Here is a 126,090-nt window from a genome sequence, read left to right on the forward strand (position 1 = left end):
CAATTCTACCTGTGGAAGGCAGGGAGAAAGGAAAGATTCACCCAGAAAGTGACATAAATGAAAGTTTCAATTGTATTTGGCATCAAGGAAGTCAGTTATCTGCATAAGAGGAATTTTTTAGATTTTAGTTAAGGGAAAAAGTCAAATTGTAGTTGTTGAGGAGTAAATGACAAATAATCAAGAACTGTAAGTTATTCTTTTAATAAATTTGGTTCTGAAAAGAAAGAAGAAATTTCAGATTCTGTCTCCTTCTCTCCCAACTTCTCTCTACTGCTTCAGCTTCTGGGAACTTCTGTCTATATGTATTAATCATGTTTTTCATTTTCTGTATTTTATGATGCTTTGACATTTGGGGTCCTGAGGATTCAAAGAGAGACTGACCCTCCCAGAACTAACTGATTCTTGAGATAATAAACAGCTTGCCTAAAAACATTCCTTTCATGTACAAACCACTGTCTTTGTCAGCTCAGGCTGCTATAAAAAATGCTACAGGCTGGATGGCTTAAAAAAATAGGCATCTATTTCTCAGAGTTCTGGAGGATTGGAAGTTTAAGATCAAGGTGTCAGCAGATTCCAGTCCTGGGTAGGGACTTTATTTCTGGCTTATTTATGGCTATGTTTTTACTGTGTGCTCACATGGCCTTTACTCAGTGTGTGTGTGTGTGTGTGTGTAGAAATCTCTCTCTCTCTTCTTCTTCTTACAAGGGCATTCATTCCATCATGAAGGTCCCACCTTTCTGACTTAATCTAATTACTTCCCAAAACCTATACCTCCAGGATTAGGGCTTCAATACACAGATCTGGAGTGGGGGAGGAACAAACATTCAGTCCATAACACCAATTAATCCAAAGCCCATATCTCCAAACATATAATTTTATCTAATTTCCACACATTAAGTCTGTATTTCCTCTGCCTTAAACCATCCCATGTCCTAATACCAGACAACTAAAGACTACCCCTATCGCCCAGAGCCTACTGAAATTATTCTAACTATCCCAATTCTAAACTTGCTTAAACTTGCTGCCTTGCCCATTTCTTCACACACGCACACATACACACACCCCCTACCAAACAGTCTCTAGATCATGCTGTCCCCTTCCTTGTTCCTTCTGCTTCTTGATCAATTCTGAAACTTCTCTATGTGGTGTGCCCAGTGTGATATGCCCCTTTCTTTTGGCATCTATGAGTAATAAAGCTTTTTTTTCCAATGGCATTAACCTCTCCATGTCATCACTCTATTGCTTCTATAAATGAAATTCTGAGCAATCAAAATGATGTCGCAGACTCAATACTAATGAGAGAAGTTACGATTAATTTTCTTAGTCACTGTGTTAGTTCCTCAGGGCTGCTGTAACAAATTGCCACAAACTCGGTGATTTAAACTATTGAAATTTATCCTTCTACTTCTGGAGGCTAGAAGTCTGAAATCAAGGTGGGCCTCTGAAGGCTGAAGCCTGTTAGGAAGAATCCTTCTTTGCCTTCTTTGCCCCTTCCTAGCTTTTGATGGCTCTGAGCAGTCCTCAGCTGTGGCAGCATCCAATCTCTGCCTGTGTCTTCACATGACCTTCTTATGAGGACACCAGTTGTTAGATTTAGGGCCTACTCTAATTCAGTATGACTCTATCTTAACGAATTATATCTGTAAGGACCCTTTTCCTCAATAAGGTCATATTCTAAGGTTCTAGGGAAACATGAATATTTGGGGGACACTATTCAACACAGTACAGTCATTTTCCTGTTAGGCAGAGTTGTCAATTAGGATGCTCACAAAGAGTGCTCATGTTGCTGGCTATGCTTCCATCCAAAGCCCAACTTCAAGATGAGGTTTATCATTTGGTTTAAAATATATACAGATTTGGCTGACGTGTTGTGGAAAATGAATGTCTTTAAAATAGTAATTCTCTGGAGAAAGTATTTTTTGTTTTAAAGATTTTATTTATTTATTTGAGAGAGAGTGCCAGCATGAGTAGGGGTTTGGGCAAAGGGAGGGGGGGAAGCAGGCTCACCAATGAGCAGGGAGGCCACCAAAAGCCAGCCTATTCCAGGACCCTGAGATCATGACCTAAAGTCAGATGCTTTACCAACTGAGCCACCCAGGTGCCCCCGAAATATTTGTAAGGTTTACTTGATCCCAGCTGTGTGTACTCCACTCTGTTAGAGAAAGCCAGAATTGGTGATGGGGCTTCTTGTTCTTAAGGCAATAGTAGTGGTTCCATGAGACATCTAAGCACAGCTCAGCCAAGAAACCAATGTGTCCTGACAGTGGAACCCTTTGAGAAAGTCAGCTTCCCAAAAGCTGATTCTGGTTACTTCTTTTCCCATCCAGAACTAGCTGGCAAGAGGCCAGGGAAGACAATGAGAACTTGCTGAAGACTAAGAAGAAAAAGAAAGCCTAGATATGTGAGTTCAGCATTTTGACTCTCTTTCCTTTTAGAGACTTGGGACAAAAATGGTGACAGAGAAGCTCCATGAGAAGTGGGACAAAGAATGGAGGGACAAAAAATGGAGCTCAGAAAAATTTACCTGGCAAACATGCCAGACATTCAGTTGAGATTCTGAAGGGCCTCATCCTAGAAGCAAATGTAAATGGGAGATGGGCTTCACAAGAACTGCAGTTTAGCTTTGCATTATTTTAATCCCAGATTACATTAAGTCTCCTCTGGCCAAACTTCCTGCCAGAAGTAAAGGTCAACCAGAGCTTCAAATTGCCTTTGTAATTTTTTGTGTACAATGTCTAGAACTCAATAAAGAATAATGAAGCCTACGGAAATAATAACTGACCCAAACCAGAAAGAAAATAGAAACAGTGCCATAGGAGATACAAATATTAGAATTTTAATTTTTATTTTATTTTTTAAATATTGGAGGTTTTAGACATGATCCTAAAATAACATAGGAGAATATGTTTAAGAAATTAAATGATAAGATGGAGAATTTTGGCTGAGAGCTAAAAATGGTAAAAATCAAATGGAAGTTCTACAACTGAAAAATACAAAGTAAGAACTAAATGAATTGATTTAATAGATTAGTTGCAGCTAAAGAGAAAATAAGCAATTTGGAATGTAGGTCAGAATACAATATCCAGATTGAAGCAGGGAGAGAAAAAAATGTAAAGGACATATGAGACACAATGAAGAGGTCTAACATACATCCAGCTAGAGTCTAGAGAGAAAAGAGGGCCAATAGGACAGAACCCAGGATATATCAAGAGCTCCTAGCAGCAAACACCTCAAAAGAAAAATGGGCAAGAGACTTGAAAGACACTTCTACAAAAGGGTGTAATGGGCCAAATAGTGCCCTCCCACTGATATGTTGAATTCTTAATCTCTGTTATCACAGAATAAGACTGTATTTGGAGACAGAATCTTTAAAGAAGTATTTAAGTTCAAATGAGTTCGTTAGGATGGGCCCTGATCCATTATGACTGGTGTCTCTATAAGAAGAGGAGATTGGAACACAGACACACACAGAGGGAAGACCACGTAAAAACAGGGAGAACCAGACATCTACAAATCGTAGAGAAGCCTTGGAAGAAACCAGCCATATTGACACCTTAATCTTGAACTTCTAGCCTCTAGAATTGTGAGAAAATAAGTTTCTGTTGTTTAAGCCACCCAGTCTGTAGTACTCTGTTATAACAGTTGAAGCCAATGAATATAGAAGGTATTCATAGGGTCAAGAAATACACAAAAATGTGTTCTACCTCATTAGTCATCAGGGAAAAGCAAATTAAAACCACGGTGGGATATGACCACTTGCCCATTAGAATCACTAAAACTTTAAATGTCTAATAGTGCCAGGTGTTAACTAGTACAACAATTACTGACCCACTTCATAGATATTTATAAAACATTATCTCAGGTACTATGTTAGAGAAAGGAGCCACAAAGATAAACAAGATAAATACTGTCCTTACCTTCCTTGAACTTAGAGTCCAAGAGGGAAGATAGATAACTAAACTAGTTAACAGAGATAATATATACTAAGTGCTGTGATCCTGAAGGTGTAATTTGCTTTGGGGACACACCATAAGAATACCTAGCTAAATATGGGAGTAAACTCAAAGGCAATTAAGGACATGGGTAAGCATTTCAGCATTCTTCTAATGAGAGATGGACTGAGATATGTGGGTTCCACGACCATGCAAACAGCTGGTGTTCCTTCAGGGAGATGGTTTTCAAATAACTGCTCAACATTTGTGCAGAGATGAGGCTACATCTGTGAAGAGCAGAGAGGATCCCAAGTTCTGCCTCAACCCCTCCCCTATTCACAACAATCTCACTCCAGCCTCAGACTCATCAAAATAGAAGTCTGCAAATGAGGCTGGCTTCATGGGTGTGTGACCTGTGCAGTTGCACAGGCCACACACTGAGAAAAGTTGTGCTTAGTTTAATTCTCTGCTGTTGTCTTCTCAAAATTCTTAATGATTTTTGGATAAGGAGCCCCATGTTTTCATTTTGCACAGGCCCCTTTGTTGTTGTAGCTGGTCTAGGCTGCAACTAACTACACTTAACGATCCTTAAACAGCCATTTAGCACACTGAGTGGGAGTTTCATATGGCCAAGACTGTAGTAGATATAGACTCTCTGGGCCTACTACTGACCTGTTGAATTAGGATCTGTATTTTAAAAGTTCCCCTGGCAATTTAATGCACATTAAAGTATGAACAGTGTTCATTAAGAACACCTCATTACCATAAGTGCCGAGAGTGTAGCTAACCTCCAGTCTCCTCTGGTGGGCATGTGACTTGGCCTGGCCAGCAAGAGCAGTGCATTCCTGGGCAACAGTGATTGATTTGTTTAGAAATAAGTATGTGATGCATGTTATGCCAAACACACTGTTGGAATTTATGTAGGAACTACTCAACTGAGACTGTCTCTTTTTCCCTGGGACTGCTAACAGTTAAAGTGACCTGGGTGTGGAGTTGTGGCCACCGCACAAAGCCCCAAAATAAAACCAACATTGCAGAAAAACGATCTAAGAGATGAGGAGAAACTGAGTCTTAATGCTGTTGCCTTCGCACCTGGGTCAAAGTGTATTTGAAGCTAAATCTACCCTGAACTTTTGAATTACTTGATCCAATAAATTTCCATTTTCTTTTAAGTTCAGTTGAGTCAGGTTTTCTCCTCTTGAGTACCAAAAGAGACTGGATGGATAAACTCTTATTCATTTCTACATAAGGGGACTCTCAGAGGTAAAGAAGTATTTTTTTTTTTTAGATTTTATTTATTTATATGACAGAGATCACAAGTAGGCAGAGAGGCAGGCAGAGAGAGAGAGGGGGAAGCAGGCTCCCCGCTGAGCAGAGAGCCCGATATGGGGCTTGATCCCAGGACCCCAAGATTATGACCTGACCTGAAGGCAGAGGCTTTAACCCACTGAGCCACCCAGGTGCCCCAAGAAGAATGTTTTGCTATAATCATGTGTATAAACCAATAGGTGCCTTTTTTGCTTGAACTATCCAGTTTGGTTATCAAGCTGCAGAAATTCAGTGGATAATTACTAAATTTCCTCTTCATCTTACTTTGAATAATACCAGTCCTGGATCAAAAATATTTTTCTTTGCTTGTGTTTTTCTGCTATTTCAAAACATGCCTTTCAATTGTAGCTATTAATAAATGACCAATTTCAATGTGTAATAACATGCTTTCTTTTGGGCTGTAACTTCCTTGGGCAGTTGACTGAGCCAACAATGCTAAGAATGAAAAACTCCTGTTTTTATGTCAGGAATAAATGGCTAAAAACATTTCTCCAACGCTTGCCCTTCCCCCAACCCCTATTCTTTTTCTCCTTTAATTGTAGCTTAAGTTATGTTATCTCAAGGAAATGATTGACCCACATTTTTTCTTCAAAATAATATTAGAGCTTTTTTTCCTTCAAACCATTCCAAACTAAATTTTATTTATCTCTGACTACCTGGTAGGTAGCTCAATGCCTTGCACATTTTCTCAACATGGGCCTTTTGAATTCTGTTAAATTAAGTTTATACATACTTACCAGCAAGATAAAGTTTATAAGGTTCGTTAAGGTAACAAATCTAATTTGAATATAGATCATTAGAGCTGGAAGGGACTGAGAGTTCTTTAGCTGAACCCTTTTTTACACTCTCTCTCCCTCCGTCTCCTTCTGGCTCTTCCTTTTTTCCTTCTTCCTCCTTCCTTCTCCCTCTCTTTTTCCCTCTCCCTCCTTCCCTCCCTCCCTCCTTCTGTCTGTCTGTCTCTGAGAAATAAAATGTTATAGATACAACTAAAGCCCACCCTACCATTCCCTCCCTCTGCCCTCCCCTCTAGGTAAGCTATATGGTGAAGTTGGTGTCTATCAACCTAGTGTATGTTTTTATACTTCTATGATGTATTTTAATGTCTGAACACTTTTATAAATGGAATCATTTAAATGTATTATTTTGCAGTGTGGTTTTTTTCATTCATTCTTATATTCTTGAGTTTATCCCTCCTGATACATCTGGATTAATTCTAGAACAAGTTTGTATATGAGCATAAGGAACCATGTATACAGCTGCTCACTGCAGCGTCGTTAGTAATAGTGAAAAAGTCAAAACTACTCAATGTAGGGGAATGGATGAGCCATTTCTTATAATGGAATGGCAATCTACATTTAAAACAGAACTTCTGTGTTTTACATGGTCAAGAGAGGTTATGTGAAATGCCATTCAGGCAGGTAACAGGAAACCTGAGCCCATACCCAAGACTCTAGGTAGAAACCTAGTGCTCCTTTTTACTTAACTAACATTATATTTTGAAATAATTTCAAACTTACAGAAAAATTGTGAAAACAATATATACAAATAATTTCGATATACCTTTTACCAGATTATTTTTTATGTTTTGTCACTTCCCTCCACTTTCTCTTGAAGCAATTTCTTTTTTAAAAAATGTTATATAGTTGATATAGAATGTTACATTAGTTTCAGTTATACAATATAGACATTCCCATTCCCTATACATTATGCTATGCTCACCACAAGTGTAGTTAACCACATGTTACCACACAATGCTATTACAACATCGCTGACTATGTTCCCTGTGCTGTGCCTTTTATTCCCATGGTTTATTCATTCCATAACTGGAAGGCTGTTTGTTATAATTTCTTTACTAAGCCATCTAAGAGAGGTTGTTTGCATATATTATGTCTCTTCAGTTATATTCTAGTGTGTTTTCATATAGATAAAGATACATTTTTAAGTATTCGCATTACAGGTATCAAATGCAGGAAATTTAACTTTGATACAGCATTTTAAAAATAATCTACATTTTATATTAAGATTTTGTTGAATGGTCTCATAATAATCGTGACAGCAAATCTCCCCTCTTACTTGCTTTTGGCATAGGTTTCAATTTAGGATCTTATGATGTATTTGGTGGTCAAGCTTAGATTTTAAATGATTATTATTGCTGAATCTGAAAATATTTCACAGGTGTGCCTTTTGTAATTCCTCTATTACACATACCTGCAGACTTTAATATATTCTTGGTGTAACTGTTGTATTCTTGGTGCTGTACACATTATTATTACCAAGAAGATTCTTGGTAATCTTGTATGGCAAATGTTACAGACACTATTTAAACAGCACTTCCCATACCTTGAGGAATTCACACTAGGATACAGTGCTAAATGAGGGACATGGTGCAAGTCAGGTGACCTATGTTCAAAAGCTAGGTAAGTGATGCAGGATCTCTTTGACTAGTCTCCTCAGCTATAAAATGGTGATGATAATGCCTCACAAGTTGTTGGGAAGTTAAGTCAGGCATGGGAAGCTCCCAGTATGAATTTGTAGAACTCATTTATGGCAGATTTTTTTTTTTTTCAATTTGTGCACTGAGATTTAATTTTATGGCAACTAGTAGCTCTTAAGTCTATTCACACCAGGAGATGTGGGAGGTGACACTTAGGTCATTTCTTCCCCAGTTTATGACAAAGTTACCTGGTTCCTGTGCAAACACAGAAAAAGTGCTTTCTCTTTTACATGTTATACCACATAAAACTTGGTTCCGTGCAAAAGATTTTTGTTTATGTAGGCATAGAAAAGGAAATTTGCATCACTTCACTTGAACATTTTGGTTAACCATGCTTTACTTACATTCTCAAACTCAGTCATGTAATTTAAAGGGATTTTCCTCTTCTCAGATAACGTGCAATATCTTTATCAGACATAATTATTGAGATGGAAAGATAACAATTATATACATTTACAAAAACAAAAACATTAGAACTTGGTTTCTATTTTAGTCTTCCAGATAGGATGCATAATGAGTTGATAATGTAATCCAGTGGTCCTTCACAGGCTTTTAAAATTTATGGTGTTTTCTTTCAGCTGAATTGCATTTACTGCCAATTCCTCTGTCTGTAATTGCAAAGAAATTGATGTAGGGAGAAGTTGTCAGGATGGCTTGAGATTTAACCCCGTAACATTTACTGAAAGCAACATCAAATACATCTTTGTGCAACATTCAATATCAGGTAAATTAGTGTACAAGAGAAAACAAATGCCATCATTGTTAATCATAATTAAAAGAAAGTGATATAGATTCTAGGAGCAAAATACAAAGCTTTTTCTTCTTAATTCTAGGGGATTGTAATATGACTCTCAATCATAAATAACAGAAATACAACTCTAAGGAGCTTAAGCAGAAAGAATGTATGATAAAAGTTTCTCATATGCTATAAGTCACGAAGGTGATTGACCCTTATTAACAATTATAACGAGGGATTCAGGTGCATTTAGGATTCCCATTCTATCCTTCCTCTTTGCCATTTTCTATTTATCAGTTTACTGTTTTTGCTTTATGTCTACAGACCATCCTCCTTTTATTCTGGTCACACAGAGAAGAACATGACTGACACTAGCTTTTAAACTTTGCATCTAAAATTTTGTCACTGGAGAGAGTCCCTGTTTTTTCCAAAATTGCTGAGGAGAGCCTTTGCTTAGTCCAGCTTAGGTCAGGTGTGCACCTCCAGCCCAATTGTTATGATTAGAGGCAAGTCCTGGGGCAGGACTCATCCACATTGTGTGAGGATACTTCACATCAGTCAATTGCTGCCAGCTGACCAGTGTGACATCAAAGGAACAGTGGAGAAAGAAAGGGGTAGTTTCTAGAAAAGGGGACCTGGAGAGACAATATAGGACCACCATAAGGGTGTACTCCAGCCATTCTGTGAAAAAATAATTTCTGATAGCTTATTGCATCCATTATGATTAATTCAGATACGGATAGCAGGACCAACAATAATGGTCATTTCAAAGCATTATTCTTGGGGAGCCTGGCTGCCTCAGTTGGAGGACCATGTAACTTTTGACCTCGGGGTCATGAGTTTGAGCCCCATGTTCAGTGTAGAGATACTTAAATAAATAAATCTTTAAACAAACAAACAAATAAAAATATTACTGTGATATGAAAGTAAGAGATAAGTGATCTAGGACAGCTCCTCAAAATCATCTGGGACATGGCCTTTTTCCATCTTTCTGCTCCACTATCCCCAGTGCATGGCTTCTATCTCCAGGTCACCTAATGGTCCCAGATGGCTGCTGGAACTCTAGCTACTATGCCCAATTTCCAGTCAGGAAGGAGGAAGGGGGGACATGGAGGGGAAAATATTTATCCACTTTTCTACCTCCCTCTTTAAAAAAAAACTTCCAGAAATCCTCCTAACAGTTTCTGTGTATCTTTCATTGACTGGAGCTCAGTCCCATGGCCACACCTAGTGGCAAAGGAGGCTGGAAAATGTGTCTTTGGGTGGGGGATGCATTGTTGCTTCATTAGTTCTGTTAGTAATTAAGAAAGTGAGAATGGATGTTGAATAGACAATTCGAAGTCTCTACCATTTTACTATGAGACAGATACTGGTAAATGGGAAAAAGATGAATATGATATGTAAATTGATACCTATAGCCAGTCTCTAAGAAGGCACAAGGTGAGGGAAGGAGTCCAGTGCTAGATGGAGACATTAGCCTAGCAGGGGAAACATGTACCTTTTTTGTTTTATGGAGCTAAGGAGAGAAGATGGGTGAATGCAAGTTTGTAGATGGGGTATAATGAGGTGGAGGGGCTTCCATTGATCTACATCTGTTGTCTCTGAGAAGAGGTGATGGAAGAATTGCTGCCAAATAATAATGAACAAAGGCAAAAAGTTTCTTTTCACAAGGAGGAACAATTAAGTGGATGGTTCTCAACCCTGGCAGTGCATAAAATACCCCTGATGAAAAAGTATCAATGAGGCTGGCATGGTGAGCAGGCTTTGATAATTTGTTGTTGTTTAAGCTCTTAGGTGATTCTAATGTTTAGGTAAATGAGAACTACTGGTCCATTTCAAAACAGCTGATTTGCTGTAGGTTGTAAAAGAGATCTGGACTAGGAGTCAGGAGGAGGAATTGCCTCCTCCACAGATGACCAAGACAACCCCAGCTTCATTTAGAAAATGAAGATTTTCTAGATTGAAACACAATTAGATGGCATTTGAAACAACAAGTAAATGAATAAGTACATTCTATGCATTATCTCTACTTGGCTATTTTAGGTAGAATTTACTGACATTTCTTTAAGCCAAAGTTCCTATCCACTATGAGATTGCCCAGTCTTTTAGAATTCAGCTGTTGTTTTTTATGAGTAAGCTATTTAGCTCATCTTCTATAAGGGGAAACCCCTGTTTGCTGGTTTTCTTTAATACATCATGCAATTCATCTGGCCCTTATTATCAGCCAGAAAGCTGTCTAATTAGTCTGGTGGCCAGAAGCCTTTCCTCCTGAAGAAATGAAAGACATTGTTTCCACACTGAGGTGTTGTTAACTCTGCCATATGCAACTCTTTGAAATAACAGTTTTGGTCAAAAGTAAAAAAGGTGGTTAAAAAAGCTGTCATGTTGAAATGATCTAAGGAATAAAAGAAAACTGCACAGTCAAAAAGAAAAATGTTTATGTTTACATTGTATTACTGCTTTCTCATCAATTAACACAGTGTCAGTTTACAGAGAAGCAACAACGATGGTGATAAACTAATAGAGTTATGGAAGAGCCTCAGAAAATACACTGAGGTCTGAAAGTTCTTGGACACATTCGCGTATTGATTTCCTTCTCATGTGAAGCAGTGGAATTAATAGATTAGACCATTGTCTATTTATTCATTTTTTTAAACAAACATTTGTTGAGCACCCCACTATGTGGCAGGCACCGTTCTAAGCATTAAAGATTTATGGGGAGAAAAAGACAAAATTCCTGCCGTCCTGGATCTTATATTAGAGTAGGTGACAATGAACACATTAATGTCTAAAAAGTGCAGCATACTTGATTTTAGGTGGTGGTGAGTGCTTTGATGAAGGAAAAGCAAAGGAGAGTAGGAAATATGGGCTGGGGCTGGGGGGTTGCAATTATAGATGAAGTGACCAGGGAAGGGCTAAAGGCAGTGTGTTCATGAGCAATGCAACGGTCTTGGGGAGGAGCATTCCAGGAAGAAGGAATAGCAAGAGCAAAGACTCTGAGGTACTTACTAGGTGGCCAGGGGGACAGATAGAGGTAAACTATGTAGGACCTCATAGGTCACCACTGTGACTTAGATTGCTGTTGTTTGTGGGATAGGAAGCTGTTGGCAGATTTTAAACAGACAAGTGTTGTTTCAGCAGGATCATCCAGGTACATACAGTTGTGTTAGTGAAGATGGACCTTAGGAGATTTTTGTAATAACCCAGGCAAGGTATAATAGTGATTAAACTAGGGTGATCAAGTTGAAGTAGTAAGAAGAAGTGATTTAATTTCTGGATATGTTTTGAAGGTAGAGTGGGTAGGATTTCCTGATAGAGTAGACATGAAGAGTGATAACAACAGCAATTAAAAAAAAAAAGTCAAGGATAATAACTAGATTTGCGAGCATTGGAAAAATGGCAATACTCTTTACAAAGATGGGGATGTCCGTGAGAACACAAGTCTTGGGAGGTCATCTCATATGGGTATTACAGGCCATGAGGATGTGCAAATGGAAATGTCAGACAGACAGTTGAATGAGTCTGGAGTTCAGAATAGAGGCTGGACTAATCTGTTTTCATGATGTGTAGATAGATAGTGCTTAATGCCACAGGAATTGTTGAGATCACCAAAGGAGAAAGTAGGGCCTATGTTGTGGGGTCTTCCAGTGTTTATATGACAGAGATACTAGGGGAAAGCAGGAAAGGAGGCTGAGAATGGGTGGTCAGAGAAAGAGGTCATGGGCTTGTGGTGTTCTTGGAGTGAACTGAAGAAAGTACTGCAGGAAGCAGAGAGGGTCAGCTAATCAAGTCTTTTTTTGGCAAGGTACACCAAGGTCGGTATCTCTGTTCCAGAAAATAGGACAAGGAGGGAACACCTGAAACTCCAGTGAATGCCCAAGGTCACAGAGTTGGCAAGGGGTAGATCTGAAAATAAAAAAAACCCTGATTGACCTTAGCCAAGTTCTTGAAGGGAAAATGACGGAAGAAAATTTAGTTCACATATTTGCAACAGCAGGTATATTTGTAGTTCTACATGCTTTTCTGCAAATTTTTTGCTTAAGTGAGGATTTCCACTGCTTAGTAAAACAAAAGAAACAAAATGGAAATTAAAAAAACAAGAATTTTAAAGAGGGCTTTTAAAAATGAACATTTCATTGAAGCGATGAAGATAGATTGAATCTATCTTGTATTGTGTTTTCAAAGCATGTCTGGGTTGTTTTTTTTTTTTTTTTTTTGCATTACAATTGCTTTTCTGCATTGCTCTGGGCTTTCACCAGCTCCCTCCCATCCTTCCCTCACAGAGCTCTGCATAGGCTGCCTCTCTTCAATCAAATGCAATCTCCAAAGTAGCACATTGAAGGGAATGTGCAATGAATACTAAAACAGGAAAAATGAACCTGCAAATACATCGCAGCTGGCAGCTTCTTAAAATCCTAATCTCTTCATTTAATGAAATACAAGTGATTTTCAATTTCAGCAACCAAGACAAAATAAATCTTCTACATTGAATACCAAAGTAAAATGAAGGCCGAACTTCATTTAGATCAGGACAAGAAGAGGTTTGGAATAAGTATCACATCATCTATCAATATTAGACTTTGCTCGTTTACTAGGAAGTCCTGAACACTAAAACAAAAGCAAGAGTAGGGTGGGAATTGAGGGTCAGTGCTGCTCACTAGGTGGACAAGTCTGGTTCTGCACTACCTAACAGTACACGCTTTGCAGGTTCTCCGGTGCTCTTTCCTCTCCTCCTCTTTATTTCACACGTCTACTGCCCACTGACATTCCCTGCCTCTCTCTCCTCTCACATACCTCATATTCCCATTCTTGCTGCATCCATGTAGGCAATTCTCATGTGTGTGTAAGGATCTATACACCAAAGGAATTATTACAGGAATGGGTTTAATAGTGAAAAATTGTAAACAATCTAAATGTCTGTAAACCGAATAGGAAAATATATTAAAACATGTTTATTCTATGGAATACGATTCAACTGCTGAAAAGAATAAGATAAAGCTATATATAACAACATGTGAAGATTTCCAACATATATTGCTAGGTGGAAATAGCAAGTCACAGAGCAGTACCATATGTTAACCATTTGGGTTAAAAAAAAAATGGGAAAGAAAAACATTAACGTGTTGAGAGTCACTAGATGATGGGGGTGGAGCACAGGAAGCAGAGGTGTGAAGAGGTACTGTCCCATTTCACTCCATTTACACTGGTATTACTTAGATTTTTTAAAGTGTCTTTTCATGAATTACTGTGTAGCTTAAAAATTAACTTTAAAAATGTCACTGTTGTATTCTTTCTCACTTCTAATAATATTCTCAAGCAGGATATGAACAGAAAGAAAACAGTCAGGTTTATTGACTTCCGTATCTCACACTTGGGCTCCAGTGTTTGACTATGATTTCCTTCCTGTGCTCTGACAGAGTCACTAATTTTAGGTATGCCTTTATGGTTAGAAACAGCATTTTGCTTTGCTTGAATTTTTGAACCAATAATCTCAGGAAAGAACTATGTTTCTGTAATACTGGTATAGTATAGTGTGTTTTTTTCTTTTCATAAAGTTAGGCCAGAATCCTCTTACCACCCCAAACAAAAATAGACCATTTGAGAATAAGTTCCTAATTTGTTGCTAAATGCTAATTATGAAAATTAGAGAATAAGTTGTTTTCCTGAATATAAGCATAAAGAAAATGCATCTTCAGAAAACTGATGGAAATACTAGATATAAAAGATGCATAGTTTTAATCCTAAATTAAGTTGAAAAGTGAAATTAGCAAGATGGCTAAAGGAGTTTTAACATGAAACATTAATTGGAATTTAATGGTGTAATTTTAGCAGTGGGAAAGAGACATAATAACATTCTATCAATCCTTTGTTGGTTTCCTTGTAATAGTGCCTTAACTGTAGCATCCAAGAACGTGTTACACAATCCACTCTATGAATCAGAATCCAATTATTTTATATTGGTTTCATGCTTTTACCCAAGAGAAATTCATAAATTGTTTTTAATTATTTCTTTTATTTTAAATCAGTAGTGTCTGCCAAGTGGCTAACATTTCCCATTAAAACATTACCTCCTATAATTGGTATAATTACTTAGTAAAGAGATAAACCACAACACAATTTGACAATCTTTGGGTTTATAATATCTAATTATGTTCAATACATAATATTTTATTCTCAGGGATCACAAAAAGAGCATAATCTTGAACAAAACCCAAACATTTATGATAAAGTAATTAGAAAGAAACAAGTTAATTATTGCATATAGAACTGCCTCTTTGAGCAGTCTCTGAGAGAGAGCTCCTTTTTATGCAGCTGTTCAAGAAGTAAGGAGGTTTGAGGGCATTTTGGGTGCCCATCACCTGGGCTGGTGGTCCTCTGGCTGGAGATGGAAGATTTGGTACAATCCCAAGATAGAGGGTTTTCAAGGAGGACCAGGAACCAGGTCACATATTTGGAAGAGAGAATCCCCAGCCTGGGATTTTCATCCTGTATGCATAGGTTGATGCAGAAGAGGGTTGTTGGGGACAAGCATGACATTCAACATCTGTTTCAGCAGATTTGCTTTCACCTATTTTACATTTTGGGCTTCTACAACAGATTTCATTTGGAGAAAGGGTATCAGTTGCTAAAATTTATTTTTGAAAACCTCTCTATGTCATGGTCATGTGCCTCTATGTCAAAGAGAGAATGACTGGAAATATATAAGAAAAGAAAAAAAGGTGGGAAAACCTTGTGATTGAACCAGGAGGGCGAACATTAGATGAGAACCACATGCTAACACTCACAAGCCTTTTTATATCATCAGTTGTATATCTAACTCTGGTTAAAAACACATTCCTAATTTAAAAAATAATAAAACACACACATAAACCAAGAAAACAACCCTAAACCATACTTCACTTGTGCCTTCCCCTATTGCTTCTATATAAGAAAAGAGCGGAAGAGTGTGAAGAAGATACTAGAACAGGAGGAAATTGGATGTCCCTTAATCAGTTTTAGTATTGTCTGGAATTGGGATTCCATTTTGCTTCAGCATTACTGAGGATTAATCTGCTTTTCTTTCTTTGTATTTCTCTCTCCTTCTTCCCTTTCAATGGTATCTTGAGGGACTTTTTCTACCTCTTTCTTTCTTCCTCCTGCTCCTTACAAACACTATGATACTCAGAGAAAGTTAATAATAAGCCAGATGGAAAGATAAATAGATATACATACTTGTCCCCCAGTCTACAGAAGATGCTGGTTGAGAATGGGTAGGTGCAAGGGGTTGGGATTAGGGCCAACTTGTACAGGAGACAAAGAAGTAGAGATATTAGCCACTGGATAACTTTTCTGTAGAAGGAATTTGATGTGGCAAGCTGATTCTCACCCACTGGCTCCTACCTGTGATTCAGATGACATCATCAGTGTCCCTTCCTGGAAGAGAGCTTCCCTGACTGCCCAGCAAAAAGTGGCCACCAAATCACTCTCCACTATATTACCTCATTTTACCTCTCTACACAACATTTATTATTATACTGAATTTTTCTTCTTTATTTTTTTCTGCCTCTCCCCAGCCCTAGCTTTAGCTCCTTCCCCACAAAAATGTAAGCTCCTTGAAGGACGTATATTGTCTGTTTCTTGGCCCTAGAATATAAGCCCCATGCCTGCAGAAACTTGGCTGGTTTTGTTCACATCTGTATTGCTCAAAGTGCTTTGCACATCCAATACTTCAGTGGATAGTTGAATAAAAGAATCATGGAAAGAAAACCCTTTCTTACTGACAAGGTTGCATTGTGGTGAAACAGTTGAAACTTTCCCTTAGTTGGAGCAGTGGCAGGCACATTGCCTCTATTATAGGTACAGCTTCAGTTTTTAGTCCATTGGACCTACAAGGGCTAATGGCAAAGATGGAACTAGAAGTATCTTCTCTGTGCTGAGCCATGATGTGGGTATGGAAAAGACACCATAGGAAGAGAAAGGAGCCTCCTTCTCACTCCAGAGGACAAGAAGAAGTTCTAAAGGAGGCATTCTCTGCAATGGAAGTTTATGTAGATCAAATAATGCTGCAGTCTCTTAAGCTTGACAATAGCTTTTTTGATGTGTGGCAGATTACAATTATACTGAAATACACTATGAAAATATTCTTCATATGTAAACAGATGTCTTCATCAGGTTGGTAGACATCAAAGATTTGTCCCAGTCTTTAGCTATTTCTATCCCATGAACTTCCTGCCTTTTTGCTTCATTATATTCTCCCTTCAAAGAAGAATAAAGGAAAGACATATGATCATTTACAGGTCATGCTTAATATTAGCATTTCATTAGTGAAATGAAATATACCCCTTTTAGAATATGTAAAGTACAACAAATATACACAGATTTTAGGACAAACAATAGAAATTCATAGTAAGGGATACGTTTTTTTACACTGTGAATAGTAATCTTCCATTTTGGAGCATATGGCTTTAGTACATGATATAAACTAAAATAAAGATTGTCAATGCAAAAAAAAAGTGAATTATAACAAATTGCTTATATGCTGGGCATTAAAGTCTTTATAGATAGAACAACCATATGATTTATCATCCAAATGGGATGCTTCTAAGAGTGAAAGGGTACACTGGTCATAAATAGTACTGGGGCAAAAGACCACAAACCAGCATAAACCAGGGTGTATGGTCATCTTCCTCATGGGAACACTTAATGACAACAAAACGGCATTTGGGTTTTTTTTTTTTTTTAAATTTAAAGTTGTTTGTTTTTTTTTTAAATTTGACAGAGATCACAAGTAGGCAGAGAGGCAGGCAGAGAGGAGGAAGCAGACTCCCTGCTGAGCAGAAAGCCCAATGCAGGGCTCGATCCCAGGATCCTGGGATCATGACCTGAGCTGAAGACAGAGGGTTTAACCCACTGAGCCACCCAGGCACCCCCCTTTTTTTTAATTTTGAAAAAAAGCCAAAACAAAACAAAATAGTTTGTTCATGTGCTTAACACACAGTAGGCAACTGGTCCTTTTTAAATTAACTGTTCAATTTATTATAATAAAATCAAACTAATTAATCTGAATATAAATTATTATTATTGATAACTTCAAAAGAAAAAGGAAATTCAGTTGATAATCTACCCTATTTTCAAATTATTCTGATCATTAGAAAAATTTTTCCCTGGACCATGAAAATTAATCAGAATAGAGAAGTCTGCAAGATGCCAGGGTGGTTCAATTTGTTAAGTGGCCAACTCTTGACTTTGGTACAGGTTATGATCTCAGGGTCATGAGATTGAGCCCCATACTGGGCTCTTTTGAGTATGAGGTCTGCTTGGGATTGTCTCTCTCTTTCTGTCCCTCCCCACTCTGCTCACACTCTAAAAAAATTTTTAAAAAGTAGAGAAGTTTGCTGAGTACCATTTTTCAGCTGAAAATACACATTTCATATTTTAAGATGACCTATCTCTCAGTATTGATGTGGGTGGGTGATAAAGTTCACCTCCAGTCCTAGACCTTATTGAGTATAGCTATCAGGAGCACCATGTTGAGAGGATTCTGAGGTCACTTTAAGGCTTAACAGAAAGGTGTGTGGTGATCAGTTAGTGATGTCTGCAGGAGACATGGGATATGGGGCAATGGTAGGCATGGCAAGTATTGCCATCCCAGATTTGGACAAACATGGGTTTTAACAATAATTGCCTGGCATATATCTAATACACAGTTGATTACAAAAGGAATAATTATACCTTGCTGATAACGCATCTGCTACTTCAGTTCTGCCATAGTGTAATTAATTCACCAGCTACACCACAAGACAACAATGCCATCACACTTAACCTGAATGAAGACAGCAGTTTCACGATGTCCTCACATCATTGTTTTATCACTCTCTTAGTCCAAAATCAAAATAAAGAAACATCAAATCCCTAATACCTGCATAGAAAGTAGTAGAAAAAAATAATACAACAGACATGCTAATTATTGCTCCTCTGATTCTATTCTTATTTTGTTGTTGGGACTATATTTTTATCACTCAAGAGAATTTTAAGCCATAAAATGAAAATTAAACTTGCTTCTCCCCTTGCAAACAAACACTAATATCTCAATTTTTAAGAACCATTTCCAACATTTATTTCACCACCACATATCTTGTAGTATTTATCCTTTGTACAACAGAGAGATCTGTTCTATGCCTTGCAATGAGGGGAAATAAAAAGAATATAATTGTTGATACTTCTAAAAAAAATACAGAAGGTGTACCTAATATTGGTGCTTCCTTTGTGACTACACGGTATGTTCCATCTTTGGAACTTAACCCTCTAACTTTAAAAAAATAGGTCAGAATTAAACTTAGGTTGAAGAGGAGATGATCCAACTTCACATTGCAAGGCAGCTTTCCCATATTCACTTTGACTATGCAGCTCTACTTTTCCAAGAGTGAAATCGTATTGAAGTGTTTTTCCAAAATATTTTGCGGAAAATAAGAATTAATAGATGGCAACTCCTCATTCATAACCCCCAAACAGGAAACGAATTCATCGGGCAACAGGGTCTGTTCTGGAATAGTTTCATTGGGTGAAGCATTTTCCAAAAGCATGGTAGTTTCTCCCTCAACAGAGTTTTGCGTGTCCAGAGGGCTGCATTCTCCTTGATTTAAAATGAGGCTTAATTCTTCAAAAAATAGTGTGTTGCTTAGCGAATTCATACTTGAGACAGAAAAAGCAAAATTAGGGTATTTTTTAAATCTGGCATTTTCCCCCAGGTCTAGGGAATCAGCCATTGGTTTGAGAGTTGATGAAGATGCGTCATCATTTTTGCTGAGATGGTTTCCCCCAGTAAGAACATTTGAAATCTGGGGTTTATACCCAGTGTTGAGACCAGGAATGTACACAGCTGTAGTGCTGGTGAGTAGTGACTTCTGCAGGCAGTCTCCGGCCTCCAGGGATTCTGTTTTCTTTTCTGTCTTGTAGTCCATGGGCTTGTGTTCTTCTGGGAGAAAGATTTCTATCTCTGTAATCACCGGATCAATATATAGGACCTGCTCACTGGAATTATTATTCATAAATTCACTTTTCTCCTAGAAAGAAAGATTTTATTTTTATTTTACAAAGGGCATTTAAAGGAGCTAACTGGATAATTAAGTAAGAACTGGAATTCTGCTTTCCCTCAGCTTTCCTTTCCCCTCCCTCTTCTGATATTGTTTCTCCTCCCATACAGTTTCTTCCTTTTGTTACCCTCCTCAATTCCAAGTCTTTATTAAATTCTCTCACAAGGAGACTAAAGAAAGGAATAATAAAAATAATCCCTGTTTAAAGCACATGTCTTGGTTTAAAAATTTTAAAGAGAAAAATGTATCTTGCATATTAACTTGCATATTATTTCAGTACCTTTTAATATTTGGAAGTTTAATACATTGGAATATTTCTGAATATCATGGAGCATTACTACAAGAAAATACCTCATCGCTTAAATAAAAGAAAGGAAAGTGGGAGAATCCTGTTTTGTTTCTATTTTCAAATAATGTAATAATAAATGCTTTGTGCTGAAGTTCTAAAGGTATGCAGCTATTCACAACTCAGACATGAACAGGAGGGTCAGTGAAGAGGGGTTTTATTTGTATAAAAGCCTGGTGACTTTTCTGGGTAAGAAAATGACTTGATGCCTCAGAGCTGATGGCTGGCTTCCTAAGGCAAATAACTCCCAACAAATGCTGTTATAAAATTATAGCCATTTGCTATGGACTGAATGTTTGTGTTCCTCCAGAATTTATATGTTGAAGTTCTAATCCCTAGTGTGATGATACTAAGTGGTGGGGCCTTTGTTGGGTAATTAGGTCATGAGTGTGGAATCCTCATGAATAGAATTAGTGCCCTTATAAGAAGACATGGGATTGTTATCCCTCCTTCTGCCCTGTGAGGATACTGCAAGATGGTGGCCCTCTTCAGGAGAGCTCTCACCAGGAACTCAGCCTGCCGGTGCCTTAATCTTGACTGTGAGAAATAATGTTTGTTGTTTAAGCCATCCAGTCTATGGTGTTCTGTTACAGCAGTCCACTAGAACACTACCCCTTAGTCTTTGGGCAGAAAACAAAACTTCATCTGAAGGTTTGTTTCCAATTCCAGTAGCCCAGAATGGGAAGAAAGTTTGGCAAAAAAAAAAAAAAAAAAAGACTTTGAATAAAGCAGCATGAAGTGTCATTCAAATTTTCTTCAGATTCAGCCTCCTAGGGAGCATGTCAGGTTTGGGATGGGAAGGGCAGACATGTTTTTGAAGGTTAGACGAAAATCAAAGAAACAAGGTATGTTATAAGAAACAAAGAATACAAGGTGGCTATGTTCTGTAGAAGGAGGTTTTTTCTTCTGGCTGGCAACTGAGTGATATGGATGGGAGTCAAACTGTAATGAAGGACATGGAAGAGCAAAAGGGACTGTTCCAGAGTGAAGATAATAAAGGAAGAAGAGGATCTGACCATGACAAGGTCAGGGACAGTTCTCTGAGCCACAGAAAATCCCCAGTTCCTTTGGATAATAATTAGTGGAGGAATAAGAACTACCTAGTGGAAAGAAAAACAGGATTACAGTATTTATTATCTATAGTTTGATGAATATATGCTTGTCCTTCAGTTATTTGTTAACTATGTACTTCATCACATATGTGAGTTCAGTTGTTCTAGATCACCCCTCCACTATTAGTAGGCAATATTATCTCCTTCAAAATCAGCCATGTGTACACCCTTTCTCACCTTCAAGTATCCAGAGATAGGAATCCTCCCTTCTGCCTAAGGTGAACCTTTTCACCTCATCCCTTTAGACCATCCCCTCCTCTCCTCTTCACAGTCGTTTGACCGAAATTCCCTCTTTCTCTGTAGTAGTCCCTCTTAAGCCTGACCAATTTAGTATAAATATGCTTCTGACTCATGTCCCTCTGAAGCTACTGTTGTTCATTGACTGCATGCGGATGTGAGTTCTGCAACAGGACCTTCTATGATCTGATCCTAGTCACCATTCCAGCAATATACCAACCATTCCTATCAAGCTTTTCAATAAAGCAACACCTAACAAGCTCTTCTTATTCTGTGCTTTCTCTCATGCTGTCCTCTCTATTTTGAATGTTTTCTGTTTCTCCTAAGCAACTCCTTCTCATCTTTCCATATGCTTCTTGAATACCCCCATCATGTTTGGTCTCATTTCTGTCACTGCACTTATATCAGAGCACTGCAATGCTTGGATGATATGTCTGTCCCATCAGCTGGGTTTTGAGGCCCTTAATGGTGAAACCAGACTGCCAAAATGAGAAGGAGCACACATATCAGAATCTTTTCCCTCCTCCATAATCAGCAGCAGTTCCTACATAACTGACAAAGTCCCCTATAGTCTCTGGGTCTTCCCTGCACACTTTCGTATTCTTTTTGAAGTGGAAACCTGGCCCAGCCCTGGTGACATTATCTTCCACAGTCCTCTCACATTTATTTTCTCAAATCTATTGGACGTCAGGAGTGAAGCTGATCTCACCTGCTTCTCCAATCTCATGTGAAACAAAAGACTCTTTTTTGTCTTTGAACCCTCATTTTGCTGAGCTTTTCTGCCTTTCTCCTTCCATCCCTGAAGTCGTCCATCAACTATTGGCCACAAGGTGACTGACACCTGACCCACAAGCTTCCTCTTCCCTTTTCTCTTTTGAATAGCATTGTTTCTTTCTTCCTTCTCTCTTTCCTTCCCCTAACTTAAGCCCCTCATCTCCCTTAAGTATAACTCGAAATATATATAATTCTGTTTTGACATATGTTTATACAATTATGCTAAAATGTACACACATTTATTAATTTGAACAGAAGTTCTATTATACTTATTGGATTGCACTCTTAGTCTTAGCCGCCACTTAGTTTTTATTTGATGGTGTTTGGTTACCTGTAGCATTTTTACAACATTACTGTTTTCCATAATAGGAATATCTTCATGAAGCCACTTTGGTATTAGCAATAAGATTCTTCTTTTAATCCTAGGAAATAAAAATGACACATTAGAAAAAGGATTTTACTTAAAGATTGGTGCAGGCAATCACATAGGAGGCCAGAAAATCACCTGGAATGGAATGCATAATAAAGGTTAAACTTCCTGATGCAGATTTCCATCTCCAACTTGAGTAAGTTAAGTGGGAAGTTGATTCAGTATCTTTTCAGATTTCCTCCTCTCTCTATTGTTCTGCTTTTTTTTCTAACGAGCCAGAACATTTCAAAACACTTACACTAAATTCAAGTTGAGTGGGAGAACCACCCTGGAAGTAAAACTATATGCATGTTCAATATGACTAACCATTATAAGCAGAAAGCAGTGTAGAAAGGATTGGAAAATATTAGGGATATTTTGTAGAGCTTTCCAAGCTGACCATAGCCGCAGAAAAATATTGAAAAAGAGAATGCTGTATAATAAAATGATATAGTTCTAGCTCCTCTAATTCTGAATTTGTCCTGTTTCCATAGAGGTGCTGGCTCCAAACGTTGTTTATGTGGATAGAGTAGGAGGCTGAAGAAGTTGTCTTGCAGTTGTATGGCACAGTGAGAATATTGGTTTTTACTTAGGTTGTGTGTTTATTAAGGACCACTGGGGTGGGGTGATGGAAAGGAAAGGGAGAAGTTGTGAACACCCTACTTCTTCCCCAAGCTACCCTAGGCACTGCAGAAAGAAGCCCTTACTGCATTTTATAGTACAAATCGATTTGAGCAGAGGTTGCAATAGGAACTTAGACTAAACTGATTTCTGGTGCATTTTTACCTGTAAACAAAGTACCTGTTAGCAACAGATCAGACTTGTTTATCTGTTTAAGCAAGTTTTCTAAGGACTTTTACTGATTAACAACCAAAATGCTGAGTGAACTTTGCTCACTCAATTTGACCTTGAACTGTAGGATAAAAATAATTTCTTTACACATATTTAGACAATGTTTTATGACTCAAATTTTTTTTACTAATTCACACACTCTTTCTATATTTAAAATGAGGCCAAATTAATAAGTTCATGCTATTACAGAAAATTTTTATACAGCATGCCAATACAGTGAGAACATTTAGATCTATATATTTACATTGATATCACAAATCTATACATATATATCTATATATATCACACACACACACATATGTATATGTGTATACATATATACACACACTCATTTTTGGTTTCAGTTTAAAATGTTTCCCAGTTTTGTTTCGAAGTAAGTCTTCTATAAGTAATGTGTAGTTATAGTAAATAAGAGTGTCTGCTTATATATTAAAGAATTATTCTATTTTCTTATTTGTCTTGCCAACTGGAAATTAATTTTTATGTTATTAATAACAAACTTAATGTTATTTAAAGTTTCATAGTATCTTTGGACAATAACAAATATTAATATTTTTATGTTATACAAGTTCAAACATTAAGATTTTTCTGGGGACTTTATAATCAAGTATGTTTTTATTTTATTTTTTTTAAAACATTTTATTTATTTATTTGAGAAATGGAGATCACAAGTAGGCAGAGAAGCAGGCAGAGAGAGAGGAGGAAGCAAGCTCCCTGCTGAGCAAAGAGCCCGATGCAGGGCTCGATCCCAGGACCCTGAGATCATGACCTGAGCCTAAGGCAGAGGCTTTAACCCACTGAGCCACCCAGGCACCCCTAAAGTATGTTTTTAAAACAACCTAAAACAAACTTTTCTATTAGTTTACACACCTTATAATGATATCAAGGATATATTTATTAGTGGGTAATTAAAAATTTGAAGTATTACTAACCTCTGAGGAAAAGCCTAGGTAAATTTAAAAAAAAAATCAGAAGTTTACCTCACTTAGAATAGCTCATTCTAAATTTTCTTACTGCCTTTTGATTATTAATTTAAAAGAAAGAAAGATTATCTCATGAAGCAAGTGATGGCAAGAAAGAGAAACCCAGTTGCCAGTTAGGCAAAGAACATTCGTATGGTTAAAATTTGTGCATCATTAGCTATACAGGGAGACTGCCACATCAAACAGCTCTAGTCTATTCACAGATTAGAAATACTCAATGCATCTAGTAAAATTTAGAAAATTGAAGGCTTTGTTTTCCTCAAAGTTTCATTATCCATATTATCCATAACTAGGCATAGATCTTTACTAATTCCATTCTGGAGAACAGTGATTGAAGGAGGCCAAGAATGGGCACGGTAGCTGGATGCTAGCACACCAGCACAACTGGTATCAGAGTGATGAATTCAAATGTTGCCACACTGCTCCTCACACTTATTCAGAGGATTTGTTTGGGTAGGATTCGAGGCAGATTATCACCTAACCACTTTAAAGAATCCAGGCACAGTGAGCAGGCTATGTAGCAAAGGAGAGAACGTGGGTTGTGATGTCAGCCGGGTCTGGGCTCTTCTTGGCTTAATGCTTAATGACCTTGGGCTGACCATTTAACCTCCTGAAGCCTAAAGTAAGTAACCTGTAAAATAAGCCTTCGGGTTTTCCTGGCAGGGTCATCACAAGGATTAGACGAATGACCTGTGTCAAGAGTTTGGCATGGGTCGGTAATCATTAAACAGTGCTCCTTTTATTTTTTTTCCTTTCTCTGATTAAAAATGTTGATGGGTTTTCCTAGTAAATAACTGAAATGACTAGGTTTGCTATATGTAGTCTAAATCAGAAAATAGAAATTCTACAGAAACCTACCCAGTTCGGAGTGATCTGTTAAATATCCCAATCAAAGAAAGAATTGACAACATAACAGCAAAGAAGACCATTCCTGATAAAAGTCCAGTGTCTTGTTGCCGGTTGTCTGAAAGAAAGAAAAATAACTTTATCTAAGCATTAGTGTCTGTGGGATGTCAGAATCATTGTCCTCTCTACTCTGCGCAAAGCAAAAGTCATTGATCTCAAAGGAAAAAGGGAAGGGGAGAACAAAATTAACTTTAAATTAACTGGGCTGTGTGTACAGTGACTGTCCTTCCAAACTGCACGACAATACCTTTTTTTCCGAGAAAATATGGCCGCATGTATCTGGTATCAGTGGGTTTCTAGAAGTGCATCTCTAGCAAATGTGGTCAGCATTAGACATTTTTTTTTTCTGAGCTTGTGCATGCATATTTTATATAAAAGGGTTTAGTGATGAACCTCATTTGGTTTGTCTGACAGAAGTGAGAATTCCCAATTGCTGGTAACAGAGTCTAAAGCTGGCCACAATCACAATTGAGGTTTATTGGGTTTTCTTTTTAACCTTTAGAGCAAGACAGAAGTTATGTAGAAGTTGTCACCATTCTTCAAAATTTATTGTTCATGAATTTTTTTCTGCCGAGAAAGGACATTTGCTGTACTTGAAACAATATATAAGAAAGAATTTCAAGTTGCTATATATCTTGCACTCACATTTTATCTTAAAAACAATGCTTTTCTTGCATTTTGAAGCACCAATTAATCACCCCAAATCTTTAGATAATTTATATGATATATTCAACACATGTTACCTATTAGGCTCATCACATTTTCTCCTTAGTACATGAAAAAAAATCCTATTTTCTATTTTCAAATATAGACTATCACTGAGACATGACTATCAGACTGAAGTTTGTTCTGAGTGATGATAGATACTGGCTGCCTTTCCATCCTCATTCCTTCCTTCCTCATTCCCTTTAGCAAATATGTACCAGATACTTACAATGTGGCAGACACTTCACTGGCCCTGCCCTCGGTATTTCTCAGCTGCACCTGACATGCACCTGGGGTTCTCCGGGCTGCCTGGTCCCTCTCTCAAAGCCAGATGGTGGGCAGGGGCCAGGCCAGTGTAGCTAGTTTACTCCAAAGTCCTAGGGGTGGGGTGGGCGTGCTCTGGGTGGCTCAGTCAACCATCTGACTTTGGCTCAGGTTACGATCTCAGGGTCTTGGGATTGAGCTCTGGGACCAACCCATGTTGAGCCCTGTGCGGTGGGCTCCCTGCTCAGTGAGGAGTCGGTTTGAGGATTCTTTCTCTCTTCCTCTGCCTTTCCCCCAGCTCACATGTGTGCCTGCTCTCTCTCTCTTACAAATAAATAAGTCTTAAAAAACAACAACAACAACCTCCACCCTCCAAAGACCCAAGGGAGATATGGAATGAGTGTTTTTCTAGGACTAAAACTCTATTGCTGAAGATTTCATGCAACTAATGTTGCCACATATCTTTAAGCATTAGTGCCTGGGAGAGAATAGAGAATTTCCACAATAACATGGGGCCGGGCAGCCAGGCGTAGGGTTCTAAGGATACAGCAGAGTGATTAAGAGGCAACTGAAGATACATGAATTCACACTGGGCTCTGCCCCTTACCAGCCCAGTAACCTCAAGGCAAAATTATAAATTCACTGAAACTCAAGATTCCTCTTCTGTAAAACAGAGATCATAATACCTATCTAATAGGGTGGCAGGGAGCTCCTGGCCTCCCCAGTTCCCACAGAACTATCAAGGTACAGACCTGGGTAGGTATCTGTAATTAGGTATCTATACTGGGCCTAAGCACTTGATTTACGTGTACACACACGGAGTGGCTTCACCTTCTTTCATGTTTCTTTATGATACTTAACTGCCACCTGACTCTTTCCTTGTTGTTCTGTTTATTGTTTTTCTCCCCATCTGTCCAAAATGGAAGCCATGAAGACAGGGCCTTTGGTCATTTTTTTTCACTGCTGATTCCTCCCTACCCAGAACAGTGACTGGCACATAGGCGTTACTTAATGAATATTTGTTGAATAAATGAATGAAAGTCTGAAGAATGTCAATGTAACCTGCAAAAATTCTGATACTATTCCTGTCAGATTTCTATGCAGGGAGATAAATGGTGTACCAGTGGTCAGAGGTGAAATAGTTATGCCTAAAGTTTTTCAATTTGAAATTTCTATTTAGGGTATATTTGTCCATTGCACAACCTGATCTCATAATTTTTTTATGCCTAAAACATTTAGGTAAGCTCATCAAAGGAAAATACTGGGTCATCCTAATGAAATAGGAGCTGGCATGTACAAGAAAAACAGCACAGACTTCAGGATTTGAAAAACAGGATTTGAATTTTAGTCTGTCACTTAGTATGACTTTGGACAAGTTCCTCAGTCCCTCTGAGCTCCAGTTTTCTCACATATAAAATAGATACATAATACTTTTCTCACCTGGTTGTTTTGAATATTGAACAAATGGTGTATACAAACCTCATAGCACATGGTAGACACTCAAATAATGTTTTTTAAGAAGGCGTTTTGGGGTCGTGAGCCCCAGCACCCTTTGAAATGAAAATGTATCCAACCCATAGCAAAGGCTGGCTAAGTCCACCTGAATCATTCTTTAAATTCAGTTTTAAGTGGATCCTTATTGATTATTTTCCTATAGAAAACATGTAGCATATCTTATTATCAAGAAATTTATGCCTGAAACATGATTTTTCAGTTGGAAGATTCAAATGGCTGATAAGTAAAGACTACGCAAAAAACGCAAGTAGTGTTTTCTTACCAGAAGTAAGACGTCCTTTAAAGATGGAAGCAGTTAGATGCTCAGAATTCTGAGTATCATGTTGGAATGATTTCTGTGTGACCTGGGGAACTTGAACAAAATGAAATAGGGTGAGCTTCTTACATTTTGCATTTAGGTTACCCAGTTTCCTAAAAGGGTTCTTCACTTGTTTGGAGATGATTAAAGTACACTTTAATAGGCTTGAATGTGGAATAAAAGCGAAGGCCTTCAAATATGTATGTCTTTTCTTCTCCTTTTTGTTTAATTGGGCAAATCCTAAGGAAGGAAACACTGAAAAGACAATAGAAACTACCTAGGGTTTGTAAAACTTCAAGGTGTGTCCTCTAATTTCATGAGGCTTCTAGGCAACAAATACCAAGGAGCTTTACTTAATTCACTGACCAAAAAAATGCACAATAACTGGTCTCTACTTGATTCCTTCCAATAGAGGATGCAATAAAGTTAAGATTTCCTGAAGAGTCTCCAGGATGTGTCATTTCTGCCTTTGCACAATCTTTGAGATACTATTGGTGAACAGTATCTTGGTTCCATAGAAGCAGCCCAATTTTGATTAGCAGACACTTTGAGGTTATAACACAGGTGTGGAATTCTATTAATGACTTCCCTCTGCTCCTTTCCCACTGGCAAAGATCCTGGCCAGCCCTGTTTAGTCATAAAGACTGTCAGGACGCAGCTAATGAAAGCTTCTGACTGGGGTGTGGTGAGCAGCCTTGGCAGCTAACTCGCTTTCAGTCTGAACCCAAAAGAGTCCTGGTGCTTTCTTACTTATCTCCTCCCTCCTGATATTTAAAAACTCCCAGAGGTGACTTCAAGGACACTATTCTTCCAGCTGACAGAAGACATTCCTGAAAATGGTTCTAAGCTCTGCATTCCCAAGTGTGCCTCAAGCCCTATTTATTCAGTTATTCTGATTTCAGTGTTCAGATTTTTCTTTTTGAAGAATTACTTGCGGGACCGGGGAGGAATCATGATTTGAGGCAGGTTTAACTGCCCCATGATATCACAGGCTTGTATAACAAGCTGTATGGCCCAGACAGCTATCTGGTAGAAAACTATCATGGAGTTTCAATAAAAAGGTTCTTCTGGTCTTTGGAAATTTTTGAAAAAGGTTGACCTGGGTGCAGGCAAAAGCTCAGTAGTTTTCTAAGAACAATGGGTAGGGAATTTTAGAAGGTGAAAACATCAGAAGAGCCAAAAGTTCTTTTCTGTGTTTTTATTCTGTCTTCTCTACATTGAGAGGAAAATGATGCACTGTGAATCGTGACAAATCAGGAATTCTTTTTGGCTTCTCAATGCTTCAGTAAGTCTCTTTTGTTCCCGAGTATGTGGTTTCATCAAACTCTGGGAGCAAGGTTATGCCCCAATGGTCACCAGCCAGGTTTATTCATCTAAATTAGTATTTTGTAGACTGATGTTCAGTCTTGGGAAGCCCAAGCAGGAGTCTGCATCTACATGATTTTGAAATTTTAAGACTAGATATATTACGTTAAAATGTAATGCAATTTTCAACTTGGCAAGATCATAGGTTTATAGCATATGTTGCTAGATTATTTTTGTTTTCACTTTCACTATTTTAAAATTAGCATTTTTATTTAAAAGTAATATGTGGTGCTGTAGCTTTTAATGCAGGTTAACTTAATTCTGTTGTATAAAGTACAGGTGATTATTTAGCAATGAAATTTCGGTTATTAATTTTTTTTGCATAAAAATAATGTACATATCTAACTAGGGTTTTATTAGCCCTAATACGGAGAATAAACACAATTATCCTTTAGGGTCTTTTTGTTATCATTGTTTCAAATCAACCAGGTGCATTAATTTAAATTAGATTAGTCATTTAAAAGACATGATTAATTATCAGAGTGTAATTTCACAAAGAATCAGATATCTGAAGTAAGACAATTTATAAACAAGATTGTTAGGGAGGAAATCAAGCAAATGACAAAATTTTTAAGCATAGGACTGAAATTAAACTGTATATAGTGTAATTTCATGGTATACTGCCACCATGTGGCTAGGTCATTTCTTTTAAATCATACATAATATTTATCATTATAAAAGCAGTAACCTTAATAGAGAGAATTGTAAGAGGAAAAATAAAAGGGAGAGGGAAAGAACCATCCCTAATCCTATCCCCTTAATCCACTTGCTGTTAACATTTTATAGTATTTCCAAGTATTTTGACACAGAAAAGCATTCAAAAATGCAGAATGATGTACACACACACAGAGAAACTTTAGAACTAAAAAAACATTTGTGTCTATCAGCTCTAATCATCAGTGTGTTGCCTAATGTGCCAGAAAAATACCATGATATTTTCATTGTTAATTTAATATCTTTGGTGCTATAACCATAATGAGACAATTCTGTCCCTGTTTGTTTCCCTCCCAGCACATACCTGAGTATATTCAGAAACTCAAATTATCTCTAAGTTGGTAATAATTTTTATAAATCTTATACAAAATGGTATCTGACTTTAGAATTAGTCTTGTCAAAGACAGTGCATTTAAACAAAATTTAGAGGGGAGTTGGAGTGGTTTTTTAAACAAAAAATGTAGTCTCTTGTTCTTGAATAAGACTAGAAGCATATAGCATAACTACATTCTGTACCATATCAAATGCCAGCCTATTTTAATCAAATATGCTCAACATATTTGGTTTTAGTCATGATGTATTTCATCTGTTTCTGAGGGATGATACCAAATCTTCTCTTGAGCCTTTCACTCTATGGCTACACCATGGGGCAAAGTGTGTTTTATTATTCTTTTTAAGTGACCATTAATTGAGTACTGAATATGCTCCAGGTAATGTCCTAGACATTACATGCTTTCTCTCATTTAATCCTTATAACAACCCAATAAGGCAGAAAATATTATTGTCCTCATTTCATAGATGAAGAGACAAAGGTGTACAAAGGATAGATGACTTAACCGAAGTCACCTAGGTAGAGGTCAAAGAGTGAAAATTCCCATCCAGTCCTGATGTGCAGTTTTGCTGGTCACTGGGTCCATTAATTAATAACATCACTTCCACAGCAGGATGGCTGTGGATGGGGCAGCTCAGTCAGCCCTGCAGCAGGGGCCTCCAAGCTGAGACTTAGTCATTGTGCCTCTGGGGGCTGGCCCTGGTTTGTTAGAGCTGCTTGGCCTTGTAGGACTCCAGCCCCCACCACAGCGGGCTATGGTTGGGCTCACCCATGTAGCACTGATTCCTAGAATCTTCCAACCTACAGTTCTTTCCTCCTGGAAGCCAACTATTTTCTTTGACTATTCATATAAGGCACACTAATTGTAGGATGCTTGAAAAGTATGGAAGAGTATAGAGAAGAAAGTACAACTTTATATTTGTTCACAGACTAGAAGCAATCATTTAAAAAAAATATTTGTGAATAATCATTTGTGTATCTCTGTACCCTAGTGTAGATCACACTCTTTGCTAAGTGTTGTGTCTTGTTTTTTCCTTTCTTTCAATATTATATCATGAATATTTCCTCATTTTATTAAAAGATGTTCAAAACTGTCATACTAATAACAATTTAAGATTGTGTTTGTGTATTTATTCAGTCATCACCCCATTGAGAAACTGTCTAGTTTGGTGCTTTCAAATGAATCTTTGGATTCAGACAAAACTCACTTCAAATCCTGGATCCACCACCTGGAGTTGCATGGCTCTGGGTAAGCTGCTTAACCCTTCCGTGTCTTCATTTACAAAATGAGATAATAACAGCACTTCACCCCTGAGATCTAATGAAATAGTTCATATCAAGCACTTAGTACTGTGCCTTACGCAAATTAAAAGCTTAATAAGCATTAGCTATTGCTATTATTGGACTTTCGGATTGTTTCCAAATTCTTACTATTATAATTAGTTTTTGGGTAAATATCATTGTACATAAATCTTTTTTCCATATCTCTCCTTATTTCCTTTTTTTTTTAAAAAGATTTTATTTATTTATTTGACAGAGATCACAAGTAGGCAGAATGGCAGGCGGGGGTGGGGGGCAGGGAAGCAGGCTCCCTGCTGAGCAGAGAGCCTGCTGCGGGGCTCAATCCCAGGATCCTGGGATCATGACCTGAGCTGAAGGCAGAGGCTTTAACCTACTGAGCCACCCAGGCACCCCTTATTTCCTTAAAAAAAAAAAAAAGATTTTATTTGTTTATTTATCAGAGAGAGAGATATAGAGAGTGAGCACAAGCGGGGGAGCAGCAGACAGAAGGAGAAGCAGACTTCCCGATAAGCAAGGAGGCCGATGTGGGACTCAGTCCCAGGACCCTGGGATCAAGACCTGAGCAGAAGGCAGATGCTTAACCAACTGAGCCACCCAGACATCTCTCTCTTTATTTCCTAAGGCTAGATTTCTTTAGTGGAATTACTGGCCCAAAAGGTATGGACATTTATAAATCTTTATTTACTTTTGCCTTTGCCAATCTTGGTGTCAAAGCCATGCTACCTGAGTCCTGTATCTTAAAGGCTTTGACCAGAGCTGACACAATAATTTTTCTCGACCTTCCTTTCAGTAGCTTCTAGATAAAAAAGGTGTCATATTAAAAGACACAAAGGCACAAAGGGTGTTTTTCAAATTATTTTTCTTAAAACAGAAACATCTCCTTTTGGGTTCTCTCTTTCTAATCTCCTTCTAATAATCTCAGCTGTTTCACAGTGTTTATGTGCTATTTTCCCAGGCCAGTTTAGTTCTAGGGTTGAAATTCAACCTTATTGGGTTAAGAGTAATGGTAAGGATTTGACACTAGTCTGAGTCAGTTGGCAAAGCAGAAGACAATAGGCAGACCTATCAAATAGGCACCAGAAGCCCAGACCAGGGAAAATGATGTGTCAGGACAAACTCATTACCACACCTAGAAAAACAAGTCAAACGATGAATCATTTCATGAGTTACAGTGTTATCCTTGTGTATTACAAATAGGAGGGTGTGCCTGGACCTATTCAAGTATTATCTTCATGCTTATGTTCCTAGGCTCTAAGTACTTCTTATGTATAGGGAGAAGAAGGTAAGAAAGAGAAATATATATAACGTGATCACGTGTTTAAAGAAAAAAATTAAGATGAGAAAAAAGTAAAAAGCAGCAGCAAACCCAGGAAATTTTCTTAAGTGACATGGAAAACACAGAGGCATGGGTCTGATGTCATTTTGTGACAAAACTCTATGTGCAGGAATGGGCAGCTTCCAAGTCTTACTCAGTAGTTTTAGATTCTTCAAAAGTGCGACCTTGCTCTCTAGCATATAGCATGTGCCAATTCCTGAGTCTGAATAGACTAGTGGACATTTGTCATTTTTTTAGTTGCTCAGCACCAGGACGTACTTCTTTGTGGGCATCCTAAACTAGGTAAGAAGCAGGTAAGGCTTCCCACTGTGGAAGCCTTGAAGGCTACTTGCCAACAAGTAGCTACAAGCAGGTAAGGCTTCCCACTGTGGAAGCCTTGAAGGCTACTTGCCAACAAGTAGCTACAAGCAGATGACCTAAACCTACCCATTCAGTTGCTTCCACAGGTACAGAACATTCAGCTCCAGGAAATTTCTTATAGCAGCAGCTATACCCAGGGTCTGGTAACAGTAGCATCATGGACAGTCCAGACAGGGCGCAGGGCAGGTAGTGGCAATGACCACAGTGCCAGCTGCAGGGTCCTCACCAGATTCTTCCTAGGCTGCAATTTTGGCTGCGGTTCTGGCTCTTGCTGTCCCTCGTTTCCTACTTATGATCATTTTGCCAGCCTTCATATTGATTTCTAGCTATCTTTTCAACAGTTCCTTTCCTACTTAAAAGAACCAATTTGGTTTTTTTGTTGGTATCAAATCACAATAACTAGTAAAAATTGCAATAATAGGGGGTGAGGTAGATAGGTGAGGAGATGTGGTAGGACAAATAGTGATCTCCCTACCCCCTCAAAATGTCCCTGTCCCAATCCTTGGAGCCTTTGAGTTTTTATATATATATATATATATATATATATATATATATATAATTGCTATAGCAAATATTTATTTGCTATATTCATATTTAACTGCATTTTATATATAATTATTTGCTGTGGTTATAAATATTTATTTATAAATGTACAATATAATAAATATAATATTCATATAAGTATATTTATATAAACAAATAACATGTAAATATTAATATTTTTAAATTTATTTACAAATATTTACAAATAAATATTTACATATAAATTATATAATTTATGTAACAAATATATATTTTTATATATATTTCTATAATTTTTAAAAAGATTTTATTTTTATTTATTTGACAGAGAGAGAGAGATTACAAGTAGGCAGAGAGGCAGGCAGAGAGAGAGAGGGGGAAGCAGGCTCCCTGCTGAGCAGAGAGCCCGATGCGAGGCTCGATTCCAGGACCCTGGGATCATGACCTGAACCGAAGGCAGAGGCTTTAACCCACTGAGCCATCCAGGCGCCCCTTTCTATAATTTGTAATAGCAAAAGGGACTTGAGATGGGGAAATTATCTTAGATTATAGGGGTAGGTCTGAATGAAATCACATTCGGTGGGAGGGTCAAGGCACAAGGCAGGAGGGTCAGAGAGAAAGAGAATGGAAGATATTATGGTTCTGACTTTGAAGATGAAAGATAGGACCACAAGCCAAGGAATGAAGGCATCCTCTAGAATCTGGAAAAGGCAATGAAACTGATTCTCTCCTAGAGCCTCCAGAAAGAACGTAGCTTTGCTGATATCTTGACTTCCGCCCAGTGATATCAATTTTGGATTTCCCATCTCCAGAATTATAAAATAATTAATCTGTATTGTTTTAAGCCATGTAGCATGTGACTTAAGCTTGTAATAACTTGTTAAAGCAGCAATAGGAAACTAATATAGAAGATTATTACTTCCTCACGGAAAATCATAATCTTTATTCTTTATTAGTGAATATTGTGAACCTCAGAGAGATTGTAACTCTTATGCATTATTTTTTTATTCTAAAGAACTCTGATTCTTTATTAGGAATAGGACATGAAGAAGATTAAATAAATCCACGTGATTAAACTGAGTAGTATATCAGGGAACATTGTGTGTCAGTTTAACCTGGTGTAGTAACCATGAATCTATGCATTTATTTACATTTATTTATTTACATTTACATCTCAAATGTGAATGAATCAGAAACCTCTAACTACAAGTAACAGAATTTTTGGAAAGTACAATTCTGTGTGCCAGCCTCTAATCTGTGTTTGATTTAATATCATTTATATTTAGTTCCACTGACATAACATTTGTTTTTTTCTCTTATAGTCTTTATAAGTTCTGAAAAACTAATGAGAATCTTCAAGGAGTCATCAGTAATGCAACAACCAATGGTGTTTTGTAAGAACAAAACATCATGTGGTTTAATACCTTGCTCATACTTGCCTTCCTCTGGAGAATTGTCAAAAAAAGAATAATACGATTTCTCTGGGAAAATTTCCTACTTCAAGTAGCAATTCAAGCAAGTTAACTAATCATTATGAAATATGACTGCCCTTCCCTCAGGCCTCTGACTTGTCGTTAAAGGGATTATGGAGCCTGTGCCTTTCCTTCATTGCAAAGAGACTTGTATACAGCAGAGTTGGACAACACTCCTGCTCAAAAGTCATCTGTTCAATATATATATTTCAGTAGTATTTAATTTAGGGAACTGACTTTCACATTTACAGTGTTGGCTTTCTACACTCAGAAATTATCTTTTTCCCTCTGGAGTTCTTTCTGTACTGCTTAAAGACCCCAGGAATTTTTTACAGTGACTTTCCAGGGTGGTGGTATAGTAGCTCCAACTTCAGCAGTCCTCAGTGGTTCTCAGAACCTCAGCTGAAGCTTCATATAGAGAGGTGGGGCAGGGTCTGGGCAGAGGGGGTAATATGGGAGCATGATGGTTCACTGGCACAACGGTCCTGCATTCTGTGCTTCTAGGGATCCTGAGCTGCCAAGGTGGGCTGGGGTGCTCAGTAACTCAGGAAGTGGTGGGCAGGAGGAAGAGGAGCCGAGAGAGGTGACCAGATAATACTAGAAATAATGGCCTGAAATTCTCATGTACCCACCCTGTTCTGACCCCCAAAATCACTATTACTAAGACAATAGCTTGGTCAATCAAGTCTCCCCATTTCTGTCCACATTTCCTGCCCACACCCTAGGTCATTTTTCATGACACTTCTTTCCTCTTAAAGGGTGTGTCTCACCCCTAGAGCAGTGGTTTTTATACTTTACTGTAGAAGTATCACTTGGCTAATGGCTCAGCAATCTGCATTTTAAACTCCTACCCAAGCATTTCTAGTGCAGATGGTCCACAGACTCCACTCTGAGAAGCACTGCTTTCTATACACTTTATTGGACCAAGACCAGCTAGAAAAACACATTATGAATGCCCCTGTGGAGGTCCTATCTTTTTATTTTATTTTATTTTATTTTTTCAGTGTTCCAAGTGGAGGTCCTATCTTTAGGAGAACCACCTTTTCCACCTCTACTTTGTTTTCATCTCAGACTGCCCCATCCTATTCCCTATTCTCCAGGTTCCTGGGGTCCTGTGGTTTCATTTTCATTGCCATAACCCAAATGTGCTTCCACATCTTGTATTCAGGCCAATATAGAATTAGTTGATAGCATCCTGTGGTTTCCTCTTTTCTCATGTATTTGCATTTTCATAACAAACATTACATTAAAAGTGAACTTCTCCTGGCATTGCTTTATTTTTAGCTAATGTACAGAGGAGGATTTGGTGGGGTGGCTGAGGGGAGGTTGACAAAGGACCCTCTTAGGTCTCTTAGGAAGACCAGCAAAGCCATAGTGCAGGTGCTAGAATCCCACCAGATGGCTGATGTCCTGGCTTTACTTTTACCAGCTTTAGAACATTTGGAAAAACTGATTAATGTCCCTGGGCCTCATCTTCTTCAACTGTACAATTGGAATAAAACTTTCATAGGGCTTCAGTGATGAATAAAGGATAATTCGTATGTAAAATGCTTATCATGGTACCAAACACATAGTAAGCATCCAATAAATGTTTGTTATTATCTATATTATATTATTTATATATTTTACAGATAATATAACTTATGTGTTATATATAATTTATATATTACAATTTATATTTATATACTATAATTCACATATACTATATATAAATTATATACAATATAATATATAAATTATATTAAACTATTTTATTTTTTATTATTTGCATACACTCTTTATTACCAGGATAAAAAAATATGCATCTCCAATCTAGAGAAACTTCTCCGTGTGTTTGCTAAAGCCTGCTATTATATTCTGAGGTTTATTTTTTTTCTTTTTTAGTACAAGACTTTGTTTTTCATTGAAGTCCAAATACTCAGGGTGCCTGGGTGGCTCAGTCGGTTAAGTGTCTGCCTTCGGCTTAGGTCATGATCCTGGGGTCCTGGGATCGAGCCTGCATATCTGGCTCCTTGCTCAGTGGGGAGCCTGCTTTTCCCTCTCCCTCTGCCTGCTGCTCGCCCTGCTTGTGCTCTTTGTCAAATAAATAAAATCTTAAAAAAATAATAAAGTCCAAATACTCTAAGGAAGGAAAAGAGAATAAGTATAAAAAATCATTTAATTCTTACTATAAATGAGTTTGTTTGGGGTTTAGGGTTTTTTTGGAAACTAGGTTTTTAAAAACCAAGGGAAGATACAGAAGAAAGCTGGGGGTTTGCAGGATAAGCCACATCTACTGCATGATTTACTCTGCAATACCATTTCAGCATAATTTTGAAAATACATTGCTTGGAGATAAATCTCTTCAGTGGTACATACATAAGGATTTTAGAGGGTAAAATAGCAAATTCCTGCATAGGGGAATACTTATTGCCTGAACTATCTTTCTTCATAAGTAAATCAGCCTTTAATTAGTGGGAAAATTGGCTGGTCAAAAAGCCCCATTTTCAAACAAGTTGGTTAATTAAAGTATTATAGAAATTGTATTTTTAAACTTTTTTGATTGTGAAGGAATTCAAATTTCAGTTGTAAGTTTGATTCTTCCTGCTTTTGTTTATAAGATATTTATAGTGCTATGTAATTTTTTTTTTATGATTGTTTTTATTGACTGTCTTCTCTAAAAGTCAGAGATCTTTCTCTCCTTTGTTCACAGAGATTCTGCAAGTACATAGCAAGTGGCTGGGGCATGGTAGAGGCTGTTTAAATATTTCATGAATGGCTAAATGAATGACTGTCTTTTCCTAGATATCTTTTTAAAAAACAATTAATATTAAAGATTTATTAAAAAGCAATTTGGCAACTTGCATCAAGCATCTTAAGATGTGCTTAAGTCTTGATTCAATAAGGTCTAAACACATAAGGAGAGTTTATCTAAAGGGCTATTCCAAGAAGTTTATTGATAATGGAAAAAATGGCATGACCTAGTATTGCCGAAATGGGGAAATGATTCACTGTATTAGAGTACACCATATACTGTGTGGCCATAAAATAGATTTTTTAACTCAACAAGAGAGACGAAGTAAGAAAATCAGAATAATAAACAATATATACACCACAACACCAATCATTAAAAAAAGATGGAGAAAGACACATACCTATGATTTTACTTATATGTGGAATATAAAAAGCAAAACAAATGAACAAACAAACAACCTCTCTCTTAAATGCAAAGAACTGGTGGTTGCCAGAGGGGAGGGGGGATGGGGGGATGGGTGAAATAGACAAAGAAATAAAGAGGTACAAACTTCTAGTTATAAAATAGTTAAGGGCGCCTGGGTGGCTCAGTGGGTTAAAGCCTCTGCCTTCGGCTCAGTTCATGATCCCAGGGTCCTGGGATCGAGCCCCACATCGGGCTCTCTGCTCAGCAGGCAGTCTGCTTCCTCCTCTCTCTCTGCCTGCCTCTGTGCCTACTTGTGATCTCTGTCTGTCAAATAAATAAATAAAATCTTTAAAATAGTTAAGACATGGAGATGAAAATTATACCATAGGGAATATAGTAAATAATATTGTAAGGATGTTGTATGACGGATGGTCACTACATTTATCTTGGTGAGCACTGATTCATGTATAGAATTGTTGAATCAATGTCGTACACCTGAAATTAATATATCATTGTATGTTAATTGTACTTCAATAATAAAAAATATGTGCACAAAAAACTAGTGTTAAATTCATTAAGATGTAAACAGCAGTTATTTCTAGGTTGTATATTATACTAAATTTGCATTGCTTTTACAAACAAAAAAATTTTTTTGAAAAGATTTAATATTAACACTTTCCCTATACATAGTCACCATTTTTCATTTAATGTGTCTTGGAAGAAATTTGTATGGTTCCTCTTAGCTACATGTTAAATTGGATAGATGCAGTTTTTCAGGAATATCTAACTTTAACTAGCATTTTTGCCTCAAGTGATTTCTTTTCCTCCTTAGGAAACAAAGACTTTACATTTAGACTCATTGTAGGGTGGCTATGAATTCTATTTTCTTCCACTTGAGGTTTAGGACCTTTGCCTTTAAAGGAGAACATTTGTGGTCCTATATTAAACTTGTAGAATACTTCAATAAATTCCTCCTTCACTTTGATGTAATTGGTTAAAGAAAGAACTTGATGAAATTGCTGAAAGCTGGTGATGACTAAGAAAACTTATGTTCTTGTTTAGGTGCTTTTAGTCACTAGCAATATGCTATTTAGCAAGTCATGCCTCAGTTTTCTCATTTGTAAAACGGTGCCAAGTAGACTACCAAATATGGCTGGTGTAAAGATCAGACAAGCTTATACATAGTAGTACTTTGCAGATGGTAAGTAAATATTAGTCATCATTTTGAATCATCTTGCTAGACAATTCTAAATTTCATTTAAAAATAACTGAGTTATCAACTAAGTTGATAACTGAGTTATCAACTAAATTCTCACTATTATAAAATGGCATATAAAGTCTGAAGAACTTTTAGCAACATAAACTTAAGAAAGAATATTGTAATTTAAAAACTAACTTTTAAAAAGGAACTGATAGGGGCGCCTTTGTTGCTCAGTCGGTTAAGCCTCTGTCTTAAGTCCCTCAGTTGGATAAGACTCTGACTCAGCTCAGGTCATGATCCTTGGGTCCTGGAATCAAGTCCCACATCAGGCTCCCTGTCAGCGGGGAGCCTGCTTCTCCCTCTCCCTCTGCCACCCCCCCCTATTTGTGTGCTCTCTCTCTCTCTCTCGCTCTCTCTCTCAAATAAATAAATAAAATCTTAAAAAATAAAAATAAAAAGGAACTGCTAGCATTGCAAATTATTCCCTTGATAATTCATTTCTAAGATTTAGGCATTAGGGGGCGCCAAAAGAACTGTTTAGTTTGTCTGCCATTTCACTCCCTCTGCTTATATAGCAGGCATCAATGTTTATAATGTATGCTGAAGTGTTTAAAAAAAAAAACTCAATTCCAAGATGCTATATTATAATATTATAATAAAGATGGTATTAGCAATCCATGTGATTATAATTAAGTGCTACAGTTCTGAAAAGAAAAATTTCAATCTAGTATATAAGCTACCTACAATAGGGAGACATCATGAGGTTAATGAAAGACATTGTGGAGTATTATGACATTTACAATAGATTCACCTTGCTGCTATTGAAGTCTATTTAGCCAAGATTTTACTGAATGATGTGTAAATGGATAGAAAATTAAACTAATAATATTAAGAGCAAGGAAATATCTAAAGATAAACAATAGGTCAGCTAAATTTTGCTGAGAAGAGAATTAAGTAATCCCATGATTAAGTGTCTTAACTTTCTGATTACTTTGCATATGGTAGGTAATCAATATCTATTGATATGATTTGATTTGTGTCTCTCAGGAGAATATATTTTGTCAGAGTGGCCTAAAGAGTTTAACGTAACTCTTAATAATGTGTTTCAAAACAAAGTCTTAGATCATTAAATGCCTCATGGTCAGTCTGGATGCTTGTAAGAAATGCTTACTCTTGAGCAACCTGCACACCCACTCCCTTAGACCCATGGACACAGACCCTCGGGGAGCAGGGACGATGAACATGTATACCAGCTGGTTTTAAATTGGTTTTTATACCCAAGAATGTTTGAGAACGATTACATAAATTATAGTCAGCCTTAACAAAATCAAAGCAAAATGACAATTTAAATGTAGCCTGACAATGGTTTTGTCAATATTGATACAAGTAAAGAAGAAATAACATATATATGTATATATATATAAATATATAAATTATAAATGATATAAATATAAAAAATATATATATAAATATGTGTGTATGTGTGTGTGTGTGTGTGTGTGTGTGTGTGTATTTAGGAAAGACAGATGTCAAAAGAAAAGCCTAAGAGATTAAATATATAAATACACTCACCTGTTTCAGGTGTTTTGTGAGAAAAGGGGGAACTCCAGGGCTGCCAGTACTTTTTACCTGTTTCTTGGCATCTCACTTGAAATATATAATTAGTGTCTGACTCCAAGTAGAATTCTGACTGTTGTTCATATGTAAAATTGGCATCAAATTCTTTAACCTAAAATGAATGGATAACAATGATGAAACAATACAGTGTTCTTTGAAAACGAACAGTTCTTGCATTTAGGCAGAAATGTATGGAGCACCTATTGTGTTCTAGGCACTCCTCTAGACCCTGGGAAAACAAAGAATAGGGCCCTTTATATAAAGCATGACCATAAATAACCGAATACATCTTATTTAACATTAAAAGTGAAATACACATTGCTTTGTATTTGACAGTGCATTCAAGCTTTTAAATCTCAAGTTAAGTCCAAAATGTAATATATTCTTGATTTTGGAGTAGCTGATTTTGATGGGATGGAGGAAGTGGGGAACCTAAACGCAGTTGTTTGAATTCAGACTTTCTTCCCCCCTTCCCCTTCAATCTCTCTCTCTCACTCTCTGGAGTTGGATATTTACATCAATAATTCTTCGTGAATATTGAAATAATTTCACTTGCTAGTGATGACTTTTGGAGAAAATTACTCACAAACTAAGCTGCTAAACTGGTCCTTATTGTAGACTTTTGCTGATTCTATTTTATATATATATATATATATATATATATATATATATATATATTTGTGTGAGAGAGAAAATAAAACACTTAAGAAGGCTGAGCTATGAAAACCCAATGGAAGATAAGCATGCACATACATAGCTGAGGTCTAAACTTACAAATCATTTTCTGGAGCACTATGACCTGCTATAAAACATAATGAAAGATGACCCCCTAACAAGCTGGTTCAAATAGGAGAGAGAAACCAAGGCATTTACATACCTTCCATATGTTGTGATAAGTGGATTGACTGAAAAAAAGTGAAGCACGATTGAAAGTAACCATAAAACATGTCTAAAAATGCACTTAGACAATAGCCAGGAGGAAACAGTTACAAACACTCGTGAAAAAGAAAGTTGAAACTGTAAAGACTTTTTAAAAAAGAGTAAACTATCGACCCTACTGAGGGATTCTTCTGTGGAAACGCAATCTTAACATAAATCTTTAAAACCTGCAATGTAGTGAAAATGTAAAATTCATGAAACTATCTGTTTTGGGAATGTCATGCTCCATCTAAAGTACCATTCCGAGTTTCCATAAGCTATGTCTCCACCCTTGGCCCGTGGAATTTTGTGCCATGTAAGTATGATGGGCAGGCATCTAAGGTCTCCTGGGATCCAGGGAAGATTTTACTTGTAGTTGGAAGTTTGACTTTCAAATGCACTCTGCTTCTATTTGCTTCTCTTGGAAGGGAGTTATTCTCTAGTATGTCTCTTGCCGTTACATTTATAGATAAGTCCCCTTGAAGAAGAGAAATACACTAAAGCACAGCCAGAATTCTAAAATGCAAGAATTTTACAGAACTGTTAACAGACTTTTTTCCACCATGAGGCAACCCAGGTGACTACTCAGGGTCTTGTAAGCACAAGTTGTTACTTCAAGTTATTTTCAGAGGCTAAAACAAACATTGAGAGATGTAATTGAGTGCCTGTGTAGAGGGTATGATCTCAAGTGCAAGAAATATGACTATTTTTTGGCAGTTTATTTCTATTTAAAATCTTAATTCTGAATGGAGGTGAGGCATAGAAACTGATTCTCCATCAGTCTGAGGTACCCTCTCCTCTTAGGGTTACATTAAGTTTCTGGGAGCATCACTGGGTGCAGGGAAGGAGAATCTCCAGCCTAGCCAGACAGATCTCTAATTCCCACTTCCTCTAGCCCTCTAGCTGGGGCAAGCCCAGGGTGAAGGAGCCCTTCTCAGGGACCTACCACTTTCTAAACTCTTTTGGTTCCTCTTCCTAACTCCCTCCACCCTTCCAACTTGCCCCTCTGTCTGCCCAGTTGATCTTTACCTAGTGTTTGGTGGAGGAGGGAGTGGGATGTTGATTGAGAAAACTTGTCCTGACTAATCACCGTTCTTCCAAGTTTTTGTGTTATACCAGCATTTACACTTTTGTAATACAAAGGTCAAAGGTTTGATCCTTTGCTATCTGTGTACTGTTAGCCTTTCCTGGAAAAAAAAAGAATGCTTGGTTTTATGCACTCCAAGAACTGAGAAATGTTTTTACATTTTTAAATGGTTGTATGAAAATCAAAAGGACATTTTGTGATGAATGGAAATTATATGAAATTCAAATTTCCATTTCCAAACTTAAAATTTTACCATGCCCATTCATTTGTATATTGCCTATGGCTGCTTTCACACAACAAATGCAAAGTCAAGGCGTTAGATCAGAGAACTTATGCCCTGCAAAGTCTAAAATGTTTACTCTCTGGTCCTTGAATAAGAAGTTTTTCCACTTTCCATGCTGATAGTGCTCTTGCAAACATGGTGAATGTTTATAAAACCCACTGCATTTTCTGTAAGAAGTATAGCAAACATTTACCCCACAAAGTGATACAGTACAAGAAGGGCAAGGATTCTCTCTAGGTGCAGGGAAAGTGGCATTATGACAGAAAACAGAGTGGCTATGGTGGGCAGATGAAGCTGATCTTTTGGGAAAAGTCTAAAAAGTACAAAGAAGATTGTGCTGAGACTTGAATGTGTTGAGCACAACTGCAGATCTAAGAGAATGTTGGCTGTCAAGAGATGCAAGCATTTTGAATTGGGAGGAAGGGCCAACTTCCAGTTCTAAGTTTCACATTTTTTTTTATTATGAAGACAATAAAATCTTGAGGTTATATTTAAAAAAAAAAAAGGTTACCAATACCCTAATCAAGTTTAGTTAGAGAAAGAAGTCACCCTTAATCCACTTACTGGAATGTGCTGCGAAGACTTCTCTGCCTTACCATCACTACTGTTGGGCTCTTATTAAAGGCAAACAATAATATTTATAACTAATGTTTCACATGTCATCTGCATGAACTACACATTGTAAAAATCATTGAAGATACAAGAAACGATTATGGAACAGCCTGCCTTCCAGGGGATTATAGTTAAAGGATGGGGAAATAGAAGTGTAAGCAGGTAAATATACAGCACGGTAATGCTCTTGAGATGGGGTATACAGAAGTGAGCAAGGATTGCTGGTGAAGACTGTGAGCTTAATTTTTAACACAAGTTTGAGGTGCTGGGGAGATAATCCATGAGGATAAGCAACAAGTAGATAAATATTTTCCCCATGGTGACAGCCCTGCTGGATCACCCGAAGGACTGGCTGGTTCCCTTCAATACTTCAAAGTCTGTATATGTTAGTTAAAGGGGGATGAAAACCAACCTCAATTCAGTAATCTTGATTTTTCAGGAGGGCTTCCTTTGCTCCACCAAACTTGTTGCATGGCTCTCCTCAAGGTTAAGGCAAAGAGTAACAACAGCCAGTATTTACTGAACTTGAACTCTATTCCAGACTCGGGGCTAACTATATTATTTGATCGTCCCCACAACCATATGAGGTAGGTGACTGTCTTATTCCTACATTAGGTATTGGGATAATGAGGCACAAAGAAGATAAGGAACTTGCCCAAGGTTGCTTAACTAGAAAGTGGCAGACATGGCTTTCTTGCATGGCTGGCTGCCTGTCTCTTTGAAGTAGAGAACCTCCCTCAAGTATATGACAGAGGCACAGATGAAGTTGAAGATCAAATCTGTAGTCCTTTATATCTCCTGCTCTTCTTGCCTCTGATTTCCTGTCTCCTGACAAGGGGACAAAGACAACACTTTGCGCATGACCCAGATGAAATTGATAAAGTAGCAAATGTTACAAATCAAACTTTCATTCTGGCTCTTACTGACTAGACTTGGGTCATCTGGATAGAAATGGTAATTCACATTTTTCTGTGTGAATGGTTATATTTAGAGGAAGCATGGTAGAAGGGATAGGATATAGGTTTTGGATTGAAGCCTGTTCTTTCATTTCCCAAGTATTTTGGGGTGCCCAAAGTGACATAAGGTCTGTGAGAGGCATTTAGTTACTAAAAGTGTAAGTTTGAAAAAACTGGCTTGAGGTCTTTCCAGCTCTACATCCTCATTTCTGTAGCGGAGCTGATACTTACCTGTCCCAAAGGATCATTATGAAGAGTAGATGAAATAACAAATACTCTTTCAGCTCCTTCATTTGCCTGCTTCTGGGTTACCAAATCGTAAAAGGGCATAGTAACACCAGCAGGGGGAGCAAAGAACAAGAGTTTCAACCAGAAAACGGTTTCTGAAAACTGTTCAGAGATACTGAAAGTGTAATTACTTTCTATTTTCTAAACATTCTCACAGTCTATAATCTCCTGCTAATTATGCCAAATAAGGGAGTTCTGTATTATCAATAACATTTTATGATCATGACACTAAACAAAAGGCCCCAGGTATCCTATGAGTATAAAATCCTATTGACTCAATATCTAAGACTCAGAGGATTTCATTTGAGTTGTTCTCAAATTTACCTAAATTCCACATTTGCAAGAGGATTGACTGTGGAGTTGTGTTTTGTTTTTATCCTGTTTGTCCCAGGCTTTAAGTGCAGACTTGCTGGGCACACATATGCCATAACTATTTATTCAATGAGTCTGGCAGATCTTCTCTTGATAATTGACCAAATGATGCAGAACGTGGGATCACTTCTAAATGTAATCTAAACTGTAAAGTTCATATCACATTTCTGATTTAAATGAACAGGGGTAAATAAAGTTGATGTTAGGGATTTATTTTTAGAGAACAATCCTTAAAGTATGTCATGCAATCAGTATAGTTTTACCCTCACCTTCTCGACACTTGAAACACATTGCTCTGCAGCAAAGCTGATGGTTAGCATGACTCCAAAGATTAGTGTTAAATACATACCATTTTATTTAACTCCCTGAAGACAGATAAAGTCAAATATGGTACATAACTCTTAATTAAACAGAGCCAGAAATTCCAGACCTTAATTAGTTTGACTAAATGGCAGTTCATTTTACTTAAAAATAATAAAATGGCATTTCCTTTAAAATACACCAAAATTGGAACTTTTTCCTCAGTCAGACTGGTGTTCTTCCATGGTTCAAATTAGTTTTTATTATAATGTTCACAGGTGCTGTCATGTGACATGACTTCATTAATGAACCTTATACCTATGCTTCTCCTAAGTCAATCGGTAACTTACCATTGGTATTTAAGGATAATTTGTCTAGACATTCACTTTTTGCTTTAATTTCATATAAGACTGAGGCCTATATTAGTTTTTAAAAATTTATTTAGAGATATAATTTATTTATTTGACAGAGAGAGAGACAGCAAGAGAGGGAACACATGCAGAGGGAGTGGGAGAGGGAGAAGCAGGTTTCCTGCTAAGCAGGGAGCCCAATGCAGGGCTCATCCCAGCACCCTGAGATCATGACCTGAGCCAAAGGCAGATGTTTAATGGCTGAGCCACCCAGGCGCCCCTGAGGCCTATATTAGTAACAAATCTTACATTTTGACTTGCATTTTTAATGTAAAAAGAGACTCTCATAAATCGGAAGTCCTTTTTTTTGAAGTTATTACCAGAGATGCCTTTAAATTTCAGCATAGAATGCTTACATCTTATATATCATCACTGATGTAAATTTCACTCTAGGAGGCACGGAATTAAAAGGAGTCAAATAGATCTCTCTTAGTTGGATACTTGTCCATTTAACAACTTAAAAAAGGTTAAGAGGACATTTTCAGGAAACATGTATCCATTCGGAAACATATGGTAATGATTATTAAAATTAGAGTGGTTTTAGGGCCCCTGGATGGTTCAATCATTTGAGGCTTGGCTCTTGATTTTGGCTCAGGTCATGATTTCGGCTCAGGTCATGATTTCAGAGTCGTGGGATCTAGCCCTGAGTCAGGCTCACACTCAGTGCAGAGTTGCCTTGATATTCTCTCTCCCTCTGCCCCTCCCACATTTCTCTCTCTCTCTCAAATAAATAAGTAAATAAATAAAATCTAGTTTTGTTTGTTTAAAACAAACAAACAAAACTAGAGTGGTTTAAGGAGTGCCTGGCTGGCTCTTGGTAGAGCATGCAACTCTTGATCTTGGGGCCATGGTTTGAGCCCCATGTTGGACATAGAGATTACATAAAAAACCCAACAAGCTAGAGTGGTCTGAGTATCAGATAAAGAGATGAAAACATGTGAAATAGATCATCATAAGTCCAGGTTGGCTTTTCTTTTATTCACTTATGTGCTAAAGAACAGTGAAAATAAGCTTACCTTCCAAGTTTGGTTTGTTGTAGTCCTGTATCTCATTTCACAGAAAACCTTTTCAAATGTTGTTTGACTATGCCAGTGAATTATGGTCTTGGGCACTGCAGTATTTATATCCTCAGCCCTGGAAATGATGGGTGCAGAAGGTATCACTAGAAAAATAAATGAATAAACAAATGAATAAATAAAAACTCAGCAGATTAAAACTTGCTTTGGAAGAAATCAATATTTTTTCATTAATAAATAGACATGTTAAAACTCAAAATACTAAAAAACAATTTCATAATCTAACAATTTTTTCTTGTTTTCTAAGCTATTGTGTAGGCAAAAACTGCTGCTGCTAAGTGAAATTCTATTCAACCTTTTTCTATTTCTTTTAAGTGGGACTCTTAGAGTCCACCTTTCCCCCACCCCCTATTCCCTTATAATCCTAAATGATGAAATTCCAAAGTCTGGCCTTATTAACAAAAGAGAGTGAAAAAGAGATAAAGGAGATATCTCTCTCTTCCTACATCTGTTTAGGGGGAAAAATGATGATTTGCATTCTAAACTTAGTTCAGAGAATCTGATTTGATAAGATATTAAATTGAGACCTTTCACAATATTATTTTTATTCTCTTGTGTCATAGGGAAACATATGGAAACATGAATAATTAAATCTATTGGTAATTTATTTTGTTATCTATTAAAATAAATCTGTACTTGAAAGTATGATTTGAACAAAGCAAGTCTCATAAGACTCTAAGGCTTTATAAATTATTGCCATGCTCTGTGATAATAATTTTCAAAAGGAAACTGAAATTCTGTTGGGATATGTTACTATAGTTTTGTTGTACCCTATAGGAGTAATGGTGTAACTGGAATTTCTGTATTTCTAAACCATATTAATTCTTGTACATTTGTTCTGTCTGAACAGAATTAAATCATTGGCACGTCCCATCTCTCCTATGTGTACCACAGAACAATGAAAAACATGACTTTGTTAGACTTATTATTTAACAAAGAACTGAAGAGCCTATATGTGTGTTTTTAAGGACCATTATTATAGCTTAATATTCTCTATAGATTAGTTTCCTCTTCATTTATTCTAGGTGTATAAAGGATTCTTTGGGAATATGATTGTTTTATTATTAATGATTTATTATCTAAAACTATATGCCCAGGTATATGATTTATAGAGAAATACAAAAATTAAAGAGTTGCTGTTTAGTAGCACCGTCCTATAATACTATAATAAAATCCTTGAGCTAAAGCTAACATAGGAAGGAGGTAATGACAAAAATCAGTCTAATTAAAGAGATTACTGTACTGAACTTTTATCATCCGAATGCCACTGTTGATTTCCTTTTACTAGTGTAGGCTTCTTGTAATGAGGATCAGTATTTGCAGATTTCTGTAGTCAGAGAAGTTGTTTCCCAGGGTTCTGAGACCAATTGGGACCATTTAAGCACCCTCAGGCTAAATTACCCACCCACTCTTCCCTCTCTTTTCTGAGTCTGGCCTTATTGGTAGAGTAGCACAAGCATTCCTGAGACCCTTCTGCAGAAAGAAATATTCCGGGGAGGAAGCAAAGTCTGTTTGGTCCTATGAGAAATGAGGTGGAACAGTAAGTCAGGTTTAAAATAGAGTCAGCACAGGGCGGGTCGATGCAACAGAGACCTAAGTTTTTAGGTTTGCATGACCTCATATGTTTTCAAATAAACATGCTATATAATAAATACTTGACTATGTTAAATGACTCAAATGTTGAACGTTTGCTCCCATTGCTTAGGTTTCATACATTCCCATCGTATCTTAGGTTTTTAAAAAACTGTCAAATCTATCGTAGATACCATGTGTTTAGTCTTCACTTGTATTGAAATGAAGAACTGGATTTTTAGTCTTTTGGTATCTTCTGCTCCATAAATATGAGCTTAACCGAAATCATCCCTAATGATAAAAACAGAAATAATTGGTACTAGGATGTCCAAATAGATGTCCAAATGTCCACATATATTTACCTATGTGAGAATTAACGTTCAAAATGGCAACTGGAAGACACTGCACTTTCTGCACTGGCATTTATTTCTCCACAGAAGCTGAGGCACCCCTCTCACAGTCCCTTTGGCACAGTGTTACTGCACTAGTAGCTCAGGCCTGCCTTTCAGCCCAGCCACCCAACTTAATTAAAGCCCAGTCCTGTAGCTGTTATGTGGAAATTGTTCTCAGGAGAATCCTCTGCCCCCAGTTCCATAGAACAGTTCATTTATCTAACTTGTAATGTCTCCTTCTTAAAAGTGTGACAAATGAGTATAGCTCATCCATTAATTATCTGGTGGCTTTGTTGGGTGGAGTGTCCTACACAGTCAACCTATGATTTTCTACCTGAGTTTCTAAGGGTTTGTTTTGAGATTTAGAGGAAAAAAAAAAGGAGGTGGAATAACAACTCCAAACAAGAGGCTCTCTGGTCCACAATGTGAGAAGTCAGATTTGAAAGTGGTAGCCACATGAGATTTTCCCTTTCTGGGAGAAAGGGTGGTGATTAACCTTCTTCACAAGACAGCAATTCTGCAATGAAATCTGGCTCTCCTCCTTACTTGCCGTGGGATCTTGAGCAAATTGTTTATCTCTTTCTTTATCCGTAAAATGGGTACTCTAGTACCATGTATGATTGTTTCCAGAATTAAGTGTGATTTACATCTTAATTGTCTGGAACACTGTAGGCGTTTAATAAATGGATGTGATGATAGTAAGATCATAAGATCACAATGATAATAATAGCAGTAATACTACTAATAAATAATTTAGTTCTAAAAGATGATATTGCCAAAGTGATACAGGACATGGTAGCCTCTAAACATCCTTAATCCACTGAAGGGACCCTGTTTTAAGAAAAGGGCATTTTATGGCATCCTACCTCAAACTGTAAATCTACAAAAACAGGTGCACCATGGTCAAGAGAATTATACATGGTGGACTACATCATCATAGTAAGCAGTGTTTGTTTTCAAATCCAATATTCAGAGCATAGGGACAGACTTTTCAACCAAACCTGTTAGCTGGAATAGTTGAGTTTAGTTGAAGCGGAAGTTGAGAAGTTGAAATATTAGTTCCAGTGGAAGACCCCAGTGGTCCCCAAAGGATACCCATGTTGTACTGCAAATGGTGTCACATTCCTTGGATCACTGAGCAGCAGGGAAGTTGTCAGACACATACCATGCTTTTAAATAAAGACTGAGGATAGAAGATGAGGATATTGGAATTGGAGCTTCCTTGCTCCACAGTCTCAAAATTTATAATGCCACCTACCCTTGATTCCCTTAAATAGAAATTACAGTCTCTTCTACAAAATAGGGTTGTTTGGGGGGTTAAATGAGGTAATTTATGTAAAAGCAGTTAACACTTAAGAAAGTGCTCCATAAATATGAGCTTAACTGAAATCATCCTTAATGATAAAAACAGAAATAATTGGTACTAGGATGTCCAAATAGAGGGTGATTCACTTGGTGCTCTTTGGCTGAACTTTGGCTTTAGGACTGGGATGTAGCTCTAAAAAAATCAGGGGCAATTACCTTTTGGAATTTATCTTAAGGAAAAAACAAAACAAAACAAAACAGGGATGCCTAGGTGGCTCAGTTGGTTGAGCACTTGCCTTTGGCTAAGCTCATGATTTCAGCATCCTGGCATGGACCTGAGTTGGGCTCCCTGCTTAGTGGGGAGTCTGTTTCTCCCCGTCTTTCTCCCCTTCCTGCCCATGCTTGCACACACTCTATCTCTGACTCTTTTAAAAATAAATAAATAAATAAAATCTTTAAAAAAAAAGGGAAAAAGAAGCAACTTTATGAATTTTTATTTATTTATTTTATTTATTTTATTTATTTATAAAAATTTTTATGAAAAAATTTATCCAAAAGGTTGTTCATGGTACTATAGTTTATAATGGCAAAAATTTGAAAACAGCCTACATTTCCAACAATAAGAGACTGATTAAAGACATTCATTAAAAATAATATTGTAGATTCAAAAAATAGAAGTATTTATATTATAACTTTTAGAAGGGAAGTTCTAAAATATCTGAAGAACCTGGCAAAAACAGAGATGTCCACATAATTCACCATTTTTTATGTTTTTTGAAAAACTTAAAAAAAAACCCCACAACTTCCAAAATAGTATATACAATAGAATTCTTTAGTATGCCGTACTTCTCACCATGTAAGACTCGTCACAGTTTATTATAATCCTTGTTTCTTTCCATCTTCCCTGGTAGATTGCAAGATATTTAGGGCAGTAGATATCTTGCTTATCTTATTATGCCTAGCCCGTAGAACAATGCTTGAACATAAGAAGTTCTCAATAAATATGTGTAAAACCACATGCATCCATGTAGAAATAAGACTGGAAGGATATGCAACAAAATGGTAGCCATACTTATCTTTGAGTTGTCTTGGACTGGGCAATTATGGGTAGTTCTTGTTTTCTGTATCATGACCTGCAGGACCTTTGGGGGAACTCCAATGAAGCTAGTCCAATGAAGCTAGTCCAATGAAGCTAGACTTCATTTGACTAGGTCAGCACAAATGAGTTGTTTAGTTGTAAAGACACATTAATTTCTCATTCTTACCTATATCATCCAGATTAATTTGCAGTTGTTTTGACTTCTCCGTGCCCAATGCATTTGCAGCTTGGACCCAAACCAAATATTTCTTGCCACCTTGCAATGAATCAGTAGAGATGTTAATACAACTTGAAGAAAGATATTGTTGCTCTTCTTCTGTCTCTAAACTTTAAAAAAAAAAAGGTTATGATGACCAGTTATGTTTGGTTTGAATGAGTTATTCCTCAATTTTTTGATACTACTTTTTTAGCCTGCTTTCAGAATTCAAAATTTATTTCATTTTGAAAATTTTTAAAAATAAATTCAAGACTCTTCAGGGCCACACTATGACTTTCATGAGTCTTAAGTCCTTTTGCCTTTATGGATTGATTCTTTCATCCAGAAAAAAATAATACATATGTGTGTGGGTATGTGTATACTTATATAGATACATATATATGTTCATATAGATTATGTTCTATGACTATTGATATAAAAGTAGATATATCAATATTACATCTTAAAACATTTTCTTTGACCTAATGTTTTTTTTATTCTGATTTTATTTCATTTATATATTTTTTAAAGATTTTATTTATTTATTTGACATGGGGAGGGGAGGGAGTGAGAGCAAGCACAAGTAGAGGGAGAAGCAGGTTCCCGCTGAGCAAGGAGCCCAATGTGGAACTCTATCCCAGGATCCTGGGATCATGACCCGACCTGAAGGCAGCCGCTTAGTGCACTGAGCACATAGATACCCCTTTTCTTCTGATTTTAAATGAAATTAAGGATTTTCATGGACTCCTAAAGATATCATTGGCCTTGGGCATTATGCCTACAGGATAAGTTGACTCTAGACTGAGCTTGAAATAAATGAGTACCCTCTGGGAAGGAGCATTGCATAGGAGCTCAGTACATGGGCTTTGAGTCAGACATTTCTACCAGGAACAGAGTGAGGGGTAAGAATGGCTTGAAGGATCAGGATAGGGTGAAAGATCTGGATGGGGTAGAGAAAGACCAAACTTCTAGGGGAAAACAAAAACAAAAACAACAAAAAAAAACAATAACAAAAAACCCCCAGCGTGTTGTAAAACAAATAACTGAAGTGGCATGCCATTTTCAAGAAAGTTCAGCATGTTAATTCTCTGGAGCATGAATGTGCAAGAAATAACTTGAAGTAGACAAGATCAGAAAGACTTCCTGTGGACTTTGAAACGAACACTGGATGGATCTGGTGGCTGGTTGGGTAAGGGGAAAAGGAAGTCATTTGCTGCCAAAGAAGATGGAGAAGATAGAGGGGAGAAGCACAGTTTGGAGTGAGAAATAGAGCTACTAAATCATCACTTCAAATTATATTTATCTAAGCTTTTATAATGGAATGAGTGAGGCTCTCTAATCAGCCAGTTTAACTTAGTGAATTTTCAAATGTTATTTGTTAAGGCTAAAATTTTAAATTTTATTAATTTCCATTGGCTTTTGTTAGCAAGTTCGAGCCTCTCTGTTATATCTGTTAAAAAATTTCTGGGGCACCTGCCTGGCTCAGTCAGTAGAACATGCGTCTTTTGATCTGGGGGTCCTGAGTTGGAGCCCCATATTGGGTGGAGAGATTACTTAATCATTCAGTCTTAAAAATTTCTACTCCACAATATTTTTAGGGGGTAGGGGCTGGAGGTAGTGGTGAGGGGAGTATTGGGAAATGTTTCTTCCTTTTTCTTCTGGTTTCTGTGGGGAGAAACTGTCCTCAAAACTCCTCTGTTCTGTTTTGTCCCTCCTTCCCTCATCCCTCTTGAAGATAGGCCTGATTCTACTAATGAAGAACTGGATTGCATACCTCACAGTCCCTTTCTCTCTCCCATTTTCCCTTGGGAGTCAGAAGACCACAGAAATGATCTTTTCTGGTCTTCTCTAATAAGCTATAAGATTTAGAGAAGTTGGTCCCCAAGTGGGGTTGTGTAGCTGTTTAACACTGGCTGTGATTGAGGGCAACGGCAGTAACTCTGTTTATTCTGGGAAGATCAGTATTAGAAGGTTTACTGTTGCCACATACCAAAGCCATGCTCTCCATTAACAAGCTTCATCAGTAATAAATATTATAAAGTATTTTAAATGTTTCATTATTTAAATATATATTTTAAAATATTTAAACATAACTATTTTTATATTTCTGTTTTCACCTACTGGCTTTTTTATTTTTCTCAGTTGGTTTAGAATTCATGAGGAAAATCTTCAGAGATAAATGTTGAGCCACCTCAGACTCTTACACACCATTATCTGTACTCAGATCCATTCATAACATGAAAGTGGTTTTCACTAGACTTCACTAAGTTTGCATTTCTTGAACCCTTTGAACTACGAACTCTTCTGATTTCCTTTTCTTAAGTGTCTCAATCAGATTTTCTACATCCCTGGTAACTACATCCAAATTACCATTTCCACTTGTTCTTTAAGCTTTTTGTTGGGACTTCCGCCTTCACTTTTCCCATGAAAATACTCTTCTAAAATGGTGTCCTTTCCAAGGTGAAGTCCTCTGAATCCTCTTTGTAGCAGTCATCCCTCTTGATAACTTACAAGTCTTACTTCCTTTGGCTACCTAGACCCTGCCTTCTGAGTGAAAAGAGCCTATATCTTTTTCTCACATATGCTTAGTGACGTCTTTCCTTCTTCAGCCCTCCACTTGGGTTGCCCTCTCTACTCCTCTAACCCCACCACAGTGAGGGTCAGGTTGTTGGTGCTTACTGTTCTTTCAGCTTACTCACCTTCCTGGTCCAGTCACAACAATGGAAAAACATTCCACACATACAAATACTGAATATCTGCACTCTCACTGGGAGCTGCATTTGTATATCTGCCTGAGAACAGAACTATAGCATATTTATAACTGAATTGTATATTCTTCTTCTTGCCCATTTCTCCATTATTGTCAACAGCATGCTGTCTTTCTGATGTCCTTGGTTTGCCATTTTAACAACTTTTCCTCCATCACTTAAGAGCCAACCATAGAAGGTGAAGTATTTCTTTAACTATTATTTTCTTATCTTATCTTATCTTTTGTTCCTGTTTTGATAGCTATGGCCAGGGTCTAAGCCTTAGCTCTATATTATCTGTGGTATATTACTTGTAGATTCCTATGTTAATTGTATTACATTGTGAAACCTAACAATATAGATCTACTAACTTGGAAGGAAACAACCTTGGAATTTGAACAAAGGTGGAAAGACAAGTACCCTAAATTCTTATATTTGACAAATAGAAATGCTTCACAAATTTGTATGTCATCTTCGATTAGGGGTCATGTTTGCTTTCTCTGCACTGTTCCAATTATAGTATTTATGCTGCTGAGGCAAGCACGGCTCGGTTTCTTTATCTAATACCATCAACTTTTTTATGTCCTGGGGGACTGACTTGATAGGATTTATGTGGAAGGAAGAGTTTAAAAATCACAATCATTTCACCTCTACTGCTGCACACTTCAGGTCCTATTAATCTATGCATCTATTCAGCAACTCCCCCAATTTCTCCAGCCCCGCAGTATCCCAGCCAGGATTATAACTTGCTGGCCACTATGATCTGTTAGACTCTAGAGTGGCATGTTTGCTGAGACACAGAACTCCAGGGAGAAAAAGAGAGACCAGCCTCACTCTACCAAGCATTTATGAATCAAAATACTATAGAATTTATATATCTGTATTTTTAAACTTATAGTCACCACCAGAGCAGGAGAAGCTCAGCAGGCAACCAAGGAATCTCTCTAAGGCTGACAGGGATAACGTGGATAAGAGTGAGGAGTCTACATGGCATGGAGGTGGCAGTAACTACTCCAGTTCAGCTCAGGTTTTTAACCCTCAGTGTATAGTTTCCAGTGCTGCCTCTTTCCTTTCAGCAGCAGGGAGATCACTATGAACACCAGGCTAGGACAAGGACATGTCATAATGATGAAAACCTCAGGGCGTGGGTTTTAGAAAAAAAACAACCTAGGTTCAAATCCCAGCTCTACCCCTTGATAAAATGTGGGACTTGGAGCCTGTTACCTAACCTCAGTGTACTTCGGTTTACTCATCTGACAACAGAATAACATCGTTGTGATCATGAGTAATAAGTGAGTGAGATAAGGAAGCATGGAGCAGGTGGTTTCACATGCAATAAGGGGCTTATTAAACACACAATAATTATTTTGAATTAAAAGGTATTTATGATAAGACTTTTACACATTCTAAAGAATACAAATGAAACCTTTAAAGCTGTTATATTTCAACAAGCAAAATTTCTTTTGTATTACTTGTATATGGAATCAAATCCTTCCATTAAATTCAGGTGTTTGCATAGTTCCCTTATATTTCTTTTGAAATAAGATGGAATGTAAATAAATTACAGAGAGTTTGTTTCAAGGTATGCTAACCTCATGCTCAATAAAATTTCAAATGTGAAAATAAGAAAATGGCAAATATAGGTAAGTAGCAAGTAGGGCATCTCTGAGTATTTTCCAGTTAGAGAAAACCACATGCATGTCCTTGGTTTGTGGCTAATTCTTTTATCTTTTATATTGAGACCACAGTCAAAATGGAAATATATTCTTAAACTGACATTAACCATAGTTATTAGGTAATTTAATTCTACTTTTAAAGTCTAACTTCATATTAGCACCTAGATCACAAACACTGTTTTAGATGAAGAACTAGTAATAATGAATGAATGACTATAACTTTGGGGCTATTTTTACATGAAACTGTATATTGCAAAGTTTTCAAATTTCTTATTTCTATTTCTGGTTTCGGTGTGCTTATTAACACATAACGGATTATTTGTTGAAGAGAGTCAGCATGATTTATATGTCTCTGAAGTTTCCCATGCACCTCGCCCTAGCTGTTTTTAATAGATTTTCAGTAAACACTGCCAATCTATGGTAATAATGGTGAAATAATCTATTTATTTAGCCACTCATTCAACAAATATTTATTTAACATTCACTATGGTCTGAGCACTACTTAAGACACTGGGAGTACAACAATGGACAAAACAGATAAATGTCCCTCCCTTTCTTTCTTTCTGAGCCTATAGCACCCTCACAAACATGGAGAACGTTCCTAAAACCCATTGGACTTTCTGCAAGAAGTATGGCAAGCACCAACCCCACAAAAGAGACACAGTACATGAAAGGCAAAGATTCTCTTTAGGCCCGGGAAAGCAGCCTTATGAAAGGAAGCAGAATGGTTATGGTGGGCAGACTAGGCCGATTTTCCGGAAAAAGGCTAAAACTACAAAGAGGATTGTGCTGAGGCTTGAATGTGTTGAGCCCAACTGCAGATCTAAGAGAATGCTGGTTGTTAAGAGATGCAAGCATTTTGTATTGACAGGAGATAAGAGAAAGGGTCAAGTGATACAGTTCTAAACTTCATATTTTGTTTTATCATGAAGACAATAAAATCTTGAGGTTGTGTTTACTTCATTTGTTTGCAGTTGGTCTTTTTTTGTTTTTTTTAAAATTTTATTTATTTATTTGACAGAGAGAGATCACAAGTAGGCAGAGAGGCAGGCGGAGAGAGAGGGGGAAGCAGGCTCCCTGCAGCGCAGAGAGCCCGACGTGGGGCTCGATCCCAGGACCCTGAGATCATGACCTGAGCTGAAGGCAGAGGCTTAACCCACTGAGCCACCCAGGTGCCCCTGCAGTTGGTCTTTTAAGAGGAAAATAAACTAGTGCCATCAATGAAATTCCTCTTGTGGGGCAGTTTGTGCTTGAAAACAAACAGAATATAATAGGTAAAGTCCCAGCCTTCATGGAGCACGCATTCTGGTGGAAACAAATAAATACACGAAATGCCATGTGGTGATAATGTTTAGAAGAAAAATAAAGCAAAAAGTGGTTAGGAAGTGCTTGAAGCAGCAGTGGGGATTTTTTTCTTTTTCTTTTCTTTTCTTTTTTTTTTTTTTTGGAAGGTGAAGATGAGGAAGGCCTGTCTAAGAAGGTGACTTTCCTCCTCTCTGGAGAAAGAGCATTCTAGAGATACTCAACGACTCAGAATCTTGCTTGTCCTGTTCAAGGAACAGCAAGGACATCAGGGATGTTTGGTGTAGGCAAGACTGATGGAAAGGGATTAAACATCAGAGAGTCTGGAGGAGGGAAATATCAAAGTTATTATAAGGTCACACAGAGCCATTGAAGGATTCTGGCTTTGATCTGTGAGTGAAATGGGAGGTTTTGAGCAGAGGAGTGACATGATCTGGGGTGCATGTGAAAAGAATTACTGCAGCTACTTGTATATAATAATAACTGTAGGAGGGCAAAAGTGGAGGCTAGGGCACATTTGGGAAGTTCTTCTACTAACTCAGATGAGAGATGATATAGTTTGACTCAGGATTGCAAAGTAGGTAGTTAAGAAGAGGTCAAATATAATAGGTTTTGCTGATTAATTTTGTTAAGGGCATGGTGGGGAGGAATCTAGGAGGACTCCAGTGATTTTGACCTAAATAATATGAAGACGGAGTTGCCATTTACTGAGAAGGGGAATGCAGTGTGAGTGAAGGAAACAGGGTATTTGGTACTGAACAGGTTGGCTTAGAGATGGCTTTTGGCTGTCTAAGAGAGAGTGCTGAATAAGATGTTAGATATATTGTAGCTATGGACAGAGGAGATGTCGAAACTTGAGGTAGATAAATTGCGAAGTTTTATACTTTGAATTTGCATTATGTCTTTTAGGTAATGAGTATAGATAGAAATAAAAGGAGATCCTAGGAATAAAGCTATGGGGACCTATTACTTTACTAGAAATGAAGAGGCAACAGCCAAAGAGTCTAAGAAAAAGTGTCCAGGAAGTTTGGAGGAGAATCGAAAGGCAGCAGTGTCCTCCACGCCAAAAGAAGGAAGTGAAAATCTTAATTAAATGCTCCTGATAAGAAAGATAAGGACTGAGAGAAACCATTGGATTTGCTAATGGGGAAGTTGTCGGTGACACTGATAAGACCTGTCTCAGTCTACCGCAAAAATTTGACTAAACTAGGTTAAAGATGAGAGAGGAAGTAGAGACAGAAAATACAGACAACTCCTTGAGTTTTGCCACAAAGAGGAGCAGAGAGATAGGGTAGTGGAGAGAGGAAGGACCAAGAAATTTTGCATTTTTCAAGAGGGCAGATGCTGCAGCTTGTTTGAAAGCTGGTGGGAATGATCCAGTAAAGATAGAAAAGGTGACCATGCAGAAAAAAAGAGAGGAAAAATTGTTGGAGCAGTGCCCTCCAAGAGACAGGAGGGGTGAGATCTAGCACATGAAGTGGAGAATTGGCCTCAGGGCAACTGTAGTTCATCCACAGTAGTAGAAAGGAAGACCAAGTATTTGGGTCAGATGTTAATGCATCAGTAGATGGAGGAGGCTTATAGTATTTCTCACTGCTCCCATTTTCTCAGTGAAATTAGAAAGCAGGTCATTAATAGAGAATGAGGAGGGAGAAAAGACACCGAAGACCAGAAATGAGAGGAAAAAGTAATGAAATAATTATTGACTTAGTGGGTGAATGACTTGGCCAGTGATAGGTAACAGGATAGTGGGTGGTTATCTGGGCCTACTGAGATTAATGGTCATTAATATAAAGTCCCATCAGTCAGTAAGTTTGTGTTTGTCCCCAGTCAGAATTAGCTTTCCTAGTATGGGTGCAGAATCAGTGAGGAAATGGATTTAAAAACATGAACTGCTTATTAGGTCCTAGAAGAATTACTGAAATATAAGACCACAGTCTTCAGAATATTTAGAATCATGCCTAGAAACTCTTTCTGGTTATTAGGAATATGCATATGGAGGAGAAGTAGAAATGGCCAAAACAAGCAGAACTTATGAACTGACAGAATAGGCAATTGACCTAGAGGGTCTAAAATGATATTTCATCTAAAAATAGTTGCCCTACTGATCTCTCACAGTGCCTGAAAATACCATCGTTGGTGTTATTCTAATAAGTTTATGACCTTGTCATGCACAGAGATGGTGCCTATCTACAAAAAAAATCTCTAGAATTTAACATGGTAATGAGAAGTCACAAAATACTAAATAAATATTTGCTAAATTAGCTTGAATGGAATAGAATGAAGGGCCATCATGCATTCATTTTTATTCAACAAGTATTTATTGAGTAGAAGACACTGCAATAGACATTGCAAGAATTTCCAAGATAAAGAACATGTTTACATGAAGCTGTTGAGGGTAAGACACAACAGTAGGTAGATGTTGATTATCAGAGTTTCTTCTTCTTCTTTGGTTTCTCCTATCACCACTTACTGATATATAGCAAAATACAGAGGGGTAGAGGAGGGTGTGTGAATTGCTGTGCGGTTCTGCTGGTGGGGTTACCACAAAGATACTAGGGAGAAAGAAAGCTTTTGTAGCAACACAGATATAATTCCTTTCTTTCACAACTTAACCCAACACCAGTAGGGAAGCCCTGATGGACCCATAGGCTGCAGTGGAGGGAATACCACCTTTCTGCCAGTAGTGGAACAAGGTAGGTGGACTGAGGTAAAATACCTCTTCTGTATATGTGATTTTACTGGAAAACAGAACCACATGGGTTGGAAGTGAAACCTTGCAAATGCTGATCTCTATACCTATCTGCCAAAGTGGAAAACACCCTGAGAACCAAGGATCTAGAATAACCTTTTTAAACTATCTCAACCACAAACTTTTTTCTGGGGGGAAAGACCTTTTTGATGGTTATAAAAATTAACTTTATTTTCTCTATTTTTTTTCCAACTCATTGGTGTGTTTTTAATTACCTATAAGATGAACAGATATTTATTCCCTTTTCCAGTTTGTCTTAGAGGAGCTCTTTCTTTGAATTTGCTACAGGAGAATGTTTTTTTTTATGCTAATCCTTCACATCTTTTACGTCCTTTTTAAAATATGATAAAATTACATTAATCTGGACTTAATTCAGAATTTGGGTTAAGTTTGTCTGAGTTTGACTATAATTTACTGTTATATTTCAGAAATACTGTGAAAAAAGTTTTTCTAATATGTAAGACTTTGTATTATTTTTATTTAACTAGACTGTGAAGGGAGAATGCAGGAAATGTCTATTTCTACTTATTGGAATAATCACTCAATAAATATTAATTGAGCAGTTACAATGCCACAGGCCCCAGTTGAGGCTCAAGTGATAACAGAAGTGAGCAAAAATTCTTGCCCATATTGAGTTTACATTTCTAGTCTTAATGAATGTGTGTTTTCCTTTGACATAAGCACAACAGCTAAAAAATTAGTCTTACTTGTATTTTTTATTATTTTTTCCAAGGAAGTCTTACTTTTAGAGCGCATTAAACCTCTTTCTAGATATTCATCTGCTTAAAATAACTATTACTTAGAAATAATGTAAGTAAAATTATTGCTTATAATATCTTATAAATGATCATTTTTAATGGCCTTATGTTAATCTCACCCAGATCAGTCAGTTTTGATGTAAGAACAAATCAAACAAGCCTAGGATGTCAGCCTTGAGTGTTGCCATAAATACTCTGCCTTTTTGTTGTTGTTTTTAAGCATTTCCTATTTGCAATTCATTTTTTATAGTTTGTGTTCTTTTAAACTTTGGAACCCAGTATGGTATTATCCTCATTTCCTAGGAAGCTACGGCTCAGCAAAGCTAAATAACTTTTCCAAGATCACACAGCTAGAAATTACGGCAGATACTGTTAGATGATGGTACTAGATTCTATCAACAATGCTCTTCTAGGTTCCCATCCAGACAGAGTAGACATGTAACCCTGTTTGGCCAATGGGATGCCATGGAAGTCTGTGGGTGGGGGGGATGTTATTTTTCCTTCACCACTTTTCCTGCCTGGAACTTGGATGAGAAGCCTAGAGGTGCAGCTTCTAAGTATTAAGGTCAACACAGTAAAGCTTGTAGAGGAGAAAGGTGGAAAAAGCCTTTGGAATATCATGCCAGCTTTGTAATTCCTACCACTATGGCTTGATATAAGTAAAACCCGATCTGTTTAAGTCATTGCATTTGGGTTTTCTGCTATTTGCATCATAAAAGACAACTAACTGATAAATCTCAGAACTGGAAATCAAAAGTAAAACTTGAAACTCTCTGTTCTTTCCAATGGATAGTTCTGAAAGCATGCTCTTTTAATAAACGTATTCTTAACACTTTCAAGGTGACCTTTTGAGTACTGAGAACAATCTCAATACTCATAACTGCTACAGGTACTTCTCACTTTATAAGCTAGATGTATTTCTCAAAAAACCCATGTGTAAATAACTTAAACATATGAAACTGAATGCAATTAATGGATTTTAAGAGAAACTAATAAATAGTCAAAATATTTGGAGATTTTTTTAAATGATACAAAATAGGGAGTTAGGCAAGTTTTTGCTCAACAAATATATCTTCTCAAATTGTGGTATGCCTGTTCCAAATTTATAATGCGATTTCATTGTCTGGAACCTGAGTTGGCAAGTAAGTGGGACCTGAAAGAATTAACTCATATCCACTAGGTTGGCAATAACCAATAAGATAAAAATAAGGGTTGGCAAGAATGTGGAGAAGTTGGAATCTTCATATACTTCTGGTGGGAATGTAGTTGTTTTAAAGGACAGTATGGCAGTTCCTCAAAACAGAATTAACATATGACCCAGCAATTCTATTCCTAAGCATATGCCCAAGAGAAGTGAAAACCTGTGTCTACCGAAAATCTTGTACACAAATATCTCAGAAGCATTACTTATAATAGTCAAAAAGTGGACACAACCCAAATGTCCATCAGCTAATGAATGGATAAAGTAAATGTGATATATTCATACATTCTTTGGCCATAGAAAGGAATGAGGTACTTATACCTGCTAGACCATGGATGAACCTTAAAATCCTTGTGCTGAATGAAAGAGCCACTCACAAAAGACCACACATTGTATGAAGTGTCCAGAGTAGGCAAATACCCAGTGGATGCCTCAGGATGGGAAAGTTGAGGGAAATTGAGTGATTACTAATGGATAGTGTTTACTTTTCACATAAAAAAATGTTCTAAAATTGTGGTGATGGCTGCATAACTCTGTGACTAATCATTGAATGCTATACTTAAAATAAGGTGAATCATATAGTATGTGAATTATACTTTATGAAGCTGTTATATTAAAAAAGAAAGAAAGAAACTAATCAATGAAGATCAGTGGATCCATGAGGTAGTAAAAGTTCCAGGAGATAGCAAAAATCCTCAAGGTGCCATGCTTTCTCTCTAAATCAGGCACTGTCTAGTTTTTCTGTGAGCTTCCATTATGGGGGGGTGCTTCCATACTGCCTTCATTTTCAAATTTCTAAAGTTGACTTTATAAGGAGACTCTTGAGTTTTCTTGTCCTTGTGTCCTCTTTGCATGTCAAAAGGACTACTTTACCCTAAAGGCAAAGGGTAGAGGTTAAGTCTCAGATGTGTGTTAGAACCCAGCTCTCTTGCCATCTTGGCCAAGTGACTTTGGAGTGGTTATATGAGCACTGTAAAGTGGGGACAGTAATGATAGTTACTTTACAAGGTGGAGTTGAGGATTGAAGATGTAGTGTACCTGACAACACAACCTATGCCTAATACCCATGTTTCCGTCATTTCTTTGATACCCAGCCTTGCCTCTGTGTAATCCCTTCTTAGAATGAAAGGTGTGAGCATCTTGCCTGTGGCATGTAGCTGGTGACTGCAGGCTTTGCCTAGTTTTTACACAGAATTTCTTGAACAAAAAGGTTTTACCTTTTATGTTTCACTTAATTAAAATTATTCTGAGTATGTCACAGGTGGAGAGAGAGAGAGCAATATTGGAAGATTTTTCTCTTCTACTGTGATGAGACCTGGTTATCATCTTTCAAACATGCCCTGTGGTCTGGTTCCCACACCATATCAGCAGAAAATAACTGAATTGGGAAGAAGGCAGTCAGGCCAGCCCAAGTTCAAATCCCTCCTCTCCCTCTCTAGCTATGTGGCCCTGGATGTATTGTCTAACCCCACCGAGCTTCAGTCACTTTGTCTACAAAAATCAGAAAAATAATCATATGTACCTCACAAGGTTGTGTAAGGAATTAAATGAAGTAGCACATATAAAGCTTGTGGCTGAATGCTTGGCAAATAGTAAGGGTTCCATAAATGCTTTTTAAAAAATAAGTAGTTTGGGAAATTTTTTGAGAGTTACAAACAGAAAAAAGTATATCTCAAATACACCATTGAAAGCATTCTTAAAAAAAAAAAAAAAAACTAAACAAAATGAGAAACATGGATGGGTGACCAACTTAACTTTTTTTTTTTTTCAATTAATGGTTTTATTTCCAACTTTAACACTAACAGAGGATTCCAAAACAGACTAATATATGTGAATAAAGTTTAAATGTAACAAAGAGGGGCGCCTGGGTGGCTCAGTGGGTTAAAGCCTCTGCCTTCGGCTCGGGTCATGATCCTAGGGTCCTGGGATCGAGCCCTGCATTGGCCTCTCTGCTCAGCAGGGAGCCTGCTTCCTCCTCTCTCTGCCTGTCTCTCTGCCTACTTGTGATCTCTGTCTGTCAAATAAATAAATAAAAATCTTAAAAAAAAATAAATGTAACAAAGAAAGAATTCAGCTATGTACATTGGAGGGAAGGGGATTTTTTCTTATCAACCTTTTTCCTATTTTGCCATTTCTGAATGAGCATACATGTTTCCCAATTTAATTTAGTACACAATAGTACAACTTTTATGGTCAACTATTTGTAAGCATAAAACTTAAGAGATTTTGGCTGCTCGGTCATCTTGGCTCTTGAGGTCTGGTTATTGTAAGAATGTAACAAAAGAGTATTTCCTCAAGTCCTCTGGACTCCAAGTAGAAAATGATCACTTTTACTCAGTTATTACTTTGTTTTAAAACTGAAAGTCTTGTGTCCTGGGAAATTCCTTAGTCTCAGAAAAACCAGAAAAGATGGTCAGCCTATATAGACATCTCTCTGCTCAGCAGGCACCCTGCTTCCCCGCCTCTCTGCCTGCCTCTCTGCCTACTTATGATCTCTCTCTCTCTCTGTCAAATAAATAAATAATAATCTTTTTTTAAAAAGTTAAAAGAAAAAGATTTGGAGATCGTTATTAATAACTAATGGCTTCCATGAAATAATGCTAATGGTGGAGCTGGCCCTGTGCTACATGCTTTAAAAGCTAAATTCCACTGAAATGATTAGGAAAAAACCTGTGCATTAGGTTCTATTGTTATGCCCATTTTAAAGGTAAAAGAAAGACAATTTGGAGAGGTTGACCAAGTTGCCTAAACCCTAGAAAGAGGATAGAGCTGAGATGAAAGCAAAGGTCCTTTTAAAACTATTCTGTGCTATATTGCCATTAAGTCCCTGCCCCCAGTTACATACCAATGAATTAAAGGATAGAAAGTTTATAGAACACATTGTCCCAGAGAGTGAAAATATGAATGGCCCAAAAAGGGTGTGGGTAGCTTCACTGATGATAATTAAGGAATTGGGGGTTATCAGTGTACATTTACTGTTTAAGGCTCATTTTTTTGCATCCCTGCTGGAGGCAGAACACTGGCTGGACTGGAGTAGAATTGCTCATGTTAAACTGTTTCAGGAACCTACCTCTTCACATACACCACATACTTTGTATCTATGTAGGTGGGCTTCCCGGAATTCCAGGTACAAGTCATGTTGCCTGAATATTCATAAATGACACAGGTTACCTTGTCAGGAACATCTGGTGGATCTGCAACAAAATGTATCACTTAGAAGCCACCCTAGAAACATGAAAGTTCTTTATCAAGTAGTTAGTTGATAAACTTCCCATTTTATTTAGGAAACCAGTCCAGTCAGCACTCAGTACCTCCCTCATTCCATCCCTACCATCCCACCTAACAATCTACTTTGCCATCAAGCATTGCTATTCTTTGTAATACTTTACTATATTCTCTATTCCTCTGAGGGTACTAATATGATCAACTTTCTCTCATCAAAAAAAAAAAAAAAAATTCACTCCTTAAATCCTCTCTCCTCATCTACTACTGTATCTCCTATTCTTTTTTTTTTTTTTTTTAAGATTTTGTTTATTTCTTTGACAGAGGGAGAGATCACAAGTAGGCAGAGAGGCAGGCAGAGACAGAGGGGTGGAAGCAGGCTCCCTGCTGAGCAGAGAGCCAGATGCAAGGCTTGATCCTAGGACCCTGAGATCAATGACCTGAGCTGAAGGCAGAGGCTTAACCCACTGAGCCACCCAGGTGCCCCTGTATCTCCTATTCTTAGTAGCTAGACTAAGGGTCCTATATTATACTGGTCATTTATTTCATCTCCCATTTGCTCTTTATATGTATATAAGTAAATACACTCCTAAAATACATCTCAAAACAAAGTTATAGACAATAATTTAAGTATCTCGCCTCTGGAAAGCACTAGAAATACGTTTAATGAAGGAGATTCAGGCCATATGATAAAGTGAAAAATGCAGGTTTCAAAATAGTATAATAGAGTGATCTCATTGGAGAGAGAGACAGACGGAGAGAGAAGGGATTGGGAAGGAAGAGAGAGGGAGAAAGGGGAAGAGAGAGAGAGAAACTAAAACTTAAAAGACATATTTCCAAATTATCAAAGAGGGATTGTTAGTAGTGAGATTATGGGAATATAGAGACGATGGGTATTTCCTTTCTGTTGGTCTAAATTTTTAAAATTACATTTAAAATTCAATTTAAAAAATTTTAAAATTTTTAAAATTAAAATAAACAATTCTTTTTAAAAACAAAAAACAAAAAACAAACAAAAAAAGGGGATGCCTGGGTGACTCAGTGGGTTAAAGCTTCTGCCTTTGGCTCAGGTCATGATCCCAGGGTCCTGGGATCGAGCCGCACATCAGGCTCTCTGCTCAGCCGGGAGCCTGCTTCCTCTTCTCTCTCTGCCTGCCTCTCTGCCTACTTGTGATCTCTGTCTGTCAAATAAATTAAAAAAAAAAAAAAAAAAAGAAAGAAACACAGAGAAAAGCAAAGATGAGAGATGATGTAGCCACATGAGTAAACAAAGGTTTAAAAACATTTCTATATTGTATGCAATTTGATTTTACAATTAAAAAACAACTTCAAGCAGTAAGAACATACTAAACTACTTTAAAACATTTTGGTGAGTTGTAGCATTGAGTTACAGTGGAGAGAAACTGGACTCAAAATTAGTGAAAAGAAATATTTAAGTTTCATTTGGGTCTTAAAGGAGGTAGGTCTGGAAACATAAATTTAAGTCATTTTGAATATTGATTGAGTTGTGGTCCCTCACTGATTACAGTGATTTGTGCTAAAGTTATTTTTCCCCCTCTAGTTTTAGACAGAGTATCATTGATTTGGCCATCATAAAAGACAATGGTCAATCTTTTGGGCTATGTTATTCCACAGTATTCTATATAAAATGAATGCTCAGGGTTTTAAATGCCTCATGGTTAATTAACTTTATAAAAGATCAAATAGAGTATATACACACATGCAAATAAATGCAATATTTGTTAATGTGAAGTATATAAAGATGGGAGTATGATTATAGTTATGAGAATAAGACCTTGTTGTTGTTAATCTCATTGTCAGTTTACCCAACATCAAGGAGGAAAAACCTGCTCTATGGTCAGGTATCAGAGAATACTCTAAAATACACAAGGATGAGGCTTATGTGTTTGCTTTATCCTACCAGTCCCATCCCTTGCCTATAATTGGAGCACTTAGTAATCACAGGCCAGATTTATTAATTCAGAGTCTAGCCAAGGATCATTTTCTACTGAGAGTTTCTTGAAGGTGGAATCCCTCTTCTTTTAATTTCTATCATTTAAAACATTTTTGGTGCATGGCAACCACTCAGTAAAGATTATCTCATAATCTGATTAGCTTTATTAATAAAATGATAATGAGGAGAATTTAAAATGAACAGAGGCCCAATGTTTCTGGCAAAGATCACTGCAATTCCTTTCTCAAGGAGAGCACAGGCTGGCCTAATTGTGCCAGGAATGATACGAGGTAGCAGTGTTAAAGACAAATATTAAGGGACCTTTTTGGATTAAAAGGCTGTTTTTCCCACAATAAGTAGAGATCAAAGATGGTCAAAATTTAAGTCAAAGATATTTAAATTTTTAAATTAATGTTTAAGTGGAAACAGAGTGTTACATGTATGATTTACTTTAATTTGGTATTTGTAAATGAATAAAGACATATTACAATATTTTATCCCATGATTGGTGTGAAACTAATAAAACAAACATATTCCCATAATATGTGTGCATTTAATCACAGATGAGATTCTAGGAATTGTTTAAAATGATGACTAAAAATGGAGATTGTGATATAATACTTTATATTTCACAAATTACATTTTAAAGTACAGAAACTTCTAAATATATTTGGATTTCTTTTCAAGGAAAACACTGACTCATATATTTTCTCTCTCTTTTATGATCTGTTTCCAGTCTAAAAAATGCACATAATCATTTTATTCAAAACAGTGATGATAAGTTAACATAGCAAAGCTCACAGGACAAATATCCTGTGATCAAAGTAACTCAGTGAAAGCAATGTGATTTCTAGAGTACCACAAAAACCTTCAAAAAACTTTTTTTGACCTACTTAACTAGGAAGTTTTGTTTGCTAAGAATGCAGAGCCCAAGAACATAGGGGTTCTTGGATCCAAGAGTTAGAGTAAATTCTTACCTGGCAGTTACAATTGAACACTCATAACCAGAACCCTATGTAAGAAGTCACAAAGTACATAAATGGAAAGAGTGATGTTCTTTCTAAGCAGCTAGCCCCAGTGAATTGAAATTCTTCTGTGATGTTGTCCCAGAGGGGAGCAAAGGCCGTTGCCTGATCCTGAACATGGCCTGGTGGTTGCATTTGCGGGCAACACTAGAAGACCTGTTGGGGGTAATTCGTTACTCAAATTTTGTCACTCAAATTGCAACCCAAGGAAGGAGGCCATACTTCTTTTGGCTCCTTTCTTCCTCTGCTTAAATTAAAAGCTAACCTTTCCTCATATTTGGAGGAAATCCTCATATTTCCTTATTTGTCCTCCAAAGAAATTGCATCTTCTCTCAACACCTTACCTCCACTCGCAAAGGATAAATAGTAAAATATTTAAGCATTAAGTGATGTTTATGTGTCCTGAGGATGTGGACAAGCTAAGGAGTCCTCATACATCAGATAAGATGTCTTCCTGTGCCTTCAATTCCCATAATTTAGGGCAAGTTTAGTATGCTGTTATCAATTTAAGGCATGAGTTGGCCCACTTTATTCTTTGACCCCAAAACTTACTGTGGTCCTTCCTCAGTTCACTTCTCCCACCTCCCGTAGCTCTTTTTTATTTTGAAAATCATGCAAGATCAGGTTCCCAGAATTAAGGACAACAATGACCTTATTTAGAACAAGGAAGCCTCTTCCTTCTCAGGTGTCCACTCTAGGGGCAAGTGGTGACCACCAGGTGGTCTTGTTCTTGCTAGTTAAGATCTGGAGATGAGGAAAAATAAGAACTCATATTTGATTGTCAAAAATAGGGAGCATGACAAAGACACCAAAGCCGTCTCTCTTTCTTCACTGGAGTTGGGTCCAGATGCTCTAGGGGATGAATCTCTGGGTTAAAACAGTGCTGAATTTATTGATCTATTTCTCATAATACTGTAACCAAGAAGTAAGTATGTAATTACACAAGTGAGCTCATATTACTATGATAACTTACACATCTTCAAGATACTATAAATACAAATTGAATTCAGCAAATATTTTTAAGATGAACGTGATTTTTTCTTTTTTTAAAAAATATTTATTTATTTGAGAAAGAAAGAGAAAGCCTGCACGCATGTGCACACTAGAGCAGGGGGAGGGGCAGAAGGAGAGGGAGAAGCAGTCTCCCAGCTGAGCAGGGAGTCTGACAAAGGCGCTGGATTCCAGCACCCTGAGATTGTGACCTGAGCCGAAGGCAGCTGCTTAAACCATTGAGCCATCCAGGCACCCTTAATCTTTTTCTTAATAATTATAGTAACAAAAAATGATTCACATTTGTGGCAGTGGGACTAGGAGCCGGAAATTAAATCAGAATCTCCTCATGTTTTATCAAAAGCATGCAATTTTAAGTGCATTTAACACACTGGTCCTGTACTTTACAGTGTATAATATACTTTCAAATAGTTTATTAAAATTTGATGCTTACTATAGCTGGAATAACTGGCCTCATTTTACAGACATAGAATCAAGGCTCAGACAGATTAACTGGCCCAAGTTCGTGCAGCTGGTAAGGAGTATAGCAGGAACACAAAGCTAGTTTTGCAACTTTTTTTTCACCCTGAATTTTAGCCTCAAAATTTCTTGACGGAATCTGCTTCAAGGCAGATGATAGTAGTTTGGAAAGCAAATAAAAAAACATAACTGTAGAGGAGATGAAAAGAACAACACTTAAAATCTGAGGACACTGCCCCTCATGTATGCCATTTGGACAGGCTAGTGTCAACTTTTATTGAATGCATCAGAAGCATTTAAAAAATTGTAGAGTTGATTTTGAAAGTTTATATGTCTGTCTTCTTTTAAAGAGTCAAAAGATTTAGGAATACGGAGTCATCAGATATGATGGAGCTGGGCAGTGGCTGTCCCCAGTAGACCATCTATGTGCTTTCCTCTCTGCACAGATCCCACCAGCCTCCTTGACTCATATTTTACCAAACTGGCCCCTGGAAGCATCTGGGCTTGCAATTCCTATATTAAACTAATATAAAAAGTAAATTCTATCATTTTGTCTTTATTTTTAGATAAGATTTTATTTTTTAATTATTTTTTAAGATTTTATTTATTTATTTACTTGACAGAGAGAGAGAAAGAGAGAGCGAGCGCACAAGCAGGCAAACTGACAGACAGAGGAAGAGGGAGAAACAGGCCCCCTTGCTGAGCAGGGAACTTGACAAGGGGCTCATTCCCAGTACCCTGGGATCATGACCTGAGCCAAAGGAAGACGCCCATCCAGCCCACTGAGCCATCCAGGTGCCCTAACAAGATTTTAGACTAGTTTGCTAGATGAGCTTTCATTTGAATTTTGAATGCACCCCAACACTTACATCCAGAAAAAATGTCTTTTCCACATATCAGTGTCTCTTGAAAATATCCAGGACATTTAGCAGTGCAGTACATAGAGGCATGTGGCTCCAAAAAGTTGTTATACCAAAGCCGAGCTGTCGTTTTGTTAATTCTTGTGATCTGAAATCTTTCTTTGATGCCATTTTTATAAAAATAGAGTCTCCTTGGTTGGCAGTTCTTAATTGCTGCTTGACAGTATATAGAGATATTCATACCCATCTTAAAAACTGTGGCTGGTTCTACCCAGATGTGGCCAGAGCATTTTATATTTGTAATTCCTGGAAACAAATGGATAAAATTTAAAAAGTTCCATGTAAAACATTAGAACAAGAGATTCAAAAGAATATGCCATTGCATTTAAATTTTATTCTTTTCTATTAACTAAATGATCTTCATTGGAAAAAAATTTTAGGACTAACTGTATCTTTTAATTGATTAGCTTATTTGTTTATTTTTTTTAAAGATTTTATTTATTTATTTGACACAGAGAGAGAGAGAGAGAGAGATCACAAATAGGCAGAGCAGCAGGCAGAGGGAGAAGCAGACTCTCTGCTTAGCAGAGAGCCTGATGTGGGGCTTGATCCCAGGACCCCGAGATCATGACCTGAGCCAAAGGCAGAGGCTTAACCCGCCAAGCCATACAGGCACCCCTGGTTAGTTTATTATAATGTGTTTTTACTGTGCTTCTGTTGATGTTCAGCAACATGATACAGATCTTTAAGGGTCAGCCTTTAAGCTACTCTGTCTCAGGAACAAATATAATTGGCTCTTCTATTTTAAAGTAGAGAACTGGGGCACTATGAGGCTATGCCATTTTCAAAGGTAAGATTAGAAATAATAGTTGGCACTGCAGAATCCAAACCCCATTCTCTATCTACTCAGTCAATCGTTCATTGCTGTGTAGATAATGGCTACTTTTATCAGAAAATTATGAGTTTAGGGGTGCCTGGGTGGGTCAGTTGGTAAAACGTCTGCCTTTAGCTCAGGTCGTGATCTCAGAGTCCTGGGATGGAATCCCCCATTGGGCTCCCTGCTCAGTGGGAGCCTGCTTCTCCCTCTCCCTCTGCTGCCCCCCCCCCCGCTAGTGCTCTCTCCCTCTCTCAAATAAATAAAATCTTTAAAAAAAGATTATGAGTTTAATGAATAAAAGCATACTCTTACTAATGACAAAAATCTATTGTTTGATAACCACTTAAAATTCATCATTAATTTAATAATATGGGAAAATATTCAGAATATATTTTGTTAAAAAGCAAATTGCAGAACACATTTAATATAGGCTCAATATCAGAAACAAATGAGTGAAGAGAAATACACTAAGATATTTACAATGATGATCTGTGTGTTAGACTAATTTTTCATTTTTAATTTCATTTTTCTGTGTTTTAAAAATTACATAACAAATGTATTACTTTGTAACCCAAAATAATAATTTAAAGTCATTTTCATAAGCTCAAATGACAATGCAATGCAGTATCAGTTAAATAAAATTCACATCAAGGAAAATATATTTTTGTCTTTTTCTGGAAATACTTGCATCAAAATATCTTAAAAAAATTGATAAAATATTTGATTTTAAAAAATACTTGATTTTAAAAGGTACTTATCTTTAGATTTCAATGCTTGAAGAATTAACTTATATAATACAAATGTAATTCAATGTTTCCATTTACATAATGAAAATTTTTGTATAAACTATAAATATTTAAATGTTGAAGTACTGATAAAAATAATTCCATCATTATTAAGAGGACATCGAAACCAAAGACATGAAAAGGAAGTTTTAAGAAAGCATCCAACTGCTTTAAATAAGGTCAGCAATTCAAGTTTAGACAAACTGAATCCCCAGGACTTTAAAAAAAATATGTGAATACCAACATGAATTATTATGAGTAGTGTTTGAAAAAAATAGAAAATATAAAAAATGTCAGAAGACTTCAGATTTGGACAAATGTCCTGGTTTTCAAAAATAGAATAAAGAAGAACCCCAGAAACTTTGGACCACTGAGCTTTAGTATATTCAGGAATAAATTAGTAAGTCAATGATTTCTCAGTACCTAAAAAAAATCAGTAGCCAGTGGGAATCAACACAGATTGTGTAAGAATAAGTTATACAAATATGTTAATTTCTTCTTTTAATAGGGTTAGTAAATTGATCAGAGGAATGTTAAACTTCTCTTAAATTTTTGTTTAATTTTGGCAGAGCTATTGAAAAGGGGGAACTTGGAAAAAATGTAGTCTGGATGATTTTAAAACTATTCATAGATTGAACAATAATATATAAAATAATTTCTTGTATCTTTTTTTTTCCTCTTCTTCTTTTTTCTTCTTGTATCTTTTTTAAAGATTTTATTTATTTGAGAAAGAGAGAGCACGAGCAAGGTGAAGGGCAGAGGGAGAAGCTGACTCCCTGCTGAGCGGGGAGCTCAGTGTTCCCAGGACTCCTGGATCATGACCTGAGCTGAAGGCGGTTGCTTTACCAACTGAGCCACCCAGGCGTCCCTATAAAATAATTTCTAAGGGACAGCCTGAGGGTCTCTAACACCATATCAGAGGGGATTGACTCATTTCTTTACACTCTATATTAATTACTTGAATGTATGAACACAAATCCTACTTATTGTTTGCATATTTCAAGAAGCTGGAAAAAGCTAGCTGGGGACTTATTTCTTCTAAATCTTCGTAGATACCTGTGGTCTGACTCTGGGAGTGTCTGATACCTGCTGGAGGGATACTAATTCTTATGATGGGGTTACCTCTACATCTCCAATATAATCGTGTTCCAACCTACAGAAGAGAGTTTCCTTTTGTTGTTATTCTGAGTAACTTAAACAATTTGCAAAATTTTCTTCAAGGTCTAGAAACCTACCTTGGTGTTGCTGTCTCCCAATAAATGAATTTCTGCCACCTGCCCAGGACACAAAGCCCTCAGTAGAAACTCTCAAGTGCCAACAGCTATCCTGCCTAAATTTCTGATGACTCCCCTCCTGGATTCCTCAAAGCTGCTTATGCCTGTATCTGTAATAGTGCCAGATGTTTGTGTGGGTTATAAAATGGGAATGATAATAGCACAATACTATTGCACAAAGTTGTGAGGAATAAAAGGCTTAGCACAGTGCCCATTACGTAGTAACTGTCAACGATGATTTGTGGAGTTGAATTAAATCCAAATGTTTGATGGATTATCATGTGACAGTTATAATAGTTCAGAGATAGAACATGCCAACTCAGAATATTTAGGTTTTTCATGGAATTATTCATATATGAGTTAGAGGTTTGATCCTTAGGGATGTTTGAGAAAGGAATCCTGCCATTAGGAGAGAGGTTGGACTGTTTTATTTCATTTACGCATAACATTTTTATGTGCATATAGTTTTCCCAATCTAACAATTTTTGATCCTTCAGAGATCTTACTATAATGCTTTGAAAATAATAAACACCCAACATTTTTTGAATAAAAGATAACAATAAGTACTAAAAATACTATACCTCCGTGACACCAATTGAAGAATATGTAAAGAGCTATTACCACATCCCATTGAATTGTGACCTGATTCATTCCTAAAAGCAGGAAAAAGCTCTTTGTTCCCCTCTAGGAAAGAAAAAAAAAAGAAAAATGTTTAAATTATAATATTTTAATAAAATAACAATAATAAAAGGCATTACGTTTTTTTCCCAACAGTTAGTGTTGCCTTTGATGAGACCATTTCAATAGGAAGAAAAGAAGAAAGGAGGAAAGGCAGAAAAGAGGAAGGTGAGAACGGAAGGGAGGAGGAAACAAGGCAAAGAAAAGTCACTGGTATGTGAGGAGATATAATACAGAAGGAAGAATAAAGCAAAAGGATGGCTTTTATCCTTCAAAAGTCACTGTGAATTACCTTAGTAGATTTTTGACCCTTGATAAAATACACTTTCTTTTAATCTTATCTCTCTCATCAGAAACCTCTGCTCTATCTCCAGATGATAAATTCTCCTGACCAGATTTCTGTGCCTAAGTAGCTCCAGAAATATCAGTCTTTGTTGAGTTAAACTTGGGAAAAGACAAAAACTGCAGAACTTCAAGAAAAAGTGTGCCTGGGTGGCTCAGTCATTAAGCATCTACCTTCGGCTCAGGTCATGATCTCAGGGTCCTGGGATGGAGCCCCGCTTTGGGCTCTCTGCTCAAGGGAAAGCCTGCTTCTCCATCTTCCACTCCCCCGGCTTGTGTTCCCTCTTTCACAGTCTCTCTCTCTGTGTCGATTAAATAAATAAAATCTTTAAGAAAATCTTTAAGAAAAAAGAAAAAGAAAAAAGAACTTCCAGAAAGAAAGCATTCAAAATTACGGAAGATGAAGTAAGACAAAGGCATAGGTGCTCAGTTACATTTATTAAAAAAAGCCTTTTCATCTGTAGATAGTTGAAAAGAAACTCATTATATAAATTCCAAACAATATTGCCATCAGTTCCAATTAGAGTTGCATTATTTAGTCAGTTACCTACATTATTGAATAATTCAGTTACTCAATAACCAACATTATTTAATTATTTTTATCTGTTTAATAAAACCTGAGCCTTTCATATAAAACAGCAAAACAAAATCATGACTTGTCATATAGCATAAGTATCTGATAACATTTTTTTTCTTAAAGATTTTATTTATTTGAGAGAGAGCGAGCACGAGCGGGGCAGGAACAAAGGGAGAGGGAGAAGCAGACTCTATGCAGAGCACGGAGCCCGACATGGGGCTCCATCCCAGGACCCTGAGATCACGAAATGAGCCAAAATCAAGAATCGGAAGTTCAACCAACTAAGCTATCAGGCACCCCATCCATATCTGATAACATTTTTACAAACTGGGGTCCCCGTGACCCCCATGAATATAAGAATCCCTTTCATAATTTGTTAGCAATGTTAGGTCTTCTCTTTATAAATAATAGGCAAAGCAAGGCCTAACAATGTTCCTCGTTAGAAGTTAACTACTCACCCAATAGAATATTTGCAGTAATTATTTTTTAAAGTGATGTGATATCAGACAGTATTTTAGATTCACCTTTCATCAATAACCACCACATGAAATATCACAAGAACTTACAAGAAAAAAACAACCTGGCCCATCTATTTCCAAGCAAAAATGTAGCTGTTTTTAGGTATTTGGGTGATCATTGTCACTTTACCTTTCAACTTGCTGGAAGCACGTAATTCCACTTCAGGGCCAGGTTGCTATCTTGTAGCCTGCGTCATGTCCTCCTTCTCCACTGCCTGCTTGTCAATAATCACTTCAGATTTTCAGCAATGAGGCAAATGGAAATGTCAGCAAAGCCCTGACCTACATTTCAGATTCTTGAAAAGGAACTCAAAAACTGTCCAATTCGAAATGACTGGCTCACATGTCACTATTTGGGAAAACCCAGATTACTGAACATGAACTGCTTTGTTAGTACTTTTTTTCTCAGTTTAATTTAAAATGATCGGTCTCATCCAAGAAGTAGAACACATATGTAGAGTCTATCTATCAAAATATAACACCAAAATATACAAAAATATAATGCTTAGTTTTAATTTGCAATTAGCATTGATATTTATTATGAACCAGTTTCTGAAGACAGTTTAAATGCTACTGTTGACCATTTATTTATTTACTGAGCATTTTTGAGTGTCTAATATGTGTCAGGTATTGTTCTGGGCATTAAAGATATAATGTTGATTAATTACCAGACAGCTCTTTTGTTGTATTGTTTAAAGTGATTTAATTACAGATCAGTTGAACTATCACCCATGCTTTAACAGGATTCTACAAGCAAATAAAAAATTACCAGATATTTGGTGCATTTATAGTCGGTGTCATCAGGGGCTTTTCCCAGCATAATCTTTCCTCCCACATCCTTTATTACTTCGACATGAATATCTTTCCACTTTGTGTATTTCTTTTTATTGTAAATGACAGTTAAGTTACTGGTTTCAATGAAATTCTTTTTTTTAATGTTTTTTATTGTTATGTTTTTGATGTACATCATTAGTTTTTGATGTAGTGATCCATGATTCATTATTTGCATATAACACCCAGTGCTCATCACAACATGTGCCCTCCTTAATACCTGTCACTAAGGTACTCCATCCCCTACCCTCCTCCCTTCTGTAATTCTCAGATTGTTTCCTGGGGTCCATAGTCTCTCATGGTTCATCTCCCCCTCTGATTTCACTCCCTTCAGTTTTCCCTTCCTTCCCCTAATGTGCTCTGTGCTATTCCTTATGTTCCACATATGAGTGAAACCATATGATAATTGTTTTTCTCTGCTTGACTTATTTCACTTAGCATAATCCCCTCCAGTTCCATCAATGAAATTCTTAAAGCCAGAAACTCCATCCTGCCTTCTAAATGTTTTTATCTTTGGTATCCAGCACATTAGAATACTCTGGGGAAACATTTGAAACATTTCTATGCTCAGATTTATTCTAAACAATGAAAATTAGAAATTGTGTGGGTGAAGGCTGGGCATTGATTCTTTTAATTCCAAGTGATTTCAATAAAGAGTCAGCGTTGAGAACTACCTGAATTTAAGAATAAGAGTGTCTTTGAAGACCACACAGAGGAAAGGACTGTCACCTGGGTTTTAATGATTAGTGACAGTTTTCCAAGCTGTGGAAGAGAGGGTGTGGGAAATATTTCACATATAAGAACAGAATGTGCATGTAATAGAGATGTTTTGGGACTGGCTAATTGTTTCTTCAGGTTGAAGGGAATAGGATATGAGCTGGAAAACTAAGGTCAGTGGCAGAATGTAATTAATAGGGGCCTTGTGTTCCTGCTAAATGGTTTAATCTTTGTCTTGAAGTTAGTCAGAGATAGCCAAGGTTGGTAAGCAGAGAAATAACATAATTAGATTCGATTTTTAAAAGATAATTCTAATTATTGTGTGGAGAATTGAATGAAGATTGAAGAGCCCAGTTAAGAGGCTATTGAAAAGCAAAAGCTAATGAGGGTCCAAAGCAAAGCAGAGGTAGCCAGAACTAAGAGGGAAATATGGAACTGAGAGCTATGTGGAGGACAATTGGACAGTCCATTGTGACCAGTAAGGGAACAGAAAGCCCTGGAGTTACACAGTGAACAACACATGTGTGTGGTGGGGTAAGAATTCAGGACCATGAAGAGTGACTCTGGTGGTGATTTTTACTGACCTAGTAGGTAACATTAACTGAGCACACAACAGGAAGAGACATGGGGAAGTGATGAGTTTGGTTCTGGTCATATTGATTTGGAGGAGCCAGACAGAAGTGTCTGGTGGGACGTTATAGATACAGGTAAACTTGGGAGAGAAGTTTGAGCTGGAGATCTAAATTTGGAAGATTTCAGCATGTCAATAGTATTAAAACTAAGATTAGAATCAGAAAACAGAGAGCACCTCCAGAATGATAAGGGAAGGAAGTAGGGGGCCAAACAGAAAATCTTGCTAAAGGACAAGAAGAGATACAAGAAGTTTGTGGCCCTCATCAAATGGTCAGAAATTAAATATGATTAGAACTAAAAGAAAGTATTGGATTTGGCAGTAGTCTTCCCTTAGAACAGTTTCAGAAAAGAAATGGTGGTAGAAAGGGGATTGAAGTGAATTAGAATAAAAATGAAAGAGGACGTTGGTTAACCTTTCAGGAATTTGGAGAGTGAAGATGAGACTGATGGAGAGCTCAGTGCAAATGAGGATTTATTTTTTTAGTGGGGGCCACTTGTCGTTTCTCTTCTTTGGTGAGCAGTCTGTTCACATCTTCTATCCATTTCATTGGTTGGTTGTTTTTCTTATTGTTGAGTTTTGAGAGTTCTTTACATGGTTTTGGAAACCAGTTCTTTATCTTATATATTTTACAAATATTTTGTCCTAGTGTGTGGCTTGTTTTTTCATTTTTTTACCAATGTCTTTTGAGATCAGAAATTTTTAATTTTGATCAAGTTTAATTCATTAATTACTTTATTGTTTCATTTGTTTTGTGTTGCTTGCATTCTCATCAACAGATTAATTCACAATCTTGTCTTATGTGTGTTTCTGTTTAAAGACACCTTACTTAATCTATACTGTTGATTAACATTGAACTCAGGGCCAACATTATAATTCATGCCTGAACAAAGCTCATCTAACACATGGAGTTTCTTTGTAAAGTACATTGCTGCTTTCTTGTATTTACGAACACTAGCCAGTACTTCAGGACTATGCTTGGGGGCCGTTTTAGTGAAATCACCAAAAAAAAAGTACAAAATGGGGGAAATGTGGTACTAAGAAGACCTCCCAAAGGACATTTGTTTATAGTACAAGCGCTGAAACAAGTTTTTTTAGCTGGGAACTTGCACATTGCGTGACTCAAAATTTTCACCACTCTGCACATGTCTTCAAATTACAGACAAATGCCGCAAGTATTGATTTGGGGGTTACAACTAAATTTTAGCTGGTTAAAGAATTCACAAATTTGGAATCAAGGAATGATGAGGATCAACTATATCAAATCTCATATGTAAATGGTTTGACTTCATTTGCTAATCAGAAAGCATGAAGACCCACTGTCTTGGCTTTTTCTCCATAGACAAGGTTGCCATCTGGGTGTACCAGGGCAGTCTAATTTAAACATGTCTCAGGGTAATTACAAAAAGCACTCCATTTTATGTTCAAAACTTTTCTAATGTAGGGGCGCCTGGATGGCTCAGTCATTAAGCGTCTGCCTTAGGCTCAGGTCATGATCCCAGAGTACTGGGATCAAGCCCCACATGGGTCTTCCTGCTCAGCAGGAAGCCTGCTTCTCCCTTCCCCACTCCCCCTGTTTGTGTTCCCTCTCTCTCTGTGTCTCTCTCTCTGTCAAATAAATGAAATCTTAAAAAAAATTTTTTTTCTAGTGTAGGAGATATATTGCCACTATTTTAAAGGCTTAAAAGTTTCCGAAAAGTCATACTATTTCAAGTTTTCTCTGGTATTTGGTAAAAGTTTGGAATAGTTGTTGGCTGAGGGGAATGAAAAGGATGATTTAGTATAAAATGCATGATCCAGAAAACATCATATTAAATTAGTAAACATATTTTGAGTTAGCACGTCATCAAGACAAATATATCATAATGGAGCATTTCAGAATTTTACCCAAATTTTAAAAAATCCTCTTTAGGGCATTTAAGGCTAGAACAGAGGAAAACAGCTAGAACTGTAGTACTTATGTAATCGTGCTTTTCTATAAATTGACCTTACTATTGTGGATTGAAAATATCTCCAGTTTCCCTGTCCAGAGACAACAAACTGTCATAAACTAACTGGCTACTAGAAGGAACTCCTTGAAGTAGATTAGTTAGGATTTCCCAGTTTAAGAAGTATAGCTGGACCAAGACCTGAAATGTTAAACTGGTTGCCTAGCAACACTGGTCTACTCACTAGGGAATAGGCCTAGAGGGCTCTTTCTTGCCTCAGGACACTGATGCCAAATGTTGATGAGAATGAGCAGAACAGGGAGTGGACTGTTGACCCCTGAAAAGGGAACCCAGAGACTTGACTCTGAAGAGAAATGGAAAACCTACCACCTCTATATGGGGAAGTGATACAGCAGCCCTCGTGGTTTTAATAGGCCTGGCTTAGGGCTGTTAAATAATCTGGTTAGAGAAGGGGAGTAGGAAACTAGTCCTGAGTTCGTGCTTGTATAGAGGGTACACCGTTTTTACTTAGATTACTGCATTTCTTTGTGGTAGCTTTAGCAGAGGTGAGTGACTGAATATTGTCATGTGTAAAGCTCCTCAGACACTCCATGGGAGGTACCACTAAATTGACAAATCCCATTAGGTAGACTTGATTTAGGAGGCTTAAGATTTTGTAGAGTGATCTAGCAATTCTGTATGAAATAAAGAAATCAGGACGCCTGGGTGTCTCAGCTGTTAAGTGTCTACTTTTGGCTCAGGTCATGATCTCAGCGTTCTGGGATTGACCCTGCATCAGGCTCCCTGCTCAGTGGGAAGCCTGCTTCTGCCTCTCCCATTCCCCCTGCTTGTATTCTCTCTCTTGCTATCTCTCTCTGCCAAATAAATAAATAAAATCTTTTCTTAAAAAATAAAAATAAAAAAATCAATATCACTGAAGGGTGGGAGAAACTGATAGGTGGTTGGATGAATTGGTTTTTGAAGCAGAGAAGATGGCAGTAGCTACCCATAAGGGCCAGAGAAAGTCCTCTGATACATGGGTATGCTCAGGGAAGATGCTTTATACATATCTGCCCAGTTCTTGGTAGGTAGGGTGCAGGGTACAGCCTAGTCTGTCTCTATACCTGGGTGGAAAATAGATGTCCCTGTTTAAGAGGGCATATGGTACTATAATGGGTTAAGTGTGACTGCATCTGCATGGGTGGGTCTCCAGAGAGTGAGGATAAAGGCAGAAAAGCCCACTGTGACTGTGGATGGACTTGGACAGTGAGTCACATGTCATAGCCTGGTGAAGACCTGTACATAGTGCATTAAGGGACTTAATCCCGGGTTAAAGGACTCTTCTGTGCTCTCCAATATACTGTAGACTGTATGTGTAATTGAAGTGAAGACTTCTTTTGCTAATTTATTGTGACATCCTGCTTTTCTGCTGTTATAGGCCCAGTGAAAGAGCTGAGTATTTTTTAGTGCCTTTCTTGTACCAGCCATATGCTGTATGTGGGGCTATGACTACAGAGAGGATGTTAATGGCTTTCAAGGATCCTTCAGTGGGAAAGGAGATTGTATTTAAAAATTAAAGTGCAAAAGAATAAAATGCTAAATGGGAAGATAGGAAAACAATTAAGGGAACAGAAAGGAATGTACAACAGCCTCAGGTCCACACTTTTGCAAGCCTCAGGCCTGAATGCCAACTCCTATAGGATAAAATTGACCTGGATCAAGGACTCGGGCTCAGTTTCTTGTGTGGTCCCTCCAGTTTGATCACACTTGTGCCGCTGAAGGCGATTTTACCCTGTCAGCATCCCTCTTTCAACTGCCTCTCCTGCCCCGTTATCCTTCAATGAGTGTGTACCATACCATGCCCACTTTGCTTCACCAGTGGCGTCCAACTCAGTGTCTGAGCCTGCCCTGCTCTTCAACACTCACAACTGAGTAATTATAAAAAGTACAATTTTAGTTTTGCAGTCTTTATTTAAGAAGGTAACAGAAAATGTTATTCATTTCAGAAAGTTTTTTATCAAAAATATTGAACTTATTTTTTGAACTTAACGGCCTTGAAGTTATATTTTAATTATCTCGAGGGTTGTCTTACCTGGAAGAACTCATTCTTCAATTTTGCCAGATAAATGAGGTGTCATTTCGTTAATTTTCTCAACCACTGAATTAATAACCCCATTATTCATAAAGAGATATATAGACTCTTTGAAGAGAAATAAATATCATAAATCTTATGACTCATCCAGAAGATGGTACCTAAATGCAGCTGCTTGATTCCTCTCAGCGTCAAACTCCTGACGGCACATTTAACTATGTTGAAAGCTGACATATGTACAAGCTGAATCACCACTATTTCCTGTGAGGTGTGCATTAAAGGTCAGCTTTATCTCATTTACTATCAGCGTGTTAGAGTTAAGAATGCATGGAAGTGGGGGTGATTTCAAAAGCTTGTTCTCATTTCTAGCTCTTGGACAGCATATACACTTTTAAGGAGGTCAGTTTCCTGAGTCTGGTGGACTTCCCTCATTGTCATGTGCCCTTTCCTAAATTTGATTCCTCGGAGAATGAGCCTGGGTAAAAATAGCTGCAGGTGCTTTAAACACTCAAGGCTTTTCTAGTCTTTGCCTGCATTTTAGATACATTTTTAGAAATGTGAAGCTTACCAAAATACTTGCATTTCAGCTTATGTTGAGGTTCTCTGACCTTTAGCCAATTTGGGGATAGCCAATTTGGATCTGTTTTGGAATAGTTTGAGTGCTAGGTGTCAGAAGCAATATGGGGACTTATGTTTTCTTTTATTTTTCTTTTTTAAAAATTTACTTTAGAGAGAGAGAGAGAGAGAGAGATCAGGGAAGGGCAGAGGGAAAGGGAGAGGGGAACTCAAGCAGACTCCACACTGAGCTCAGAGCCTCACACAGGGCTCAATTTCATGACCCTGAAATCATGACCTGAGCTGAAATCAAGAGTCTGATGCTTAGCCAACTGAGCCACCCAGGCATGCCAGTTATTTACTTAAATGTAAAAGAAATTTTTGATGGACTATCACAGTTTTTCTAGACACTTTGGATAAAATGCATGTGTTAAAATGTTACTTGACTTTTTTCAGATTTAATGTACTTCATTCCATAAGGTAGTTCATGGCATATTTGTTCCTATTCTAGCTTAGTTGAACCTGTTTCATCAAATAAATCTAAATCATCATCATCTCAATGTTTAATAATTTCTATTGTCTATATCTATATAATCTTCTATATCTATGTCTATATCTATATTTTGTCTATTGATATAAAAAGAAATATACTATTTAGACTTATGTTTACTCTTTTAGATATTAATTAAAAATATGCCAGTGGCATCAGGGAAATACAAATCCAAGCCACAATGAGATACCACCTCACACCAGTCAGAATGGCTAAAATTAACAAGTCAGGAAATGACAGATGCTGGCGAGGATGCAGAGAAAGGGGAACCCTCCTACACTGTTGGTCGGAATGCACGTTGGTGCAACCACTCTGGAAAACAGCATGGAGATTCTTCAAAAAGTTGAAAATAGAGCTACCCTACGACCCAGCAATTGCACTACTGGTTTTTTACCCTAAAGATACAAACATAGTGATCCGAAGGGGCACATGCACCCGAATATTTATAGCAGCAATGTCCACAATAGCCAAACTATGCAAAGAACCTAGATGTCCATCAACAGATGAATGGATAAAGAAGATGTGGTGTATATATATACAATGGAATACTATGCAGCCATCAAAAGAAATGAAATCTTGCCATTTGCGACAACGTGGATGGAACTAGAGGGTATTATGCTTAGCGAAATAAGTCAATTGGAGAAAGACAACTATCATATGATCTCCCAGATATGAGGAAGTGGAGATGCAATGTGGGGGGTTTGCGGGGTAGGAAAATAATAAATGAAACAAGATGGAATTGGGAGGGAGACAAACCATAAGAGATTCTGAATCTCACAAAACAAACTGAGGGTTGCTGGGGGGAGGGGGGTAGGGAGAGGGTGGTGGGGTTATAGATATTGGGGAGGGTATGTGCTATGGTGAGTGCTGTGAAGTGTGTAAACCTGGCGATTCACAGACCTGTACCCCTGGGGCTAATAATACATTATATGTTTATAAAAAAATTAAAAAAATATTTTAAAAAGTCAGGGGGTACATATTTTTAAAAGCTTCTTCTAGGAGTATTTAAGGAAAATATTTGGTAGACTACTGCACTAGAGATCAACTGTACAAGCCAATCAAAAACCATGATGGAGGGATGCCTGGGTGGCTCAGTCATTAGTGTCTGCCTTCAGCTCCGGTCATGATCCCGGGCTCCTTGCTCAGCAGGGATCCTGCTTCTGCCTCTGCCTGCTGTTCTTCCTGCTTGTGCTTGCTCTCTTGTTCTCTCTCAGTCTCTGACAAATAAATAAATAAAATCTTAAAAAAAAAAACCAACATGGTGAGGGGCGCCTGGGTGGCTCAGTGGGTTAAAAAAAACATGGTGGAAAAAAATACATAAAAGTATCAATAGTGGTTTCTTTGGATTATTGAATTATGGCTATTTTTTCTTTCTTTTGCTTTTCTATGACTTTCAATTTTTTAGGATAAGTATATTATATATGATACTTTTAAAATATTGAAAAAAATACTAAATACGGGGAACCCTGTCGGCACCCCTAACTCTTGAGAGCTTTTCCTGTGTCTTCACTTAATAAACTTTTATCACTTCACACATGCACACACACACACACACACACAAAGAAAAGAAAAGAAAAAATAGTAATTACAGCAAGGACAAGGAAAACTTTAAATGAGGGGATATAAAAGGAATTTCCTTCCTAGTTGATTCTAAAATATATGACAGCTTGAGGGAATTATTGATATGTCTACTGATGTACACATTTCATATGCAAACTTAACTATAAGGGGTAGGAATGAGGAGAGGTTTTTTTTTCCTATAGAAGAAAAATAAATTCTTTTACACCTTTTAATATAGACCTTAAGCCTTTATGGCCCAAAGAAAAGAAGGCCAATGAAAAAATGCAATAATTATTTTTTAAATTGAAGTAAAATCAACAAATAAGATTATCTGTTTCAAATGTACATGATGATTTTCTGTATATATATATGTACATATATATATATGTCTCATATATATATATGACATGATTACCCAGATCTACCCTACCCTCTTATCAAATTCTTTTTTTTTTAAGATTTTACTTATTTATTTGAGAGAGAAAGAGAGAGATAGTGACAGAGATAATGACAGAGAGCATGAGTGGGAAGGATGTCTCTCTTAGCAGGGAGAACCAGGCTTCTTAGCAGGCTAAGACTCTAGTGCAGTAGTCTACCAAATATTTTCCTTATATACTCCTCAGGCTTAGCATCAAGCTCCTCCTAAGCAAGGAGCTTGACGCAGGGCTTAATCCCAGGACCCTGGGATCATGACCTGAGCTGAAGGCAGACGCTTAACTGAGCCACCCATGCACCCCTAAAGTTCAAGTATGTAATACATTATTATTAACTATAATCACCATGCTGTACATTCAATCCTCAGAACTTATTCATCTTATAACTAAAAGTTTGCACCTTTCAACCAACATCTCTCCATTTCCTCTATCCCATAGTTACTGGCAAATACCATTCTACTCCCTGTTTCTATGAGTTGGACATTTTTTTTTGGATTCCCTATATGTGATTCCATACAATATAAGTCTTTCTTTCTGGCTTATCTCATTTAGTATAATGTTCTCCAGATTCAGCTACGTTGCAAAGGACAGAATTTCCTTCTTTCTCATGGCTGAATAATATTCTGGGGAGTGTGCATGTGTGTGTGTGTGTGTGTGTTTGTGCATGCACATGTGTATCATATCTTCTTTACTCATCTTGTCAGAAACTTAGGTTTCATATTTGCTTATTTTATATAAAGCTGCAGTGAACATGGGTATCTTTTCAAGATAGTGATTTCAGTTCTTTTGGATATATATCCAGGAGTAGGATTGCTGGATATTATGGTTGTTAAATTTTTAATTTTTTGAGGATGCTTCATAATGTTTTCCATAATGATTGTCCCATTTTACATTCCCACTAACAGTATATGAGGGATCCCTTTTCTCCGTATACATAATATTTGTTATCTGTTGTCTGTTTATAAAAGCCATTCTAAGGAGTATGAGGTGATAACTCATTGTGGTTTTGAGTTGCATTTTGTTGACAATTAGTGATGTTGAGCACCTTTTCATGTACCTGTTGCCATTTGTATATCTTTCTGGAAAAATATCTATTCAGTTCCTTTGTCTGTTTTTTAAATCAGATTATGTGTTTTGCTGCTATTGAGTTGTAGGAGTTCTCTATATATATTAGGTATTAACCCCTTATCAAATATATGGTTTGCAAATATTTTCTCCCCTTCCAAAGGTTGCCTTTCCATTTTGTTGACTGTTTTCTTTGCTGTGCAGAAGCTTTTCAGTTTGATGTAGTCCCACTTCCTTGCTTTTGCTTTTATTGCCTGTGCTTTTGTTGTCATATCCAAAAGATCGTTGCCAAGACAAATGTTGAGGAGTTTTTCCTCCATGTTTTCTTCCAGGAGTTTTAGGTTTTGGGGTCTTACATTTAAGTCCTTAATTCATTTTAAGTTAGTTTTTGTGCATGTGCAAGATAGGGGTCCAGTTTCATTCTTTTGCATGTAGATATCTGGTTTTCCCAGCACCATTTATTAAAGAGACTTACCTTTTCCCCATTGTGTGTTCTTGGCACCTTTGTCAAAGATTAATATATGCATGAGTTTTTTTCTGGGCTCTTAATTCTGTTCCACTGATCTGTATGTCTGTTTTTAAGCCAATACCATACAGTTTTGATTACTACTGCTTTATACTGTAGTCTGAAATCAGGAAGTGTGGTGTCCTCAGCTTTGTTCTTCCTCAAGATTATTTTACCTATTTGGAGTCCTCTTTGGTTCCACACAAACTTTAGGATTTTTTTTTTTCTATTTCTGTGAAAAATGCCATTGGAATTTTGATAGGGATTGCACTGATTCTGTAGATTGCTTCAGGTAGTATGGACATCTTCACAATATTAATTCTAATCCAAGAACACAAGACATCTTTCCATTGATTTGTATTTTCTTTGATCTCTTTCACCAGTGTCTTCTAGTTTTTAGTGTACAGATCTTTCACCTTCTTGGTTAAATTTATTCCTGAGTATTTTATTGTTTTTGATGTTATTATAAATGGAATTGTTTTCTCAATTTCTCTTTTAGTTTACTATATAAAATGCAACTCATTTTTATATATTGACTTTGTATCCTAAAACTACTGAATTTGTTAGTATTAATTGTTTTTTTGGTCATGCCTTTAGGGTTTCTATATATACTATCATGAAATTTGCAGACAGATCATTTTACTTCTTGTTTTCTGATTTGGATACCTGTGATTTCTTTTTCTTGCCTAATTGCTCTGGCTTGTTGAATAGAAGTGACAATAATAGGCATCTTTGTCTTGTTCCTGATCTTAGAGGACAAGCTTTACACTGTTTTTTTTTTTTTTTTTGGTTTGTTTGTTTTTTAATTTTTTATTTAAATTCAATGTAATTAACATATAGAGGTAGTTTCAGGGGAAGAATTTAATGATTCATCAGTTGTATACAACAGCCAGTGCTCATTACATCAAGTACCCTCCTTAATACCCGTCATCCAATTACCCCATCCACCTACCCACCTTCCTTCCAACAACCCTGTTGTTTCCTATAGTTTGTTTGTTTGTTTCCTATAGTTAAGAGTCTCTTATGGTTTGTCTCCTTCTCTGTTTTCATCTTACTTTATAAAGCTTTTCACTCTTGTGGATGATATTACCTATGGGATTGTTACATGTGAGTTTATTTTGTTGAGATACATTTCTTTTATACCTAATTTGTTGAGAGTTTTTATTATGAAAGAATGTTGAATTTTGCCAAATGCTATTTCTACACCTATTGTGATGATCATATGATTTTTATTCTCCATTCTGTTAATGTGTATCACATTTATTAATTTGCATGTGTTGAACCATCCTTGCATTCCAGGGATAAACCCCACTAGGTTATGGTATATGATCTTTTAAATGTGCCATTGAATTCAGTTTGCTAGTATTTTGTTAAGGATTTGTGCATCTCTGTTCATCAAGGATATTGGCCTGTAATTTTCTTGTGTCTTTGTGTGGCTTTGTTATCATGGTAATGCTGCCCTTTTAAAATGAGTCTTTTCCACTTTTTTTGAAAGAGTTTGAGAAAGGTTAGCAGTAATTCTCCAAATGTTTGGTAGAATTCACAAGTGAATTAATCTTACCTTGGACTTTTCTTTGTTAGAAGATTTTAGATTACTGATTCAATGTTCTTACTACTTATAGGTCATTCATATTTTCTGTTTCTTCATGATTTGGTCCTGGTAGGTTGTATATTTCCAGGAATTTATTTTTTCTAGATTACCTAATTTGTTGGCATAAAATTGTTCATAGTAATCTTTCATGATCCTTTGTATTTCTGCAATATCTCTGCCTTCATTTCTGATTTCATATATTTGAGTTTCTTTTTTATCTAGCTAAAGTTTTGTCAATTTTGTTTATCTTTCAAAAAATCAGCTCTTAGTTTCACTTTTGTTCTTTTCTATTGTTTTTCTAGTCTCTGTTTCATTTATTTCTGTTTTGATCTTTGTTATTTCCTTCCTTCTGCTAACCTTGTACTTAGTTTGTTTTCTTTACTAGTTCCTTCAAATGTAAGGTTAAACTGTTTACTTGTGATCTGTCCTTTTTCTTAATGTAGGTGTTTATTGCTATAATAATAATTATGAACAATGAAACTTATTATCATTAATTATTATTAATTATATTGGCTTTGATGGAAAATTTATATCATTTACTAAAAACCATAAAAGTTATTAGAAGAAAAAAGTTTTCCTTATCCATTCACTACTGTGAATTAATGGGAAAAATACTTATGAATTCTTTCATGATGTTCAAGATATTTCTAGAGAATTTTTCAGTTAGGAAAAAATATAACTAAGCATGATCAAAGCACACATTCATTACTGTTTTGCAGAAGCAGACCCTCTCCTTCCCCTGGCCTTCACATATAATTATAATAGAGGCTCACATTGTAAGGGTGACTTTAGGCTGTTCAAATTAGTAAAGATATCAATAATATATTTTAACGTCCAAATCCATTCATGAAAACAGTTTTGAAGATTGAAGTTTCCTCTGCTAAGATTTAGAGTCCTATCAACTCAAATGAAAGAGTGAGGACCCCACTACATGAAAGCTAATGATCTTCTGTTGTTTTCATTGCCTCTGCTCCTCTCCATGAAAGGAAAAATCTAAGACTTAAGAGGAGTTTGGGTGATACAATTAACATTTGAAAAGCACCATTTAAATACTTATCTTCAGTTTGCAAGTGTGTCCTCAGGGATGTTTGTTTGTCTGTTTATTTGTTTGTTTTGCTGGTACATGGAAACAGTGACTAGATTGTGCTTTCAGGGCAACCATTTCAGTGCTTCACTTATGAGCTTCTCAAAGTGACAAGTCAATTTAGTGCTAAAAAGAGTTCAGGAATGGGCTTGAAAATTCAGAATGTAAGAAAACATACTAGTGAATATCATCATCCAAGTTACACATTCCATGAACAGTTATAGGAGAAAATTCTGTCACGGGGTTCATAGCAATCATGGGCAGGCCTGAATCCTGCTCCTGTAATTTATGTAGCATTCAGATTAGGACTGTTCTACTTGCTTTAGCCTTATCTGAGAAAGTCATGTCCAGAAAAATCGTATTTCTGACATACTAGTTTTATTTTTCCTAATACACATTAAAATAAGCACATGTGTTTAAGTGGAATGTTTGTGTACAATTTAAAATTACTTATTTATCACCAGAAATACCAGAAATACACATGCTGCTTTAAAGAAACTTTTGAAGAATATCCCTATAGCAAACTTATTATTATTATTATTTTTTTAGAGAACCAAAAAGATCTTTATTTTTAATTGCTTTATTTTGGCATATTTTCTCTGCCTTTCTACCCATATATATTTTAAGATAACTGAATGGAAGTGTTTTTTATTAACAATATAAGATACACTATGGAATCATGCTTGCCTTTTAAATGCACTGAGAGATATAATTCAAGGAAAAAGGAAAATTATTCTTCATTTTGTTCTGACCTTATATACTTAACTATTTTTAGAATATTCATTCATTGAAGAGATATTTATTGAGTTTTTCCTGTATTTCAGTAATTATTCTAATCCTGAGAATAAAGGGGTAAACAAAACCAAAAAAATTCTAGTTCTCATGGAGCTTACTTATATTCTAGTGTAAGGAGACAGATGATAAGTAAAATAAATAAAGTATATTTTTTTAGATGATATTAGCATTTGGTGAGAAATAAAGTAGGAAAGGCAGACAGAGTTCAGTGTGCTCAAAGATCTTGCTAGAATATATCATTTGAGTAAAGATCTAGGAGAAATGAGGGACAGGCAATGGAGTTCATTTGAAGTGTGCTTTAGGGAGAAAGAACAGTAGGAGACAGAGGGAGTGGGAGAAAAAGAAGCTCTGATGTGTATTTGAGGACCAGGAAAGAGGTCAGTATGGAAGGAGCAAAGTAAGCAATGAGGAGAACAGTGAAAGATGAAAACAGAAGGAAATGAAGTTGAGTGCAGAAATCACTGCAGTGAGGGGTGATGGGCAATAGTGTATGGCAATAGTGTAAGCCTTCAACTCTTCTGATGATTGAGATGAGAAGTCATTGGAGGTTTTTTTTTTTTAATTCCATCAGTTAACATATAGTGTATTATTAGTTTTAGAGGTAGAGTTCAGTGATTCATCAGTCTTATGTAACACCCAGTGCTTATTACATCAGGTGCCCTCCCTAATGTCCATCACCCAGTTGTCTGATCCCCTTACCCCTCTTCCCTCCAGCAACTCAGTTTGTTTCCTGTGGTGAAGAGGCTCTTATGGTTTGCCTCCCTCTCTGATTTCATCTTGTTTTATTTTTCCCTCCCTCTCCCTGTGAGCCTGTTTTTTTTTTTTTTAAGGTTTTATTTATTTGTTTGACAGAGAGAGAGAGAGAAGGAGAGAGCACAAGCAGGAGGAGCAGAGGCAGAGAGAGAGGGAGAAGCAGCTCCCCACAGAGCAGGGTACTTCGATAGGGATTGCATTGAATGTATAGATTGCTCAAGTGGTATAGACATTTTTACAACATTTGTTCTTCCAATCCATGAGTATGGAATGTTTTTCAATTTCTTTGTGTCTTCCTCAATTCCATTCATGAATGCTCTATGGTTTTGAGTACAGATCTTTTGCCTCTTTGGTTAGGTTTATTCATAGATAGTCTATGGTTTTTGGATGCAATTGTAAATGGGATGGATTTTTTAATTTCTCTTTCTTCTATCTCATTGTTAGTGTATAGAAATGCAACTGATTCGTGCATTGATTTTATATCCTGCGACTTTGTTGAATTCCTGTATGAGTTCTAGCAATTTTGGGGTGAAGTCTTTTGGGTTTTCCACAGAGTATCATGGCATCTGCAGAGTGAGAGTTTGACTTCTTCTTTGTCAGTTTGGATGCATTTTATTTCTTTTTGTTGTCTGATTACTGAGGCTAGGACTTCTAGTACTATGTTGAACAACAGTGGTGAGAGTGGACATCGCTGTCATGTTCCTGGCCTTAGGATAAAAGCTCTCAGTTTTTCCCCATTGAAAATGACATTTGCTGTGGGTTTTTCCAAGGTGGCTTTTATGATATTGAGGTATGTTCCCTCTATCCCTACTCTGTGAAGAATTTTAATCAAGAAAGGATGCTATACTTTGTCAAAGGCTTTTTCTGCATCTATTGAGAGGATCATATGGTTCTTGTCCTTTATTTTATTAATGTAGTGTATCACATTGATTGATTTGCAGGTATTGAACCACCCTTGCAGCCCAGGAATAAATCCCAGTTGGTTGTGGTGAATCTTATTTCTAGTATTTTGGTGAGAATTTTTGCATCCATCTTCATCAGGAATATTGGCCTGTAATTCTCCTTTTTGGTGGGGTCTCTGGTTTGGGGATAAAGGTAATGCTGGTCTCGTAGAATGAGTTTGGAAGTTTCCCTTCCATTTCTATTTTTTTAAATAGATTCAGAAGAATAGGTATTAATTCTTCTTCAAATATTTTGTAGAATTCCTCTGGAAAGGCATCGGGCTCTGGGCTCTTGTTGGGAGATTTTTCATTACTGCTTCAATTTCCTTGCTGATTATGGTTCTGCTTAGGTTTTCTATTTCTTCCTGTTTCCATTTTGGTAGTTTACACATCTTTAGGAAAGTATCTATTTCTTCCAGATTGCCTAATTTGTCGACATAGAGTTGCTCATAATATGTTCTTATAATTTGTATTTATTTGGTTTTGGTTGTGATCTCTCCTCTTTCATTCATGATTTTATTTATTTGGGTCCTTTATATTTTCTTTTTGATAAGTGTGGCTAGGGCTTCATCAATCTTTTTAATTCTTTCAAAGAACCAGCTCCTAGATTCATTGATCTGTTCTAATGTTTTTTGTTTTCTATTTCATTGATTTCTGCTCTAATCTTTATTATTTCTCTTCTCCTGCTGGGTTTAGGCTTCATTTGCTGTTTTTTCTCCTGCTCCTTTAGGTGTAAGATTAGGTTGTGTATTTGAGACCTTTCTTGTTTCTTGAGAAAGGCTTATATTGCTATATACTTCCCTCTTAGAACTGCCTTTGCTGCATCCTAAAGGTTTTGAACAGTTGTGTTTTCATTTTCACTTGTTTCCATGAATTCTTTAAATTTTTCTTTAATTTCCTTGTTGACCTATTCACCCATTCGTTCTTTAGTAGGATGCTCTTTAGCCTTCATGAATTTGAGTTCTTTCCAAATTTTCTCTTGTGATTGTGGTCTGGAAATATGCAGGGAATGATACCAATCTTTTGGTATCAGTTAAGACCTGATTTGTGACCCAGCATGTAGTTTATTCTGGAGGATGTTCCATGTGCATGTGAGACGAATGTGTATTCTGTTGCTTTAGGATGGAATGTCCTGAATATATCTATGAAATCCATCTGGTCCAGTGTGTCATTCAAAGTCCTTGTTTCCTTGACCTTCTGCTTAGATGATCTGTCTATTCCAGTTAGTGGGGTACTAAAGTCCCCTACTATCATTGTATTATTATTGATGTGTTTCTTTAATTTTCTTGTTAACTGGTTTATATAATTGGCTTCTCCCATGTTAGGGGCATAAATATTTACTACTATGAGATCTTCCTGTTGGATAGTCCCTTTAATTATGATATAGTGTCCTTCCTTATCTTTTATCACAGTTTTTGGTTTAAAATCTAATTTGTCTGTTGTAAGGATTGCTACCCCATCTTTCTTTTGATGTTCATTAGCATGATAGTTTTCCACCCACCTCACTTTCAATCTGAAGGTGTCTTTAGGTCTACAATGAATCTATTGGGAATAGCACATCGATCAGTCTTGCTTTTTTATCCAATCTTTGTGTCTTTTTATTGGGGCTTTTAGCCCATTTATATTCAGAGTAAATATTGAAAGATAAGAATTTAGTACCATTGTATTACCTGTATAGTCACCATTTCTGTATATTGTCTCTGTTCCTTTCTGGTCCATTTTACTTTTGGACTCTCTTTTCTTAAAGGATCCCTTTAATATTTCTTCCAGGGCTGCGTTAGTGATCACAAATTCTTTTAGTTTGTCTTTGTCTTGGAAGCTTTTTATCTCTCCTTCTATTTTGAATGACAGCCTTGATAGATAAAACATTCTTGGCTGCATATTTTTCTCACTTAAAATCCGGAATATATCATGCCAGTCCTTTCTGGCCTGCCAGGTTTCCATGGATAGGTCTGTTGCCAGTCTAATGTTTCTTTTCTTTTCTTTTTTTTGTTAGTTTTTAATTTTTTATTAACATATGTATTATTAGCCCCAGGGGTAGAAGTCTGTGAATCGCCAGGTTTACACACTTCACAGCACTCACCATAGGACATACCACCCCCAATGTCCATAACCCAACCACCCTCTCCCTCCCCCCTCCCCCCGGCAACCCTCAGTTTGTTTTGTGAGATTCAGAGTCTCTTATGGTTTGTCTCCTTCCGATCGCATCTTGTTTCATTTTTTCCTTCCATACCCCCAAGCCCCCCACTTTGCCTCTCAGCTTCCTCATATCAGGAGATCATATGATAATTGTCTTTCCCTGATTGACTTATTTCACTCAGCATAATACCCTCTAGTTCCATCCACATTTGCCACAAATGGCAAGATTTCATTTCTTTTGATGGCTGCATAGTATTCCATTGTATATATATACCACCGCTTCTTTATCCATTCATCTGTTGATGGACATCTAGGTTCTTTCCATAGTTTGGCTATTGTGGACATTGCTGCTATAAACATTAGGGTGCATGTGCCTCTTCAGATCACTACATTTGTGTCTTTAGGCTAAATACCCAGTTGTGCAATTGCTGGGTCATAGGGTAGCTCTATTTTCAACTTTTTGAGGAACCTCCATGCTGTTTTCCAGAGTGGCTGCACCAGCTTGCAATCCCACCAACAGTGTAGGAGGGTTCCCCTTTCTCCGCATCCTGACCAACATCTGTTGTTTCCTGATTGTTAATTTTAGCCATTCTGACTGGAGTGAGGTGGTATCTCATTCTGGTTTTGATTTGTATTTCCCTGATGCTGAATGATATGGAGCACTTTTTCATGTGTCTGTTAGCTATCTGGATGTCTTCTTTACAGAAATGTCTGTTCGTGTCCTCTGCCCATTTCATGATTGGATTATTTGTTCTTTGGGTGTTGAGTTTGGTAAGTTCTTTATAGATTTTGGATACTAGCCCTTTATCTGATATGTCATTTGCAAATATCTTCCCCATTCTGTCAGTTGTCTTTTGGTTCTGTTGACTGTTTCCTTTGCTGTGCAAAAGATTTTGACCTTGCTTCCCTTGTCTTTGGTGATGTGTCTAGGAAGAAGTTGCTGCAGCTGAGGTCAAAGAGGTTGCTGCCTATGTTCTCCTCAAGGATTTTGATGGATTCCTGTCTCACATTGAGGTCCTTCATCCATTTGGAGTCTATTTTTGTGTGTGGTGTAAGGAAATGGTCCAGTTTCATTCCTCTGCATGGTACTGTCCAATTTTCCCAACACCATTTGTTGAAGAGACTGTCTTTTTTCCATTGGACATTCTTTCCTGTTTTGTCGAAGATTAGTTGACCATAGAGTTGAGGGTCTATTTCTGGGCTCTCTATTCTGTTCCATTCATCTATGTGTCCTTTTTTGTGCCAGTCCCATACTGTCTTGATGATGACAGCTTTGTAATAGAGCTTGAAGTCTGGAATTGTGATACCACCAACTTTGGCTTTTTTTTTTTCAACATTCCTCTGGCTATTTGGGGTCTTTTCTGGTTCCAAATAAATTTTAGGATTATTTGTTCCATTTCTTTGAAAAAAAAAAAAAAAAGGATGGTATTTTGATAGGGATTGCATTAAACGTGTAGATTGCTTTAGGGATCATAGACATTTTCACAATGTTCATTCTTCCAATCCATGAACATGGAACATTTTTTCATTTCTTTGTGTCTTCCTCAATTTCTTTCATAGTGCTTTATAGTTTTCTGAGTAGAGGTACTTTGCCTCTTTGGTTAGGTTTATTCCTAGATATCTTATGGTTTGGGGTGCAATTGTAAATGGGATCGACTCCTTAACTTCTCTTTCTTCTGTCTTGGTGGTGGTGTATAGAAATGCCACTGATTTTTGTGCACTGATTTTATATCCTGACATTTTACAGAATTCCTGTATAAGTTCTAGTGGATTTGGAATGGAGTCTTTTGGGTTTTCCACATAAAGTATCATATCACCTGCAAAGAGTGAGAGTTTGACTTCTTCTTCACTGATTCAGATGCCTTTTATTTCTTTTTGTTGTCCCTACACTTTGAAGAGTTTTGATCAAGAAAGGATGCTGTACTTTGTCAAATGATTTTCAGCATCTATTGAGAGTATCATATGGTTCTTGTTCTTTCTTTTACTAATGTATTGTATCACATTGATGGATTTGTGGATGTTGAACCAACCTTGCAGCCCTGGAATAAATCCCACTTGGTCGTGGTGAATAATCCTTTTAATGTGCTGTTGGATCTTATTGGGTAGTATTTTGGTGAGAATTTTTGCATCTGTGTTCATCAAGGATATTGGTCTGTAATTCTCTTTTTTGATGGGGTCTTTTCTGGTTTGGGGATCAAGGTAATGCTGGCCTCATAAAATGAGTTTGCAAGTTTTCCTTCCACTTCTAGTTTTTGGAATAGTTTCAGGAGAATTCTTTAAATTCTTGGTAGAATTCCCCTGGGAAGGCATCTGGCCCTGGGCTCTTGTTTGTTGGGAGATTTTTGATGACTGCTTCCATGTCCTTACTGGTTATGGGTGTGTTCAGGTTTTCTATTTCTTCCTGGTTCAGTTGTGGTATTTTATATGTCTCTAGGAATGCATCCATTTCTTCCAGATTGTCAAATTTGATGGTGTATAGTTGCTTATAATATGTTCTTATAATTGTTTGTATTTCTTTGGGGTTTGTTGTGATCTCTCTTCTTTCATTCATGATTTTATTAATTTGGGTCCTTTCTCCTTTCTTTTTGATAAGTCTGGCCAGGGGTTTACCAATCTTATTAATTCTTTCAAAGAACCAGCTTCCAGTTTCTTTGATTTGTTTTATTGTTGTTTTGGTTTCTATTTCATTGATTTCTGCTCTGAACTTTATTATTTCTCTTCTCCTGCTGGGTTTAGGCTTTCTTTGTTGTTCTTTCTCCAGCTTCTTTAGGTGTAGGGTTAGGTTGTGTACTTGAGACCTTTCTTGTTTCTTAAGAAAGGCTTGTATTGCTATATACTTCCCTCTCAGGACCACCTTTGCTGTGCCCCATAGATTTTAAACAGTTGTGTTTTCATTATCATTTGTTTCCATGAATTTCTTCAATTATTCTTTATTTTCCTGTTTGACCCATTCATTCTTTAGTAGGCTGCTCGTTAGTCTCCATGTATTTGGGTTCTTTCCAAATTTCCTCTTGTGATTAAGTTCTAGCCTCAGAGCATTGAGGTCTGAAAATATGCAGGGAATGATCCCAATCTTTTGGTACCAGTTGAGACATGATTTGTGACCCAGGTTGGGATCTGTTCTGGAAAATGTTCCATGTTCACTAGAAAGAATGTGTATTCTGTTGCTTTGGGATGGAATGTTCTGAATATATCTGTGATGTCCATCTGGTCCATTGTGTCATTTAAAGCCTTTATTTCCTTGTTGATCTTTAGCTTGGATGATCTGTCCATTTCAGTGAGGGGGGTGTTAACGTCCCCAACTATTTTTGTATCATTGTGGATGTGTTTCTTTGATTTTGTTATTAATTGGTTTATGTAGTTGGCTGCTCCCATGTTAGGGGCACAGATATTTAAAATTGTTAGATCTTCTTGTTGGACAGACCCTTTGAGTATGATATAGTGTCCTTCCTCATCTCTTATTATAGTCTTTGGCTTAAAATCTAATTTATCTGATATAAGGATTTCGACTCCAGCTTTCTTTTGATGTCCATTAGCATGGTAAATTGTTTTCCACTCCCTCACTTTGAATCTGGATGTGTCTTTGGGTCTAAAATGAGTTTCTTGTAGACAGCATATTGATGGATTTTGTTTTTTTTATTCATTACAATACCCTGTGTCTTTTGATTGGGGCATTTAGCCCATTTACATTCAGGGTAACTATTGAGAATGAATTTAGTGCCACTGTATTGCCTGTAAGGTGACTGTTCCTGTATATTGTCTCTGTTCCTTTCTGATCTACTACTTTTAGGCTCTCTCTTTGCTTAGAGGACCCCTTTCAATATTTCCTGTAGAGCTGGTTTGGTGTTTACAAACTCTTTTAGTTTTTGTTTGTCCTGGAAGCTTTTTATCTCTCCTTCTATTTTCAATCATAACCTAACTGGATGTAGTATTCTTGGCAGCATGTTTTTCTCATTTAGTGCTCTGAATATATCATGCCCGTTCTTTCTGACCTGCCAGGTCTCTGTGGATAAGTCTGCTGTCAATCTAATATTTTTATCATTGTGTGTTACAGACTTCTTGTCCTGGGCTGCTTTCAGGATTTTCTCTTTGTCACTAAGACTTGTAAGTTTTACTATTAGATGATAGGGTGTGGACCTATTCTTATTGATTTTGAGGGGGGTTCTCTGTGCCTCCTGGATTTTGACGCTTTTTCTCTTCACCATATTAGGGAAATTCTCTACAATAATTCGCTCCAATATACCCTCTGTCCCCTTCTCTCTTTCTTCTTCTTCTGGAATCCTAATTATTCTATTATTGTTTCATCTTATGGTATCACTTGTCTCTGGAATTCTCCCCTCGTGGTCCAGTAGTTGTTTGTCTCTCTTTTGCTCAGTTTCTTTATTATCCATCATTTGGCCTTCTATATCACTAATCCTCTCTTCTGCCTCATTTATTCTAGCAGTAAGAGCCTCCATTTTTTTATTGCACCTCATTAATAGCTTTTGTGATTTCAGCTAGGTAAGATTTTAGTTCTTTTATTTCTCCAGAAAGGTCTTTTATTTCTCCAGACAGTGTCTCTCTAATATCTCCCATGCCTTTTTCAAGCCTAGCTAGCATCTTGAGAGTCATCATTCTGAGCTCTAGATCTGACATATTACCAACGTCCATATTGATTAGGTCGCTAGCCTTCAGTACTGCCTCTTGTTCTTTTTTTGTGGTGAGTTTTCCCACCTTGTCATTTTATCCAGTTAAGAATATATGAACGAGAGAATAAAATACTAAGAGGGTGGCAAAGACCCCAGAAAAATGTGTGTTAACCAAATCAGAAGAGACCCCAAATCATGGGGAGAAGAAAGGGAGTAAAACGAAGTTCAAAAAAAAATTTAAAAAAAAAAAAGAAAAAGAAAAAGAAAAAGTATATATTAGACTGATGAATAGAACAGTGCCACCCACTTGATTTTGGGAATATTTTGGTCTCTTAGAAGAAACTACCTCCCAAAATTTTAAAGAAAGAAAAGCATACACACACACACACACACACACACACACACACAAATAAGGGTAAACATGATGAAGGGATGGAATATGACTGTGAAGATGAAAATTTAAAAAAAAATTCTAAAGAAGGAGTTGATAAGATAAGTTAGTTGAAAAAGAAGGTGGGGAGAATTTGCTCAGGCTGGAGACTAGAACAAACCCTGTGCTAGATTTAGGGTATATTTTGATCTATTAGAAGAAGTTGTATCCCAAAATTTTTTAGAAGAAAAAACTTTATGTGTTTACAAAAGATAAAGTTAGAGACACTGAAGGATAAAATATGACTATAATAATAAAGGTTCAAAAAAATTTTTGTAAGAAAGATACTGTTAGATAAACTAGTTAAAAAACGTTAAAAGAGGAAAGAGTAAAAGTTTTAAAAATTAGAATAAGAAAAAAATAAAATTAAAAAATTAATTAACTTTGCAAGACTAAAGAATCATGGGGAGAAAGCCATGAATTCCATGCTTTTTTTCCCCCTCCTCTGGAATTCCGCTGTTTTCCTTGAGCTTGGTCTTGGCTGGATTTCTTGCTGATCTTCTGGAGGAGGGGCCTGTTGTAGTGATTCTCAAGTGTCTTTGCCAGAGGCGGAATTGCACCACCCTTGCCAGGGGTCATATTAAGTAATCTGCTTGGTTTGCTCTCGGGAGCTTTTGTTCCCTGAATGCTTTCTGTAGAGCTCTGGAGGACAGGAATGAAAATGGTGGCCTCCCAATCTCCAGCCTGGAGGAGCCCAGAGCTCGGGTCCCCACTGCTCAGTGTGCCCTCGGAGAAAAGCACTCAATCACTCCCATCTATCTGGTCTCCAGCCACACTCCAAGCTCACCCAGCCTGTGACCGGGCATTTCTGTCTCTGGCACACAGCCCCGTTTGGAGTCTCCAAACCCAGCAGATCCCTGCCACTCTTCCAGTGGGGTCTTCCCTGATCTGCCACTTGTGGGGTCCCTGCTCAAAGAGCAGTGGCGTGACTGTTCTACGCATCACAGTTTAAGATAACCCTGAGCTGAGAGCTCACTCCTCTGCTCCGTCTCTGTAGCTAGTTTCCCTGCTCTGATACCTGTGAGCTCTGCTACACTCAGATACCCCCGATCCTTCTGTGACCCTGCTGGACCTAAGACCACGCTGCCCCCACATGGGGACAAGTGGGGGCTCGACCCCCACTTAGCCTCTGGAGCGATGTCCCTCCGTGGAGCAGACTTCTAAAAGTTGTTGTTTTGTGCTCTGTTGCTCAGCCACTTGCCCGGGAGCCAGCCCCTCCCTCCGTGGTCTGTCTTAGCATTGCTTCGGATTCACTTCTCCACAGGTCCTACCTTTCAGAAAGTCATCGATTTTCTGTTTCTAGAATTGCTGCTCTGCTCTTCTTTGATCTTTTGTTGGCCTTGTAGGTGTTCGGAATGGATTGATAACTATCTAGCTGAACTCCTGCTACCTGATGTCATCTCAGCCTGCTACTCTTCTGCCATCTTGACTCCTCCCCCCCAGTCTAATATTTCTATCCTTATAGGTTATGGACTTCTTGTCCCAAGCTGCTTTCAGGATTTTCTCTTTGTTTCTGAGGTTTGCAAGCCTCACTATTATATGTCGAAGTGTCGACATATTTTTATTGATTTTGAGAGGGTTTTTCTTCCTCCTGGACTTGAATGCCAGATTAGGGAAATTCTCTGCTATAATTTGCTTCAATATACCTCTGGCCCCCTGCCTTTTTTTCCTCTTCTTTTCAGATCCCAATTATTCTAATATTATTTCACTTTATGATATCACTCATCTCTTGAATTCGCCCCTCATGATCTAGTAGTTGTTTATCTCTTTTTTTCCTCAGCTTCCTTTTTCTCCATCATTTTGTCTTCTATATCACTAATTCTCTTTTCTGCTTCATTTTTCCTAGCAGTTAGAGCCTCCATTTTTTGTTAAAAATTTTATTTATTTGTTTGTCAGAGAGAGAGAGAGAGAGTAGCAGGCAGAGGGAGAAGCAGGCTCCCTACTGAGCAAGGAGCCTGATGCGGGAGTTGATCTCAGGGCCCCGGGATCATGACCTGAGCCAAAGGTAGACCTTTAACCAACTGAGCCATTCAGATGCCGTTAGAGTCTCTATTTTTGGTTGCATCTCATTAATAGGTTTTGTGATTTTGACTTGATTAGATTTTAGTTCTTTTATTTCTCCAGAATGGATTCTCTAGTGTCTTCCATGTTTTTTTTAAGCCCAGCTAGTATCTTTATAATAGTTATTCTAAACTCTAGTTCTGACATCTTACTTATATCCATACTGATTATGTCCCTGGTAGTCAGTACTGCCTGTTCTCTTTTTTGACATGTTTTTCCATCCAGTCATTCTGTCCAGAGAATAATAGATGAACGAGAGAACAAAATGCTAAAAGGGTAACAATGCACCCAGAGAAATATATACTAAGCAAATCAGAAGAGACCCCAAATGGAAAAAAAGTAGAAAGTATAAAAGGAAGATAAAAAGAGAATATAGTCAGACAGGTGAATGGAACAGAGCAATACACTGGATCCTGTGTATATTTTGGTCTTTTTGTTAGAAAACTATATCCCAAAATTATGAAGAAAGAATATATATATATTCTTTTAATATATATGTAAGAATATATATGTATATGTGTGTGTATATATACATACATATGTATATATATGTATATATGTATGTGTATATATGTCTATATATATGTGTATATACATACATATACACACACATATATACATATATATAATTAAATATATTGACAGTATAGAATGTTACTGTAAAAAATGGAAATTAAAAGACAAAAAAAAAGAAAGAATATAATTAGGTTAACAGACAAGAGCAATGCACTGGATCCTATGTATATTTTGGTCTGTTAGAAAACATACATCCCAAATTTTAAAGAAAGAAAATCTTTGGGGTGCCTGGGTGGCTCAGTTGTTAAGCGTCTGCCTTCAGCTTCTGGTCATGATCCCAGGGTCATGGGATCAAGCCCCACATCAGGCTCCCTGCTCAGTAGGAAGCTTGCTTCTCCCTCTCCCGCTCCCCCCTTCTTGTGTTCCCTCTCTCACTGTGTCTCTGTCAAATAAATAAATAAAAACCTTTTTAAAAAGAAAGAAAGAAAGACAGATATATATATACACACACACACACACACAATAAAATTAAATACAATGAAGTGATAGAATGTAACTGTAAAAATGAAAATTAAAAGACAAAAAAAAAAGAATATGAATAGGCAGGTGAACAGAACAGAGTAGTACACTGGATCCTGTGTGTATTTTGGTCTGTTTATTAGCAGAAACTACATCCCACAAGTGTAAAGAAAGAAAAACTTATGTGTATATATACATATATATACACATATATACATATACATATACATATATATAAATATTTGTATATATGTAAAATTAAATACAGTAAAAGGATAGAATGTAACTGTAAAGATGAAAATTAAAAAAGACCTAAAAAAAAGAGTTGATAAAATAAATTGGTTGAAAAAGAGAGAGAGAAAAAATTAAAATTTAAAGAGTAAAGAATCAGGAGCAAAAAACTATGTATTCTATATACTATTTTCCCCTAGTGCTGGAGTTTTGCAGTTCTGTGTAATTGGTAAACTTGGTCTTCACCAGATGTTTTCCCTGATCTTCTGCCAGCGAGGCCTGCTGCGCTGATTCTCAGGTGTCTTTGCCCCAGGTGGAACTGCACCACTCTTGCCAGAGGGCAAAGCCAAGTGAGCTGCAGCTCTGGATTGCTCAATGTGGCTTTTGTTCCCTGAAGGTTTTCCACACTGCTTTAGAGGATTAAAGTGAAAATGGCAACCTCCCAATCTCCAGCCCTGGAGCTGAAATCTCTATGCTCCACTCCTCAGTGTGCCCTCAGGGAAAAGCAGTGAATCACTCTTATCTCCCTGGCCTCCATCTGCAGCCTGCACTCTGTGTTCACCCAGCCTGTGACCAAGTGTTTCTATCTCAGGCAGGCAACCCTTCTATGAGTCTCCAAAACCCGCAGACTCCTGTGGCCAGCTCCCATGCCACTCTTCCTGGGGGTTGGGGGAAGGGGAGTCTCACCTCAGTCCTGCCTCTTGCTGGGCCCCTACTCAGAGAGTGGTTGCCCAACCATGCTGGATCATGGTTTATGGCAACAGTGAGTTGAGAGCCCACTTCTGGGCTCGCCAATTACAACCAGCTTCCCCATTCCAATGCTCAGGAACTCTGCTGCACTCAGGCACCCCTGGTCTTCCTGTTACCCTGGGGATCCTGAGACAACCACCTAGGTTTCTGCCCCACTTTGCTACCTGAGTACCTTTCAGGCAGGGATGTCCCTCACCAGAGCAGAAATCTAGTAGTTCTGATTTTGTGCTTTGCTACTATCTCACTTTCTAGTAGCCATCTTTTGGAAGCACCCCCCCTCCCCGTGGTTTGTCTTCTAATATATCACCTTGGATTCACTTCTCCGTACCTCCTACCTTGCAGAAAGTGGTCACTTTTCTATTTGTAGAATTGCAGCAATTCTTTTCTTCAATCTCTGATTGAGTTCACCGGTGTTCAGAATAATTTAAAACCTATCTAGCTGAATTCCTGGGACCAGACAAAACTAAGGTCTCCTACTCCTCTGCCATCTTGGACCCAACCTCCATTGGAGGATTTAAACAGAGGAATGACAATGATTTGACTCCAGGGATTCTGGTCTAAACAACTAGAAAGATTGGATAAAGTGACCATTGAGATGGGGTAAACATGAACAGGAAAATATTTTGCAGAGGAATGGGGAAGGGAATTAGAAATCTGTTTTGGGACATGTTAAGTTTAGAGTTCCTGATATGCCTTCAGACAGAGATGTTTAGTAGGCAGCTGGTCACATCAGGTTGAGATTCAGAGGAGAGAAGCAGGTGGGATAGAAAATTTTGAGTGTCACCTGCGCACAGATGGAATTTAAAGCCACAAATATGAGTGAGATTACCAAGAAAGTGGATATAAACTAGAGACCGAAATGGGAAGAAGCCCTAGGACTATGCCCAGAACATTGCTATGCAAAGATATCAGGAAAAATAAACCAGACCAAATTTTCTACCAACTATCCAAAGAAGATTACTAGGAAATACATTTATTTATGATTGGAAAAAAAAATTAAATACCTATATCATAAAGCTAAAGAATCTTGATGGTAACATAGACCTTAACCTAAGGGATGATGACATTCAACCTGTTGACATTTTGACAAAAAATACCTTGACCTTTAAAAAAACTAGCTGACTGAGTCATTCATCAAATTCTAACTTAGGGACTTAATTTCAGTCAAATGATGGGCAATGATTGAAATATGAACTGTCTGTCCAAAATAGGTGAATTAGAAAAAATGGGCTTACTTGAACAAAAGAGAGAGAGATCAAGATCAAGATCTAGTTTTAACTCAAGGGTTTCAATGGGGAAGCACACAATTTCACAGTTTTTATTCAGTACCTGTTATCACTTGAAAGGGTAACTGGGGAACTACAGATAATTTAAATTAGACACTTTTTCTTCAGAAAGATTGCAACAGAAAAATTGACAATAAGCCAAGTAAAACATGATAAGAGACATAGAGAGGCAGACACACCTCATGGAGGGTCAAGCTTAATAAGGTGATTCTCTATTGGGTGCATCTGAGAAGCTCCATAGAGGACATGGCATTGAAGATAGCCCCTAAAATATGGGGTAGAATGGGATATTGACAGGTAGAAGATACAGTATGAACAAAGGCCCTGAGGTGGGAAAACTCAGGAGTATGTTTCACTGGTGGGTGGTCATGTCCCCAAACCCTTGTTATTGTTATCCATATTTCATTCATTTTTTTCCTTCCAAAGTACAAAGGCAGAGATTGCATAAATAATTATTAGCTTGAATCCACTAAGAAAATAAGTGTATATTTGCACACTTACGTTCATTGCAGCATTATTCACAATAACCAAGAGGTAGAAGCAATCTAAATGGCCATCAATGGATGAATGAATAAGGAAATTGTGGCATATACATGTAATGGGATATTCTGCAGTCTAAAGAGAAGAAAATTCCATCAGATGTTACAATATGGATGAACTTTGAGGACATTAGGCTAAATGAAATAAACTGGTTACAAAAACATAGATACTGAATGATTCCACTTCACTGAGGTATCTAAAGTAATTAGACTCATAGAAGCTGAAAGTAGAATGGAGTGCCAGGGGTAGAGAGGAGATAGAGAAGAAGAAAAACGTTTGAGAGAGCTATTGTACAATAACATGCATATAGTTAACACTATTGTGCTCCATTCTTTAAAATAGTTAAGATGGTAAATTTTATGCTATGTGTTTTTTACCACAATTTAAAAAAAAAAGAAAAAATGTGAATGTGTCCATACTCCTTCGATTGTAATTAAATCCAACTCAAATAGCTTAGTCAAACAAAGGAGAATTTATTGGTTCAGAGAACCTAGCGTAGGGTAAGGATACAGCAGAGCCTTAAAAAAAACTACCAACGAGGGACTCTAAAAAGCCCCTAGTTGTCGCTCTTTGCCTCCTGACTCATTTTATTTCTCTCTGCAAATGTACTTTCTCTACAGGCTGATGGTAGCTCCAGGTTTTACACCTTGGTCTTTCTGCCATAGAAAGAATGCCTGATGTTCTCCCTCTGAGTTAAAAACATTGAGAAGAGTTCTAAGTAGCCCAGTCAGCCTCTGGACCAACTGATAACAGGATCTTGTAAGAAGATATTATAGATCTTATAAGAACTTGGTAAGTCCTGTGGGAACCATATGATTGGGAATGGAGTGGGGTGAAGATTATATCAGCTAGCTATTAACATTTTAATGCTGTATAACAAACATCCCCAACTAGTATTTTTTTTTTAATTGTATTTATTTATTTGATAGAGAGAGAGATCACAAGTAGGCAGAGAGGCAGGCAGAGAGAGAGAGAAGGAAGCAGGCTCCCTGCTGAGCAAAGAGCCTGATGCGGGGCTCAATCCTAGGACCCTGAGATCATGAGCTGAGTCAAAGGCAGAGGCTTAACCCACTGAGCCACCCAGGCGCCCCCCAAACTAGTGGTTTAAAACAACTGTGATTTATTTCCATCATGTGCTGATTGGCTGGTGCAGCTCTACTTCAGACTGTGGTGACCAGGATATCTGTATTCCACAACTTGGTCATCCTCCCTGGAGCCAGTAAGCTATCCAGGGCTCGTGGGCAGGCTCTGAAGTTTGGACCAAGAACCATCCATATTGCCTCTCCTACTCTTATGCCATTGGCCAATATAAATCACACGGCTAAACAATAAGTCAAAGGGCAGAAAAGTACTTCCTACCCACAGTGAAACTATAGTCAAAGTGAGATGGAGAGGATTGGAAAGGATGAGGCTGAATCATTTCATCCACCACAAAGGGTAGATGTGAGAAACAGCTCCCAGAGAAAGACTGGATGTTGGGCAAACAAATATCAATCCCAAAATGTTAAAGTGAGAGCAATTGGAAGAGAACTAGTCTGTCTTACAATGTAACAAGTACTATACTAAGAATTTTATGGATAGAATCTGAAAGGAGAAACAAATGTTATATATAACCGGAAACAATGTCTTTTTGCCTGTAAACTCTCTTAGGTTCTGAAGAAAGCATCCTTGAGGATTCCAAGTTAATATCTCTTTTTCTAGTTGCTGCTTCTTTAGGAGTAGATCGTGGCCTGATCTATCTTTATATTTGTGAGAGAGAGGCATCAGGATGGTGCTTCCTTTTCCTCCTGGTATTGGGAAATCAAAGTGTTCACACTTGTAAACACATTTAAAAAGGTGATGTCTAATATAAATTAGGTTGTCAAATTTTTACTTTCTCATTTGACAGACTAAATCTTGGCTGATGTATTTAAGTAATTTGTCTTCTTTAGACACCTTTATACTTTACACATTTCATATAGCCTTGTTTATAAGAACATTTATATTTGGATGAGATATCCTTCTTCAGTTAATACTAATCAGTTGTTTAAAAAAAAGAATGATTCGATGTGTTAGAGTTAAATCTTTGTTCATGTTTCACTCTAAAAACAATAGAAAACAAATCCAGAGCTTAGTATTTTTCAGTAGTAAAGAACTCTTAAAGAGTTTCATTACTTCATATTGTATGTTATATCTCTTATTTTCTGGATGGCAAAATTATAGATACATGCTTTTTTTAAGGCAAAATTTCAAATTAGAGTTACAAGAGAAGATAGTAAAGCTGAGTAATTTTAAAGTTATTTTATTCCAACAAAACATTTATTTTCCATAAATTTTTCCCATTACAAAAAACTCTGAAAATCCAATTTCCTTTTCTTGAACAATCTGTGAACCACAGTAGATTATAGTAACCACAAATTATATACAGCACACTGATTTCTTATTAGATAACTCTAAATATGTGCAACTTCAGCTCTTTTTACTTTAAGTCATTTTCCCATTATGAATAAAAGATCACTTAAAAACAAAACAAAAAGATATTTTTATCACTTTGGCATGCTTGTATTTGCAATAGTCAGAATTTTTTTTACTATACCTGATAGAAGTCCAACTCAAACTACCTAAGTAAAAAGTGAGAATCAATGGGGAAGGAATGTTATAGAACTAATGTTATAGAACTTCTAATGGAATTTCTTTGGGGAGCAGATCACTTCAGGTATCTCAGGGAGAGAACTTCTAACTTGACCTGACCAGGACCCATTCTCTTTCATATCATTCGTCTCTCATCTGCTTAATTCTTCTAGACTTTGCTCTCTCCAAGTATCTTTCACATAGAAGTCCAGATTACAACTCTTTCATTGTTGAATGAAAAAGTGGTCTTCCTGAAAAGAGTCTCAAAGAAAGGTTCTGATTGCTCGCTCTATCATGGGAACAGGGTGGTGTTACTATCCCTGTGGGCTAGTATCTCTGTACTGTAATTGACAGTCCAACCACAGCTAACTGGGAAGAAGGAAAGGCAGTTTCTCCAACCAGAAGTGTAGCTGTTAGTAAATGAAGATGAGTAGAGGAGAGGTACTCTGCACTGATTAAACTAGTTTAATCACTAGAATCTGAGCACGTTGACCCTTTTGGTTTTGGCCTTCTCTAGATATGTCTGAAGGTCCTGTGAGCTTCTATCCTGGGATCTGTTTCCATGAAGGACCTTGATGCCTGTTTGGAAAGACTTCATTGCAACGGAAGGGAATGTCATGGCACAGAGTAAGGTTTAAAGACAATGTCCAGGATAAAGGAAGAGAAATGATGATGAATGTAGCACTATTTCTGTCTATCCCTCAGATTGGTTTTTAGCCATGCCCCCATAGATTTATGCCCAAGCCCTAGACTGAAAGGGGTACCATAAAAATGTGAGTCAATCAGAAGAGCTATTATATAGTGATCTCTGTGGGACACAGTGCAAGAAGTTAGCAGTATCCATGACAAAATTTCTGTAGAGACCTGAGACCACACACCAGTATAGACATCTTCACTCTCAATGTTAAGTATCAACAGCATTAGCAAAGACATTGGCAGGCTCTGGGAATGAGTCTGACATGGCAAGGACTTGCAAGGCAGCAGAATCGGTACTTTGGTCATTACATGCATAGAAGACATGACCACTTTAAGCCAGAATAGGAGAGAAGCTGTTGATTGGGTTAAGCTGAGAGGTTCTTCTGTCCTACATGATATTGATGGGACATGCAGTCATCTTGTTTAGAATATCAAAAGGGCTTATATATGGAGCTCATAGCTTGTGCTAGCTGGCTTTTGGGAAATCAGCTGGGACTATTAACCAAAGTATCTCACTTTTCCTCCTTGTATCTTCTCCATGGCTTGGGCTGTTCAGAGCATGTTGCCTGTTTTCCAAAGAGGAGTCTCTGAAGCAGAGAAATTAGAAACTGCAGATATTTTAAGCCCAATCTTAAAGGCTGCATAGCATCACTTCTTCCACATTCTATTAACTAAAACTAATGACAGGGCCAGTCCAGACTCAATGTGGGAATGGTTTACCTTAGGTGTGAGTACTGGGAGGCATAGTTCATTAGGGACTGTTTCAGCAAAATGTCTTCCATAGCTAGAGAATGCAGTTTTATGGATTTTTAAAAATAATCCTGCTTTTCCTACAAGCTATGTAAGAAATACATAATAGCTAAAAATAATATTCACCAATTTACATATTCATTATTTCATTCAATAGATATTTGATTATCTAATATGTGCCAGAGCCAGTGCATGGTAATGAAGACATTAACATGAATCTGACAGTGAGATGAACACAGATAAGGGAATAAAGAGCTACATGCAGTGCATAAGAACTAGAAAAAAGAGGGCCATGGGAACAGAAAAAAGAGGAGATGGAACAAAGTGTCAGGGAAGATTTCTTCCTAAAAGACAACAATTAAGTTGAATTTCTTTTTTTTTTTTTAAGATTTTATTTATTTATTCTAGATAGAAAGAACACAAATGGGGGTAGGGAAAGGGACAAGCAGATTCTGTTCTATGTGTGGAGCCCAACATGGGGCTTGATCCCACAGCCTTGAGATCATGATCTGAGGCAAAATCAAGAGCTGGACACCTAACTGACTGAGCCACCCAGGTGCCCCCTAAGTTGAATTTCTAAAGATACATAGAAGAGGCATTCCTAGGAGGAGAAGCATATTAGAAAAGCAGAATAAGTTACCTTTGGGAACCTGAATGGGATGAACATGAAGCTGAGGGGAGTGGCCAGTGATGTGTTACCAGTCTTGTCAAGGATCCTGTAGCTCATGCTGCAGAATTAGGGCATTATCTACTGGGGAATGGGAAGCTGTTTAAAAATTTTAAATGAGAACAGGATGTTAATATAATATTATTTCAGAAGGGCCATTCTGGGCTGGACTGTGGGGGATGGATTAGAGATGGGGGCGAGAAGATCAGTTATTTAGAAGGGCTAACCTGAGCTGTCCCAATTCAGACAATGAGGGCTTAGCCTTAGGCACTGTGGAAAGAACAGAGAGGAAGAAGAATTATGGAGGAATGAGATTTGCTGATTGATTGAATGTGGAAAGTAAAGGAGAGCGAGAAATTTATTGGCAGATGTAGCCTGTATTAGTTAGAACTCTGTGCTCACAAAAACCCCTGAAAACTCCAGAGCTTATCACAGAGGTTTTATCCTTACTCATATGGAGTCTCCTCTATCTTGTAACTATGCCATCTGTAATTCATGACTTCTAAGGTTGCCATAGGTGAGGAAAAAGACATTGAGAGGAATACCATTTCTTAAATACATTGGTCTGGAAGAGATACGCATCACTTCCATTCTTATTTCACTGATCGGAACTAGATGGATGGCCCCAACCTAATTGTGAGGGAGGTGGGAAAAGGGTTAGACACATACGGATATTTGGTGCTGTTATCATTACCAGTTTGAATTAGTAGTATGGGCTTTCAAAACCTACTGCCTGAGTTTAAATTCCAGTTCCTCTACTTACTAGCCATGTAGCTGTGGCCAAGTCTCTGTTTCCTCATTTGTAAAATGATCTTAACAATAGTACTTACCTCATAGGCTTGTTTTGAGCATTAAATAAGGTGATGCACATAAAAGACTCAGTGCCTGGGACAAGGTAGGAACTCAATTAATAATATCATTATTCACATTAAAATGATTTCAATATTTCATTCTAATGATCAGGTGAAAGGGAAAAGGCTGTGGGATGGAACACATTTGGGAAGGGATATACATTATCTTCTGGGGGCACCTCAGTGACTCAGTAGGTTAAAACCCTGCCTTGGGCTCATATCATGATCCCAGGGTCCTGGGATTGAGACCCAAATTGGGCTCCCTGCTCAGTGGGGAGCCTGCGCCTCCCTCTTCTCATACCCCTGCTCATGCTGTTTCTCACTACTTCTCTCTCTCTCAAATAAGTAAATAAAATCTTTTAAAAAATAATAAATTACCTTCTAGACATGTTGAATTTGCAGTGTGTGTGACCTCCAGTGGAGATGTTTAATAGGCAATCACAAAATAAAAATGGAGCTTTGGGGAGAGATAAGGCTAGGAATATAAGTCTAGGAATTGTCAGTAAGTGGAAGGAGATGGACGTTAGTTATGAATGAGATTGTTTAGGCTGAGGGAAAATAGAAGTTTGAACACAGAACCCTGGATAATATCAACATTTAAAAAGTGAGGAGAGAAAGAAGAGCCCACTACAGAAACTACCTAATCAGTAGGAGGAAACCAAAAAGGAAGTAGAAGTGGAGTGTGAGAGTATATCAGTCCTTTTAGCGTTAATAACAATTTACCAATATTTAATTTTGCACTTAGTTCAAAAACAATGATGGTGTTTTATACAAGCTTTTAATTACATTTACTTAACAGGTTTTTAAATGAATCATTGTAAGTAGATTAAGAAGAAATGTGAGTATAACACAAGAATACAAAAAAACGGTTATAGTTATCAGCATTTATAATAATTCCTGGTCAGCATTTTGGTTAGGAAAACAGCTCCTCTCTTACTGAAAAGAAAGATCTTTCTGTTTCTATAAAGAATGCCAATATAAAGAGAAAAATCAGGCCTCAAGTAGCAGCAAAGAGTAAAGAGACATACAAAGAAAGTGGTTTAAGTATTAATTCAATAGTTTCAGTGAACTGTAATAGTAATTTCACAACTGTAATAGGTGTAAAAATGGTCAGGGCCAGGGGCAGAAGGGAAGCATTGGAGAAAACCTTTCTGAAAACCCTACAATATAGTAGTAGGAGCTTAATCTCCAACTGGAAAAGGGCACATTTTGAGGAAATTGTTTTGTAACCATTATCATGACATATTTGTGTCACTTCAAGTTAGTCAGTCTTTTCAAGTTAGTTCTTTTCTACTTTTCTAGTCTGCCTGCCTGCCTGCCTTCCTTCCTTCCTTCCTTTCTTTCTCTCCTTCCTTTCTTCCTCTTTCTTCTTTCTTTCTCTTCTCTTCTCTTCTCTTCCATCTGGACTTTGGTATACTGCCACCAAGTGGTAGGAGGATCTATACAAGTAAGCAAATATTTTTCTCTTCATTTTATTCTACTGAAATCTACTTCTGAAACTGGTTTTTTTGTTGTTGTTGTTGTTGTTTTTTTTTTTTTAACTGAAGTAACACACACATGCACAGACACACATGGTATTATTTATTGGTCCCTATGGCCAAATCGGTTGATGTCCTGTCAGTACTCACTCCCTCAGCCCACTCTTCAAGTCACCTGCAACTTCATGGAGAATTCCTTTATATGCCAATAACATCTTACCTCAAGCATTTGTGTCCCTCTGCCTGGAGACTTTCTCTGGTCTCAAGTATGAGCTCAGCCCATTTGTGGGCAGAGTGAAAGTGACAGGGATATAGTGACACATAATAACCATTAATCGGTGAGAGATGAGTGTTGCAGATAAATACCCTAGCTTCCTTACCCATGGAAGAGACAATTCTGTTGTGAGTTCTACATCAGTTCCATCCGCTCTCAGAGCTACCTAAGGGAACTGAGCCCCAGTTGCCAGGAGCAGTGACCCTATTCATTACCATATTAACTTTTTTTCTTTTTTTGTTTTACTTCCTCATCACACGTTGTAGGGTTACTTGCTAAATAAACTCCTTATACCAAAATCTTTGTCTTTGCTTGTTCTGCTTTTGGGAGAACCCGAATAAGACAGTGGAACCCTTTATAATGATCTTTATATTTTCATTAACTATTCACTTTTAATTTTACTTTTGAAGCAAAAATTCTTCCCACCACGGTATCCTGCTATGTTACTCATTTTCAAACAATCTAAAGATTGTTTATCTCTTAGCAGACTATCAGATTTGTCTTGAGTCACAGACAGGATATTCACTCTGCTTGGCTTCTGCCCATGAAGTTCATGTATAGCTTTTGATTCTGTTATGTTGTGAGGAGCAGTAGAAAGATCCTGGCTTTGAAAGGAAAAGAAAAATTAACCTCTGACTACCTAAGTAAATTTGTCAGATTACTTTATCTGAGTGTCAGTTTTTTTCATCTATAAAAAGGAGATAATAATACCTCTTTCTTAAGCCTGTGGGGAAGATTGAATGAGGTTACGCCTTAACACAGTCTCATTAAAAGTGGTTTATTCCTTAATGATATAATGGACATAAAACATACCACACACGTCTTTACTCTTTCTCTCTACCCTCTTTCTCTTAAAATTTCACCTTCTTTCTCTACATGGTACCAAAAAGAAAATAACAAAAGAGATATCTACAACAGTCTTATTTGTATCATAAAACCTTCCATGATTATTTTTCCTTATTTATAAATAATTTATTTGCTATTTTATCTCCACCCCCTCCCGTTCAATTCGTTCTGGTTTCTCTCTTTCTTGTGTTCTTTCTACCTTCTCTACCTACACGCCTCTGCCCCACCTTTGACTGTGGTTTGTCACTGGTCTGTGAGGACTATAATAATATTTTTCTTGTTTAGTTTTAAAGTACTTTTTCAAGTAGTTTAAAATACTAAGACAGCCTTCTGAGAACGTTTTAAAAAAAGTAATAGAACCCCTTTGCAAAATTTCAAAGAAAATGTATAAATTTTTTAAAAAGATTTTATTTATTTATTTGACAGAGAGAGAGAGAGAAAGAGCATGAGCCGGGGGAATGGAGAGGGAGAGGAGAAGCAGGCTCCCCGCTGAGCAGAGAGCACAATGTGAGGCTCAATCCCAGAGCCCTGGGATCATGACCTGAGCCAAAGGCAGACACTTGATGATTAAGCTACTCAGGTGCCCCCAAAATGTATAAATATTGCAAAATCATGTTAAACTGGCTTTCTATCACTGCTCTACAAAAGTTGAAAACCTGATTTTGGAATTATAATAAGATTCCCAACATTAAGTTAATCTAAGCAGGAATTTTATGTTCAGTTCAGCATTAGAGATTCTATTTTAATTCAATTGGTTGTATCCTCACTAGTTTTTGCAATAAAAATATTTATATCTTATTTTGAATCATAGGAAAAACTAATCTATTATTTCTACTTTGGGATACAATCTGTGCTTAGGAGTCCTGCAGTCAAAATTGTCTTGCTCATTTCAGAGTTCTCCTGCTTTAGGATGAAAACAGATTATATTGTATTTGTAAACTGTCTTGGAGAGCAGACTAATTGGAGAGGCTCCAGTTCTTATTCCCAGAAGAGTCTTTGGCCCTCCCGCAGGAAAAAGTGCCTCAGCCTGAAATAGAGAACAGAAGGATTTTAAAAGGGCTTGCTCGCAAATTATCAACAATCTTTCTTTTGTATACTTTCAGCTTTTTATTTTTCATTGGTTAATCCTTTACTTTTGAAATCATTAAATTATTATTGTATTTAGCGTTATGTACTTTTGTAAAAACTTTTTTGGATGTTAAATGGAAAGACATTTTAATTTTTTTATTTTAAAAGGCTTTTGATTGTTCAAACTTCACAAGAAGAGGCCATATTGTCCATATTGAAGTTTTAAAATAACTTTTTGGCTGCAAAACTAATACATATTCCTATGTATTGTCTATGTGTTAGTCTTTGTGCATTTAGAAAATATAAAAGTGTAAAGCAGTAAAAATATTCCAAGATATAATTTTAACACCCTAAGATAACCATCTTTTAGGACATTTTATCACAGAACTTTTTTTGAGAACAGAGACCCATACTTTATTTTGTTAAGAAGAAAATAATTCTATATATAAAGTCTTACTATATGCTTTTTTAACTAACACAAATATAAACATTTTCCTATGTCATTAATGCTCCTTTATATCACTTTTAAGAGATGCATTATATATAACTTCATATGGCTAGTCAAGAATTTAGACAAGAAAATGAAAAAATAGTAGTAAAGATCATAGGTTTTGGAAACAAATATAACTGGACTTCAGTTCTGAATCTGCAACTTAATAGCTTTATGATTTTGACCAAGATGCTTAATGTTTCTGAATCCAATTTTTAAATCTATAGAATAAAGGACAAGTGAGACAATGTTTGTGAAACTAAGTATACCATTTGATAATAAATAAATAATTATTATTATTTAATTATATAATTATTTAATTATATAAAATTATACTATTTTTAATTTTTCACACTGTTATAAAGATTTGTTACATTTATATCATTATTTCTAATTCTTTGTGGATTTCTATGATTAATTTCTAAATATAAATTTTTGGAAGTGGAATTGTGGGACCATAGGTTACATATTTTTAAAAGTTTTCTGTAAATTGTAAGTTACCATCCTAATAATTTACTCTTGTGCCCTCAGAGCATATGAATACGTATTTCTCTGCTCCTTTCTCCAACTTACCAATATAAGGGAGAAATTCATATTTTGTTGATTTAATGCACATATATGCCTTTGAATAGTTTGTTGATATTAAAAATATAATTAATGGTCATTCGTAGTTATTCTTTTGCAAATAGATGGTTTATATCCAACACATATTTTGTTTTCATTATGGTATTTGTCCTTTTCTTAATGATTTGTAAGATTTTTAAGATACTCTGTGTTTACATATATTGGGCAGTTTCCCAAGTTCAATATGTTTTAAAATTTTGTTATGGTGTTTTTTAACACACAGAAATTTTTAATATAAAGTCAGATCTAACAATATTTTACTTTAAATATTGCATTTTTGCATGGATATAGACAAAGCATTTTAAGATGCTGTATAAAAGAATGTGTTTAAACTTGTGGTCTTTAATAGGAGGAAAGGATTTATGGAGAAAAAGTCTACGATTTAATAACTGAAATATTTAAGAATATGTATTTTTTTAGACTATAAAATCAAGTGCAGGCAGCAGTTTTGAATTGTGTTGTGTGGACTTTGTGGGGAAAGGGAAAGGGCTAGGGGCACAGAAACATAAGGGAAGTTTTGAGTATTTGCCTTTTGCTAGGCACCGTGCTTGGTGCTTCAGATTGGTAAATCCTTTAATTCTCAGATTAGTCCTATGGGATCATTAATCTCCTAACTTTACCATTTCCATTCATTTGACAAATATATGTTGAGCACAGTATCAGTTCTTAGATTTCCTCTTATACAGAGTGAAAAAATAAATCCAAACTAGTTTATGTGCAAAGAAAATTTATTTCATCATGTGAGCTGACAAGGTCTAGCATCAGTGGTAGCTTTGCCCTGGGCTCAGGTGATACCTCCAATATCTACTGTCACTTTGTTTCCTCTGGATCAGCTACATTTTCAGACTATTTATGGTGGCCCCCAAAACCAAAACAGACTAGGAGAAGAGAGAGAATCTGCTTTCCCAGAGGCTCCATATCCCAGAACTGAATTTTCGGGGTCTTAATTGACTTCACCTGAGTCATTCTCCTTTTCCGGAGCCAATCATTGTAGTCAGAGAGTTGTGGCCAGTGGTCTCATTGGCACTGAACAAATAAAGTGCTCCTCCTCTGGAACCACAGGGTTGAATAAGTTCTTTTAAAGTGCCTGTGCAGGGGGAGCAGCATGAACAAAGACATAGAGATAGGAAAAACCTGGAACATCCGAAGAATTCACATTAACTGGTAAGGTTGTCACTTTGTGTACAATAGGTCAGCTGAAGAAAAGCTGGAAAAGAAATCAGAACTCAGTTCAACGTAGATAAGACTCAGATGATGCAAGGTTCCATATTCTATGCTGTGTAATTTTGACTGTACTCTGAAGGCAACGTCAAGCCCAGGAAGGGAATGAAGGGAGAAGAAAACAGGAAAGAATCCCAGGGAGTGAGTGGAGAAACAGGAGTTCGTAAGGGAGGGTAATAAGGAAATTGTCAGTAAGGCAGGAGAAGTAGGAGAGAGTGGGATCCTTGAAGCCAAGGGATGGGAACATTTCAAAGAACCAGAATTAATGTGTCAAATTCAAAACAGAGATCAAATAACATAGGGTCTGAAAGACGTCCGTTGGATTTGAAAATGGAAGAGATGGAATAAAGAGTGATTAAGGGACCACAGAGCCTATTATCTGGAAGAAGAGAGGTAATGAACTAAAGGGATAAGAGGTTGTGATTAGAGATGATCTATCAGAGCTCAAGATTTTAGACTCTTCATTTTAGAGGATAAAGAAAAAAGTAAAGGTAGCTTTAATCTGGGAGGTTAATGAGTTTAGAGACAAAGCTTTTGTCTTCATGGATTTAATATGGAAAGGAATACTAAGAACATTCCTAAATTAGTACAAGTGGGAAATGGTTAGAAATTTTGTTAGTAAGTAGATGTGCAGAGATGGTTGGCATAAACCTCATAAAAGGAGGCCTCTCCAAAGGAAGAGAAATAATAATGATATGAAAGGGACAATAGGAAGGCTGAAGAATATTGACACATCTCCTAGGCCTCATGGTTTATGTGAGAGAACAGAAGATGGGGATGGGCAATCACAGGCTTTTCATCATTTCAGAATGGGTAAGTAAAAATTTAGATACCTTCTAAACCAAATATAGTAGGTGTGTAGGAAAGAATTTATAGTCAAGAATCTCTTGCCCAAAGAGAAGTTCTGGCCTTTGCCCTTTGCTATTCTAGGGGGTAATCTTTGGGTCCTAGGGATGTTGTGCCTGATAGAATGTCTTTGTTTACTTGGGGCCTTGGGTCATATTGAATAGTCTAGCAGTGTGATTTAGAGTGGAGGGCTGGCCACACCCATATGTTTTAAGGTGGGCGTTGACTGCTCCAGAAAGACCAACAATGTGACTTAAGGTGGGTGTTTTGGGTCAACATGGAAACTGAGATTAACCATGTAGACAATCAGTCAAATTGATGAAGCCCAGTTAAAAACCCTGGCTGCAAAGCTTAGGTGAGCCTCCCTCATTGGCAGTACTCCTTATGTATACATTCACACCAAGAGAGTAACCTGTCCTGTCTCCACAGGAAGACAACAGAAACTCTGCATTTAGTCCTTCTCCTACACTCTGCCCTATGCACTTTTTCCCTTGGTTGGTGATTCTTTTTTTTTTTTTAAAGATTTTATTTATTTATTTGGAAGACAGAGATCACAAGTAGGCAGAGAGGCAGGCAGAGAGAGAGGAGGAAGCAGGCTCCCCGCCAAGCAGAGAGCCTGATATGGGGCTTGATCCCAGGAACCTGAGACCATGACCTGAGCCGAAGGCAGAGGCTTTAACCCACTGAGCCACCCAGGTGCCCCTTGGTTGGTGATTCTAATCTGTATAGTTTTCCTGCAGTAAACCATAATCCTGAGTATAATAGCTTTCAGTGAGTTCTGTGGATCCTAGCTAATTACTGAACCAAGGGTTTGAACTTGGTGGCAGAAGTGAGTGTGGTCTTGGGAACGTGCCCTCTAACTTTGTGGTTGGTCTGAACTCTTTGCAGGAAAAAGTCGGCAAATATTACTTTCTTTGCTTTCTTATAGAATTCAGTTTGTATTTTAAGAAATTGTATACTTTTGCCTTTTTTTTTTCTTTTATTAGGAAGAGAGTACACAAGGGGGTGGGGCAGAGGGAGAGGGAGAGAGAGAATCTAAAGCAGAGCCCAATGCAGCGTTCGAGCTCAGGACCCTGAGATCATGACCTGAACTGAAATCAAGAGTCGGGTGCTTAACTGGCTGAACCACCCAAGTGCCCAAAGACATTGTATACTTTTAAAATAAAACCATTCATTAAGCTCTTTTACTCAGTATTTATCTGTAATAGGTCACGATCTCATTCAGTAATTTTCTGTTGAATTTAACTGAGAGAATTCATTTTGATTGTTTTAGTGTACATTTTACCAAATGTTTTTTATTGAAGAGAAAATATTTTTCATTATATTAATAGTTACTAATTGTTACTAATTACATGATGTTGGGGGAAGTCATGTAATTTCTTTGAGTTTTATCATTTCTAAAGCTCAAGATAATACTTTCCTCATAGATATTAATTAAAGATTACATATTAATGAAAGATGAAGGATGAAACGAGATATGTCATTAAAAATTTCTACTGTAGCTTGTGACACAAAGTATGCATTCCATAAATACTAACCGAGATAATGGCAATATTCTAAGAACTTTATATAAGATTCATGCTTTATAAATTTTATTGATTATAAATTGGTGAGTAGCTAACATTCTGAATTCAGTTCCCCTTTATTTAAGAAGCTAATGTCACCTTTGTGCAAATTTATGAGCTGAAGGCATTATGTTAATCTTAGGCAAAACTCTATAATCAACTAGATTCTAGTTATGGATTCCCTACAAATCATGTACTTGAATGTACATGGTTTTAAAATATGATAGAATTATACCACTGTACTTTTTATTATTGTATTTCTTATATTTTAAATATGTGAAATAAATTGATTCCAATGTTTTCATGCATTGACTATGAATAACAATGTCTAGCCAAATTTTGATTACTACACAGTAAAAGCACATTTTTTGCAAAATTTCTCCCATTGCCACTAGCATGGACTTGTGTTGGGATGTCAATGCTGTTTTTAAATACTTTTATTTCTATTTCACTTTGCATAATGAGCTGAATTCCTGAAATGCTTGCCAATGTAACTCTTGCCTAACAGCTCAATTAATATTGTAGAAATGCTCCACCATTCTCAAATGAAGAACATTTTCAAGTCAGTCATTTTTTAATTATGATTCTGTGGTGTGTACAAATGGTGTGTGTGTGTGTGTGTGTGTAGTGGGGGTGCCCAAACCTGCTATCTGACTAATAAAATACAGGGTGATCTTACTAATTACATAGGCAGCTTCTTGATATTAGGAATAAGAATTTTGTTGTTGTTGTTGTTGTACTGTTTATGTTCTAAGTCATGAAAGCAGCCTTTCAACAAATTTTTAAATACAGGCTGCTGACTTCCATTCAGACCTGCAGGCTGCAAGGAGGAAGATTTAAGCTTCTTTTCAGAATTTTGTATTTCCAGGAAAGTACAAAAGGAAGAAAGAAAGAAGGAAAGAAAAGTGAAGTCACTACTCCTAGTCCCTTTATGCTTGATTTTTTCCTTAACCTCTTTATTCTTCTGCTCTTTCAGCATAGTTGTTTTTATATCTATAATATAGGTGAGTCACTTTAACTTTTAGTGATTTAAGTGTGTGGGTGCAACCTCTCCCTGGAGAAAGAAAATTGACCTTTTCAAGGTAAGGAAAGTTCTGGAAATTTTCGATGGACACAGGATGTGTTGTAACAGGGCTGGAGGTGGCAGGGTGGGGAGAGAAGAACTAGCAGAACTAGAAGAGAAAAAAAGAAAGTAGAAGCAGTGGTATTGGAAGGCCAGAAACTGAAATTTGTGTGGAGATGGGAGATGATCTAGAAAACACATAGTTTTATTAAATCTTAGGCTCTTTTTGTTCCCCCAGTCAGTGCAACTGTCTCCAGCTGTATCTACTGAGAGAGAGAGAGGGAGATTGAGGAGATGTGAAAAGTGGCATGTGTAAAGCTGGGTTGCTGGGTTCTCCCCACCATGGTTTCTCACGTGAGTGTAGGATGGGGGTGGGAGGCTGGTCTGGGGCTCTTCCAGGTTCCTTGAAAACAACTTATGCATCTTCTGTACTTAGTATTAAAGTATCTTCCCATTTTGCCCTAGTTTTGACTTCCCATTAAAGGACAAAGGCATAGAGTGTTTTAGTTGGGCTCCTTATTTCCAGCCCCTCCGCCCCCCAACCCGGTCCAGGCCAGCTGGGGGTGGAGAAACCACCTAGAAGGTGAACCTGGAGAGGGGTTGGAGGTGGGGAGGGGGTTGGAGGTGGGGGGTGAGCACAAGGTGTGAGCCTGCTTGAGGGGACCTAACTGGTACATTCCAAACTTGCCAGACAGAACCATCCTGGAATGGGATGGTAAGAATTGATCACTTTTGCAATAATTGTGGAATTTTGAGATTCTCCCGATTGTTGTCTGATTGGTTGCTCACAATAATACTCCCCAGATCCTGTAAACATATTTTTTTCCAGACTTTTATTTATTTTATTTATATTTATTTTTTGGTAACTATTTATTTATTTATTTTTAATTTAAATTCAATTAACATATAATGTGTTATTTATTTCAGGGGTACAGGTGTGTGATTCATCAGTCTTATATAATACCCAGTGCTCATTACAACACATGCCCTTCCCAATGGCCATCACCTGGTTACCCCATCCCCCCCCCACCCCGCCCTACCCCCTCCAGCAACCCTCAGTTTGTTTCCTAAGATTAAGAGTTTCTTATGGTTTGTCTCCTCTGGTTTCATCTTGTTTCATTTTTTCCTCTCTCCCCCTTTGATCCTCTGCCTTGTTCTTAATTTTTTAAACATCCTTGATATTTTTCCTTAGAAGCTTCCTACCCAACCTCAAGTTGGTTATAGGCAAATTTTAGTAAAGTTTCAAAATGAAGAGTAAATTTTCTCTCCCTCTCTTATAACAAAAAGACAAGGAGATATGTGGTATAGATCTAAGCACATGGGCCATATTTAATAGTTATATCTTCTGATAGTGAGCTTTCAAATTAGTTCTCCTGATTTGTGGGCTATATTAGTTTACAAGGGCTGCCATAACAAAATGCCACAGACCAGGGGTGCTTAAACAACAGAAATTTATTTCTTTCAGTCCCAGAGGCTAGAAGGTCAAGATCAAGGTGTCTACAGGGTTGATTTCTTCTTAGTCCTCTTTCTTTGGCTTGGGCATGGCTGCCTTGCTGTGTTCTCACATGGTCTTTCCTCTGTGCATAATGTCTGTGTCCTAATCCCTTCTTACCAGACAAATGGAGTAAGGTCTGGTCTAATGACCCCATTTTCACTTAGTTACTTTGTAAAATAAAGGCTCTGTCTCTAGCCACATTCTGAGGTACTAGGTATTGGGGCTTCCAAACAGGAATTTTGGTGAAGCATAATTCAGCCCATAATTATGGACCACTTCTCAATGTTTTAGACTTAGAAAAAAGGATTTTCTTGTATCTGTACTTGAAATGTGAGGTGGAGAAATTCAGCCTGGTATCTCATTAAGTAAAACGTTAATTATTGAATGGTGAGTTCAATGTGTGGAATACAGTGTTTAGTGCATGTGTAAGATAAAAGCATAAGATAGACGCTTTTCCTTCAAGGAGTAAATGTTTGAACCGACAAAACCAGATAATGGGAGAAAATTTTAATTTAAACTTCCATTTTCTAGGTAATTGCTCAGTCATACTCTTTATGAGTTTGAGGCCCTTTTGGTTTTCCTGAATTCTTCCTTTACTAGGAGATATTTAGAACTTGCTAAAGAAGCCTGTTTAGCAGAGCCTATTATGTTGGAAGCACTGGAGTTTTTTGTTTGTGTGCTTTCTGAATTTTTTTCAGTCCCAAAGGTGCTAACTTTAGAAAATGAATTATTGTTCTTAAAAGCAACTTTTTAGTTTGATACTGTTATTTTTAGTATGACTCAACCTCTGATGTGCTTATAATATTGGCCCTGCAACCTTGAAATTGTTCATTATGCAGCCATGTCTTCACAGCAAGTTCTGTGGGTGATTTACTGTAAGAACCACTGAGAATTTTGTTTTGTCCTAGTTGGCAAGTTTTCTGTTTCACTGTGTTCTTTTTAAAAAAACTGTCATTACTGAGCCAGTAATTGAGAACATAAATCCAAGTTTCCTTTGGAAATAATTTTACTGAATTTAGATTTGGCAAGAAACATATTTTATAATCATTCACTCAACTTCATGTTTCATACCCCAGTAAATCATCCTGAATTAACATTATCTATTAAGATAAACTGGGATTACTCTCCCTAAAATGATATAACCAGAGATGTCTCCAAACTAAATTGTACTTTTCAGATCCCACTTAGGTATAAAATCCTTTACTTGCTGCTGAGATTCAGAGGTGGGTAATTATTGTTTTACATGAGCTTTCAACACAGTGAGGAGGCAATTTGTCAGAGTGAATTTCTGTAGCACAACGTACCAAATTCTATGGTACAAAGCATGATAGGAACACATGAGGAAGAAACTGTCACCAAGACAAGGAATACAAGAATGTCAAGGAAAATTTCACAGAAGTGGTAGCCTTCATACTAGGATTTGATAAAGAGTAGGCTTTCAACTGGAAGGCATGAAGAAAAAACATTGCCGGGGGAAGGAAAAGCATGAGTGAAGAGCATACCTGCGAAAAAGGCAGTATGCATCCAGGGAATGAGAATCATAGAGTTTGGCAGAAGAAGACTGGATATGGTGGAGATTAACTCAAAAGGTGAACTGAGCCAGATCCTAGACTGCCTTTTCTTCAAATATCTCATATGTCATCTGAAAAGTTTGCATGTTATTCTGTAGGTAATGGGGACCTAGTTAAGGTTTGTATCCTGGAGCTGGAGTTGGTCAGCAATTCAGTATCATCAAAAAGACAGCTCTGATGGAATTATGAAGAATCAGTATTTGAGGGATAAGGAGGAAGACTGGGGCAGGAGAATTAGGGGCAGTAGGGTGCAGGAACCAATTAGAAGGAGAAGTGAAACCTGAAACCTGGGAAAGACAATGACAATGAAACAAAAGCAAGGATCAGAAAAGTCTTGTCCAACTGGGATCAATGTTGCTTCACTGTTCATGGAATTATATAAGAGACTCTTGACCCATTCTAACCCCAAGATTCTATGAGTTAGGCGTCTGTGACCACATAAGAACACTACATTCCAGAGTAGAGCATTTTCCTACAAGTGTAAGTACATATAAGGACATTTCAGATATATCTATACATATTTCAGAAGTGAGATCTTCTCTCCTGCCCCAGTTAATGTATTGGTTGAAAGGGGGATGATTAGATCTATTTACTTGGGCACAACCTAATGATATGTTTTTGATGTATATCCAGTATGAAGATATGGTAATGTTTATCAGGGTTGTTTCCCTAAATAGTTGTTATATATTCAAGGCCTGCATACTTGTGTTTATTTTTTTTAAGATTTTATTTATTTATTTGACAGAGATCACAAGTAGGCAGAGAGGCAGGCAGAGGAGTGGGGGAAGTAGGCTCCCCACTGAGCAGAGAGACTGATGCAGGGCTCAATCCCAGGACCCTGAGATCATGACCTAAGCCGAAGGCAGAGGCTTTAACCCACTGAGTCACCCAGGCCCCCTATACTTGTGTTTATAGGACACAGTTTTAGTTTCTGTTCACTGAACTCAGAATAAGATTTTTTAAAAAAAGAATTTGTATTTATTTATTTGAAAAAGAGAGAGCATAAGCAGGCAGAGTAGCAGGTAGAGGCAGAGGGAAAAGCAGTTTCCCCACTGAGCAAGGAGCCAGACATGGGGCTCAATCCCAGGACCTTGGGATCATGACCTGAGCCAAAAGCAGTTGCTTAACCAACTGAGTCACCCAGGTGCCCCAGAATAAGGTTTTGGTAGAAAATTGAGAAATAAAACTATGAAAGAATGAGGGAAGGAAAGGAAACATAATCAAATGACATGATACAGAAGATACTGAATTGTGGGATTAAAATAGAAGATACTAAATTGCTGAATAAATTCTCATTGTTTAACAAGTTCCAAGGAGTTTGTGTAGGTATAAATTAAAGAAATATACCGTGGAAGAAGTAAGCAGACAGTTAGACATATGGCAGGGATGGCAGAAAAAAATGAAATGGGGGGCGCCTGAGTGGCTCAGTGGGTTAAAGCCTCTGCCTTCGGCTCAGGTCATGATCTCGGGGTCCTGGGATCGAGCCCCACATCGGGCTCTCTGCTCGGCGGGGAGCCTGCTTCCCCCCTCTCTCTGCCTGTCTCTCTGACTACTTGTGGTCTCTGTCTCTCTCTGCACCAAATAAATAAATAAAATTTAAAAAAAAAAAATGAAATGGTATTCAGGTGGAGAACATGCATTTTGCAGCATTTATAGGTATCCCACATGTCTTATCCTTAATAGGTAAGTGCATCATTACTGATTTTTGCTTATTTTATTTGCCAAATATTATATGTCACTTATATTCATTCAACTGAAACTTGTAACAACCCAATGAAGTAGGTGGTTGTCTTATTTCCATTTTACAGATGGAACAACATAGAAAAGGGGCAACACAGAGAAGTTAAGCAATTAGCCCACAGTCACGCAGCTGATAAGTAGCAGAGCCAAGGACTCCAGACAGTCTGACTCCAAAGTCCATGTTCTTAACCAACATATTATGTTGCCTTTCTGAGTTTGAAGGTGAGAGAGAAAGTAATGCTTTTAAATGCTATAGCTTAATCTAGAAGAACATCAACAGGACTTTGACAATTATTTGTGCTAACTTATACATGTAAATGCCAGTTGCAAGCTGTTGTAACACTTTATATTTGTCCATTTCCTTTATGGCTGATGGTTATTTCATTCATATTGTTAGGTAACAGGGATGCATAGATAGACATGGTTCCTGCTTTCAAGAAACACATGGTCTAGAGGAAGAATAAAATATCAAATGGTTTAATAGAGAGTGATAAGAACTGGGTTAACAATACACATAGACTATCATGTAAGCACAGATATTGGACATTTAAGTCATAGTGTATCAGAGAAAGCTTCCCCACAGAGATGTTATTTGTGTTGGGTCTTAAAGGACTTAAATAGAACTTAGAAATACAGGGAATGGAAGAACAACTTTTCAGGCAGTGGGAAACAGCAGAAGCCAAGCAACAAGTAAAGAAAATACAACACATTTGAGGAACTGCAAGTTGTTCTTCAGGACCAGGGTATCATGTATACATGAGGAAGAAGCAGATGAGGTTAAAGACTTAGAGGCCAAACCATGATTCTTACATGAGAAATCAAGAAGCTTGGCCCTTTCTCCTGAAAGCTGTAGGGAGAGATTGAAGCCTTAATCAGGGAGGTGTGTGGTGTGTGTG

General features: G+C 37.2%; 1 protein-coding gene and 1 pseudogene across 2 annotated transcripts; one reads left to right on the plus strand and one right to left on the minus strand.

Moving 5' to 3' along the window:
* Nucleotides 1-18,879: 18,879 nt before the first annotated feature.
* On the minus strand, nt 18,880-74,743 carry IL23R (interleukin 23 receptor; the record flags this gene model as incomplete). The annotated part of the gene is made up of 10 exons (XM_080799934.1): nt 18,880-19,533; nt 22,364-22,454; nt 25,135-25,240; nt 27,929-28,018; nt 41,279-41,435; nt 47,566-47,711; nt 52,160-52,320; nt 65,696-65,819; nt 71,166-71,462; nt 74,674-74,743. 10 exons carry the CDS (start codon nt 74,741-74,743, stop codon nt 18,880-18,882), a joined length of 1,896 nt encoding a protein of 631 aa, XP_080656060.1.
* LOC308340621 (large ribosomal subunit protein eL42-like) lies at nt 57,201-57,518 on the plus strand (annotated as a pseudogene). Its single transcript has one exon. The product of its transcript is annotated as a large ribosomal subunit protein eL42-like (transcript).
* Nucleotides 74,744-126,090: the final 51,347 nt, after the last annotated feature.

The sequence above is a fragment of the Martes martes genome (genome assembly GCF_963455335.1).
Source record: "Martes martes genome assembly, chromosome: 4".
NCBI classification, from domain to species: Eukaryota; Metazoa; Chordata; class Mammalia; order Carnivora; family Mustelidae; genus Martes; species Martes martes.